The sequence below is a fragment of the Lathamus discolor genome, chromosome 5 (assembly GCF_037157495.1).
Source record: "Lathamus discolor isolate bLatDis1 chromosome 5, bLatDis1.hap1, whole genome shotgun sequence".
NCBI lineage: Eukaryota > Metazoa > Chordata > Aves > Psittaciformes > Psittacidae > Lathamus > Lathamus discolor.
The window spans coordinates 56,670,454-56,814,632 of record NC_088888.1 but is presented as its reverse complement, the minus strand read 5'-3'; positions in this window follow the sequence as shown (position 1 = coordinate 56,814,632).

Genomic DNA, 144,179 nt, shown 5'->3' with positions numbered 1-144,179 from the left:
AAGCGGAATCAGTCAGGTATATCACTGGCTGCTTTTTCTGATTATATGGGAAGTGGTTTAAATCAATTTGAGCAAGTGAAAACACATGATCCAAACTAGCTCTTGCTGTGGGCAAATGTGCTCTTTGTACTTATTGTTTTCCTGGATTTGAAGCAAAGATAAGTTTATTATTGCCTGCATGGAGCAGATCAAAATTTTCACATTACCCAAGGACTGGCAGAGAGGGAAGCCATACCCTTCTAACCAAACCCAAGACATCCTTTCATGTTTCTTACAACATGGGTATACCAAAACCATCCAGGGAAAGAACTGCATTCCGAGAGCTGGAATGTAAATTCTGACCTGTAGGCTTACCTTGTCTTACAGTAGATGTCTCACACATGTAACTGAAATGTGTGGATCGAGTCAGGCAGACTGTTTGACTTAAATGGCAGTTATTTATGATCTACGCAACAGCAGAGTTTTTAATCACTATTTCAGGCTGATGAAGACTACTGTGTTTTTAAAGGTTTAATTTATATATACTTTGTAGCTATGGGTCGAGGGAAACATTTTCTAAATTAAAAATGTACATGGAAATGTAGAGTCTGCAAAATCTTCTTAGGTGAGATAGAACAAAACAGTGTTAAGCTGGGCAATACAGAAGCTGCAAGGAATGCTTGATATCTGCGGGTTAGAACAAAAAGCAGTCTGGGAAGGTAGTCTCCAAACCACAGAAATTGCATCTTTCTGGATGTCACATGCCGAAATCTAAATATATTCCCTTTCCCTTAGTCATCAAAATTTTCAAGTCTCATGATTCCTATCATTTAGCAAATTCTAGCACATCTTTCTCCATGAACCAATATTATTATATTCAGTTAGTAATCTCAGGAGGAATCTTCATTGCTTCTCAGTAACAACATTTATAGATAATAAAAAAGTAAACTTACTAACAAGGCCAGAAAATGACAAAAAAAAAAAAAAAAAGTGGAACAAATGCAAGTAAGCTAAAGCTACTAAAAATTGACAAAAAAGGACTGTTTCTCAGAAATACCTATGTTACTTCAACTGAAGTTAAGCACTACCAAGATGAACTTTGTATGATATTGTGTATTTCCCATGTGTAAGACAGCATGAAGTGTACAGAATCCTTGTGCTTTTGGCAGCAGTTTCAAATATCAAAACATCTTTCTCAGACCAGCTACACACTACAAGTCTCCATTCAAAGCTGCTGGGATCACCTGAAGAGACTTTGATAAGACTGACTGCCCCAGGTGCAAACACACAGTTCACATACAAAACAAGGAAATATAAGAAACAAGAGAGAACATAGCATCCTCTCGAAAAAAAATAGCAGGAATATATTAATTAGTTTATCTCCACATCTACATTTTGGTTAAATTTATCCCCTGTCCTATAGAGTTCACCGAAAGATATATACATAAAAATTATGAGTTTGTGAAAATCTCTTAGGGGTGACTAAGTACACAATATTAAATAGACTTTTATTTGCTCTCTGATGCAGTTTTTGTGGCACAAGACGACATTTTATGATACTTCATGAGTTTTATGATCACTGCCAGATCTTTTAGTCTGTTATACGTTTAAAGGTCAATAAACTCTCTGTTTGGGTCTGAGAAAGATTACAGAACAAGACAGTCTGCAGTAGCTTTATCCATTCCAAAGCTCATATGGCAGAAATCAAGGCCTATAAATCTCGTGGGTAAGTGGCAGAATAGCTGTGAGTGTTCTGTATAAGAAGTGACACTGGTATTTCAGCAGCCCAGAGTATCTGCGTGACAAAACAATATTTATTTACAAATACAAGCTTAACAATTGTGAAAATATCTGAGGCTTTCCTTCATAGAGGCATACAATGGTTTGGGTTAGAAGAGACCTTAAAGATCACCTAGTTCCAACTCCCTGGCACAGGCAGGGACACCTTCCACTAGACCAGGTTGCTCAAAGCCCCATCCAGCCTGGTCCAGGAAGAATGCTTCAAATGTCCAGGATGGCTTAGGACACCTCTAAGCACTTAAACTGATCCAAATAGACTCCCTCAAGTGTTATGCTCCCATTGAATGAAAGTGTTCTCGATGTCCTGGACTAGCTCTGGCTCTGCCTTCCCTCAGAGAACTAGAAAATATAAAGATAAGTCAGGCCTAGGTGTTTTCTCCAACTGTATTTCCATATGTCAACCTTACACAGACTGCTCCACAGCTGGCTCAATCAGCAGGCTAAGCATTCCTCTGGTCTGGGAATGGGTCCGAAAAGTAATTTTATATTTATGTTAACATAATTCTTGCTGGATTACCACAGCCTGGATTTACAAAAATATGATACCTAGTATCTTTTTTCAAAATGATTGTAGTCAATTATTGTATTGCTTTGTGGTATTTAACCATTTACAAAGCATCTGGATCATGCAAGCAGTTATTTAGGGCAGGATATAGTTCTGAGGGAGGAAAAAAAAAGACCTGAGAAATGATCAAAACCACAATGACTGCAAGGATGAGGACTCTGTCTTGTGTTCAACAATCCTCCATAGTTTCATGATCTCAGAGAATTCAGGTTCTAGTGTTGCTAATGATATTTCTTTTTCTGCTTATTTTCACTTTAAGTAAGTATTTTCCCAAGTAAGAAAAAGTAAATAAGGTCCCAAATAAGCAGGTTGAGGGTCAACAGAGAATGCATTGCTTTCCCAAAGCTACCTTTGGAAGAATGTCTGATTATAAATAACACCTGGACTTCATAGGTGCAAAAAGTGCAAATCGTCATAAGAGAAAAAAAAAGAAATCAATCTCTAGTTTCTGCACATAATTGTCAAGGTTACCACCAAGCCTAACAGGAGAAGAGGTCACACCAATGGTCAGCATTTGAGCACACAGGAGAGTGTAGGAAACAGAAAGTGTGGACTTTCAGGAAATACACACTAGAAGCAACATAAAAGTTTTACTACTAAAGACAGCTTTGTAGGGTCATCTTCATGTCAAGCTTTTGTCCAGCTTTCTGTTCAAATAAACCAAGCATTTGTAACAGAGTTCCCTTATGTTCAGAGATTAAAATGTGCAATACAAAATCTTTCTGACAGGCTATATTAGCTAAAAATAAACAATCCCACTTTAAAGCGGTTTTAAAACATAACTGCTCTCTGCTGCTTATCAAAAATCAAAGAAAACATAGTCAATTTAGACAAATAAAGCCCTGAAAAGCCCATTTTGTAGGCATAAGGTCAATGAAATTATTTTCTAAGGTGTCATCCACAATTCATACTAAGCCCCTTTGCATATGATGATGTCTTTGGCTATAGCTTCCTTTCATGTTTGCCTTTCCTCTGTTGTCCTCCACTGACCCTTTCCAAGGAATCTCAGAGTCATTGTTTCCAGCTGGGATTGTCTAGGAGACTAGGATCATATAGAGGCATGGTAGAAAAATAGCCATGCTACCTTCCTGCCTTACAAGAATTTCAACATGGAAATTCAGCTGATATCCCAGCCAACACACAGGTATGATGATTTCAGAAACTTATTCCAAAGACACTACTTCAACAGATTCCAGAGAATACACGCAATGGGTCATATGATGTAGATGCATTTTAGAGTCCAAAAGGAAGGGGATCAAATGGATGTAGGCATCCATGATGCTTGAAAACAGCAGAGCAGCCTTTTCCCTGAAATATATAGTTCTTCAGCTGTAAAGAATATTGATAAATTCAGTGGAATGTCACCCTGACAGTGGGGTGGGGTGATGTGAAATTCCCAGAAAGTTTTTTATGGGCTACTCCTGCTTTCACTATCTTACAATTTTGCCCATGGGGATAATGTCCAGGGCAAAGTCCTTAAGTAGAGTAAAACAATGAAAGGAGAAAGTTGTATGTACTGTGGAAAGAGGAAGGGATGTAGCAGTGTCGTGGTTTAAACCCAACCACAAACCTCTTTTGCTCACTCCCCCCCTTCTTGCCCTCCCCCAACTTCTGGAGGGACGGAGAGGAGAATCAAAAAGAATGCAACTCCCACGGCTTGAGATAAGAACAGCCCAGTAACTAAGGTATAACACAAATCACTACTGCTACCACCAATAATAATGGTGCTAAAGGAAATAACAAGAGGAAAGAATACAACACCTCAACACCAGCCGACCAATAACTCACCCCACTCCCCCCAGCCAAGCACCGACCGATACCTCATCCAACCCTGCAGTCCCAACCCTTCCGGGTAACTCCAGTTCCCCCTCCGGGCATGATGTGCTATGGTATGGAATACCTCTTTGGCTAGCCTGGGTCAGGTGTCCTGTCTCTGCTTCCTCCCGGCCTCCCCTCATCCCCAGCAGAGCATGAGACTCACAAAGTCCTTGGCCAGAATAAACATTACTTAGCAACAATTAAAAACAATCGGTGTTATCAGCTCTCTGCCCAGGCTGGAAGTCAAAACACAGAGCTTGCACCAGTCACTAAGAAGGAGCAAAACGGCTCCTGGTAAACCCAGGACAAGCAGGGACTAATAGAGTTGTAAGATGCAGAAGTAAGAACTCAAAGTGTGGTGGGAAGATTTAACAACGTGTCAGCAGAAGGGAGAGAAGGAAGAAGGAAGGTAGGTTTTACTGGTTCTGCTCATATAATTTGTTTTATTTCATACCTATCAAAAAACCTTCCAGAAGTACTAAGCAAAAGTCATGAGGAAGGATCACTATGCTGTGTACCTGCAGTGAATCTCTCCAGGACAACGAGAGCTTCTGAAAGAGAAATCTGGGTTTGAAATATCAGGAAGCAGAAAGGAGAAAAAGTTGCTCTCCTGCAGTAATTAATGTTTGTGGTTCTGTAACTTCTGCCTGTGCTGTTCCTTATGGTCCCTGCCCACCAGGAGCCACCAACGAGGCCTGAAGCAGTACACCAGTACAATTTCTTTAAAGTGGCATGATCTCTTTTTTCCCAAGTTGCAGTTTGGTTCCCTGTTGTTTTCCTAGAAAGGTCATTTCATCTTCTGGAATTAAAAAAAAAAAAAACAAACAACAAAACAAAAGAAAACACAAAACCCAAGAAACATGAAAGTGGCCAAAGAAGTCTCCTTGATCCTACCAGTGAGGAGGAAAGACTTTGAGGGGCAATAGACAGATCCTGAGGGACAACAACAGGTTGCACAGCAGGGATTACGTTTTTATGACTTTTGAAGGCTGAAGACTGCTAGGGAGAGACAGAATCCACCTGACCTAGCAGGGCAAAAGCATTTTTGCCCACAAGGTGACCAAAACAGTGATGAGAGCTTTAAACTAGGGATGACAGTGGATGAAGATGATGACCCACCATCAAGTGAGGAAATGATGAGCAGGGTTGACAAGCAAAGGGTGCCAGTTGATGTGGTCAGGAGAAACCTCATAATCAACAAAGTAGGTCCAAAGGGGCCCTCCCCAAGTGCCAGCACACAAATACAGAAGTTCTGATAGAGCTGGGGAGGCTCTCACAATTCATCTTCTCAGAAGTCGCTGTACAGTAATGCATGCAGCAAGGGGAGCAAACAGGAGGAATTTGATATCTGTGTACAGTCACAGGGCCACAGCCTCATCAGGGAGGTATGGGGGGATGGCTCACATGACTGGAGCACTAGGTAATGATGCAGATGCTTTAGGAAAGGAATCTGGGATTCAGAGTTGGAGGGGGGGACAGAGCTGCCCTTTACATGAGAGCAGGAGAAATGCATAGAGATCTGTCCAGGGCCAGATGATGAGCCAACTAACAGTTTACGGGTTAAGATTAGTGGATAGGTGCAGGTTGTAAGGGATGAGGTCAGAGTGGGTATCTGTTAGACCTGATCAGGAAGAAGAAGTAGGTGAGGCCTTCTTCAGATAACTGGAAGTAATCTCATATTGACAGGTCCTGCAAGGGGGCCTGTTGCAAGGCCAACACGGTGGACACAAGCAATCCAGGTTTCTAGAGGTTTCTGCAGTACATTGATAGCAATGTCCTAACACAAGTGATTAAGAAGACAAGGAAGGGAGCTGTTGTGATGGACCTCATACTAATGAACAAGGAAGAACTTTTCAGGAATGCCAAGGCTGGGCAGCCTCATCTGCAGTGACCATGAGATGACAGAGTTCAGGATCCTGAGAAGAGAACACAAGGGAAAAAGCAGGATGACAACCCTGGAGTTCAGGAAAACAGATTTTAAGCCATTCAGGCATCAGTGTAGAAGAATCCCATGGGATGCAGCCCTGAAGAGAAGAGGGATCCAGGAGAGCAGATGATAATTTCAAAGATCACCTCCTGTACTCACAAGAGTGGTCCATTCTCATGAGCAGGAAGTCAAGTAAAGTTGGCAGGAGGCCTTCACTGGAGGACCTTATCAAAGTGTATAGATGTATGATGGACAAGTAAAGAAGTTGGAGCCAGGCCATTCCCAGTGGTATACACTGACAGGACAGAGGCCATGGGCACAAACAGAAACAGCGAATTACATTTAAACACAAGTAACACCATTTTTACACTGAGGGTGGTCAAACATTGGCACTGGTTGCCCATAGATGTTGTGGAGTTTCCATTCCTGATGATGCTCAAAACCAGGCTGAACAGAGCCTGGGGCAGCCAGCTCTGAGCAGCCCTGCTCTAAGCAGGGATGCTGGACTGGATAATCACCAAGAGCCTTTCCTCCCCTCAACCGTCCTGTGATTGTGATTGTGTACCTCCCCTGAGGCTGGCCAGTCCTTCACTTTCATAAAAGCCAGCAAGCAAAACAAAACTGTACTCCTCTCAGACTGTGAAATGTTATTTACAATGTTTTTTTACTGAGATCAGTCTACTGAAGTACTCTTAACATTTGCCACAACCGATGTTATTCTTAGACAATATTTATTCACATTGCTTTTTTAAAGTTTAGCCATAATATTTGACTGGAACCATTTCCTGCAGTAATGGAATCCGCAGGTGAAGTTTACACAATACAGAGGACACTTCCTTCACCTCTTTCTATATATAGCAAGCATTAACCTAACTGACTCCACCCAATCTCGTGTTGTTTCTGCTTCATGATACCCCCAAAATATACAGATACTAATGCCAACAAGCCCCTTCAAGACTAGTTCATCTCTTTGCTTTTGTTTGTTAGTTGAAAATAAATGCTTAGACATGAGAGGAAACAAATAAGAGTGTAATTATGAAATTCCAGGAGGTACATTTGGCAAATGTTGCATATCTTTTGACAAAACAGGCCACATAGGAATGTAAACAACCAAGACAGAGAAGAACTGTTTGCTAATAAAACAAGTCTATGAACAATTTCACTAGAGGATTGTTTCATTTGATAAGTAAAAACCAGATCAGAATTAAATGGATCCTATGTGGCTGAACAGATTTAGGTTTGAAGCTCCTGGGCCTACATGTGGGAGCTACATCCGAGTTTTCATTTTGAAGCTTTCCAATGAGGAATAGATGAGAAGTTCCTAATTATTATTGTTTTTATTAATGCAAAATTACTTGTGGTTTGTACACATTTGGGCCACATATGTGGTCAGATAGGGTGAGGAGGCAGGGGTGAAAAATCAGAACCAGTATGTTGAATGACATATAAACTAAATCTAGGTCCAATGTGAGTTTTGAGATTTGTAGTATTTTCTGAGTTCCAAAGGTATGCAACATCTCTCCTCTTCCCCTGGAATGGGCTGCAGGTTTTAGACTCTTAATCGTCCACATATCCTGCTGCATAAAGTATGTAAATTTAGCAGCCCTATTCCAGACTTTGAAAAGAGAAGAGGGGAAGCAAGTGAGGTTGTTTTAAAGGCTTTCAGCAAATCAACAAATACTGAACACCTGTGAAGTAGCAAAGCTAGGTAATATTTCAATGGTGAAACAAACACCAACTGTTTCTTTCAAATGTAGCCAAGAGCATCCAGGACTGATGAAGTCACGGGACCAAAAGAAGAATAAACAGGAGGAAGCTTGGTGGTTAAAGTGTGTTGCTGGGAATAGGGAATCTCTGCACTCTGGATCATATCTGGGCTTTGTCCAGTTCCTGTCTAAAGTAAATTGCCTTAACAATTCAGGGAGCAAAGACCAGAGTCTACAGCTCTTTCGTACTGTTTTTGTTTGTATCAGAATGAGTAGCAGCAGCAATGCCACCAATCTTTCCTCTTTGACCCTGCTTCTGTAAAAAGGCATTCCCAGCCACTGCACCCACTCTAGTGTGGGATCTTACCAGATTTGTAAACCCAAAAGGGTGCACAGGCAGCAAATATGCATCTAGACGCTCAGTTTACTGGCAGACACACTGACACAATTGAAGTACATATAAAACTTAATTGCTTGAATGGTATCGCAGACGCCTGCGTGACATAGGCAAGGAAAGGGTTGCCACCTTCAGCTGAAAGATTTAAATTTCATGCAAACTTTGTTTTAATTTTCTAAAAGCTATTTTGGAGTTACTTTTTAACATATTAAAAAATGCTACCAGAATGCCCACAGAAAATTGAAGCCACATTCAGGCATTTGAAAGGGTGACGATTTTCAGATGATAAGCATCCAAAGTCAAGTTTGCAGCTCCCACTGAGAGAAGAGTCAGTAGTTATATATTTAAATGCTAGGCAGAGGGTGGCACCAGCATTTAACATTGCACATATGCCACTGGGTTTCCAGTAGTAAGTTTTTCAGGAAAATAAGGTGTATAACATATGGCAACACTTTAAGAAGAGGGGGAAAGTGGTAAAAGAGAACATGAAAAATAATGGGAACCAGCTTTATGCTACTGGTAAGCAGCTGGATAACAAAACTATGATCTTTTTCTTACATAAAATGGATCACTTTTTTTTTTTTTAAGGTGTCTTTTTATGGTTTATTCATGATGTATTTCCCAACAAAGCAATATTGCTTCCCATTAAGCAGCAGGCAGGTACAGAATCAGATTTTTTCCCAACAGCCCTGTATTCTTCCCCTTAACCTTTGGTTCTTTTCCACTTTTCCCTATAATGTAACAGTAGTCCATTATTCTGTTGCATCTTAAAAACGTCACCTTTAACTTGACTTACCTCATAAGCTTTAACCTCTACCTTCTTTTGCTTTTTCAGCTTTCATTTCAGTTTCACTGTCTGGAGTTCTTCAGTCCTACATACTTCCCAATCTAGTAGTCACTCAAATTTTTGCTGCCTAAAGTCTCTAATAAATCAGAACTCAGAAGCACTACTGCCTCTTCCCTCTTCCTGACCTATTAACTGCTGTTATAATCAGCACTACTTCTTGCCTAAGTCCTTTTCTCCTCTGTGGTAATCTCCTCCACAAAACCAAATTCAGGTAACATCTCAACTGAATATCTCTCAAAACTGTATTTTTCACTTGAGACACAGTTGTTGCCATGCAAACTCGAACCTTAGCCTCTGTCTTTGACATTTTCTCAGGAATATTTAGCTGCTGTTGGTAAAACAGAGCACATAGTGGTCTTCACAATGTTATTTTTCTTTTTGATTGCTGTGGAAAATATCACTATTTAGTCTTTCATTTTGGCATGTCACCATGCACAGTCTTCAACTGCACACATGACCAGAGCTTCACATGTGAGTAACAATAGTGAGAATTCCTATGTGACCTCCTGGAAGCATCTTGAATCATGTAGAGCCCTGGTTAGCTCTGCATCCCTTTTTCTGGTTTTAATGAAGATAGCTTTTACCTGTGCATCTAATTTATCATTTCACTTGCTTGCTGTTTTGATATTTCCCTGCTCTCTTTTGCTGTGATATCAAATATAAACCTCTTCTTTTCCAAATCCCATTATGCCACTGTCTTGCTGTTTCGACTCCACATACATTTAATTTACGTATCTTGGAACTCATAGTTTCTCAAATCTGTGAGGAGGATATCCGTATGAAAATATATGATCTAATTTTTCCAAAACTAACCTAAAATTTAATGTTTGTACAGAGTAATTACATATTTTTACATTTCACAAATTCAGTTCCCTTCTGTAAACTGCAGAATAACAAAGCTATAGGTGAACATTTGTACGAGACAGCTATAGCATAACTAACTCCTTCAAATGTGGAACTGGTTTAGCAAAAGAAAATCTAAAAAAAAAAATACTGTCCATTCTGGCATCCTTATTCTTTGTTTGCAAATAATTTTTGTCAGTGTTTTAGACCCTGCTCGACAGAAACGATTCTCCATATGTTTTTTTCTGGAATTCCATCTACTCAGGGAAGTTTTCAACCCAGCTGGAAGTTAAGATCAAACTAAATACATGTCCAAGATGCACAGGATGCTCAATAGCTCACAGTAATCTTCTAAATTCCCTTCTGGTGATGTTCATCCAACCCAACACTCCTCATGAAGGCAGTGTTTTAATGTGATGTCTAGTCTCCAAAGAAAATATGAGATAAAGTACATTGTTCTTTTTGGATTGGGATAATTCACACTTTTAAAAGAAGAGCACTGAGGGTTTACAGGGTGACCAGAATAAACTGGTGGATAGGGACAACTGCTGCTGCTGTAGTTGTTTGACATTAAAGCATCTCTATCCCTTGTCTGTTGCAAGATTCAAAAACTTACAGAAGAAATTTCCAATAAAGGACACATGGAAACACAAACTCACTCTTCAGGGATTTTTGTTGGTCTATTTTGATTTTCTCTTGGCTCTTCCCCACTGAGGTTTTTAAACAATTTTTGGACCTTGTATGCCCATATAAAGTGTCTTAGTATTGAACCTAGAAGAATGACGGTTCAGTGGTGGATTTTGTCAAACCATTACCCTTGTAATTTCCCTAATGAGTTCAGCTTTGCAAAAATAACAACAATGTGATTTTTCTAATTTGGCAAAAGCCACTTCCATGACTATAAACCAGTTACTGCACGGCCGTTCAGACTGAAATTGGATTAAAGAAGTGATGTGGGGACATCAAAATAAATTAGAACAAATAAGAATTCCAGTAAAATAACAGAACAAGAATGTTATGTCTTGCCTTAAGTGGATTAGTGGAAGATAAAAATATTGTCATTAAAAAACAGCTGATGCTGCACGGAAAAGCTTGAAAAGCCTTCTGTTTAGAATCAGTCCTCCACAAACAACTGGTTTCCCCCACTCTGTAAGTGCTATCATCGTTTGTATAGAGTCAGAGGAGGCCAAACACACAAATTCTGACTTTGGGGTCTTTGGTGATGACTGTCCAGTCTGTTCTTGAGCTATGCTAGAAAAATGGTCCAAGCTGGTCTGGAAGTGAGTGATCCGTTTCCTTCCAAAGCTGGATTTTCAGTGCTGTCAGTATCATCCTTAAATTCACGTCATGACCAGTTTTCTTATGTCACTTTTAGCCTAAAAGACAAAATATATGTCTGAAAGTTCTTCTGAACTGATTATATCTGCATTCTCCTAGCTGTGTAGTACTAATAATCACTTACAGTCACTTGTAATCCATGAAGCAAATGCTAATGGATGGATGATTTAAAAAACAGCATTTTTAAGAAAAGCCCATGAATTGCAGACGTTGAGCTGAGATGCACAATGTGCAGTACCGAATGCAAAACATACTTTCCAGAATATACCTAAATGCACACTATACTCCTAAGACACACCTATTTTATACAATCAGCCGTGCAGGCACTCAGCATATGGTTATAGGTTAGGAGCATGTGGATACTTAAGATAAATGGGAACATACTGTAAGCAACTTCTATGACAAGTGAATATAAAAATTACAGTGTATTGAGGATTGCACTGTACTCTAAAGGAAGTCATTGGCTATAAACAGAGGTAAATCAACACAAGATTCAAAGCTACATGCTGCTCAGGTTTAGTTTGTTAATTTCTCACTATTATATCAATGTTTTCACTAAAATATAATATTAATTATAATAATAATTGTCAGAGAACTTGCATATCTTTTGTGTTCAATAAAGCCAAAATAATGAATAATTTTATACCCACTGTAAGATAGGTAACTGCAATTATTGAATCATTCTTCTAGCACAAAGGGGTTTATTTTAACTGACCAGAGCTGAGCCCAAAAATAAAGTAGTAAATCATTTTAACATATGTGGTCTGTGTAAGTGCATATTATTCTGCAAATATGAGTTAGTTGAATGGAAGTATGTATGTATATTGTATGAAAAAATAGTATCTGTACTGTAAAATTTCTGACTGAAAAAGATTAATTTCATCTGCCTTCAGAATCTCATAAGCTGTTTCCCTCAATATCCATAGGAAAATTAACTGAGGGGGATTAAGAAGCAGATGAGAAAAAAGAATAAATATCACAATGTTATGAAAATCAGATGACCAAGGATTTTAAAATATTTGCTTTTTAAAGAATGTTACAGCATATATGAGTCTCATGAAAGGTACATCTGAGTGGCATTATGAGCATGATTTCCCCTAATCTCCAAAGACATTGCTCACAGACTAGTCTGGTCCCAGGCTGACAACACTGAAGGCATATCTGATAGCTTTATCTGCAGAAGCAGCCAACTGAAGGGGGAAGCCGTTCAAGGTTTCTTCCTAACAACCTGCCTGTGTATTTCCACATAGCCACAGAGGAGCCATTTCTAGGGATCAGCAGGTAGTCTTTGTGCTCACTCAGCCCATGATTTTTCTGCTGAGAATGCCAGAATAAGTACATCTCCAAGAGCCTCTAACCTTTGGAGGGAGTTTTTGAAACAAGGAGTCATTTTTCAGAGTTGCAGTGTAAGCTAGAAGGGAGGTTGAACACCCTTGGAGAGTCAGAGCTGAGAAAAATGCACAAGAGTAGTACTTTGGCAAATGTTCCATACCACTGCAGACAAATTAACTCACTGCTTACTGTGCTTTCTTTCAATACTGTGACACTAAACTTAATTTCAGAGTTTCTTCTGCCACTTCAATACATGTATAGGAATTTCTTGAAGGACTGATGCACAGGGACAGAGTCTTGTTTTGGTTTTTATAATCTTGCAGAAATGATTTAAGCTTCTGCAAGATGTCTTACTTGCTGGTTAAACTTACTTACTGGTTTCCAGATTATTTTTTCCTTTCACCTTTCTTGTATGCCGCCCTGGCTGAGTTCACCCTTCATCCCTTGCCAAAGCCTCTGTGCTAGGAGACCATGCTCTCATGGTCACACTGTTAACACTGTGACCAAAAGCTAACCATCAGCAAAAGCTGTACTTCAGCCTTGCCCCTCAGTCCTTTCCACTGAAGTGAAAGTTTTCTTTTGCTATCCAAAAAATGAAATCCTAATTTCCTTAAAATGAAATTGCAACAAATTGTGTACTCAGTCACTCTGTAGAAAAGTGACTGAAAAAAAGCAATTGATTTCTTGAATGTCGTGGATTACCTTGTAATAAGACAAATAGAAGATGGACCTTTATTTGGCAGAGGTGAAGTTACATTTGTTGTGCAAGTTGGTATATATGTTACAAAATGTAAATATATCTTTGGCTTTCTCTTCTTGCTCATTTGGGGAAAAGCCATGCTATACCATATTTAGGATGCCGTGAAGAGCTATCTTGACTTCCCCTTTCTTTCCCTCCTCTTCCTTTCATTTTGATTCATTCCTGAAGTGTCTGGGTTAATAAATCTTCTCTTCATTTCGCATAGTTGTTCTGTTGTCCAGTATCCAGGAAGTAGCACAATGTATGATTTTGCCAAGTCACGATATTCACACATCGTGTGAGTGGAAGAGTTTCCTGGGGAGAAGGATAAGCAAAATTGCATTACTAGATCTCCCAAACTTTAAGCTTAGCAACAGCTTTGTCCTAGACAAAGTTATTCAGCTTGAGCTTCCCTAATGAATAATGCAGAGGAACTTGAAGTACCAGAAAAATCTTCTTGCTATTTATGGATGCTAAGTTACCCAAGACAAAAAGGAAGATGCTAGTTTTGTAAGCAGCTATTCTTTAGTAAACATTTTGGAGCACCTTTTTTGTCTTCTTTTTTTTTTTTTTTTTTTTTTTTTTCCATAACCAAAGAAATCTTCATTGTGCCTGTAAAAATAAACCAGCCTGAGCTGAAAAACTCTATGTTAAGCTCCTTCATGGAAAAAGCCAGGAAAACTTTGAGGTGCACTTTGAATAGGGAAATAAAAAAAGAAGACTCAGATTCCATCTCCAGGGTAATATTTCACCAGCATCTAAAATCATTGTATATGGTACTTACAAGAGCTCTGCTGACCAACTGGAGATAATGCAAGTGCAAAGCATTGAATCATAGCATGAAGTTTGCTGGAATTAATCAGATTGTTGATACAAGGTCTTCCTTTTGTAGGCTGAAATTTCCTTGCTGGAAGATGCCTCATGGTGAGACTTTACTTCTTGTCATTGCTTTCAGTCTGCATGAAAACTGAGCACAGTGCAGCCAGCTTGGCAATAGGAACACAAAGATAGGTACAATGTGTCATTGAGAGAAGGCATATTCATCCTTTCCTCAGAGAAACAAGGTCATTTCAAGATCATGTCTAAAAGAGATAACATAATGTAGGTCACGTTTTCTTGACCCGGACCTCTAATTAACTGGACTGTATTTCTGAGCGTGCAGTAGAGCACACTGCAGGGGTGTCCCATGGTTTAGCAGTCACTGTTCCTAATCCTGAATCAAAAGCTTACTTTGAACAGCTCTCACACTAAAATTTCATGCACCACTTGCACGGTGTTGGCAGAGTTACACTAGTTTGTAGGGAACTGGTGCCAGCATTCCTGTCTAGAAACATCCTGAGCCATAAGTTAACTAACAGATTCATATTGTTGCCTGATTTGATAACTACGATTTCTTTTCTCTCCTGGTTTTAGCTCTGGAATGTGCTGACCGGACATGCAGTACATTGCAAGCATAGCATACAATGCAGTGCAAGAAGTGGCCTCATGAAACGTTAGAGCAGCAGTAACACCCTGTCACTGTTCCAGTTTATAAGAAAACTTTTATCTGGCAAGCAGCAGGACATTCTGAACACATTCAGAAAGTGTGCTAAGCACTTTGAAAACTCTCAGTGGTGGGCAGCGTAGCACATGTACTTGACTGATTTCCACTGCTTTAAAACTGGTGACTTCAGTGGATGGAGTTAATCCTGATGTACAGCTTGATTCTGTACCCACGATTTCGTGTTTGCATGTTTGTTTTTAACAAGCTGGTAATGCAAGTCGGATGAGAATAAGATCCAGTAACATCCTTGATGAGCATTTCTGAAAAAGAGTGTCCCTTTGATGATAGGTCCTCTATTCATGACAATGTCTTTCAACTTTGCCAGAACCAGCTGCAGTCAGGTTCAACTCAGAATTTTGAAGTTTCTCGTGTTTCTCTCAGGTGGCTGTATTCTTCAGGTTAACTTGTGGGCAGCTCTGTATAAGTACTATAGCTAGAAAATGCTAGTTTGATCTCATTTACATCACAGCTAATCCAAAGAGATCTTGAAGAACTGGGAACAAGGGCTCTTTATTGATCACTCTCCCACTGCGGGATGGGAGAGAGGATCAGGCTAAAAGGGATGAAACTTGGGAGTTGAGTTAAAGACAGCATAACAGGTAAAGCAAAAGCTATGTTTGAAAGCAAACCAAGGAACTCATTCACTCCTTCCCACTGGCAGGCAAGTGTTTGGCCATGTCCAGGAAAGCAGGGCTAAATCACACATAATGTTTATTTGGGAAGACAAAAAACATAACTCCAGACATCTCCCCTTCCTCCTTCTCCCACTTTTTATTGCTGAGTAGTGTCATATGGTATGGGATAACCCTTTGCATAGCTGGAGTCAGCTGTCCTGGCTGTGTCCCCTTCTGACTTCTTGTGCACCCCCAGCCTACTCACTGGCAGGGCAGGAGGAGGATAGAAAGCCTTGACTCTGTGTGAGTACTGCTTAGCAATAACTAAAACATCCCTGTTTTCAGCACAAATCTAAAACATAACACCATACAAGTTATTGCGAAGAAAATGAACTCTATTCCAACTAAAACCAGTACACATGAGCATTGAACATTCCTAGCTATTGAACTGCTGCATCAGTAAGAGCTAAGCTGAAAGTGCCAAGAGAAAAGTCACTCCCTCTCAAAGTATTCTGTTGAAACAAAACGTCTAATAATAATTTAATTTATATATATGAGGATTTGGAAAATATGCTTACATGTGTAATAAACAAGACTTCAAAAATATTTAGTCACTTCAGCTTTTGGGGGGCTACACCAAAGAGCTCATCTCTGAAGAGCCAAATGTAAGAAATTATATGATGAAGGTTCCTGTAGAAGGTTTTTGTTGAAGACTTGAACTCAAATGTTGCAGTAGTGCTCTGATCTAGTGCTTTGGTCTGAAACAATGTATATAGAAGAGATAATCAGAAAATTCAGATAAGATGCAAAATTCCACACCATTTTCAAAGTTGACATCTATTCAAAACAGTCGGGTTATCCTGGTTATAGTATTTACTTTCCTATATTCATATATGGTTGTCTCTATTAGTTATACTTGTACCTCCTGTTTGCAGTTTACACTTGTAATTTGTATATTTTCTAGAATAATCAAATAGATTGACAGTGGATAAAAAGCAGGTATCTGAGGAGTGAACTGGCTTCATGATACAATGCAAATGTAGTGCTGTTCCTTCAAAGTGGGCTGAAAGTGCTGTGCAAACTAAACTGGGCCAGAACCAGTTTAACTTGCATCATCCCACTAACCTGAGTAAACAAAGACATCTCTGCACAGCACATAAAAGAGGAAATTACCACAAGATCTCCCCAAGTCCCATTCATGTGTTCAGTTCTATAAAAGAAAGTGATTCTTCTAGTCCTGAGAGAGTAAATAATTTTCTATATCCAAGATTTTTACTCTTTTGTAAAACTGACAGCAGCTGTGTCAATTATTAATATCTAATATTTTCTAGTTTGTAATATTTCATGCAGTACCATGCAGAAATGTCTCTGTTTATGCACAGAGGACCTTAATTATATATGCTTACATCAAAACCTATTACCTCAGCAGGTATTTCTGGTTTATGGTACATAAGAAATGGTCTCGGATATATTAATGAAAAAATTAAATTGCTGTTTTCATACCATTAAAATATATCTATTTTCTGAATCCTGACCAAAGAACAGTAAAATACTATCCATGAAAGTTTCAAAATACTCAAATAAGCAGAGATATGCATGACTGGAAAAGCAAACAGCTAAATAGGCATTCTGAGCACAACCCCATTTTTTAGGGTATCGGCTGCAGTTACATAGATTATGGTGTGTAATAGGGTTGATTTGCAGTATTTGTCACTCAGATGTCTCCAGCGTTGTTCAAATTTTGCCTTTTGGCCACTTTCCTACTGAGTGAACTTCCACAAGAAATGTGCAGTGCTCAGCATTGTTGGTGTTCTTCCCGTCATCTCTGTTAAATGGATAAGAACTACACATTTCATTTCATTTCTAAGGGTATCAGCCCACAGGTCAGAGATATTTTTATGTCCTCTGATATCTGTAAAATGAGCACCTCATGGCTCATGAACCAGGTTATCACAACAGTAAGCCTGTCTTTCCATCTTTTTGACTTGTCCTGATACTATCTGCGGCTGGTTAATGAGTGTCTGAAATGGACAAAGCCTCAAGCTCTTTTCCTCATCTCAGAAGAAAAGGCAGACCTTGAACATCTTCTGATCTTTGTGGTTTCTAGAAATCATCAATAGTTTTAGATAATTCTTTTTCCTTTTTTTTTTTTGGCATAAGCTCTGTGAATGAAGCAGGTTCCCAGGAACATAAAATCCAGATAGCTCCATTCAGTCTGACTGATATTGTCCAAAAGAATAAACAAATCGACATGAAAAGCCTTCTGGGGATACAGCTCAATTTTAGCACATCTGTTCAGCTTCTCAGAGCAGGCGCATCCCCTGGTATCTCTTAGCATTTATTAGATTCTACAGATGCTGACTACCCCATCTGCTCTCCTCTCTGGAAGTGAGAAAAGCTGAACAGCAACGAAGATAAAGAACCCCATCTCAGTACATGGGAATCATTGTTGATGAGCCCCAGAGGGGCTAGCGGGAGGTTCTGCGTGGCAGCCTGGCCTTCCGCACCTGGTAATGGGGGGGCAATTACCAGGGGCATCACGGGAGGAACAGGCAAAGGCAGTTCCATTCATGCAGACCGAGGTGGTGACCCTGGCCAGGTGCCCCAGCAGTCCTCAAAGCACTATGCCCCAGCACAGTCCCCGTGCACCCCCCAGTGCTCAGCCAAAACCTAGCTACTCCTGCAGGATGAGCACGGATGCAGCTGGTGCGCTGTGCCAGGCTGCTGCTGTCTGTCAGCCGGGCGGAGCAAGGGCTCCTGTCGTGGGAACTTGTTGGAGCTTGTATCCCGCCTTTTCCTTGGCTCTGTAACACGTTCCCGTTGCAGAGTCTCCAGGGAATTCACACACTCCGTAAGAGAAACGCCGGTGGACTTTCTCCCCAGGCTTCGTTGTCACTTTTCCCTATGCGTTTTGTTTTCATGTTAGCTCTTCGTGCCTAGCAATTGTGCTTATAGAAACTGGTCTCATTTCATCTGAGGACACTACACTAAAATCTGGCTGAATCCCCTGGTCATTAGATGTAGTTATTGCAGGACAGCTTATGGGTTTTTGTTATCTTATTTTTAATTACCTTTTCCGGAAAAAAAAAATGGGGTTTTTTTAGCAATAACGTCACTTATGAAATCTCTGCCTGGTAGCAGCCGCTACGTGAGAGTAGTACGGTTCATCTTCAGCTACTAATACCTTTTCTTATTCTTGATGCTGTGATAGTATTTTTAGTTATTATTGTATCTTTTTATCTGGATATATGTTTCCACTTTAAACCTACTATATTTCTAAGGCAAATTAATATTTCCAAACAAACTAATTTTGGACAGTAGGACCATGGACAGGAGCGAGTGGAACAGCTTGCAAAATGCAGTTATTCTTCAACTAAAGGTCAAAGGACAGCAATTTAAGAAAAGTCAGATTTTATACTGGACTCCTCTGCTCACTGAGAAAAAATGATAAAACTATAAGCTTGGATGTAAAAGCAGTCCCAAGAGCGTGCTGAATAAGATGCCTGGAAAAAAAACACATTGATTCCTTCATTGCTTACACCATGTGAACCATGAATGAAAACCTGTGCTTAACTAAAAGCACTATAAATAATCCATATAAAAATAAAAAATAGTATCAATCACACATACCAGAGTGTGAGTAGATAACATGAAATCATTGAGTAAAGCCAAGTAGAAATCTCCAGGGTTGGTGGAACTGTGTCCTGCTAGAGGATATGCTACCAGCTTTGTGCAGTTCCCATTTTGTTTGGGGTCTGCAAGCTAGAGGGGAATGCACAACTCCTTCCACAGAAGAAGCAAGATGCAGGTGAGTGGAGAGTGTATTCTTTCAGTGTCCACTGACAGGCAGCACAGTGTGGATGTGTGTTAAAAATACTGCCTTCCAAAGTATTCCCAGCAGGACAAATGCTTTCCTGGGGCCCTAGCTGCCCTGAGCTTGACATCAACCCCCCGACAAAATCGTCTCACAGTAGGAGCACTTATTGCTCACAATCTTGTCCAACTTCGATCATTTCTTCATCTGAGCTCTGAGCCTTTCCTTCCACAAGTGTCCCCCAGGCAGTTTCCTACTATTTTTCTGCCAGTTCTCAAGCTGAGCACTCCCTCTGTCCCCTCCATCAGCATCTCATTTCTCATCCCAGACCCCTTGCTGAACCAATTGTAAGCACTGGGCTTGCCTCAGGCTGCTATAATTTTATATTTCTTTTGCCCAACAACACTTCAACCATTTCCAAAAAACTAAATAGCTGGGGAGAGACAGTTTGTTCCAGCCCTTGACAACTTCACTTTGCTGTCACATCTTTGCTTCACATCTCAGTCCTCCATGGTTTGAAGCTGTGACTTGAAAATCCTTGTGGGTGGCATGGTCCTTCTGACTGCAGGGTTTCATTCCTGTCTTTGCAAAAATCTTCCTGAGCTTATCCAAGTCTCTCATGACTCCTCATGCTGACCATATCAAAAAAGAAAATATTATCCCAGAAAAACTAAAAACTGAGCATGTTGTTGTTCAGAGTGTTGCTAGCTCTCCTGATGCAGGGTGGGACCAGGGTGCGGGACTCTCTTGAGGCTGCAGTGATTACCTGATGGCATTCGGCCTAAATGTGGGAGAGCTGGCTGATCTGAAAAAGTGGGGTTGTTCATGATGACATTAAGAAGATAAAGGAAATGAACCGATGAGCATACGTAGTGACAGTGGGACCAGATAGAACAAGAACTAGAAGATATAATGGAGGACAGAGGCGGGAGTGGGGACATGACAGCCAGTTAACACAGAATTTGGATGAAGCATTGTGGTGGAAGAGGAGCTTGAGACCAGAAAGTTAAGACAACAAGAAAAAACAGAGGAAGACTGTATTTGGTTTATATAGGAAGGTTTTGGTAGCTGGAGGGCTGCAGGGGTACATTCTGTGAAAAGAAACCAGAAGATGCTCCCATGTCAGACAGAGCTGCTTCCAGAGGGCTCCAAGACAGACTCATTGCAGGCCAAAGCTGAACATTTTAGCCAAAATTGACTCATTGCAGCCAAATTTGACTCATTGTAGCCAAAGCTATAATAGCTTTGGTAGCACCTCTGTGAGAAGATGTTTAAGAAATGGTAAAAAAAAAAGCTATGCAGTACCAGCTGGGAGAGAAGAGTGAACACACGTGTGAAACAACCCTGCAGACACCAAGGTCAGTGCATAAGGAGGGCAGGAGGTGCTCCAGGCACCAGAGCAGAGGTTCCCCTGCAGCCTATGGTGCAGACCGTGGTGAGGCAGCTGTGCCCCTGCAGCCCATGGAGGTCCGTGATGGAGCACATCTCCACCTACAGCCCATGGAGGACCCCACACCAGAGCAGGGGGATGTGTCCTGAAGGAAGCTGCATCCTGTGGAGAGCTCATGCTGGAGCAGGCTCCTAGCAGGAGCTGTGTGGTTCAAGGAGACGAGCCCACACTGGCGCAGCCTTGCTGGCAGGAGCTGTGACCCTTTAAGTGTCTCACACTGGAGCAGTGAGTCCTTTCCTGGAGCACCGCACGTGTTGGAAGGACCCATGCTAGGGAAGTTTGTGAAGGACTGCAGCCCATGGGAAGCACATTGCAGAAGTCTGTGAAGAACTATCTCTCCCCATGCTGAAGGAGGGGAAGAGTGTGATGAGGAAGGGGCAGCAGAGATGAAGTGTTATTAACAGTCCCCACAAAAGGGCATATTCTGCCAGTGATTTGAAACATGCTTTGATAGAACTGTGTAATATGTGGCAAAGATTATGTGTGTTTTATCTCATCTGCCATATTTCACTAGTCACATCCATTCAAGCAGTTCAGAGGAACCACATAAAAGTGCTTTTCCCACAGGCTGCTCTGCTCTGACCTGTCCAGAAGAATGGATATTATGCTTTAAACAGCTAACTATTCAGCAGCTAGACAGTATGCTGCTGACAAGCTAGCTGTTTACTTATTAACAGTTATTCAGTTATTCCACTCATTTTTATTATATACTTGCCATGTTACACCATCTTTACTAATCTTTCTGTTTATCTCCCAGCAATTCAAAATAAAATGGATCCGTGAGAATTATCTGTCTTAAGAGTTGTGATACCCAGGTATTACAGGCACAGCAGGCTTTTTATTCATTTTAGAAATTACTCAGAAGGGCTCTCACTCAACACCAGGTGCCACATGTCTAAAGAAATAACACAGTTCAGGTGGTATTTGTACCTGCTATTATGGTATCTTTGGTAATTTCTTTTTCTTAAAATTTAAAACTCATGTTGATGATAAACACCAACTGTGAGGCATAAGTTGTGTTTCTATTTAGAGTAGCTTTACCCAAGATCTTTAGATCCAAGCATCTGGCTATTTTAAATACAGAGTGCCTCAGCTGAGTGGTGTCAAGCTTTAGAAAACAGCAGATCTGAATCTTCACTGTTACTCAAGTGTATTAAGAAGTGGGTCAATATAGGACTGCTTGATGATCTTGAACACTCTTTCTCAGTTTCTCTACCAAGAAAAATAAAATGGAAACAGTGCTGCTGACTTTGTTGGGAAGGTATAGTGACATCCGTAGATGCTGTATGAACACCGCAAGCTGAAGTTCAAAACTACAGGGTAGAAGTCTGCACATGAGGCACTTGTTTGGACTTCTTTTGTAGTCAATGAAAAGAAATAGGAAACTTCAGGGGATAATTTATTTCACCCTAAAATAGTAAGCTAAAATAGGGAAGATGAATTCCCTCTTGAAAGTGTCTGTTTGTCTGTAATGACTATAAAAGGAGTCAAGGAAACTAGTTCTCAAGTAAATGCCAACACTACAAACATGTGAAGTTCATTAAAATTATTCCATCTGAAGGTCTCTGCTGGTCACAGGCAGGGACCTCAAGATGCTGTTCTTAGCCTCCAGCTTTTCTCTGTGAATGAGACTTCAGATTGAGAGGACCCTTTAACTCCTGCAAAAGGGAAACTGGGAGAGTGAAAGAAACATTCAAACCGCTGCCAGTCTGCTCTGTACAGAGATGGTGAGAGAAACCCTTTATCGCAGCATTACTAAGGATCTCTAAAGCTCCAGATTCTGGCTATATGGCTAAGAACATGTACTTTTCTATGACAGGGACAACTGCATGCCATACTTATTGCAGAAGTCCCTAGGGAAACATGGTTTGATCATAGCTGCACTGTACTAAGTGCTATGCTATCAGCTAGAGACAGTCTGTACCACAAAAAACTACACAGGCAAGACAATCAAAGTGTTGTGGTACATTGCTTAAAGATGGGGAATTGATGCAGAGAGAGATTAAAAAGTGGCTTGCCCAAATTATATAGGAAGCCTGTGGTGGGACCTTGGTTCTCCTGAAGTACCATCTATAACCACATGTTTCTGCTGGCTTCCAACAATATTACTAGCTTGGGAACAGACGGACTCTTTTCTATCAGGGTTGTGCTTACAAATGCTATGTGATTTGTTTTTTCTGTAATTTGGTTTAATTTCTTGTAAGTGAAAGGTTTTATAATCCAGCACATAACTACACAGTCTCAAACCCTATCATCAAGTCCATACTCAGGTCTTAGGCCAGGAGGGGATAGAAGAAATCACTTGAGTGACTTTCAAGAAGTTTCAAAAGACTCCATTCTTCAAACAAAGGACGTGGAGACAATCACGGCTATAATAATGATAGCTTGAAAGCTAGCAGGTTGCTTGGTTGTAGTCTCAGCATGAAGCTAAAGGCTTAAGGTTACACATACGCAGGACCAAGCAACAGCTTCTGCTGAAATAAATGTTCAGATTTCAAGCATGGAAAATTTACACAAGGTTTATTTGAAAACTCATAAAGTTTCCAAAATAATGGTTTTGGATTTACAATTAAAATCCAAGGTCATAAACAATAATGGTTGGCCTCTGATGAAAAACACATGAGAAACACTTCTCAAGAGAGATGGGGTGTTTTTTCCCCCTATAACAAAAAAGAACAGAAGGAAACATCTCAGCCATCAAATACAAATGAAGAAAAGTTCAGGATAAATTGTGCTTTGTTGAGAAATGCTTAGTAAGGACATGATTCACTATTATTATACCATGGTGATCACGTACAGTAACTGTGAAAAAGAAAAGTGAATTTCTGCTTCCAGGACAGAGCATTAATCTTCCCGTTTGGATTGAAACAACATGAACCAGATCCCTGAGTTTCATATATTTTTATTATTGCTAAGGATCAGTGAAGGAATCAGCTGTTTACTCTCATGAATAAGCGACTTCTAATGGGTGTCGGGATCCCCATGCTTACCTTTTATTCATTTCGCAAGCCGTAGTTTCCAGTCCTGAAAGCTCTTCACACACAGAAGTCTATTTGTCACCAGAACCTAGGAGAAAATCATTGTTTCAGGACAGTCTTATACTGTGACCATACATCTTTTTATGAATCTTTCTTTCACTTTCTACAGGACACATTTTTAAACACGTTTTAAAATATATAAAATAAATGTCTTCCCTCTAACACAAATAGCAGATTTATACCTAGGTATCAAGATCTACTGTTATGCGTAACAATAACTTTATTTAAAAATTGGGAGATTATATCAAGCAATGAATAGCAAAGACAATGTATCTTCCATTACCAGAGAAGAAGAAGGAACTTAGAATACACTTATTTAAGGCTGATAAAAGGCAACACTTTGCATGTAATCTCTTTTATTCACAGCTAATTTGTTTTACACAGTATTGTAAGATATATCTGAGGCAAAGAACTTAGCAGAATTTGGATAAGAGATAGAGTTATTTTGAAAAGAAGAACTGCAGCTAGAAAACACACTACAATAATTTCAAATGGGAGCAAAATGTAGTGGTTCAATCAAGAGACCCACATTTAATTCCCTGCTTGAGAAGAAACTTTCAGCAGGCTATTTTCTAACTGCCCTTTGCACATTCATTGGGAATTTGATCAAGTCTGCATAAGACACCAGTCTGCTCAGATGATCCAGCACTGGAATAAGATCGTGATGGGAATGGTCTCATGAAGTAAAACCTTATCAAAAAATTGTGGTGTATTCAGTCAGACTGCTTTGTTTGAAAGAGCTTCTTTTGAATCCTCTGGCTGGGTCAGGGGAACACCTACCTGGATGCCAGAGCATGACAATGTGCTACCTGCATTCAGTGTCAGGCCATCAATGCCATCCTTTTGCCCCAGCAGCCTGTCTGCCTCAAGTAAAAGGTGTCATAAATGGCTCTAACTGAAAATTTTTAAACAAAACATATGTTCATCTCAAAAAAACCCCACTGTTTTACCAAAACTGAAAGCTTTAGTGGAATTATATGCTTTCAATTGTTGGTTTTGGGCTTTTTTTCTGTGAGTTTAATCAGTACTGTAGCAAAACTTCTGACTGAAAGGCAGAGTAAAAAAGTGCCAGGAGCACGGGAGATTTTATGCCTTTAGTTTGCATCCCATCTAGCCTCAGTTTACTGGCCCATGAACTCCTGGTCACCTCTCAATCTGCATTCATCTGTCCCTCAGATAAATCCCCCCACTTATGTGGAGTCAACAGAGGTGTCACATGGATTTTGCCACAGAAACACTCAGCAGCCTTTCCTGTGATTGTTTGATCCGTTTCACCCTTTTCAAAGACAGTAAAATCATTTTAAGGAAACTTCATGAAGCTTCCATATATGGATAAAAAAATCATCCTGTTCTGCTGTCAGTGCCGCAGGGGTTGCTGGTCTGAACTCCTTTTGAGATCAGCCACAGGTGCCTCTGGTCTTCTGAGCCCTGCGAGCAAAAACACAGATTTTCCCCATGCCTGCTTTATTCTCATTCTCACAGCAAATCTTTCCAAGGATGGCTTCATGCCCTGCCCCATGGCATGCTCTTTGAAGATACAGCGCTCCACACCCTTTTCCACAATCATCCCCTCTCTTTCAGCAGAGACCTCCACCTCACAAAAACTGTTTTCCTTGTACTGGCAGACCACTGAAGGTAATGCCCTGGAAAGACAAGGATAAAGGTTTCCTAATTACCAAAACATTGCCTTTGGGAAGTCAGCCTACACCGTTCATGTACAGCTTCTTTAGACAAGCATTTTCATGCCCTTCCCCTGTGCCCCCTTACTCTATGCTAACAAGAAGCATCCACAGTTACCTCACTGTCTTTTTTCAGATCCTAAAAAGATTAAACCTTTGCAATTTCAGGCAGCCAAGTATTTCACATTCAACAGAGTCCAGAGAGCTCTATATTATATGAATCCACATATAAGAAACCACAAATGTTCATACAAGAAAGACTGCCAAAACTAGCCTGTCCCAAAGGATGGGACCAGACAAAAGTGGTGGAAATCTGTATGTGGTGTCCCTGCCATAGGCAGGGGTTTTGTTAGATGAAAATAGAACAGAGGAAGGCAATTGCACCACCAAAATCCAAAGACCAATCCATCAGTATTTTAATAGAAAATTTAGTACAAATCCTGAAATATAATGACTGTTTTTAGCCTTTAAGACATGATTAAGGCACATGAACCAAAATGATCCAAGTATCTCCAAAGACTTCCTACTGATAACTGACATATAAGAAGAAAGTAAAACCCCACCTTTCCCAGAAGCCATGATTTGCACTGAAGGAGGAAAAAGAGGACATTCTTAATGTTCCTGCACTTACCTGGCAGAGGCCCTGAAGCAAAGAGTTAATTAAGTACAATATGAATGGAGTGCAAACAGACAGCAATCAAGTCTTACTTCAGTCCCTCTTGTAGATGCCAGCAAGAACAGCCTGAGTCTCATATGCCAGATTGTAGGATCCTTCCTATCCTGTTGTAAATGCCTCGTGCTGTATATTGAAGAAATTCAATTTTTTTCCTTCATACTTCCCATGTTGGAAGACCATTTCTGCATTTTCAGGAGATTCAAATCTTCTAGCTAACTTTTTTAGGACAAATTCGTGTGCATTTTGCTTTGAACTGTCTTTAAATTTCAACAGTTCTCCTCTTTCCCTCGTATCTTCCCATCTCCAAAATGTAACTACGAATAGTACACTTAACCTTGACTTTGCTAGGTGAAACAAACCTGGCTGCTTTTGATTTCCTCTCTCAAGATAGGTTCTCTATTTCTCTTTTGACATTGCAAAAAATCCTAATCACTGATCACCTCCTGTTCTGCTCTGATTTTATCTATCTGATCTCTGATTTTCAATTCAGATTGCAAGCTCCTTAGTTCACAAAATATCTTTCTGCTTTGTCTCTATGGACCCCACAGTGTGCTCTGAACTGTGACTGAGGGTCCTAGGTAGTTTACTGCATCAGTATAAATGTGCATAATCAAATGATCAAAATATATCTGAAATCCCACTAGAAAATGAGGGAATAATGGAGTTGTAAACCCAATTTTCCCGAGTTTCCAAAAGTCTCCACTCTAATTCCATTTGAGGGACTGCAAATGCTTCATCCAGAATTATCCTTTTTAACCAACAATTGCGCCTTTTTTTTTTTTTTTTTTTTAATCTAGCCGAAAGCCTGGAAAGGAGATCAAATAAATTCTCCAGGTTCTTACTTTCCCGACTGTATCCTGAGCCCTGACATGCTTTAAAAGAAAGAAGATGAGTCACGCGGATGAAAGAATACAAGATAGGGAGGTGGCTGAGAACAGTAGTGAAAGCATCAGATAAAATACAATACATTTATTTTATTACACTGAGCGAGTCATTTGGGAGAGGCACTGGATATGAAAATGGAACAGGGAAAGATCTGAAATAATATGTATACATTTCAGTCCTCTTCCCAGGGAGAGTGCTAAGCATTGTTCTCAGCACAGGGATCATATCAAACCATTCCTAAGCCCTGTCTCCCCCTACAGATTTTTTCCACATGTGTGTTGGTTTGATCCCTGGCTGGCATAGCTGTGCTAACAGAAACTCCTAATCTTCAAACAGTTATACCATCAAACTGTGTATCTCCTTGTTTCAGGGAAGGGTGTGTTTCTATGGCAAAACAATGCCAGGCTAACTGCACCCACATGAGGAATGTTTTACCTATCAGTCAGCTTATAAATGAAGAGATCCAAGAATAAACTTGGCCTTGGATTCCACACCCCTGGGGAGAGGTGTGTAGAATCAAAATGAACATCTAATTAAGGTAGGGATAGGTACGGAAATTTCTGTCTACATGCCTGATCTGAAGCTCATTAACACTGAATGCTTTATATCATTCTGTTGTGCAAAGGGCTCTTTAACTGGATATAGGTTATATCAACCATTACTACCTTAACATTTTGAAAGCCTTTTCCCTGCACAAAAATTGTGAGGAAAGAAAAGAAAAAAAAATCAAGCACAGTTTTAGCGAGAAATCTGCCCTGCTTTTAGTTTGTTGCAAGAGAAGATAATTGCAGAATGTGGGGGCATTTCCACATACAAAAAAAAATCTTGCGCCTCGGGTCAATAGCCGAAAGATAAAACTAATTTCACTTCTAATACAAAACCTTATCATGTGCTTTCTCCTTTGCCTTGCCTAGATAGAAATGGAGCCATCGCTCTGTTTTTTCATGTAACCTGCAAAGGAATTTCTGTTATAAGTGCACTTAAATAATTCTCCTGCCTTAGAACCTCTAAACAGATTGGTGGAAAAAAATCCTAACAATAAACCTGCATAAGAAAATGAAAATAAATATTTAATTTCACTCAGTTTTATAAAGCTTGTATCTCTGAGCAATCTCTCTGCAGTTATGTGGCAAAGGCTATATAATAAATACTCAGCAATGACATGCTCCATGGCTCATGAGGTGACAATTATATCCAAATCCATCAAACAGTTCAAAAGGTGAGTACAATCCAACTCATAATTCTTAGATCCTAAGGATTCCATTTCAAAACTGATGTATTCCATTAATTATCTTATCATTTATGGTCAGTAGATGAACTAGATTTGCATCATTATAGGAGATTTGATGTTTTAAAGGAAACTGGTTAAAAACTGTGTTATGAGCCTATTATTTGGTCCCCAAGATGACAGAACCACCATATATCTTGGTTCCTTTATGATTATGTGCAGGACCTGCTGCTTTGGGACAGATTCCTAGCCAAATAGAAGATGTAGAAAGATGAAAAATAACCCTAAAAACTCTAAACTCACATAATTATAGTGCATATACTAGTAGCTCTTACCATAAAAGGGGGAAAAGACATCACTGGGTTTGTGCTGCTTATGAAGTGGCGCTTCCCTCAAGCACTGAGATACTATGATTATCTTCATGACTCTTTGTGTTACTGGCATTTGCAGAGTCTCATGCTCTTTATTCCCACAGTGATATCTGGCAGAGGGATAAAATGTCTACTGAAGAGTCCATGTTCAAGCAAAGGGATGGTTGAAAAGGTAAGAAGGTAAGATTTTGGTGACAGAATAAACAGGCTTGAAATCTGTCAAGTATAAATGAAACAGCTACAAATGTGAAAAAGCCATAGTGCTACCTGATATAATTGTGTGTGCAATAAAACTGGTAAACCATTGTTATCGCTGCAGCAAGAACTCTTCCTACTAGTATAAATAATTTTCTGTGAGGATGCCAACAAAAAGAACTCCTCTAGACCTAATGCATATACCCTCTAAGGACACTTTTCGGCATAGATATCGTGTTACAGTTTTCCCAACCAACTCTTCTCAGTTACAGAAAAAAACCCTGACAGCTTCTCATAGCCAAGCTACCACAATGACAGGATGTCAGGGTATAGCAGGACAGAAGCTTACTAACTGCATATAATCAATAATATACATTGAGGACGGATAGAAAAGTCCTGTCCCTGAATCTATGTGTATATACACATACATATATATATACACACACATATGTTCAGCCTCCCTACTACAGATTGCTAAACAGCTGAAATGCCTGTGAAAGCTTCTGAACCATCACAGTTAGAGTAAAACCAACACTAATTTTGAGTTGCCTTTACATGGTGAAGTATAAACCAGTGGAAGACTAAACACTAAAACCAAGGAACCATTTCTGTTATTTTCATGTGTCTTTCTTTTGAGGACATGGGCTTTGATCCCTGCCATTGTACCTGATAGGAAAGCTCTTGATGTAAGATCTCATTAAAAAGATACTTATCCAGAGTTAGAGTCTCTGGCTGATAAGACCAACCATTCCAGACATGTTCAGTGAAAAAACAGCCATGGCCCTAGCTCATACTGTACCAGAAGAAACCTGAATCAAGTGGGAATGATCCATTGATTTATCAGGCTTTCACCCATTTCTTGCCTTATTTTAAAGACTAATGGAAATGTTAGCCAATTTTTTAACGAAGACTAACCAGCTTGTTTTCAGTAGACTGAATAGTTGACAAAAGCTTGAACTTAACCTGAGCATTATTTTTCATTTTATTTTTAGCTTTATATTTATTGTTTCATATTTTCCAGTGCAAAATGTAAGTAACTCAATAAGTATAACCCAGAAAAAACAGAAAGACTGTAGCTTTTCTGATACTGGGTAACTTTTTCAAAATCACCTTTATGATTACATTTTTAAGTAAGTCACTTGACTGCTTTTGGAAATGTTGTCCAATAATACTGAAAAACCATTCAAGTCCTCATCTTCAGAGAGCCTTCCTCAGATTTTTTATGACTTTTAATGGAAACTTCCTTTTACAGTTCTGGGGAATTACCTAGGCCTGGCCATGGCTAGTTTTGACAAGAGCCCTCTTACTGGTATGACGAAGTTACAAACTATTGTTTCCAGGGCTGTTGCTGCTGTATTTCCAGATCAAACTAAAGCAGAACTAGACTGAAAAGCTGGCTTTTCAGAACACTTCAGTTTTGAAAACTCAAAGCATTTAGGTATTTTGGTGGTCATCTGGCTCTAAGCTGCTCCCCCCACCCAAGGTTTAGAAAGCATACTTTGATATATGCCATGAAGGAGTGGCTAAATGGGGAGCAATTCAAAACATACTACGTATGCTGCCTTCATTCCATAACTGTAATGTTCTAAAATGAAGGCTCCATCAATGCAGAAACATGAGATCGTTTCCCAGATTTTTGTTTTAAACCCTGAATTCAGTATAACAAGTATGCATGGGTGTTAATACCAAATCCACACAAAGACGTTAAAAACATAAATCTGTGAAAGATTAGTGAAGCTAAACTAGTGAAAGAAGCTGAAGCTAAACTAACTCAAAGAACAAGAGCAGAAACAAGTCTTCCTATACAATAGCTAGAAGTGCAATTACCCATTTCCGGACTAATTAGAAATGGGCATTGTGCGCTTTTGAAGGGAGTATAAAACAAATACACAGACTAAGTTGTGGTATGACTCCAACATATCCACCAGCCTTGCCTTCATTAGTCTTGACACGCGGCCTCCAAGGACTGCTGAAATTAAAGCAGAAAGGATTCAGCTGAATCTTTTGATTTCTTTTACTTTTGGATTAGCGTATGCTAGTAAACTGTTTCATCCATTAGTAATATTTTCAAGTGTGTGTTTCAACTAGGAAAGTCCTGCTGGAGCCAGAAAGATCTTTGTTCTGCAGCACAGTGAACCATAAAGCTGGTAGGCCTTAAGAAACAAACATTTCCCCAAAATACAAAGGCTCTGCATAATTGCAATCTCCAATATAATGTTCTCTGCTGCTAGAAATCACTTTAGCAGTCTTAATGGTCAATAAGCAGTAAACCTTAAATGGACCCAAACTCCTCTTTATCCACACCATAAATCTGATCTGATAGCAGAGATCAGGAAGTAATGGGCCTCAGGGGAAGTCCACACCATGGCATTCATACATCCTGCTAAATTGCACAGCGAGGAACTCACTCCGAAAGTGTTCATTAACTGCTGAAACATGTAGAAAAAGTCAAAGAAAACCACAGAACCCGCAAACCCAACCCTACTAAGTAGCATTTTACATTCTGTGTTAACTTCGCAAATGCTGTGAAAATTTAGTTTTAATTCCATGTTTTCTTGCCTGCAGTGCTTAAGGTAGACAACAGAGCACAGTGGTTGGAAGTTGCGTAGCAAAAAAGGTTTCTAAAATATCCAAGAGTTACCAACTGGATCAAGGCTTTCGTGTTAACCCTTATTGTACCTGATTTTCAGGATATGGGAAGGGAAAGAGTTAGATCTTCTAGGAGTATACTTGCAGTTGTGACTGTAAACTGCAGGTATCATAAAAATTATGCTGAATTGGCTTTCTCTGGGGGCATGTTGATCTGCCCCAGATCCCTCTATGGATCTCCTCCTGGTGAACTGGTGGCTTTAATGCAATTTATTTTAATTTATTTTGGAAGTGACTCAAGTTAAACTTAATGGAAGACATTTTAATAACCAGATCAAGTGTCCACAAACACATGTGGTCAGGCTTGAGTTCACATATTTAACTTCCTTGGGTTAGTTTTTCCAAATGTCCCTTAGTAGATGATCTCTACCATAATTTGTAATTATCAAAAATTATAGTAGATATTTAAACAATAAGAATTATGCTGTATTCAATGGAAAAAAACAACAAAACAAAAAACCCAACAAACAAGATGAAAGAACAGTCAATAATGCATTCTGCAAAACAGCATAGGACTTAAAAAGATCATCCTAATATTTAGTCAGTCTTTTCTGTCTCAAAAGAAAAAATATCACAGATATGTCATTGTTCCAGATGTAGTTAGTTAGTTAGTTAGTTAGTTAGTCTACATTAAGATTAAAACATGATGCTCTCAGAAGCCCTGCCTAAGACCAAAACTTCATAGCTGTTCTCACACACAAAAACACAGGCACATGCTTACACACATAGAGAAGGGGAGAGTTTTGGTTTGGGTAACTTAACGATTCCTCACTGCATTGTTTTTCTTATTCATCTCAAATCTGGTCAGAGTTTTCTCGGTAAACACCTAAGTTGATTTCCATGTTCACAGCTGAGACCAGAATCTCTGTTTTGGACACACTCACCTCTGACGTAGCTCTGCTTGCCAGGATGAATTAGATCTTCAGTTTGTTTTTTCTTAATGTTTTACAGAAAGGAGATGAGCAGTTAGAGAAGTTTTAGATGATATTTTTTGTAAATCCATCCCCATCTTAAAAATGAAATTGATTATGCTGTGACACTTGTTATTTAGAAACATTCATGCACATTTGTTCACTGAACAGTTGTTCACAATTTTTCATGAAATATGAATGCTCACTGGAGAGCACTTACCCAGCAGAATATAAGAAGTAAAGAAATTAATCTAAGCTCAGAACTGAAAAAAAAAAAAAATAAAATCACAATTTGTATGTCAGTGCTGCAGACAATTTGCTGCCTTCTTGGTTTTCATCAAGGAAAGCAAACATATGGGGCACATTACAATATTGTATGGGAACATATGGTACAACACTGAAATGGGAAGATAAGTGACACTGGGAAATCCATGATCCATTGGGTAGGAATATTTTGGGCCTCCTGGTGCTCAATAGTCAACTTTTGTTTTCTAGCGTGGCAGAATGTTTTGAGTTAAATGAATGACCAGGCATTTTGGCAGCAGTATTATAGTGGCTTTATCAAGCCCCTGAGAGGTACATCATCCTGACTATATAGATCTTCTCTGTACCACCAGGAAGGCAAAGAGAAATATGAATCAGAAGATTGTGTCTTGAAAGTTTTATAGCTAAAGTTTATTTGCTTCAATATAGAGTTATTTGAGGGATCAGGGAAATCTATTGCTCACTAGGGAGATGCTGCATTTAAAAAACTTTCTGGATAAATTTTATCATATTTATAAGCACAATGTACAAATACAATGGAATGATGTTATCATCCGTCTGCCACTGTTTCTGTTTGCAGGTACCTAAACTGAAAGAAGAGGACAAATCCTTATTTGTCCTGTGAGGCTTATACTTCAAAGAGAGTAAAAACTATGCAAGCTTTCTTTTCTTCCCACCAGGTGGGGAAGCCCATATTTTCATCTAAGAAAAGTTAACTATAAGGAAGTTTTGTAGAATTCTCCTAATTTAGAAACTTCTTCCTTTTCAGATAGATGTTAAAGGTATACACTGATATCAAGGCTTTCTAGCATGTCCTCAGATCTGCTGCCTCAGTTCACCTCTTCATTTTTGTAGTCATTGCACTGCACTTCGAGATGTTATTCTCATATAGATAACCTGCTTATTTGCACTTACAGGCATTTATTTAGCTATCACCTAATAACAGCAAAGATATACATTTACCCAATGTTTTAAAACCTTCTTCAGTAATCCAGATTTTAAAATTTTGTTGTTACCTTTTCAAGCTGCCTAGGGTGAAATTAAAACATTTGGTTAGATAAGGACAAAATACAAATTGTATGTCTAGCTTCTAACTGTAGCCCTTCACTCCAGAACTGGGAAACTCGTGAGATATATCCTCAGCCTAATGAAAACAGGGACAGAAGAGATTCAGGCCTGAAAAATGGATAGGCAAATTCCAAACTTTGAAGCAATCTGTAAATGCACACCTTTGCAATACTCTACAGCACTCATTGCACAAAAAAACCCCTCAAACAAAACAACCCTCTGTTTTCCCATATAATGCCCCAGAATTCGATGCTCTGCTGTTCTGGTTGTCCTATTTTCTGTGTCTTACAGGCAGATTTCAAAATTCCACCTCTCAGTATATGTTTTCTGACATCAAGGGACTGAAGGGAAGCAGATGACAACCGATGGGCGCTGGCATGAGTGGGAAGAGGGAGGAGGTTACAGGGTATAAGGAAAAAGAATCTCAAGGTAATAAGTGAACTGTTATCATAGATGGGACAGCTGGTGCTGCTGCTTATACCTCCGGAAAAGGCTCATGTCCAGCATCTTCCCTAACTTTTGGCAATGCTGTCCATCATGGTGAAAAAGATGTGGACGAAGGATGGTTAGCAGTGGTGTGAGATTAGCCTCTTGGAGATCAGAGGCATAGAGGCTGTTGAAGGAGTGAGAATGAGGGGGAAAACTCACCATGAAAGACTGTACCAACATATATTACATGACTTGCCCATCTCTGCAATTTTTTTTTTGCATGTAACCGATATCTGAAAATACAGTATCAAGAAAAGGTGTCATTGGGGATATGGAATCTGTCATTCACAAATTAGGTAATCCAGACAGCAAGCTGCAAATGTATTTTAACTTAGATTTGTCCTAGTTAAGGTATGCAACAATACTGACGTTTGATATAGTTGATGGAGACACAAAGGCACCTCTAGAGATCAAAACACTTTACTAAAATTATCCTTTAGAAGTGTCTCTCATACTTCACTATAGAAAGAGACTAAGCACTGAACTAAAATTCCAACAAAAAGCACAGATACCAGTCTTTTGGGTGTGCAGTCTGGCACAGCATGTAACTGTGTGCTTAAACATGAATAACTGAAAAGTGTGCTGTTATTCTACTAATATTAGCAATGCTATAGTGTTACAATGATAATGCATTCCTTTAAACAGATTATTTTATCCGGAGATCTTGTGTCACCAGCACAAGGAGAAAGATAAAAAGATATATGAACCTGAAGAAGGAGAGAGACTTCTGTGCCCTGGTTCTGTATGCATTCAGTTTGCCAAGTAGCTTGGCACGATTAGGTAAAAAGCATTGCTGGAACCTTATCCAAGAGCAGATCCAGTTCAGCAGCAGATACTAGCTTAGCTTAAAGCCACCGGATTAGAACTTGGATGGAAATTTAAACATGTACCTTGGTCTGAAATAAGATGTGATTTAGTAGCTTAGTGGAAACAGACACTGGCTGCTTTAAAGTTCTTTTTGTTTCCCCCTTTCTTACAGTCTCTCATGTCTTAGATACACTATTATTACAATAACCATCCTGCCAGATGAAATAGCAACCTTTTGCCTAAATGATTACTTTTATGACTGTTTAGTTTTATACAGTAGATTATCATGACACAAAGACTATTTGGCACTTGAATGATCTACAATGATTTTCATGTGAAGGGCATTGACTGTGTAGTGTACCAAAAATTTCAGTATTTCTTTTAAATTGCTAAGCATATAAAGGTCTCTTACAAGTAGCATCTTTTATGTAAAAATTATCTCCCCTCTTCTGTGATTTTTTTTTCTAAGAAACAATTCCAAGCAAAAGTGGAAAATAAAAGGGCATCTGTTGGCTGCCTACAAAATCAGTGTTTTGAAACTAAATCCTTTCATGTATTAGCAAGTTTTCATGAAAAAATACTCAAAGCCAACAAAGAATTCAACTCTCCTATGTTCGGCATGAGAGTTAGCTGGAAGGGAAAAAAATCATGACAAATGATCTCCAAAGCAATGTGCAAACTATTGCTTGTTTCTGAATAGAAGCATTACATGCTGGGGTGGGGACAGTTTTTTGTTTTCCTCATCTCCTCAGAGCAGAAATAAACTACGCGTCTAACAAGTCTGGAGAAGTCACACATTTTCAAACTTTAGGTTGGTTCTTTCTGTTCATGGTACAAGAAAACATTGTGAGTCACCATAATCGAGCCAGCCTGGCATTAGTCTAATAAAATGAAGTTTGGACCTCATGTGAATCTGTTCACTAGGACTTGTCCATTTCATACCTTGGTCACTTCCGGAAGACATTAGCCATCTGTTGTCAAATCGCTTAAAGTCCCTGGGGCAAGGACTGTCCTCTTCTTATTTGCAGCCATAATGCCAAAACACACAAGGCTCTGAACTTTAATTCTTGCTGGTCTTAATATGTAGTTAAGCCTCTCTCTGTGGCTCATAGAGCACTGTATAAGCATGAATGAAAAGCAGTGATATTATTCCCTTTTGTGCATGATTCATAAAAACCCATTGGGAAAAAGGCCTCTTAAGGATAATTGTACCAAATAAGGAGAATGAAAGCATAAGACAAGCCCTGTTCTCTATCCAGGCTGAAGAAAGCTTGAAGATTGTATCATACTCTTTGTGTTCGCAGTTCCTCTAGCCAGTTCTGTAGACATTGGCTACACACAGTGTACCTTGAGATGGGAATGCTGTCTGGAGTAGATAAAAATTATTTGGAGGGATTCATCTTACCTAACTCCTGATACTGAAAAGTTCCAGTCATCATCTAAGCTACTCATCTAGAGCACTCAACACGGAGAGATGACTGCCTACAGAAAATGATTCACCGTAGAAACAGGCCAGGACAAGTCATTCTCTGCAAATGGCCATCCTTCTCCAGTGACTATTAGTTAACTAGTTCAACTTGCTGCCTAACTATTAAATAGCTGAAATTAGGTGAGATGAATCTCACCCAGTAGTGCTGTCTGGACTAGATTAAATTTCTTTAGGACAGGTCTGAGCAACAAAAATGCCTCAGTTTTTACCTATCTGGCAACTCTACCACAAACAGTCAGATCACACCAGTCAAAGCTTAGCTCGTAGAGGTAATGACGGCAATGAAGATATGCTGGGATATATGTTAGCACTGACTGCAAACAATGTGTGGTATCCTTTGGCCCCAAAGGGCTTACACTCTTGTTAATGCTGCAAGTATATCTTCATTTTGCTGTGTAAACAAACGATAACTCTAGCTATGCAAAGCACTTAAATTAAGCATTTCTATACTGAGCCAATCAAAACATGTGGAGCATTAAAACAGAATTAAGGTGGTAAAGTTTTAACTGAGATCAGTATTTTGCCAGAGTTCACTTGTGCTCCCACTCAAGGCAGGGATCACCTTGTCTTGGGATAGTTGTTTCCCAGCTGTAATGTTCTGCCCACCTCTGCTTCAGTCACATCTCAAGTACCAACTACTGAAAGTCAATTTTAACTTGAAAACTAAAATACATGCTGTTTTATTTTGACAAATTGCACTATGCTCTGTCTTCCCAGGTAGCTGGGATGATGGCATGACAGAACAGAGGGTGGCAGGAAAAACTCCTTCAGTGCCAAACAAAACCAGTTTCTGCTTCTGGAACAGAATTCCTAATGAAGGAAAAAAAAAAACCCCAAAACTTCCTGTGGAGCCATGCCCATGTGTAATTGCAATACATTTTTTAGAGTAATTTCATAGCAATTCATAGGGTTTGGGAAGGTTGGGTTACACTGAGAGCTGGTTTCATTCAGCCAACAGGAATCCATTGAATGTGTTTTAGGGAGGATTTCCTGCTTCTGCTGTTCAACATGTGCAAGACCCTGACCTCAGCTTTCGTGTCACACTAGCAAGACTGCTGCTATTTGGGCAGGTCTGATACTTTGCTGATTTTTGCATTTCATGAATCAAAACAAACCAAACCCACAGCAGTTTGCTTCAAAATAAAAAACTCAACTCATTATTCAAGGAATTTCTGAAAAGTAAATGCTGTTTAACTGAGTAGGTAGGAAGTACCCTCTTCCTGCAGCAGACCAGGGTGGCTTTATGGAAGATAAATGCCTATTTTTTGCAAGTCTGGAGAATGTTATACACTGCAGCAGTTTAAGAAGATAAAGCCCCTAGCTGTTTGCTTTGCCACCCTATCAGTGTTTATCATCCTACTGTCAAGTAGGGAGTTAGGAAGAATATGATGTGGCGTCAACCACTTGAACCAAAAAAAAAAAGAATCACTATTTAATACTTTCTGGCATAAGCATGAGGTGGACAGCTGGAGGCAGAAATACTATAATAAGCTTCCATGGCAAAATTACCAGAGCTGATCTGTTAGTTTCCCAAGTGACAGGCTTTGAAAATGTGTTTTTTTAAGTGTGTTAAGCATGTAATGGAAACAGGCTTCTTTTGAGGAGCCTGCCATTAGGTTTTCCGAGGATGAGCTTTAAGTTTATCCTTGTCAAAAAAAGACTTAGTAAAGCAGAAGATCCACAGAAAACCTTCAGCCTCTCCCTAGACTATGAATGCTGGACACAGAAATATTTGACCATTTAAACAGTCTAATCATTTACAATAAGAGATAAAAATACACAGCGAGGAACGACCTCAGTATCTCACCGAGTCCTACTGGTAATGTTACAAGGCTCCCTGTGGCAACATATCACCAAATAATGAACTGGTTGAGAAGAACTCCATTTTACAGCATTTACCAAAGGGCACAAAATTGCCAAACCAGATACAAATCTTTCAGTGACTCTTCATATACAAGCTGTAGCTACTTATTCTTGAGCAAGCACATAGGTCTTTGGCTCTCAAGACCAACAGTGATTATAGAGCAAAACTAAAGAACTAAAAAAATCCAGAATTTTTAGAATGCATGCCAAGTCCACAGAGATGACTGAGGCCAAGACTCTTACAAGAATATTTTTCTTTTTATGTTTAATGGCTATTTAATAAAGCTTTCTTGGCATTCATGTCACTTTACTACAGTTTCTAAAGAATTTCAAAAAAATATTCCATTTAGATTTTCTTTTCTTTTTTCTTTTTTTAAGCCACTTCTGTGTGGATCATGTGCAACCACTCTGAGTGAAAAGACTAAGACTAAACGTCCATGGACAAGCTCAGTCTTTAATTGCAGACCAGCTGTTGTTCACATTTCCAGGCTACTCAAACCCATTTGCAACTCAAGTCTTCTTGTTTCAGCTTACTGTTCAGCTGGAAAATCAAATGAGGAGTAAGAAGCAAAAGGGAAAAACTAGTACGACACTAGTCAGATCTGACTGCAAACAGCACACTAACCACTGGAAACAAAACCAAATAAATATCAAGACAATCTGCACTATGACGGTGAGTGGAGATATATAAATGTGTAGACTGATAACACATAAGAATATGGCCTCCTGTTTGTAATGTTTGTACAAATAAAAGGTTATGAGTAGACTGTCAAGTTGCTGTGTAATCTTCTGCTAGCTGTGGACCCGCTGTGCCTGGACAAACTGGCAGCTTGCATTTGCTTCACAGATTTTCACAAGAGCAATTTAGAAAAGCAGCTTCTGCACTTTCTCCAAGGAAACCTAGGACATGACTCACCCAGACCTACGTATGCCAGGGAACCTGGACCACCATGTCACAAGGGAAACTCTGTACCAACCCTCCTACCCAGGGAGAAACGCCTTTAGGAGTTGTGCTTTGAGAAGTAAAATCTTGCAGATGCTCCTCTCTAGGTGATGTAATTCTGCCCTGCCCCACATTCAGGGCTATGTTGTTAAAGCAGTAAATTATCCTTAATTGTCTTGGGTGAACTTGTCAACACCAGCCTTTTTTGCTTCTTGTGTGCTTAGCAGATGCTCCCCTCCATCTGTAACAGCATGAAAATATTATCAACAGAAACATGCATAGACATATGGTCAAAAGCTATCTCTATAGCTCCTTATATTTTCCACTCATCTCAGACTTTTGAACCTTTAGTTTTGCAGCCAGCTATGCTGAATTCCTAGGAAAAAAAAAAAAATCATATTTAATGCAAAGAGCTCTTTAATGCCAAGACATTATTTTCCTCAGCCAATTATTTTTGTCACAAATGGCAGCTTGAGTAGCTTCTGGTATAATCACACTCATTTTAATTACTGAATCATCTATACCCTTCCAATTGCATTCCAAATTGTCATCCTCCTTGTCAGAGACAAGAACAATTTCTTGAACACAAGAACACTGATACTTACTGTTGCCAATTATTTTTTCACAGCAATATATTTCCTCTCTTTATAAACAGAATTTAAAAGAAAGACTTAATCCAGGGAGTAGAAATATGATATTTTTCGATTAACTTCTGCCCAAGGAAAAAATTGGTCTAAGTTGGTGTAGAAGTTTTGATTTCAGCAGAAAGGTGGTTTAAATGAAATTTTCCCAAATAACTCTAACAAAGGCCTTAAAGTTGTCTTAATTTTTATGATCCCAAATTAATTGGCCAGTGTTGTGGCCAGGCTACAAAATTAAAAGACAAAAATTGCTCTAAGCACTCCCATAAGCCTCATAGTCAGAAGCAATAAGTTCTTACAAACAACACCTGATACTTACGTTGTTTCAAGCATTCCTACAGACAGTTGTTAACTGCCATTTAAATTTATTGTAATTATATCCCAACATGTGGCCTAGACAAACCAAAGGGGAAGAGAAATTTAAGAGCTGAAAACCAGTTAGTGACTGAAACTATTCTTTTATTGTTCAGTATTGCCAATCTGGTGGATCCTGAGGAAGACACTTTCTGGAATCAGATGCTTTACATATCTAGATGTCTCAGTTTATCTTTCTTTTGAAGTTTAAACATTTTCCAATGCCTATAGAAAATTTCAAAGAGGGGATTTTTGTTTGGTTGGTTTGTTTTTGTCTTTACAACTATTGTCTTAGTGTGTTAGCAAATTAGAATTTGTTTTTGTCTAGCTGTGGTACGTTTTTTTCTCTCAGAGCATTGCTGAAAGGGACACACATAACTCCCTCTTTTTTTGTGATCAGCACTGTCCCAGCACCAGCTGGAGCAGCCAAGACAATGAGTTAGGCACAAATGTGAGCAAGATCATTTTTTCTTTTTGGGATGTGCTTGTGACATTGATTCATTAGTCAGAGACTCATTACTCTGGATAAAGCTACAGTTATTTACAGAACAAGACATTTGCATTTCTTTCATGACCTCATAAAACACAGACATTAGCATTGAGGTCTCTAACTTCATAGCCAGAGACACAGAAATAGAGATGCAAAAAACGATATTTGCCTGTCCGTAATCTTACCAAATCCATCAGTTAGAGCTTACTTAATCATAAGGGCCTGGATATATGTTTGGCTATATCTTCCTTTTGTCCCTGTTCTTGATATTTTGTTTCCATTTTTACTTTTCATCTTCTATTAAAACACAACATAGGAAATTAAATTAAAAGAGGGGAAATTGTATTAAACAAAAGGAAATTAAATTAAACAAAATTGTTACAAGGCTGTGAAAGGTTTGACTGAAACCAGCCTTTGGAAATGAATGTATTCAGACATCCTCTGGCACAGTGATAGATCTCAAGCTGCCACCATGATGCTCAGAAAAGTCTAAAAGGCACTCCTGGTTTTTGATCTATATTTCCATTCTGGCTCTGCTTCAAACTCAATGCAAATAAAATACTAGATGTCACCTTCACTTGAGTCTTCTTGGGCTTTATGGAGTTGGTTATTCTGACCATTGTCTCACAGGCAGGTGACTGTTCCATTGCGCCTGACAACAATTTACTTCTTGCCACCATGAGAGTTAAGTCAAGAAAGAAATAAAACAAGGATTTAAAAAATCAGGTAGAGATTCTGATGGAGGCCCTGGACTGATGGCAGTATGTAAGTGGGAAGCTGTGGGCAAAAGCCTGCTCTGCACTCAACCAATTTTTCATAATCTTTCCCTAAGGATCCACTGCTGGGCCTTAACTCTATTAAGTATTCAGAGAAGAAGCAGAGACTAGACCCCTTCTGACACTAGAGACCCTCTACATGCTTGACCGTGGGAAGTAAAGGTCACGTTTGTAGGAATCCAAATGAATGATTTCAGGACAGTGTCTCTATGGGTGTTGCTAGCTGCTGGGCTTGGAGGAAAGAGGACACAGAGAAGAGAATGCAGGGCTGGTGGTCATTAGAGGTCACTCACCTCCCTTCACTTCTTCCAAGCCTCTGTGGCATACTTTCCAAACCGCTAATGAAACCTAATTTTAAATTCTCTGCAGATGGAAAAGATTTGTTATTTGTTTACTGTTTAATCAGAACTTTTTTAAGGTCCCTTTTTGTCAAATAAAATAAAAAAGCAAAAACAAAAAAAAAAAAAAAAAAAGAAGAAACCCAGCAGGGTTGGGAAAGCCAACAAGAATTTCAAAAGATGCTATCTGTCGGAAATCTTAGGAGCAAAAAGCATTAGTGTCATGAAATCTACTTCCTGCTTAGCAAAATTAGTAGAAATTCATAGAATGTCACACACAGAATTAGCTCATTCTCACAATTAGGTTAGAATATTTATTTTTTTTTCCTGAGACATATCCAGTTTAATTTAAACTGTCACGGCACAAGAATAGCCTTGAGCTTCTGTGGTATGTAGACATGGTCACAAAAGAATTGAGGCAGTTTGGAGAAGTACAAAGTGCTGTTCTAACCCAGCCTGTAGAGAGAGAGACCCTACAGGATGGGATATGGGGAAGTGTTGTTCCATTATAGTAGTGAGAGAATTTCTATGAACACATAGCCCAATACATAAAATATCATGTAATAGCATTGTCAGTTTATAATAACATGATAAATATGGTACCAATCAGAAGGCCTTTCTGAACCTTACCTTTGTGATTTCAATTAAAGGAAAGAAAAAACACAAAACAAAACACTACAAGAAATCTGTTGAATAATGCAATTTTTCTCCAAATAATTTTTCCACATTTAATGCCAAAATAAACACATGGTACATGTTAGTCTGTCAGGTCCACATGAATTTGTCAGCTGTAGGAACTGTAGTGATTCATTTGCCAAAACCTGTTGCACTAAATCCCACTGTTTTTAAACTGTAACTCCAAACATCCTTTCAGGCTCGCAAAGGGGTTTAAGTGCAACTTACATATATAATGTTTCTAAAATTACTCTCCACACATATTTAAAGTCTTGGCAAGGAGCAGTATAACCAGTCTGTCGCAAGTTGGTTTTCAGTTTGTTTTCTACCTAATTGCATGAGGTTTAAAATAGTGTCACTGTCATGTGGGACACAGAAGGCAGCGATGTACTAAACTGGCTTCACTTCTGATAAGGAGCGGTGCAGGCGGTCCAGGGACCAGCTGTGCCTTGGCACTGCTGTTTTCTGACATTTCACTACTTTCAGTGGAAAAAGAGACCTCGTCATAGTCTTCTAATACACAAGTAGACTTTTGACGTTGTTTAAACATACTTCAATTTTTTTAAGGGTCCTTGATGGTGTCTTCCAAATCATATTTTGTGTACTAGGTAATGTTATGACAGGAGCACTAAGTGCATCCCTTTGAAACACTCCACAAGGGAATAAAAGAGGAACTTACAGGCTCTACACAGATGCAAAAGTTTTCGTCTTTGCACATATATCGCAAGAACAGCTTGTGTCAGATACCTGGGGAAAAATGGCTCTTTTTTTGTCATAGGAGTAGAACAGCCATCAGTGTCTTCCCACATATTCTTTAGGAGATATAGTAAACAAACAAACAAACAAAAATCTTAGCCTGATCATTACTAAATTGGACATTAAAGGACTTCCCCTCTGTGGCAGAATAAGACTACAGACAGCGTTGGTTTTCTGTCATAACTGGGTAGCTTGGTGAGCCAGGATGCCCAAGATGAAGTAAAAAAAGCCAGCATAGCAGAAAAAGTGGGAATAGGACCCTGAGACCAGCTGGAGAAGAGCAGAGTTAAGGCATGAGAGAGGGAAGCCAGGAAAAAAGCAGCAGAGCGTAACATGGGGAGGTTTGGTGGTGCTGGAGGAGAGGCAGGAAGGGAAGAAGATATAACCACACTTCTTCTCTGGCTCCTGCATCTCCCCATCTCCCAGTTAGAACCTTCTGCCTGCACACTGGTACCGGTACTGCACTCTGGCACCCCTCTGTATAAACACTGATACCAGGAACCACCACTGCCTTTCCTCAGCAGACATTGCTAAGGGGAGATGGGGAAAAAAAGTGTGACAATCCCTGCAAATAAAGATTACAGGCCAGCCTGGAGGGATTTTGCTAGGAGAAGGGAAGTTGACACGCGTAACCTAACATTAACTGAAACAGAACAAGTCATTACAGTTTCCCTCATTAAGTTGGTGCTTGGAATTTAAAATCCTGAAATACACCAAATTTTTTTCAAACAAGCTTTTCTTTCTCTTTTTTTTGGTAAAGCAAAAAGCAAATGATTAAGGGATTGCAGAAGTATGTGACTTGATCTATAGGCTAACTGTAACTTTCTTCAAGGTGCTTTTAACAACCACTAGTGATTTAAATTCCAGGGTGTAATGAAGGCAACAGGAAAGGAAGTGGTTGAGGGACCCCATTGTTTTATGTCCTTGCAGCAAGCGAGTTGGTAAGAAAACAAGGAACCTGCAGTGCCCCTAAGGAAGATTATTCTTATTCAGGATGTTGAGACAACACACTTCAGCATTTCCTAATCTTAACCTTTCCCCCCTCTACCCTTCACTCTGAAAATTCATTTTCAGTTAGAAATATTCTAATAAATATGCATATCAAGACAAGTAAAGCATACTTCATTACTTTATTAAAGCTATTTCCAATATCTTTCAATTACTTTACATTTGAGTAGTGCACTGAAGTTATTAGTAGGCATTGCTAAACCATTTCTGCATATAATTAAAATACTCATATTCCTTCTGAATAACAGATTATGCTAACTCACTATATTTTTCCCTGGAAGTTTTTGGTCTCATGCTATTAAAAATGCAAGTAAAGGAGCCTTGATGATTTAGAAGATTGATACTAGTATTGCATGGTCTATTACCTGTAGCATTTTTTCCATAGTCTTTTGAGACAGAGGAGACCTAAGTTATTTCACGTACCTTCCAATTCAGGAAATAAGTCTGCAATAGGCTACATTTTTTCCTCAGTTTGTTTGCCATTACGAGTGTGAAATTAGGGCTAGAAAAAGGCATTGAACATCTCTTGTGTCCAATTAAATAAACAATAAGAAATAAACAATCCTCATCTCCTCGCATGCCCTCATTGCAACAGATCAATGAGATGTGTGCAGACATGTTCTCAGGAACTTATGCATAATGTGCTTCAGATGCTGTCTCTGGCAAGAGCGTGAATATGTCTTTGCACTTCATCTATTTATACGAGGCCAGGTGCCATATATTCATGTATATATCTGTGATATAAATATTTGTTGTTCAAAAATGGCCACAACTTTCTGGAGGGTAAGATCAGACTTTATTCACCTGAGCTGGCACTCTGTAAGGAACTTTGATCCCTGAAAAGTTCAGTGCTTAGTGGGGAAGCTCCCCTCCCTTCCACAAACCAATCATTTCGCACAGGCAACATTTGTCCCTGAAGCATAAGAAAGATCCCTCCAAAGAGATAACCTAATTCACAGCAAATGAATGACAAGAAGAAAAACACTAATTGCACATTTGGCTCCTCAATAGGGCAGACCATGCTAGAGGAAGAAAAGGATTTCTGTCTACTTTTGGGGGTTTTTGTTTCTCTTTTTAGCTGTCACTTTTGGGGAAAAAGAAAAAAAAAACACCCTGTCTGATTCTTGCATTTCAATCCAAACCATCATTCCACCTGCAGCAGGAGTTTAAGGCTCTCTACCTGATGCATAAAGAATTCCTTCTGGATGATTGTTTTAACTCATTTTGGGTGGTCTTCTCAGACTGAATGGTTTTCAGATGAACCACAACCAAAACTGAAAATACCCTTCGAGAAGATATTTCATCCTCTGTTTCCTAAAATATCTTTTATCCTGTTTAAAATTCCTGTATTTATTTACAAAATCCTTTTCAGTAAGTGACAGAATGGACTATGAAAACACATACTAATACAGATACAAAGTGGTGCAGTGTTAAGAAATTTTAAAAGCCACAGAAAAATGCAGATCGGAAAGATGTGCTGAGAATGAAGCAGAACAAAAGCATTACGTGGAATTCCAAGTAATAAAATGGAGAGGCTCTTTGGTGCATATGCAATTTTGGATGGCATACAGTCACAGAGGGTAAATACTGGCTACATCTCAGCCAGTGGCATGACTCCCATTAACGTCAATGGGGTCATGATTTCATCTGCAATGCACGAAAGAGCCTGCCAGCTCTTCTGTGCTCCTGGGGAGACTAGAGGGGCTGCACCACATTATGCCTACTGCATCTGAGTGACACTCAGCTCTGACATAGAAGATCAGTCCAACCTTCGAAACTTTTCTCAGGACACTGCATTTGGTTTTGATTGATGTGGAAATCTGTGCTGTTATAACAGAGTTTCCAAAGCTTGTATGTGTCGCCGGCTAACCGCAGATGCAGCAGCTTCCAGCACTCCCTGTGACATTTAGGGGGAGAGTCAGGCCAGCTCTGCATGGTTTTCAAAATCCCAGTCTTCTTATAAAAAGTTGTTTTTGGGGAAGCAGAGGAACACTTGAGTGCCGCAAGCACAACTAGTTTCTCAAGAAGTTGTTCTGCTCTCTGCATTTGGCCAAGGCAGAAAGCTGTTAAATTACGATCTCCAACAAAGGCACACAAAAACTTCATATAGCAAACCCATGCCCCTACTTCAGATATTAAACCAAACTTTTTGTCCTGTTTCTAAATAGAATACAGTTTTATTTCATAGCTGCTTTTTTACACTTTTATGTTTTCCTCCTGGAATGTGCACTTCTCTGCGAATAGAGCAGTCTGCTCCTGCATGAGGCCAAGTGCGCTGTATGACTCACGGTTTCTCTTCAGTGTTGACAAAATTATCCTGTTCCACCTCTGGGATGTTAAAATATGGTTCAGGGAACAGGGGCTTTTCCTAAGATAACAAGAGACCAGTATGTTCAGGGAGGTCTCAGAGAAAAGAGGCTGTCTGGGCTTCGGGACAATTAGGAATGAGATTTTGGGAGAAAGCTTAGGAATGAGATTTTGCCCTGAGCAGCCCGAGGGCTCCCCAGAGATGTTTGCAGCACATGGGGCAGTAAGGATGCTAATCAGGGCCCAGTGGCAACACACATAGGAGGGGCTTAGAGTTATATTACACTGAATAACACAGGGACAAAAATTTTGTGATATTGGGCACAAGTGAGACTTTGATTCAAATGCAGTGGTAAATCTCATTCCCTTGGAAGGCTGGAGTTGCAGAAACACATTTTAACAACCCCTGACAGATAAATCCTTCACAGATCTACAGGTTTTCCTCCTCTTTAAACCCTCTGTCTGGTTCAAAATGTCTCAAAATCGTACTGCAAACTTGTATACCTACCAACCAGATACGTGATAACGTCAGCATGGGATCACGTGCTCAGCTCCAGCAAAGCCAGCTATTGTAATGCCTTTCAGCTGATCTTAAACGGTTTCTACTTACCAGCTTCTGCCATACCCCTGTAATTTTCTATATGCAGGCAGGCACCCACTTATTCATGTAGCAGTCGGAATATTCTATAGCTCAACTTAATGGTATTTGACAAGGCTTGAAAGAGTCATAGGGATGCTGTACTTTTATGCCATGAATTCTGCGTACCATTACAGCAAAGAATCAGAGAAAAGTAGCTTTGAGAATTCTGCTTATGCTGTTGGCAGAACATAAACACATGATTAATCGAGTCTAACATTTTCTTTTACGTACTACTGGGTGGAGGAAAAGTCAGGCTTGCTGCTGCCATTGCTATCATACACAGTGGGAAGGATAGAGGTAGCAGCTACTGTTTTGGGAGTTTTGTTTTGTGATTGTTTGCCCTGTAAGTGAAGTATTGATCTCCACAGCTTGGGTCACACTGGAGTACTCCACCACCTCAAAGGCTGGCATCAGGATAGAGTCACAGCTTAATATAAATCTGGCATCAATTGACACTTTCCTTCCTGTCCTAACCACAGCTGTTAGCCATCCCCAGTTGGTAAATAGTTTGTGATGAAAGCACGAGGAGGACAATTAATGAACAGCGTGAGGGCTGAAAGCTCAGACTGGCCAAAGGGAAGCAGAGAAGACAGCCAAGCACCACATCCCTGAACTGCATCTGTTGATCCAAGAAGAGAACTGGGGGCATATGACTGCTGGGACCAGTGACAGCATTGGTGCTGGCCATGAGAAGGTCTTAGGAGGAGCTGTAAGAGGAAGTCAAGGCAGGTGCCATTTGGTATACATACACTCTAACATGATCTCACCCTGCCCACAGACAGTGCATGGGCCCATAAAATACATCAACATGTCTGTGTCCACTGCTCCATGAAGGGTTTTCCAGCTAAGGGGTAAGTGGAGGCTGGCAAACTGGGGCTCTTCACCACCTGTGGGTGGGAAGAAGTCTCATAACAAAGACAGGGCATAGTACAAGAGATTCCTGAGAGCAGGACTAAAGATGCAGGTTTGTGCTATACCTGGTGTGTGAGATTTGTGGCATTGATGGTTTGGGTGAAAAAACAAACCAAAAACCTCAAAAAAACCCAAACATCTGGCTGAGGAACTTTCTTTAAAAGCAAAGATGTAAAACACCAAGATCCTTGCTTCAATCAGAAAATGGACAGGTGTGCTCATCAGTGAACCATTACAAACTAAAAGGAGATTGGATTTACTCTGTCTAGTTTTAATATCCCTGACCTTTCAAACTCAGCTGGCTAGCATAGCCCACTGTAACCGAATTAGAAGTCTTTCAAAGAAAGGATGAAGGTACAAATGCACAGTATCATATGGCATGCAGAAGGATTTACCACTATTCTCAGTGTGCTTTTCTCAAAGGCAAACCTCCTTGTTTAAAATATATGAAGGCTTAGTGGTTGAATTATAGGAGCAGGGTGCTGGTTTGAGTTAACATCAATTTGGCAATAGTACAATTCCATTAGTTTCCATAAGATAAATCTTGTTGGAGAAATGTACTGATATGAGGTGATGTTTTATATATTGCTTTAGTAAGTGTAGAAGTTAAGAACATTTTCACAGGTATATGTTTTTCAAAACCTATCCTGGAAAGATAAAAATGAGTAGGATCAGTTGTACCTGACTGAATTAAGTTATTTATAGCCAGAATAGTTATGTTTGGAATTATTATTGGTATAAATTCACTACATTATCATGAGGAGAAAAACATGTCTTACAGGTCAACCAGATCTAGAATGTAAATCAGATTGGAGCTTTGTTCCCTGTCCTATAACAAAATCACTGCATTGCCATGATCTGTGACTTATTAATCTCGTCCAGATCGATTTAAATAGATTCAGTTCCATTACTGTTTCTGTTATGTTTATCATTTCTTACTGATATTCAAAATAAGCTGATTGATGTTAATCGGCACCATAGGTAAGTTTATTAAAAATGCTTTTATATAACTCTACTGAACATACCTGAAGATTCCTATGTTCCTGAATAAAACAAGGATCTGTTTGTTATAAAGCAGATTAAGGATCCACTAAAATGGGAAACTGCTTAATTTATAACCCAAATTAATTCTGAGACGTACTATGGAACAACAGAAATCTTTTAAACACAAGTTTTTAAATCATGGTGCAAGAACTGGTTAAACATGGAACATTTGCTGTCATCTGCAAAGAGCAGACCATTCACCTAAAACCTGATCCAAAGCTTTCACTTTGTTACTGCAGGTTCACACTGCTGGTCCTTTTTCCTGCCATCCAATTTCAGAAAAAGTAGAAGATACAAATATACGTGAAACACACAACCTCTTTCATAACATCACTTCACAGAGGCAATGCTACACAACCATGATCATGAAGGAAAGTGATGCAAGACTTTCTTCTTGCTTAAGTAGAGAATAACAAGGCATCAGAGCTGAAGACTACTAGTAGAGTCAGCCCAGAGTTCCCCAGCTAAAAGATTACATAGTCTAAATCAAAAATACAATTTGAAATTTACTACTTGAATGACCTTGCTTTTATTGAAGGTAGGTTACAAACATACCTTCAAGGAAAAATAACAACCCTAGAATATAAGCTCTCAACACATAATGTCTGTATATTTTACTGAACATTACTGTAGGAATGTTATTCACATTAAATTACTTCAGTTCTTCCAATTTTTATGTGTTTCCCAAAATTTCTGTGATTCAATTTTCTGCTTGGTAGTTGTTTTATACTTGTCTGATCCTTCTATTTCAGCTTGATTTTTAAATACTGAGGTGACTGATCTCTATTAAAAATGTGTACCATTAAAATCAGGGTCATATATGTTTCTGTTTCACATTTTTTATCAGCAACAGTTTTAATAACTAAAGGGCTGTGGGTAAGCTGGAACAGAATCATATTAAAATTTGACTGCTTTCAAAATAGTTAAATGTTCCACTGCATATGGTTGTTACAAACTGAATCTAATGTAGAAAAATGATTAAAATGAGCACATTCCAACATAATTTTGGTTTACATTTGTTAATTTCCAAAACTTAACATGGTCTTTGTGAAAGATGCCAGGTTTTTAATTGCTTTAAATTACAACCATTTTTTATAACAAGGAACTGAGCTGAGACCACCAGCTCATTTCATACACTAAGCTACAAAGGAATGGCCCCATATTTTTCTCAAAGTCCTATAAATTTCTTAATTTTAATTTATATTTTTTTTTAGGAAGATCAGCCATAAAGCTGTTGAAGTTTGTCAGAATGAACACAAATAACATCAGAGATCTTTTCATACATTAAATGCTTTTGGTAGGAAAATTTTGGAGGGGAAAAACAAACTCTAACAAACCAAAACAGAAAGCAGATAAGCTTTTCTGTTCAGTGCGGAAAAGCAGTGCTGCAAGAACTGCTTTCTTTAAAGTGTTCTTTAGCTGCTTATCTCTGAGGTAAATATTTGGTAAAACAAAGTCTCTTTTGCAAAATCTGGAAGCTTGTTGTTGAAATCAGATATGAATTTTAGTCTTGCTTCTTGACAGAGGCAGAATTATGTTCTTTTCTGCAAGACAGGAATTTTACTGCCTTGAGCTTTCAAGCCCTTTCTTTCAGAATAACAGATAAATTCCTTGTTAACGCTTTGAAAATGCATCTTTGGTTATCAGGCAGAGTAATCTCACCAAACAATAACACTTTGCTAGAAGGATATAAATGATTGCAGACCAAGTCCAGTGATTGTGTATTTTACATGTACAGTTAAAATACATGCCATACAAGCATGTATTCCCGGGGAAATCTTTCATTTCTCTTAAAATATTTATTTGAGCCTCTACATTTTTAAAACTAGGTGTGCTCTCTCTCTACAGTAGGTTAATACATTCTGTGGGTCTGATCAAAAATGAGACATTGGAGTCTGAAATTTAAATTAAGCAAGAAAGTGGTGCCTTGGTCCATGTGGGTAATTCACAGCCCCCTCTTTCCCAGCTATGTCTGCAGAGGTATGTCGTGCTCCAGTCAGGGCTGTGTCTTGGGAGAGCTGAGCAGAGTCTGCACCTAAGTGCCTCTTGTGGCTTGGAAATCACAACCAAAGATGCTTCACATCAAAGCTGAACCTTCAAGAAAATGGTTCTTCTCTGCTGAGTGCGCTTATCAGCATTACAAGAACATGCTTAAATTCTCCCTGCCAGGGACTGATGCAATCCTTATAAATGGGCGGCAACACTTCTACAACTGAGATGTAAGATGCCATGACCACAAAAATCTCCTATTCCAAGGTTACTATATTTTCATGGAAAGTATTTACCTAAATATCTGATGTCCTAGACAATTGTCCTGGCCATTGGAGTATCATTGTAAAGGTGATAACAACAACAAGTCTTCCCTTTTCATCTGAGAGATGTCTCCACCTCCAAACAGATGAGTCTACTGGAACAACTGCCCCAGGAACTTGGAGTCCCCACCACGGAAGGTTTTCAAGAGGCAGCTGCACAGGGCGCTAGATAATCTTATCTAGGCTTCCTTTCCCACAAAATGTGGGACAAGATGATCTTTCAAGGTCCCTTCCAATCTGAACTATTCTTTGATTCTGTGAACTATCTCATTGCTGTTAGGTACCAGACTCAGGACTGCAAATCATTACCTAAGTACACCAAAAAGTACACCCCTATTTATAAATCATAGAATAGTTATGGTTGGAAAAGACCTTCTGATCATCTAGTTCCAGCCCCTACCATGGGCTTAAGCAATTTACTGCCTGTAATGAATCTCTGAGTTAGGGGATATCCAGGGGGTGGAATGCAGCTCTGTCTGAGCTGTAGTCCAACATCCAAAAAGATCCTTAATCTTCAATTTGCGACTGCTGGTGAGGAACAACCTACTGTGCCCATGTATAGAGATAAGTAATCATAAGACATACACTTTTATAACCTAGGCTTCATATCATTACCTGCCATTCTTTCAACACATTTTTAGCTGACACCGTGTCCTCAGCCCCCCATTTGCAGGGCCTTCTCTCTGCTTTGACACCCAGGTTCCTACACCTAGCTGTGTTCAAATCAAGATGTGAGCCAGATGACCCTGTGGAAAAACCTACACCTACAGACTACAACCAAACACAATATTTCATCAGCAATTACATCATATGTTTTTAAAAGACCGGAGGAATTTGTGGGAGAGAGATGGGGCTTGTGGGCAGGGCTGGGGGGAAATCACTGCTGTTTGCTCTTATTTGTTCTCTTACCATCCTTTCAGCTTTAATGGAAGGACCCTAGTCCAGCTTCCTTAGTCAGCAAGCCAAGCATGCTAACTACTCTATAGCTGTGCAGAAGATACCAGTTACACTTTCGATGCTTTGACACAAAAGCATTAGCTTTGACTATACAAGCAAGGTCATGTTAAAGGCAGACAGTTTGCTTGACCATTTAGCTAAGCTGAGGCTTGTCTTTCATAAGACGTTTTCATCTGCTCAAAAGATCAGTTAGGCTGCAAATGAAGAAGTGTTTATAACTCAAATGCCCAAGGCTGGACCTAATTTAAATGAACTTTGAGCTGAAATGAAAACCATTCAGAGTTCTGACTTCAGCTGATAAAATCAGGTTTTAACTATTAATTTCCATCTTAAATACTCAGATAATTTCTATTTTAGAGGTGCAAATATGGACTTAGGGTGACTCTCATGACTGTTCTTAAATAGTTTTCTAGAAAGCCAGCTCCCCATAAAGTGCCAGCATACTAAAAAGGGAGGAATTGCTCAAGACTTTCAGAATAAAACCTTGGAAATATCAACCAAGCTCAAATTCATTCCATGTCCTGAACTCCTGGAATCTAAGAGCAGACAAAAATGAGCATAACATTTCTGAGGTGAACTCTCTGCTAAACGCTTCCCAGACTTTTCTCCACTGGAAAATAACTGCAGTAAGCAGAAGCAAATGGAGAAAAGCAAATGGGATTTGAGCATCCAAGTCCTTTAGGCATCTTTGGATATCTTAACTGATAAAAACAATTTTCACAACAAATAGGTCCTATAAAATAAAAACAATGTTTGTTTGCATGTGTGAAATGCAGTGAAGTGGACCAATGCTAATTGCATTATTTCCCTTTTCCTGGTTAGATTTTATTCTAGTTAAAGGAAACACAGATTAGGTGTGCCACAATACATAGCTTTCAATTAAATAAAATACACTGCAGCAAAATATAATAGGGTTTTTGCTTTAGTATTGTGGGTTTCTAAACAAAAGTATTAACAAGCAGATCATTATTTTTTATCAAGAGATGTAAGTGTCCAATTCCAAATCCAAAACTTTTGATGAAATTCTCAAACAGGGGCCCCTCTGGTGCAGGCAGCACTTAGAGAACTTGGACCTTTGGTGCATGATTGTAGTAACTGTCTTCCGTATCATCAGGTTATTTAAAATGACTTGCAGTATTCAAGAATGGTAACTCAGATCTTTCGATCTTCCTGCTCCCTACTTTGTCTGACTACCCATAAAAAGTGAACATTTTGATCTTTAAGGCAGTAAGCGAAACCAGACAATTATTTATTAACAGCATCCAGCTGGGGAGCACTTTGATGGCAGAAAGTAAACCTTTTTCAATATGCACATGGCAAAATCCTTTTCACATTAATTGAGATTGACTGCTCTTCTCTAAGGCTGCCCTACATCATGGCAGTAAAACACACTTTTCATTTAACAGCTCGACATGCCAACGTGTCTCTAAACACATCAACAAATTTACAACACACAACACAGTTCTCATCTAAGTCACGCAAGTCTGATTCAGTCCTAAACTGACATCCTTTTGCTGTTTGTGAAGAGCAAAACTGTTGCAGGAATCCATTCCTCCACAGGTCTGCACCACTAGGGAAAACCAGAAACCCCAAAGGCTGTCCTCTGATGGGTTTTGTCAAGTGTCACGCAACTGTCATCCTCCTGACGACTGCAGGCAGGTTGGGCACATACTTGTGACTTGTGATAAGACCAAAGCCTCTGTATTTCACTGATAAATGTACTGTGGGAATAGATACTGAATTGTGAAGGATGATAAACGCATGCAAACAGATCCTGGTTTTCAGATCAGTATGAATCCTACCACCAGCTTGCTAGCAGTGGTTTAGTTTCTCGCATCCAGGCCAACCAACACAGAAGAACCCCCATCCAAATGCAGAGCTAGTTTCAGTAAGCAGAAACCCTCTGCCGACTAGTAAATTGCACTGGTTCATCCCCGTGCAACTTACTAGTATAAATGTAGCCTTGACTGAATCCTTTCATTGAACATGCATTATAAGAAACCTTACTAACACCCTAGATGTCCATCAGGACAAAGTGTAGCCAAACAAAGCTTATTCAGATTCAGCTATGAACGTAGTTGCCTTTCTATGAGATGGTTGAAAGATTTTATCGCAACTGCTTTGCAGACATGCAGACAGGTAGTTGAATGCTCAGGGCAACTGCAAACAAGAAAGAAACCTTTCCTTCAGCTTGTGCACAGCTACTAAGTTCAGCTAGAGAGAGAAATATCCCTTTGGATTCAGTAACTGCTCTCCTACTTCATTGCTATTGACTTATTTGCACTTGGACCTCAAGGTCTTCTTTTCCTGATGCCGGGCTTACAGAAAGATCTTTGCTTCGTGTGCACAACACGAAAGGCATCCCATTGCACAGATGGTTTCCCACATTTTTCAACATACGTGTGCATACACCAAACCCCAGTCTCAGTTCTTCAGCCTTCCTACCCTACAGACCTTTATGCCTTTGCCAAGACATTGGACATTCCTAGGAGAATACAGATCCCATTCAACTAAATAAAAAAAAACAAACCTCAACACATACAAATCAACTACAAATGTTCAGGATAGCAAAACAAGCCAAAATGTGCTCTTCTAATTTCTAATTTATTTTCTATATTTAAAAAATGCATTGAACATTTGCAGTCGATTTGTAATACTATGACTTCCTTTACTGTATACTTTTGTTTGTCTTATAGTTAACCATTGTTACCCATTGTTGTCTCCTGCTGCTTATTCTTTTATCCAGATTCAGAACAGACCTTGAATACTGCCTCACTGTTTTAAGATAGGGTTTATTATGATAGCTGCCATGGATATGCTCTGTTAGATGCTGATCTGTTTTAAGGAGAGATCAAAATTTGGCAAAATAAATGAGATAATTCCTGTCTTTGTTTAAAGAGATCTAACCCTCAAAGCACATTCCTATTACAAGTACACACATTTACACATTTTTATGCTCGACCTCACTGTAATTGTGTGGAGGAGTCCAGCCTTTCAGTCAGATAATGAATGTAACACATGATAGAGCACTGTAGTATAATGTTTTTTCTGGCATGAGCTTAGGATGACTGCACTCATTAGGCCATATTATTAAATGACACACTCTGAGATTAAGTAGAAGAAATCAAAATAAGCAATCTAACTCATAATTATAGAGATACTGAAGTTAATTTAAAGTTCAGCAATTATATATATAAAATACATATTTTTGTCTATAAAAAGAATATGTAGGATATACATAATATATATGTATATAGGATAAGATATATTTATGTATCATGTAAAGGCTATAAAGCCCCATGGACCTGATTCTTTTCTATGACTAGTCATCACAACATGATACATTTCACCTGTACATTGTCATTTTGACCTTGACCCTTTGCACTCCATTGTGATCAGCTCTGTCCTGCCACAAGTGGCAGGTTTGAAATACCTGGACTCAGATTTGATTTTTAAGGCTATAATACAGCACCATTGTTTCAAGCCCATGAAATTGCAACTGATTGCAGAACTTCAGCCCAGTGATGCAGGATGAAAACTGTAACATTCATTGGTAAAAGTAACAATCTGAGGGGTCAGCAATGAGGACAGCAGAGAGAAATGTGTGTGAGAATTGACAGTGAGGCAGAAAATGAATGAAGATAAGCCAGAAAACACTGAAAGGCTATGTTGACAGTGTCTTAAAGATCAGAGTTCCAAAAATAAACATGTTTTGCATTCGGTTTGCCAGCAGGAGAGCATCCATCCTCCATCTGCCCACCCTTCATCACATCTCAGACCCTGCTGTGAAGGAGCCTGGCCAAGCTAACTGCCAGATGTTGACTCACAGCCACATGGGATGCTTGACAGAAGACTTGAGGAGACAAGAATAGCCACCTGCAGATTTAGGTGTGCAGCCGCATCTATTTAAAGTCATTTCCAGCACACATTGTCCAGTATCGGTGCCTGAAAGCAACGGGACTCAATCACAAACTTTAAGACAATACAGGAAGATTTTTAGGGAGCAGCTCATAAGATATAAGTTTATGATAGAGTCATAAACATCATTCTTAAGAGTTGATTCTCTCAGCAGTGCACTCAACAGATGCTTTTTCTACAGCAAGCTGCATCCCACATAGCTTATGCTATATAGGATCCTCTAATAACCTGAAAAGCAAGACTCTGATGACTGCATGCAGCTATAACAGAGTCCTTCAGGTAAATTATACAGATAATTTTGTAATGGATTGCAAATATGAATGCATTAGTCTTGGGTGAGGAATATTTTTATTTTTACTGACTTGATCTCAATGTTCATTAATTCCCATGAAAAGGAGGCTGCTTTCCAGTACTACAATATACACATAAACTTCTTATTGCGCTTATTTGTAGGACCGTTAAGCTGTAGATACCCTACGGTATGTACTCCTTACCCAGTAGCTGCTACTGAGTCTCACAAACTACTGAAGCACAGAAGTATCTGAAAATCCCTACTGATTTCACCAAGGGTCCTCTGAAGGTACAATAGCCCCTCCATATAAATCTGATTAATAGCTTTGTGCTTCATCCTACAGAGACCTTCAGTATCTTTGCAGATGAAAAATATTTGCTGTGAGCAATCAGCAGTTACACTTCTGGGAAAAAAAACCCAAAACAAAACCACAACACAAAAATAGCAAACAAAAACAACAACAACAAAAAAAAACCCACAGCAAACCAACAACAAATAAAAAACCCCGTCTCATTCAGGTATTCCTCACAGGAAACAAACCCCAAAATTTACTCTTATAAAGCAAACCAAAGCTGAGCAAACAATCCTTTCTCAAGGATACCTTTCCTCTGCAGTTATTTTTACTGGGAACTATTTTCTGGCTCTTTCTTAGAATCACACAAGGTCTGAAAGTGAATTTAAAAGCAATTTTTTTCTTGAAAAGACTAACAGCAATGAGTACACCTTCAAGCTTCACTCTGTCAAATGATAGTAGAGATGGTTTTCTTCTGTCTTTCCAAGATGTTCCATGACAGGCTGAAAGATGGAAATCCTACCTCACATCCAGTCCTGGGCATTAAACAAGTATTGGTTCACTATCATAAAACAGCTCCTAAGAAAGTTTATATTCTGAAACTTGATTTCCAGCACCCAGAGTCCTGAATACCCCTATGGCAGCCTGAAAAGAAATGTACAGTATACCACCTGACAGTTCCATTGTCATAGTTTGCTTTCTTCCACACATTTCACTATACACATCTACTTTCAGCTAGAAGAACCAGTCAGGTTTTTATATCAGTTGTTGGCCAACAAACATTCTATTTGCTATAGCAAAAGGCTTCATGAAAATACATGGCGGCAACCAGAGCAGATGAACAGGCTCAGGGAAAACACTGAGAAGCTCCAAAGTTGGGGGTGGGGGGTGGGGAAACAAAACCCAAACCCAAAATAAATCAAGAAAGGTTTTTTGCAGCATTGAAAAAAAGGAAAGTAAAATACAGAAAACTCGAACTGGGGCTGTGTTGTGGGTGCCGAAAGACACCATCGTGATTTTCTTTGCTTAACAGTCACTTTTCAAAGTTCAGTGCTGCCTAACAGGGTATTTTTTGGAGTAGTCTTGAGCTCCCTTTTCCCACAGAGCTATAAGAACATGGCTGAAGCATACTTCTGGAGCATTCTGCATTGGTCCTGAGTGTTTTAGACCTACCCATGGAAACAGTTGACGCACATTAAATGACTCCATTCATTTAAAGAACCACAGGTCTGCTCTATTTTACTTCTAAAATTGGGAAACTTAATCTAAATCTCTTTTATGTTACCCTGAACCTCTTTCTTTGTACTTGATTTCTTTGTACTTTTCCATCATTGGAGATCAGGAAAGTATTTCTGTTTTTAAATTGTCAGTGTGGGCTCTTGCTATTTTTTGCTTCCCTGTTAATCATGGGAACAGATCATCACAGACATTCACAAGACTCTCTTTTCAATCTGAGAGTATCATAAGGTGGCAAATGATAGCCTTGCCCTCATTCCTGTATCTAAGTCTTCCTACCATTATATGCCAATAGCAAACCTAAAGGTTGGGCTTACTGGAGGTTTTAACCAGAAGTTACAGTTTCCATGACAACACTGCGTTAATCTCCCACATCTGACATATGAGACACTGCAAACCCTTTGTATGCTGGCTGCAGCTCTTCTCGAAGTTATCAGTGCTGTGTGACTGCAGCATCTAAAGGCAATGAAAGCAGAAACTTAGCAGATTTGGTTCTAGAAATCACTGATGAAAATCGAAAATTAGAACTGCAGAATCGTAGGACATCAGAAGTGAGGTTTGGGGTTCTTCTGGTCCACCCCCTCCCTCAAAGTAGGGCCAACTTCAAAGTTACAGAGGGCTGTTCAGTGCCATCTCTGGTCAAGTTTTGAAGATCTACAAAGGTAGAGGAGACTCCACAGTTTCTGTGGGCAACCTGTCCCCATGTTCCAGAAAGCTCTTTATAGACAACCAGGAATTAAGTTTTAATTTCAGTGCAGACTTCTAAGATTTCTGTTAATATGAAGAACTTTCAATGGAAGAACCTGTGAAAAGCTCTTGCTCAGGAAGATCCTGGGAATAAAGTCAGTGGTAAAACTATCTAATTGTAAGTAGATGGGGATCTCATTCCTGAATTCCACTTGCCAGTGATTTGCACCATGAGCCTAAACATGCCACTTGATCATTATTTTCCTTCCATACAAGGAGGTACGAAAAAAACCCACACAAAACTAAAAAGAGTTTAAAAATATATTACTATTAGACATCCAGAAACTTCATGGACCAGAAATTAATAATAATTTCACTGAACAGCTAACATTCACCACACACAGAGGGAGACACTTGGTGAGCCTAGAACCTGGTCCAACAACAGTCTGCTCTGATACGGGAACTTTTAAGAGTTTAGTTTTTTCCAAAGAAAGATTTATATCTCCCTGGCACCATCACAGCTCAGAGGAGTTAGTACAGCAATAGGAGTAGAAAGGCAGAAATAATCAACATTAAAGAAGTCAAAAGAGCAAGCAGTGTGGGGATATATTGTAAAGATTTACACATAGAATCATAGAATCATAGAGCAGTTAGGGTTGGAAAGGACCTGAAGATTATCTAGTTCCAACCCCCCTGCCATGGGCAGGGACACCTCACACTAAACCATCCCACACAAGGTTTCATCCAACCTGGCCTTGAACACTGCCAGGGATGGAGCATTCACAACCTCCCTGGGCAACTGATTCCAGTGTCTCACCACCTTAACAGGAAAGAATTTCCTCCTTATATCCAATCTAAACTTCCCCTGTTTGAGTTTTAACCCATTACCCCTTGTCCTATCACTGCAGTCCCTAATGAAGAGTTCATCCCCAGCATCCCTATAGGCCCCCTTCAGATACTGGAAGGCTGCTATGAGGTCTCCACGCAGCCTTCACTTCTCCAGGCTGAACAGCCCCAACCTTCTCAGCCTATCTTCATACATCCAAACATCTGTAGTTCAAGCACTTTAAGTATAGCAGTGATTACTTTATTTTTTAAATTTTTTTTTAATAAGGAAAAAATGTTGAGGAGAAAAAATATACACATCTGCTAATAGTCGTATAATTACCTAGAAAGTGAAGCTAAACATACATTTTTAAGAATAATAATAAACCAGAACACTTTACCAAAGGTATCTGTTGGATATTTGTTACTTGCAAAGAGTTTGGTTAACACAGAAATTAATTCAGAGTTCCATTGCCTGCATTAGTGCAAATAATCTAATTAGAAAATCATAATGGTAATTTCTGCTAATTACCAATCTATAAATCTATGTTACCAAACATGACCACACTGTCAAGAAAGGTCAGGCAAAAACTATGTAAACTAATAAACAGAATAAAGTAATAGTAACTGTAACAATGAACTCCCAGTGAAGCCATTGTGTTCCTCCAAGACAGAAACCTTCAGCATGAGAGAGCTCTATGTGGGAGCTGCGAGAGGAATGACTGCTCTGCTCTGCTCTGCTCTGCTCTGCTCTGCTCTGCTCTGCTCTGCTCTGCTCTGCCCTGCTCTGCCCTGGTGGGAGCAGGTCTCTATGCCTGGCTTCCAGTGCAGTCAACTCCCACCACAATCAGGGCAGATTTAAAAAAGCATTTGAATAAGGCAATTCATTTCATCTGTCTTCAATACCTGTTTTAGGATGGCAATCCACCAGCTATAGAGAGAACCTAGATGTCTGGCTTGGATCCAACATTTAAGTGTCTTAAATATGCTGACCAGTTGGAAAACACAGAACTAAAGTCAGAGGTAAACATTGGTGCTAAACTGGGGAATAGACTCTCAAGACAAGCACAAGAAGCCTTTTCACTTGGCTATTTAAAACAGAATTGAATTATCACAATATTATGAATTATAGGTGTATCTTGTCTTTGGCAGGCTTTAATGGGTGCAGTAAGTCCTTTCCAGTGTGAATGCAAAGGTATGAAGTTATTAGAGCTATCTTGCAGTAGTTAGTTGTTAATCAAATGTTGCTACAGGATGGAGGAGGAAGGCTTATCTCTAAAAGCTTTATCCTGCTTGAAGCTTGGACATAACATGATGCTTCTGAGATTTAAGGCAAAATATCTACATTGCTTTCACATAGCTGTCAAGAAGTAGCACTGAAGGAGTAAAGCAATTGGACGCAGGAGGAAAACAAAATGGAAAATTTGTTCCCATTCCAGAGTTTTTGATGTTGCAACTATGATCTATGGCTTCAAACAATCTTCTGGGCAGAAGCTACTACGTAATGCCACATAAATTAATTTATACTCTTGGCAGATCAGTGTTCCCAAAAGGCTTCTGTTCTGTGTTTCTCCTTTCCAGGACAGGATGGAGTTTTAAGACTGTTATTTGTAGAGCATTTTAAATCACAGATATGAAAGTGAAATAAATATTTGTTTTGCAAGAAAACCTTGATCTTTGCAGAAGAAATACCTTTGCAGAAGACACCTTTCAGTTCTAATGTGGGGTTTTTTTCAGTTAGAAACAAACTTTAGGCAACTGATCCATATCCGAGATACAGAGATGGATTACAAGCCTCTATGATCAGCATACTAACTTTCACTTCTTTAATCCCCAGCTCAATATTCATTGCTGCACCCAAAATAACAGGTTACCAGCAGAGTGGTAATGACCGCTTGTCCACCAATTGAGACAAGAAAATCATCGCTTTCTGTGTTGACTAGGGTCTCAGAAGAAACATCAACATACCTCCCGCTTGGACGAGACATAACTATTTATTCAGATTCCTTTATAAACCATTTTTCACTCAGGAATAATGTTTGGGCATTGGCACAGGGACCTGGAGGCAGGCAGACATGATGTCCTTCTCCATGCCCCAGCATGCCCCCATGTTATGTGGGAACCTTGCCCTAGGGCAGACAGATGTGCATAGCCATGGGGCCATGACAATAGCTGCTCTGCAAGAACACATATTATTACATTGATAAGTATTACCAAAAAGAAATAATAATAATAATGCTATTATTCCTCCACACATATTCTCTTATTCTTCTACCTTGAAGGCTTTCACAAGAATTATACAACATGAATACCAATATCTGCTAGGTGATCGAAATCGGCCAAAATCCAGTGAAACAAAATAATAGTAAAGTGTCTTAATTAGCACTGAAAGGAGTTATTTCCCAGAAATACTTGAGCCTATTCAGGAAAAACTTTTTGCAAAGCTGAATTGTGAATGTTGTGATATACAAAATTTGGTTCTGGCTTCTCTGCCCAGATCAGTACTTCTTAATGCCCACAGAAATATAGATAAAGCCAACAGCAGTACTCTGGCTGGCCAGTGGTGGACCGATGTAATGGTGAAAGGGTAGGAATCTTTCTAAAATGACCCCAAATGGATGTCCTTCTGTAGAGAAAAAACTAGGTGAAGCAGGAAGGAGACAAATGTCCAGATATGGGAAATGTTGTTTTGTTTTTGTTTTCATAGGAATTCTTATTTTGCCTTTCTCCTGAAATCTAAACTTTAAAGCATTTCAAGAATTTCTTGATTATATTTAAATATGACTGGATAAGCCAGATGCTTGAAGTAAAATGTTAAGCATTTAAATCTGGTTTATATCCCCTGCTCTGAGAGTCATTATTTTGTCAGGGCTCTTGCAAGGTAATGTAAAAGATAGATAAAAATAATTGACCATGGTCAAATAACCCATTCAGAAACTTTCAAAGTCTCAACATCTGAGTCTCTGAACCATAAAAATAAGCATAGTTTTAAGCACAACCAGTTTTCTTAGCCTATAAAAAAGGTATAAGCTTGTTGCATAGGAAATGAAACATCATTTACAAGCAAAAACAGGACTAATGCCATTTAATGAGCACCATTGTCTTCTAACATGAGTTTATTTTTTCAATATTAAGGGAAGAAGGAACCAGTTTCGTATGTAGCAGTGGTCTTGTACCTATCAGTTTAAGGTGAAAAGCAATATAAAGTTTGTAGGGAAAGCAAATACAGGCAAGTTTTCAGGCATCTGAAGAAGGCCATGTGTGCACAAAAAGTTTTCTGTTCTGTCCAGCTCCATACAAAATATTACCATTCCCTTCAAACCTTATAATTTTGACATCAGATTTACTTTTAAGTGTCATAAACTAGAAAGTACACTTTTGTCTACCCAGAAAGTTAATCTGGACTAAAGGCAGGACATGTAAAGTGAGTATAATAGCTACCATGTTCAAAATTAGACACAATTATTTCACATAGCAGCACCTACACAGGAAGCTAATGAAAATAATTTCTCAAGAATAGTTTTTAAGAATAAGTTTCTGTGTGTATAAATTCTGCAGCATAATCTTAAAGCTGAAAGAAGATTCCCTAGTATGAAATATGATCGGAAATGGAATAAACTTCGCACACAACTGTCATTTTAAACCAAACAAGTTAGAAAAAAAAAGAAAGGAAAAAACCCCAAAGCTGTCCTTAATTCTAGCGTCTGCTGTTTGGTGAAGTTCACTGTCTTCCTACTTGGAACGCTTGCAACTGTGATTTAGCAGGTTAGTTTAATCTGTTAATATTTACATTTTCTTTGTTCAAATATTTTGACATTTCCATGACGAAGTTGTGATATCTGTTATTTTATGATGGAGTTATTTTTCTCTTGACACAAGTTTCCTGGTTATACTGAATTTAATGTCATTTGTGGCAACTCTGTTATGCAGCAAGAAGCTGGTTAATAAGAACAGCTACTTAACTCTGAGTTTGATCCCAAAGACAATTTCTTATTAGAAAGTGGAACACCAGTTGTTTCAAATGTTGTCCCTGTTTCGTGAAAAACAGAGGCATTTTACAGTAAAATGCAGTCTGCACCATTTCTGATTAAAAGGTTTTTCTCAATGCTTGGTAAATCATGTTTTTTGTTTATTAATGGTTCTACTAATGGGCCATTAGTAGGCAACTACTGCTAGGAAGCACTGGTAAACAAGGTGATTTATTCTTGGATTTCTGCTGCCAAGTTTTTGGACATTTTTGCTTCTAGTAGGAGGACAAGAAAAGATGTGCAAAGTTGCATTTATTTAATCGTTTCTAAGAGCACATTGTAAATCAAAGGGGAGAAACAAGCCATCCATAAAGAGACATCTGCATGAGGCAAGCAGGCAAAGGAAAGCTCTAGAAAGCTCTGCTAGCTCTGGAAAGGAGAAGAAATTAAAATCAATAAATATTAATGCAGTGACCAACAGAAACACAGCACAACTTGAAAAAAATCCACATTCACCCTCAACCATGAGTTAAAATGAAGACCAGTTACCATTTAATCCACATCTCCGTCATAGAACCTTCTGGAATGCATTTAGCAAAGTAGTGTTTGTTTATCCTCTCTTTCTCTTTTTCACCTCTTCTCTCCTTTCTATCTACACTTACTGCATTCTCTACCGGAGGCATAGGATAATGTGTTCTGTTGTACAACTGGGGTGGTAAGTCCAAGGCCAGGAAGCGTCCAGCAACTTTGCTGCCTGTGAACGGCATAACTCATTTTTATTATAGTGTGAAAAATCAGATTGTTAATGAAACAAGAGAGGAACCATGGTTTCTGGGTTTGTTCCCTAAATCAAAACAAACCAGATGGTAAAGCTCTTCTAACAAATAAGAGAGTTCCCACTTTCGTTCACCTGACCTGCATTCTTTTATGGAGACAAATGATTGTTGCCGCAATAGACAGGATGCTGTGTGTGATACTTCTCTCAAGAAATATTGTAATGCATGGGTTCATATTGCATGGAATTTCTTGGTAAAATATGTTTTTTTACTATCAGCAGTGTTTATTGTTGTAAAACAATACTGCAAGTTGTTATATTGTTAGCATGGAATATGCCAAGTCTCCAGCTTGAACTTGCACATTTTTATAATAAGCACTAAGGAAACAAATGACTTATTGTACCTCTGTACAAATTCTAGTCCTTCCTTATTACCTTAAGACACCAAAATCAATGCTGGCGTCATAGGCAGGCACACCAACACTCCCAGCATCACCTAATAGCCTGTGCTCAGTTTCTATTCCTGCTACTTATTTGGACATCGGAGCCTGGACAAACTCAGTATGTCAGACTAAAACATATCAGGAGGAATATATACTTTTTAGGGAAGAAGTTCACCTTCATCTGGAACCTTATCTTTTGAAGTTTTAGATATATTTCACAATTGCTGCCTTATTATTGCAAAACCGATGCATGAGCATGCATTCAATTTTGTATGAGTTCTACCTGGTCCACAAATGAAATGAGAATGGATAACAGCATTGCGTGACTCTCTCTAAATGGAAATTTGGTATGAGATACCCAATAGCATTTAAGACATGTTTTTACTATCTCCTTATCAGTATTATGAGTTATGTACTATGAACTTAAAGTGCTGAGCTGCAAATCATTAAAGGTAATGGAATTATGATTTCTAGGTCAAAAGCTTAATCTGAGGAACTAGGAAGTGAGTGGTACCCTTGATAAGAAAAAATGCTAGTCTAAACATATGTCCAAATTCAAACCTGATATAATTCAACTGTCCTGACTAAATTTCTCAACAGTTTTAGCGTAGTATTTTTCTGTACAACCATCCAAAATCAGTTTTAATTTTGCTCTAGATTTAAATGAGGATCAAATTTAGTGGGACTTAAGTATCTACAAAATAGGCTTTTTTGACATCACATCTTATTAGACTGTTATCTCTTTTACCTTCGTGTATCTTTTCATGTCTTTTGAAAAAGAAAAAAAAAAAGCAAATTCTCAGCATACACATTATAAAAGTTAACTCAGGCCCTCTTGACATCAAAAGATTTTTGCTTTTGAGTTGAATGTGCCTTGGACCACTTACAGAAAAGGAATCTCTGATTTAAATCTAAATAAAATAGTAAAATTCTTAAGCTAATATTCCCCTCTTACAAAGCAGAGCCTTTTCCTTCTTCAGAGTCCCCATTTCCCAGGGGATCTGAGGAACGCAGTCAGTGCTCCACTTGCCTTTTCAGCTATGTGCTTCTGCCCAGCTGGTTATCCTACAGCAAAATTCACCTAACAAACAATGCCACAAATACATGCGGCAGATACAACTTCACAATGAATCTTTCAAATCATAGGTGGGAGTTGTACATTTTCCCAAAGGATTACTGATTCTTTTTCTTATTTATTCTTTTTTTTAGAAATCTGGGCCTTCGTCATGCATGAATATGTATGAATCACATTATTTATTTATTATTTTGTGTATGAATCACATTAGACGACTAATGTGAGGTTGTATCAGATATGAAAGACTACAAAGTTTGGTCTACTTTGTTGACTTTCTGGTAGCAGGTTTCATTTTGAAAGGCTAACAGATTCAAATTATTAAACAAACTAATATAATAATTTGCCATTAATGAGAAGGGCGACAACCACATAATAGGAGCAAATAGTTTATATGCTGTCTCAGACTAAATATCTAAGACTTCAGCCCCTTTATACTGTTTAGATATCACAAAATCCTCATAAACTTTGGCTTAAATTAACTGTATTTCCATTAGCCTGTGTTCCAAATTAAACTCAGCATAGGAAGCATGACATTCCAGTTACAATTTTAAATGCTTCAGGAAACTTGAGGAGATGAAACTGAGACCAATGCTTAACATTTTTCATACCATTATTTTCTTTTAAGCATACAAAGCATAAATACAACAGAACATATTCAGTGTAGATCAAACATGTGCTATATAGAACACCTTCTATTTTCCACAGAATTTTGTCTCTGTGTGTTTACCTTTGTGTGCGTCTATCTCCAAAGTATTTTCATTTATCTAAAAATACATAGAGTTGCACATATTTTTATTCCATGCAAACTGAGCTTGAGTGCTGCAGGAAGCTCAGCATACAGAGCAGCTTCGCTGCTAGTTCATTAAACGTCTTGTAAATATAGACCTGGACCAAACTACTTTTTATGGCTTATACCTTTAAACATAGATGACATACAAATTTTGGATATTGCAAAGAGGTCCTGAGCAGCCTGAGGACAGTGGGATGGAAAGGCCTTCCTTCTTTATTTCCAAAATCACCCATTAGAGAGCAGGAGATTGTACTGCAAAATGACCTTTAAGGAGTTTCTGAAGCTTGCTGCTTTGATTTCTCACCTTGGACCCTGTTTCTCCTTGCTCAGTGTTGGTCCTTTGTTTCTGTGTTCTTCGTTATGGGTTAAAACTTAAACAGGGGAAGTTTAGACTGGATATAAGGTGGAAGTTCTTTACTGTGAGGGTAGTGAGACACTGGAACGGATTGCCCAGGGAAGCTGTGAACGCTCCATCCCTGGCAGTGTTCAAGGTCAGGTTGGACAGAGCCTGGGGTGACATGGTTTAGTGTGAGGTGTCCCTGCCCATGGCAGGGGGGTTGGAACTAGATGATCTTCAGGTCCTTTCCAACCCTAACTATTCTATGATTCTATGATTCTGGCTCTTTGCATCCTGCTTTATGTTATCCTTGTCCTAGTGCCTGTTCCCTGTCTCAAGCTCCAGCTCTGCCTACTTGGTGTCTGCTGATGCCAAAGTAATTTGTGAGTATCTGTATAGATGAGATTTGGAGGAGCAATCCTTCCTTGGATGAACTTTCCTCTTCTTAAGAGGTTTTGATAACAATTACCTAGAAGATCAACCGCTTTCCTTGTTGGCCTTAGTACAAAGATAACATATGTAGTTCATTTCAACAAATAAAATGGATATTTAGTGTATTAAAGATGTTTCAATTCCAGATATGATGGTTCTTGCTGGTTTTCCACTGGTGTTTTGAAACTGCAGCTATGTTTTTGCTTTGATTCAAATATTTATGCTTTCTCAAATTCAAGACAAAATACCTTTTTATCAGCGATAGTTATGTTTGATGGCACCAAGGGTGTCCACTGAACAAGCACATGCTGCTCTCAAAACAATGGTCTGTCTTATAAACCTTCTGAATCACCAGCAATATCTTCAAGCATATCTTCACTTTGAGATATAATTTAACCAGTACTACTCCGCAACTAGAAGATACAAGAACATTTTTCATGTATTATGAAAGCTAGTCAAGGGGGCTACTGGTATTTTTGATTCCATGAAGGAATCAAAAGGCTCAAACTTTATCAATATAATTCTGAAAGACAAAACCACCCACAATGCACAAAACTGTGCCCTTGGGAAGCTCTTGCAGGAATGGACCCAAACTAGTGGTCATGTTAGATCCGCTCTGTGGTGGTGTTAAGCTAGAGCAGAGACCCCAGCCAGGCACACCTTATCAGCCCTGTTGGGGCCAAGTGATTGCTGAACAATGCAACCGGTTGATCTGTTCCTATGGAAACTTTTCCAGATAGGAATGTAGGATTTTACCCTTAGAAAGTCAAGTTAGCAGAGCCTGTCAAACAAACAAATCTGCCTGCAGCCTCCCGGTGCCAGCACTGCATTAAACATTAGACATAACAACATTCTTCCCCTAGACAGAGAAATTCCCAACCCTCACGAGGACTAGGCAGAGCTGGCCAGATTCCTCCTAGCACTGCTGCAGAGCCGGAGCTGTGAGAGGAGAGGAGCCAAGTGAGGAGGCAGGTAGCCACCCAGGTGAGCAGTGGACCCAGAAGGGTCTGTCTCTTCAACCTGGGCTCTGTCCAAGGAAAACCTGCTCTTACAGATTTTAGTGGACTGCAGTACTGCTCTGAGTTGGAGTAATTTGATATTACAGATTGAAGCCTGCAAACTTTTCATCTTTCTTATTGCTTTGTGTCTTGCAATGATAATGCTGAGGGTAAAATCAGTACTCCTCCCTTTCTGGGCACCACTGAGCTCATTGCCTGCATTTAGCACATCATACATTGTTTTAAAGTACTTAGCAATGATTATTAGGATAATAATTTCTAAGAATAAGCATACTTTTCCCAGCGTACTCAGCCACATGGATTCCTCTTCAGTGTCAGTAAAATTGCTTCTCTAATCTGTCAGCACTTGCCACAGTAAAAAAAAAAAATAAAAAAAAAAAAAAGCATAAATAGAAGAAGAGCAAAGTATAATAGACATTTTCAACTTCAATTTTCACATGAGTATTATCTGCAAGGAAGGATGTGTTAGCCAAATTCCAGCTTGGCTGGAACTTGTGTCACCTTTATGGAGCAGGAGACTGAGCCAATAATGCTTACTCAGCACCTTCAGCCCTTCCCACCATCATCCCAGTGGCAGAAGACTGTACTTTCCCTCCCTCTTGCCTGCTCCACTCTCCCTTCCCCCCCAGGAGCGATCACGCCAGCTCAGCTCCGTGCTCACAAATGTGAACGAGCTAATGAGCATTCTGCTGGCTCAGGAAAGCAAGCACTGCTTCAGTTGCACTCAGAGACCCAGCTCAAGTCTCTGTAATCTGCTGCTCAGTCAGAGGCACACAGTAATTTGTTTAGCTGGCTTGGGGAAAGTGAAATGTCTCTAAAACCACCAGCTCTCCTGCTCCCTTCAACTCTCCAGCTAGCCTTCTTTGCTAATCTTTTGCCCCAGGTTATTGTTTTAAAGTCAGGAATGAAAAGCTGGACAGTCAAACCCTGCTTCTTCATCACTTTGTGTTTTCTTTCCACTTTTAGTGCAGCACAAAATGCTGGAGGGACCTGCTGTGTTCACATGCTTTATGTCTTTTCTGTACTTTTCTCGTCCTTCTCTCTGAAAGATGCCTCTTGGCGTGCAGAACGGGAAGCTGTAGGGAAAAGGTCTTGTTTGGAAAAAAAGGCATTTATTAAATGAACTATTTCCCTTTCTTGCCCCTCATTGTTCAAACCAGAGTAACTGTAATTTCTGACAAAAGGTTACTTTTCTCGCCAAAGACCATGTCATGCAGAGATATCCGTACATACTAACTAATCGGTTTCAGAAATAACACAGCCATATTAGGGTAGTGCTGCTAGCCCAGTTCTGGCTTTTTAAGTTGTCCAGTGTTTGACTGTTTCAGTCAGACTGTCAATAATATGTGATTGACCACATCTCAATGTTGCTGTTTTGAAATTTTATAATATGAGGTAATGGTCTGATAGTGATATCTTGGATGTTAAACTGATGCTTTATTTTTAGTTTGGTTTTGGTTGTTTTTCCTAGAACTAGCTGTTTTAGTCATTCAACAGCAAACATGCCCATGAATCTACCTCTCATTTTCAGTGTCTGCCATCGCAAGCATACAGTTTTCAAAAATCATTTGATATGTACAATCCAACATGTAAGATTAGCCTAAACTATTGGAACAAAACAGTTTAGATCTACTATACACATTTTTCCAGCTAATACTACAAAGCTATACACACTTGCTCCAAGAGAATGGGGCTGGGGGATGAGGGAGAGCTTATAGGTTAGTATGAGCATTTTTGCTCAACTTGGCTTGTATTTTCAGTTTCTCTGACAAGGCTCAATTGCTTTCTAAATGTTACTGTTCACTGAATTCAGGAGGAAATATCTCTGGACCTTCTCAGATTTTTCTTACCCCAAGTGACCTTCACATTTCCTTCTAAATACATTTTTCTGCACCACCTTGCAAAATGCTACGTGTACCTTCAACAATTCCTCCCTCAAATTGATAATACAAGTGGCAAAACGCTGCCTAAGCCATCTGTGCTCACAGCCTCAATGTTTTGCCTGCCAGGTTTCATCTGAGCAGCAATGTCACTTCACTTACCTGTACTCCTCCTGAAGCTGAACAGACCTTAGAGACCAGGGTGACACAAACATAATCTAGACCTGTTCTCAGCTTCACTGACCTGCTATTAAATGGTCAAGAGAATACACCTGTATCTACCAAACTTTCCCGGGTTCACACGAAATTTCAAATCTCATTGTACTGCCTGGGGAATAATATTCTCCATAGACATAAATTTTAGTTGGGTAAGCTTTTTGCTTGGCAAATTCTAATTTTGTCAGGGGTTAATTATTCAAAACCAATAGTCACTCTTTTGGGTAGCATCCTACCATCTTGACCTATTTTGTTCCCACCCCATTTAATTGCAAAATAGACCTGTCAGCCTTAATTTAGTCAGATTTTTTTCCATATGCCATATTACCTACATTTTTCAATGTTACATGGTGGGACTTCAGTACTCCAGATCCTTCTGTAGTATGATTTCATGGTTACCTTTTAAATCGAAAAACATACAGACATTACAAGCAACTGCTGTCACAAATAAACAATCTTTTCTCAGTATGCTTTCTGCTTATGTGCAAATTTAACTCTCAGGCATCTTAAATGTTCTCCAGAGTTTCCAATAATGGCATTTTTTACTTTACTTTGGGGAGAGAGGGTGCTGGCTTTCAACACATCAGTCTATAGCTGCTATGTTTACAAAGAAAACCTCAAAAATGTGGCCTACTGTCTGTCTATATTTGTAGAGGACATGAAATAAGAAGTCCAAGAGTACAAATGTTTCCTTTATTTCTACTTACACTAAATCTGATGAGAATAAGGACACTTTAAATGTCAACAATTCCACTGTTCATCAAAGCATGGAAGAAATGCAGGAACAGCTCATACAAAAATAGCTACTTACTGTATTTGAATGATTGCCCCTAGCAGCAGATCTTCAATCATGCATTAATTAAGTGGTTGCTAAGTAGAGCCACAAAAGTGATATAACTTCCTTTTTTTCAGAACAAGAATTCAAAACTGAAAGCCCTTGGTAGTAAGTTTTGCTTTTGCCCTTAATCTTTCTCCAATTATGCAAACATTTGAATATCTAGAAATGAGCATGAGATTGCACTTTGAACTGAGTTTGCTCACCACACTTGCAAAGAAAGTTGTGGCATTTCTCTGCTGTTAGAGTTCTGTTTTATTAGAAGAAAATCTGTGTGGTAGTACATTTCTGTATGAAAATTTTCCCATGCTATTTTTCACCATTACATTATATGTCGGGTTGATTGAGGCCACTGAAATTTATTTAGCAATTTCTGCACATATAGTCTTGCCAAAACAAGTGCTTGCAAAAGCTTTTTTAAAATTACCTACATTATTGAGCCTTAAGCACAAATTGCTGCTACTGGAAAGTTTCAAAATCAAAACAGTTTACCTGAGATGAGTACAATTCAGTTACATTCAATATGCTATTCGATTATACACACTATACCTTCTAGTCTCCTTGCTATGTATACAGCTTATGATTACTTGAGTGTATAAGAAAGAAATGGAAACATTGAGCACCTCTTTGCTGTGCTAAATAATGACAGTTTTGCTGAAACACAGAGAGCCTGCATGGCAGCCAATGATGGGAGGAGACCTCTCCAGCCCACAGGAAAATTGGAGCACTGCACCTCCAGAGTTTGCTAAATACTTCAAAAGTATTCAGGCAATGCATCTGGAAGGCAAGCCCCATATCTTTATGTTAAACCTATGCAAAATTGCAAAAGCTTTGTACCAGCAGGAGCCATGGAACAAGGAATGTGATTGTGTTTTAGTTATACCAGTCACATGTGGTATACAGAGAAATGAAACGAATGTGGATGTGAAGCTTGGCCAATCCAATTCACCACTCTTGAAAAAAAGAGAGCTAAATAGCTGCCCCATTGATAAAGAGAGAAACATTCTTCTCCAGCGGGTTACAGAGTGTCTTTTGATGGCTGCTGCTGGTTTGTTGTGCCCAATTATGAGCAAATGTGATATCCCACAGACTGTTTCTCTGGAAAAAGGCGAGGAAGTCTGCTGAACATTTTTAATATATCGTTATTAAAGTTAACTTTGCAGACCTAGTGTTTTATATGCTAATGGCTGCATGCCAGATGAATGATTACTGTAAATGTGTCAGTTAAATAGTCCAGTGACAGGTCCATATGTGCTCTATAAAGAAACAAGTTAAGCTGACCCTGATCAAAACCAGAATGATTGACTGAAAATTTTAGGAGCTCAGAAATACGGGGACTGGTTAGAGATCTGAAATAACCTAAAGCAAATTCCTTTACCTGCTGTGATTCCACTTTCCCTCTCCAGACTGCATCTACGTACATATCCTCCAAACCTCTACAACATCTGTCCCTGGATGCAAAAGCTCATACTTGCTTTGCAGATGACCAAAACACTTGGAGATGCTGCTGCCACTGGTTTGCTTTATGACCCCCCACCCGCTGGAGTTAAAACTGGTGGGGACTGCAGGAACGAGACAGACTCTTCTGAAAGCTTAGTGCAAAACCACGCACCTCTGCAGAGGTGACAGTAACGTAGCCAGCTGCTCTAGGGAGGCCTGCCTTGTAATTGCACTGCTTTCTTAAAGAGCACCAAGGCATGCGAGGATGGTAACCCTCAAAGCAATGTCTCGTACACACAAAAGGTTGCCAGTCAGACAACTGACCTCTGTGTACACCTATACTATTCTCAAACAACAGCATCTGCTGGCAAGTACTTCAGACAGACTGTACATGTATCTTAAGTCCATTGTGTTTCCTCCAACAGAAATGAGAGATTTTACAGAAATGGCCTTGTTATATATTCTGAGTCAGCCTGGGGTTCAGTCTTTGAAGTGGAGTACGAGATAACATTAACTGAAAATAGTTTGGTATTGGTTTCAGAGGTAATTAGTTTCCTTCATATCATCAGCTTCAAGAGTTTCAATATGTTACTAATTTTCAGCCACAGAGCATGGCCTTTTTAAGCAACCAGATGATGAAAGAGCCTGTGCATGTTGCTTTTGTTTTACAGCAGACCTGACTTTGATGTACTTGAAACCATTTGTACTGCAACATTTATTTTCACAATTTTCAGACTCTGCTTTTCAAATTACAGTGACCACTTTAAGGTTAATACCCTCTCCATTGCCTCCTGAAAACTGACGATTTCTATTTTGTCTTAGCATAGAAATGAAACAATACAGACTGACTCTATATTCTTCAGCATTACTGTGCATGCTGGGTTTAATCCAAAAAGCTGAAATAGCTGCCAAGAACTACTGCAAGGCGCAGACTTTGGACTAAACAATTCAAGGTAAGCTTCCACAGAAGACACTGAGGTTTGACCCTGACTGATCACCATCAACTCAGCAGAACCACTTTGTGCAGGAACATTTTCTGTGTATCTTAGCATGAAGCCTCCATCAGCCTTACAGAGGCTGTTTGTATTGGTTTGATAAGCTTTTTCAGGAATCAGCCTTCATCTTCCTAACTCTTTTTTGGAAAATAGGCAGTAAATAAGAGAGTGCAGAAGGACCAGAAGTCAGGAACAGGTCATGGTGATACTGTTACTAGTGCACCTTTATAAGATTAAAGGCTGCAGTGCAAGAGTGGGCTCCATACCAGGATCAAAATGCTAGGCTAGATGCTGACCTTAGTTTATCTTAGTTACTGCTATGGACATATGCTAAGTGACTTCCACTCACTGGAAGCCAGGAGAAGCAGCAGAGTAGTTCCCTAACAAAAAAAAAAAAAAAAAAAAAAAAGAAGTGAAGAACTAATTAAAATCCTATATGTCCCCAACTGGTAATAAAAGGAAATCAAGTAGGACCTATTGAAACAGTGGCAAGAATATGCACACAGCAGGTAGCAATGGTTCTTTGCTGGCCTATAGCCTGCTTGAATTAGAGCTTTTTTGAATCATTATGCATGCTAAATTAGCTGAAGTAATAAATTCTAAAGTGTCATCGTGGTTCACTTCGTTAATAAAATAGCACTATGCAGCAGGAGTTAAAAGCACAGTTTACTGCCAGGATACACAGTATATCAGAGTCTAAATAGATAAGCAATTTCTCCCCAGGTACAATTTTCCAATGAGCAAAGGATTGCTCTTTCTTAAAAAAGAACAAAACCAAGCAGCCTATATTATTGCAATAGATCCACACTTGACTTTTGTACTTTGTTGGCGTATCTTCAGGAGCCATGTCTTCCATGACTGTGAAGTTAACTGCTGCCACAACTATAGACTTGTGGCTTGGCTTGTTAAGATTTCGTGGAACTGCAAAGTTTTTCCAGCAATGTCTCTCTCTGTGTTTGTTGATTATGGTTTCCTTTGAGGTACCTTCGCATTCTTATGCCCGTTCCTTTAGTGTCTGGTCTTTCTTTCCACGTATATACTTAGCTGTGGTCTCTCACTTTTTTCCCCTATTCTGGAAATTGACTTCTCACCCTCTCTGAGCAGTACTTTTATGTGTTTCCAAGCAAGTTCAGGTGGTGTTTCAGTCTCAGGACATAAAAATTGTGAAGTTCTTTTTTTTGCTTTCTGAATTCCAGCAAAGACTGGTCCTCTGCTTCTGACACTGTCAAAAAAACAAGAGCAGCAAAGAGCTGGTTTATTCTGTTCCATGTTTACTTTCTGAATTATTTGGGGTTTTGTCTAGTGCTACAGTAGTATTGAAAAGCCCCAACAAAAAGATGGTCCCTAAAATAAAGAGCAAGTAAGCGATCGTGTCAGAAGTACGACAAGGTTTATTAAGTAATGTCAAAACATGTAACAGACTAATTGTGAGATGACAGTACCATGAAAAATCATTTCAAGGCAGTGGATGAAGCCTATAGTCTGTGAAAACACTATCATCTCAGGCAGCAGTTCCCTTTTAAGGAGAACATGTCACAATGCCCCAGGAGAGGATAAAGGGGAGCGGCCCGCTGTGTCCCCTGGCAGAGGTGGCACGGGGCAGGCGTAAGGCATCCCAGAGGAAGGCCTTGAGCTTGTGGAGTTAGCTCCAGGGGGCTCAGGCAGGAAGAGCAGCGGCTGGTCGAGGCTGCTGGAGGCTCTCGGCTGCAAGGCCAGCTGGGGGCGGGCACAGCTTCTTAGCTCAGGGGAGGGATAGGGGTCCTTTTGTGCTGGCTAGGCATGGCCAGAGCATAGGGATGTCTTCTTGAGGAGCACTGTAGAGCTGAGCATCCTCATCCCCCGCAGAGCCAGGGGCAGCAGCCATAAGCAATAGGATGCAGAGGTGTTTCCAGGGATGGCGGTGCTTCTGTCAGCAGCCCCTGAGGTGGCTCCAGGTTGAGGAAGAATAGGGCTTGGGTATGTGCTGAGAGGCGTGACCAGGCTGTGGACCAGGAGCAGGTCCTGCTGCCATGCTCAGGGATAGCCGATCGCCAGCGCTGGGGTCAGGAAGGAATTTTCCCCCGGGACAAATTGGCACTGGTCCGCAGGGGTTTTTTGCCTTCCTCTGAGCATGGAGCAGGACCACTTGTCAGGGCTCCTGTGGTCCATTCTGCGGGCTTACTGCCTGCTGCTCATGCAGCACGAAGGTGGCCCCTCGTGTCCTGCAGCTGGGGGGGGAAGGCTTTTTTTCCCCACGGAGGACCTGAGAGCGTCCCCGGGGTTTTTTTGCCTCCTCCGCAGCCGAGCACAGCCCCTTCATGGGGCTCCTTTGGGCTGCTGTGGCCCAAAGGCTGCTGCTCGTGCTCCACGCAGGTGGCCCCGGTGTCCCGCAAGCGGGGGGAGGAAGCTTTCTGGCCTGCCAGGGTATTGCCCGGGAGCCGCTGCTTGTCCTCTGTAGCGCTGAGCACATGCCCTTGTCAGGGTTCCCCTTTGGACTCGCTTCTTGCCTGCTGCTCTTGCAGCTCCAAGGCACTCTCGTGCCCTGGCTCTCTTTGGCTCCATTGCCCAGTGCAAGCTTGGAGTGGGAGCGAGCTCTGCTCTTCCCTTAGCTTCATGTCCCTGGGGGTTCTGCACGGCAGCCTGTGCTTGGAAGGGCTCCAGCCTTGCTGCCCCAGCAGCACTTGCCACCCCTCAGCTCTCCCTGTGTGCAACACCAGTGCCGGGCAGGCACGAGAGCGCTTTTCATGCATCCCTGGCCAGGGAGCGCAGCAAAGGAGCCAGTGTTGGAAGTCAGTGGTGTGCTTATCCTCGATAGGTGTCATGCTTTGGGAAATAGCCCGTGCTACCCCGCGCCGCCGCCTTCTACTTCTTCTTGCACGTTTGTGTGTGGTCGGTGACGATGCTCTTAAATAATCCCATCAAACCTTCCTCTTGGATATAAGGAAGAAGTGTCAGGGTGCCGTCAGGGTGCCGAGCACCGGAAGAGGTTGCCTAAAGAAGCTGCGTGCGCTCCTTCCCACGGCGACGTACAGCACGTACCACCATGTTGTACCGAGCCTTGGGTGTCATCCTATGGTGACGTATGACGCCACGTTGTACAGACCCTTAGGTGACATCGCCTGGCGTGGTGTAAGACCGGGCTGCACCGAGCCTTGGGCAACCTGTTCTCTTGTGAGGCGTCCCTGAAAACGGCAGGGTGGTTGGAACAAGGTGCTCTTGAGGACCTCTCCAAGCCTAAGTATTCCGTGATTCTAGGATGTAATGACTCTAGACGAACGTCAACTCTAAGAAACCAAACCAAAATCCAAAGGAATAACAAAATAAAATCTTGTTTCCACATGAAAGCTTTGTGATTTGTGTTCTTGAAAGTGGTTTTGGAGCTGAAAACCCCTGACACTGCAGAGAAATCAGTGTCACTGTTATTCAGCTCAGGGTGAGCGGAGGGAATGGGCTGGAACGGAACGGAACAGAATGAAACGGCCTACACTAGGCTAGGCTAGCCTAGAACTGGGACGGGTTACGTTGCATCTACAATGATGCAAGACAAGCGATGCCAGGTTCATAAGGGAACTGAAGAGGCTGACGGGGAACTGAACAGGTATTGCTCAGCTCAGGCAGATTTGGATCAGTGTCTCACAAATGGGCTTGCAAAAAGATGTTGAGCTCTTCAGAAGAATCGGTTCAGGGACAGCCAGACATCTGAGTCTTGATTGCACCGCGCTGTTCCCTTCTCCCTGAATCCCAGAATGAGTTATTGGGGTATTCCATTTCTATTCTATTTCATTGCACTCCACTCTGTTCCATTCCATTCTGCCCTGCTCCGTTGCATTCCATCGCGTTCCGTCGCGTTCTGCTGCATTCCGTGCCAGCAGCTGGCGATGCAGGCGTCACAATGCCCCAGGAGAGGATAAAGGGGAGCGGCCCGCTGTGTCCCCTGGCAGAGGTGGCACGGGGCAGGCGTAAGGCATCCCAGAGGAAGGCCTTGAGCTTGTGGAGTTAGCTCCAGGGGGCTCAGGCAGGAGGAGCAGCGGCTGGTCGAGGCTGCTGGAGGCTCTCGGCTGCAAGGCCAGCTGGGGGCGGGCACAGCTTCTTAGCTCAGGGGAGGGATAGGGGTCCTTTTGTGCTGGCTAGGCATGGCCAGAGCATAGGGATGTCTTCTTGAGGAGCACTGTAGAGCTGAGCATCCTCATCCCCCGCAGAGCCAGGGGCAGCAGCCATAAGCAATAGGATGCAGAGGTGTTTCCAGGGATGGCGGTGCTTCTGTCAGCAGCCCCTGAGGTGGCTCCAGGTTGAGGAAGAATAGGGCTTGGGTATGTGCTGAGAGGCGTGACCAGGCTGTGGACCAGGAGCAGGTCCTGCTGCCATGCTCAGGGATAGCCGATCGCCAGCGCTGGGGTCAGGAAGGAATTTTCCCCCGGGACAAATTGGCACTGGTCCGCAGGGGTTTTTTGCCTTCCTCTGAGCATGGAGCAGGACCACTTGTCAGGGCTCCTGTGGTCCATTCTGCGGGCTTACTGCCTGCTGCTCATGCAGCACGAAGGTGGCCCCTCGTGTCCTGCAGCTGGGGGGGGAAGGCTTTTTTTCCCCACGGAGGACCTGAGAGCGTCCCCGGGGTTTTTTTGCCTCCTCCGCAGCCGAGCACAGCCCCTTCATGGGGCTCCTTTGGGCTGCTGTGGCCCAAAGGCTGCTGCTCGTGCTCCACGCAGGTGGCCCCGGTGTCCCGCAAGCGGGGGGAGGAAGCTTTCTGGCCTGCCAGGGTATTGCCCGGGAGCCGCTGCTTGTCCTCTGTAGCGTTGAGCACATGCCCTTGTCAGGGTTCCCCTTTGGACTCGCTTCTTGCCTGCTGCTCTTGCAGCTCCAAGGCACTCTCGTGCCCTGGCTCTCTTTGGCTCCATTGCCCAGTGCAAGCTTGGAGTGGGAGCGAGCTCTGCTCTTCCCTTAGCTTCATGTCCCTGGGGGTTCTGCACGGCAGCCTGTGCTTGGAAGGGCTCCAGCCTTGCTGCCCCAGCAGCACTTGCCACCCCTCAGCTCTCCCTGTGTGCAACACCAGTGCCGGGCAGGCACGAGAGCGCTTTTCATGCATCCCTGGCCAGGGAGCGCAGCAAAGGAGCCAGTGTTGGAAGTCAGTGGTGTGCTTATCCTCGATAGGTGTCATGCTTTGGGAAATAGCCCGTGCTACCCCGCGCCGCCGCCTTCTACTTCTTCTTGCACGTTTGTGTGTGGTCGCTGACGATGCTCTTAAATAATCCCATCAAACCTTCCTCTTGGATATAAGGAAGAAGTGTCAGGGTGCCGTCAGGGTGCCGAGCACCGGAAGAGGTTGCCTAAAGAAGCTGCGTGCGCTCCTTCCCACGGCGACGTACAGCACGTACCACCATGTTGTACCGAGCCTTGGGTGTCATCCTATGGTGACGTATGACGCCACGTTGTACAGACCCTTAGGTGACATCGCCTGGCGTGGTGTAAGACCGGGCTGCACCGAGCCTTGGGCAACCTGTTCTCTTGTGAGGCGTCCCTGAAAACGGCAGGGTGGTTGGAACAAGGTGCTCTTGAGGACCTCTCCAAGCCTAAGTATTCCGTGATTCTAGGATGTAATGACTCTAGACGAACGTCAACTCTAAGAAACCAAACCAAAATCCAAAGGAATAACAAAATAAAATCTTGTTTCCACATGAAAGCTTTGTGATTTGTGTTCTTGAAAGTGGTTTTGGAGCTGAAAACCCCTGACACTGCAGAGAAATCAGTGTCACTGTTATTCAGCTCAGGGTGAGCGGAGGGAATGGGCTGGAACGGAACGGAACAGAATGAAACGGCCTACACTAGGCTAGGCTAGCCTAGAACTGGGACGGGTTACGTTGCATCTACAATGATGCAAGACAAGCGATGCCAGGTTCATAAGGGAACTGAAGAGGCTGACGGGGAACTGAACAGGTATTGCTCAGCTCAGGCAGATTTGGATCAGTGTCTCACAAATGGGCTTGCAAAAAGATGTTGAGCTCTTCAGAAGAATCGGTTCAGGGACAGCCAGACATCTGAGTCTTGATTGCACCGCGCTGTTCCCTTCTCCCTGAATCCCAGAATGAGTTATTGGGGTATTCCATTTCTATTCTATTTCATTGCACTCCACTCTGTTCCATTCCATTCTGCCCTGCTCCGTTGCATTCCATCGCGTTCCGTCGCGTTCCGCTGCATTCCGTGCCAGCAGCTGGCGATGCAGGCGTCACAATGCCCCAGGAGAGGATAAAGGGGAGCGGCCCGCTGTGTCCCCTGGCAGAGGTGGCACGGGGCAGGCGTAAGGCATCCCAGAGGAAGGCCTTGAGCTTGTGGAGTTAGCTCCAGGGGGCTCAGGCAGGAAGAGCAGCGGCTGGTCGAGGCTGCTGGAGGCTCTCGGCTGCAAGGCCAGCTGGGGGCGGGCACAGCTTCTTAGCTCAGGGGAGGGATAGGGGTCCTTTTGTGCTGGCTAGGCATGGCCAGAGCATAGGGATGTCTTCTTGAGGAGCACTGTAGAGCTGAGCATCCTCATCCCCCGCAGAGCCAGGGGCAGCAGCCATAAGCAATAGGATGCAGAGGTGTTTCCAGGGATGGCGGTGCTTCTGTCAGCAGCCCCTGAGGTGGCTCCAGGTTGAGGAAGAATAGGGCTTGGGTATGTGCTGAGAGGCGTGACCAGGCTGTGGACCAGGAGCAGGTCCTGCTGCCATGCTCAGGGATAGCCGATCGCCAGCGCTGGGGTCAGGAAGGAATTTTCCCCCGGGACAAATTGGCACTGGTCCGCAGGGGTTTTTTGCCTTCCTCTGAGCATGGAGCAGGACCACTTGTCAGGGCTCCTGTGGTCCATTCTGCGGGCTTACTGCCTGCTGCTCATGCAGCACGAAGGTGGCCCCTCGTGTCCTGCAGCTGGGGGGGGAAGGCTTTTTTTCCCCACGGAGGACCTGAGAGCGTCCCCGGGGTTTTTTTGCCTCCTCCGCAGCCGAGCACAGCCCCTTCATGGGGCTCCTTTGGGCTGCTGTGGCCCAAAGGCTGCTGCTCGTGCTCCACGCAGGTGGCCCCGGTGTCCCGCAAGCGGGGGGAGGAAGCTTTCTGGCCTGCCAGGGTATTGCCTGGGAGTCGCTGCTTGTCCTCTGCAGCGTTGAGCACATGCCCTTGTCAGGGTTCCCCTTTGGACTCGCTTCTTGCCTGCTGCTCTTGCAGCTCCAAGGCACTCTCGTGCCCTGGCTCTCTTTGGCTCCATTGCCCAGTGCAAGCTTGGAGTGGGAGCGAGCTCTGCTCTTCCCTTAGCTTCATGTCCCTGGGGGTTCTGCACGGCAGCCTGTGCTTGGAAGGGCTCCAGCCTTGCTGCCCCAGCAGCACTTGCCACCCCTCAGCTCTCCCTGTGTGCAACACCAGTGCCGGGCAGGCACGAGAGCACTTTTCATGCATCCCTGGCCAGGGAGCGCAGCAAAGGAGCCAGTGTTGGAAGTCAGTGGTGTGCTTATCCTCGATAGGTGTCATGCTTTGGGAAATAGCCCGTGCTACCCCGCGCCGCCGCCTTCTACTTCTTCTTGCACGTTTGTGTGTGGTCGGTGACGATGCTCTTAAATAATCCCATCAAACTTTCCTCTTGGATATAAGGAAGAAGTGTCAGGGTGCCGTCAGGGTGCCGAGCACCGGAAGAGGTTGCCTAAAGAAGCTGCGTGCGCTCCTTCCCACGGCGACGTACAGCACGTACCACCATGTTGTACCGAGCCTTGGGTGTCATCCTATGGTGACGTATGACGCCACGTTGTACAGACCCTTAGGTGACATCGCCTGGCGTGGTGTAAGACCGGGCTGCACCGAGCCTTGGGCAACCTGTTCTCTTGTGAGGCGTCCCTGAAAACGGCAGGGTGGTTGGAACAAGGTGCTCTTGAGGACCTCTCCAAGCCTAAGTATTCCGTGATTCTAGGATGTAATGACTCTAGACGAACGTCAACTCTAAGAAACCAAACCAAAATCCAAAGGAATAACAAAATAAAATCTTGTTTCCACATGAAAGCTTTGTGATTTGTGTTCTTGAAAGTGGTTTTGGAGCTGAAACCCCCTGACACTGCAGAGAAATCAGTGTCACTGTTATTCAGCTCAGGGTGAGCGGAGGGAATGGGCTGGAACGGAACGGAACAGAATGAAACGGCCTACACTAGGCTAGGCTAGCCTAGAACTGGGACGGGTTACGTTGCATCTACAATGATGCAAGACAAGCGATGCCAGGTTCATAAGGGAACTGAAGAGGCTGACGGGGAACTGAACAGGTATTGCTCAGCTCAGGCAGATTTGGATCAGTGTCTCACAAATGGGCTTGCAAAAAGATGTTGAGCTCTTCAGAAGAATCGGTTCAGGGACAGCCAGACATCTGAGTCTTGATTGCACCGCGCTGTTCCCTTCTCCCTGAATCCCAGAATGAGTTATTGGGGTATTCCATTTCTATTCTATTTCATTGCACTCCACTCTGTTCCATTCCATTCTGCCCTGCTCCGTTGCATTCCATCGCGTTCCGTCGCGTTCCGCTGCATTCCGTGCCAGCAGCTGGCGATGCAGGCGTCACAATGCCCCAGGAGAGGATAAAGGGGAGCGGCCCGCTGTGTCCCCTGGCAGAGGTGGCACGGGGCAGGCGTAAGGCATCCCAGAGGAAGGCCTTGAGCTTGTGGAGTTAGCTCCAGGGGGCTCAGGCAGGAGGAGCAGCGGCTGGTCGAGGCTGCTGGAGGCTCTCGGCTGCAAGGCCAGCTGGGGGCGGGCACAGCTTCTTAGCTCAGGGGAGGGATAGGGGTCCTTTTGTGCTGGCTAGGCATGGCCAGAGCATAGGGATGTCTTCTTGAGGAGCACTGTAGAGCTGAGCATCCTCATCCCCCGCAGAGCCAGGGGCAGCAGCCATAAGCAATAGGATGCAGAGGTGTTTCCAGGGATGGCGGTGCTTCTGTCAGCAGCCCCTGAGGTGGCTCCAGGTTGAGGAAGAATAGGGCTTGGGTATGTGCTGAGAGGCGTGACCAGGCTGTGGACCAGGAGCAGGTCCTGCTGCCATGCTCAGGGATAGCCGATCGCCAGCGCTGGGGTCAGGAAGGAATTTTCCCCCGGGACAAATTGGCACTGGTCCGCAGGGGTTTTTTGCCTTCCTCTGAGCATGGAGCAGGACCACTTGTCAGGGCTCCTGTGGTCCATTCTGCGGGCTTACTGCCTGCTGCTCATGCAGCACGAAGGTGGCCCCTCGTGTCCTGCAGCTGGGGGGGGAAGGCTTTTTTTCCCCACGGAGGACCTGAGAGCGTCCCCGGGGTTTTTTTGCCTCCTCCGCAGCCGAGCACAGCCCCTTCATGGGGCTCCTTTGGGCTGCTGTGGCCCAAAGGCTGCTGCTCGTGCTCCACGCAGGTGGCCCCGGTGTCCCGCAAGCGGGGGGAGGAAGCTTTCTGGCCTGCCAGGGTATTGCCTGGGAGTCGCTGCTTGTCCTCTGCAGCGTTGAGCACATGCCCTTGTCAGGGTTCCCCTTTGGACTCGCTTCTTGCCTGCTGCTCTTGCAGCTCCAAGGCACTCTCGTGCCCTGGCTCTCTTTGGCTCCATTGCCCAGTGCAAGCTTGGAGTGGGAGCGAGCTCTGCTCTTCCCTTAGCTTCATGTCCCTGGGGGTTCTGCACGGCAGCCTGTGCTTGGAAGGGCTCCAGCCTTGCTGCCCCAGCAGCACTTGCCACCCCTCAGCTCTCCCTGTGTGCAACACCAGTGCCGGGCAGGCACGAGAGCGCTTTTCATGCATCCCTGGCCAGGGAGCGCAGCAAAGGAGCCAGTGTTGGAAGTCAGTGGTGTGCTTATCCTCGATAGGTGTCATGCTTTGGGAAATAGCCCGTGCTACCCCGCGCCGCCGCCTTCTACTTCTTCTTGCACGTTTGTGTGTGGTCGGTGACGATGCTCTTAAATAATCCCATCAAACCTTCCTCTTGGATATAAGGAAGAAGTGTCAGGGTGCCGTCAGGGTGCCGAGCACCGGAAGAGGTTGCCTAAAGAAGCTGCGTGCGCTCCTTCCCACGGCGACGTACAGCACGTACCACCATGTTGTACCGAGCCTTGGGTGTCATCCTATGGTGACGTATGACGCCACGTTGTACAGACCCTTAGGTGACATCGCCTGGCGTGGTGTAAGACCGGGCTGCACCGAGCCTTGGGCAACCTGTTCTCTTGTGAGGCGTCCCTGAAAACGGCAGGGTGGTTGGAACAAGGTGCTCTTGAGGACCTCTCCAAGCCTAAGTATTCCGTGATTCTAGGATGTAATGACTCTAGACGAACGTCAACTCTAAGAAACCAAACCAAAATCCAAAGGAATAACAAAATAAAATCTTGTTTCCACATGAAAGCTTTGTGATTTGTGTTCTTGAAAGTGGTTTTGGAGCTGAAAACCCCTGACACTGCAGAGAAATCAGTGTCACTGTTATTCAGCTCAGGGTGAGCGGAGGGAATGGGCTGGAACGGAACGGAACAGAATGAAACGGCCTACACTAGGCTAGGCTAGCCTAGAACTGGGACGGGTTACGTTGCATCTACAATGATGCAAGACAAGCGATGCCAGGTTCATAAGGGAACTGAAGAGGCTGACGGGGAACTGAACAGGTATTGCTCAGCTCAGGCAGATTTGGATCAGTGTCTCACAAATGGGCTTGCAAAAAGATGTTGAGCTCTTCAGAAGAATCGGTTCAGGGACAGCCAGACATCTGAGTCTTGATTGCACCGCGCTGTTCCCTTCTCCCTGAATCCCAGAATGAGTTATTGGGGTATTCCATTTCTATTCTATTTCATTGCACTCCACTCTGTTCCATTCCATTCTGCCCTGCTCCGTTGCATTCCATCGCGTTCCGTCGCGTTCCGCTGCATTCCGTGCCAGCAGCTGGCGATGCAGGCGTCACAATGCCCCAGGAGAGGATAAAGGGGAGCGGCCCGCTGTGTCCCCTGGCAGAGGTGGCACGGGGCAGGCGTAAGGCATCCCAGAGGAAGGCCTTGAGCTTGTGGAGTTAGCTCCAGGGGGCTCAGGCAGGAGGAGCAGCGGCTGGTCGAGGCTGCTGGAGGCTCTCGGCTGCAAGGCCAGCTGGGGGCGGGCACAGCTTCTTAGCTCAGGGGAGGGATAGGGGTCCTTTTGTGCTGGCTAGGCATGGCCAGAGCATAGGGATGTCTTCTTGAGGAGCACTGTAGAGCTGAGCATCCTCATCCCCCGCAGAGCCAGGGGCAGCAGCCATAAGCAATAGGATGCAGAGGTGTTTCCAGGGATGGCGGTGCTTCTGTCAGCAGCCCCTGAGGTGGCTCCAGGTTGAGGAAGAATAGGGCTTGGGTATGTGCTGAGAGGCGTGACCAGGCTGTGGACCAGGAGCAGGTCCTGCTGCCATGCTCAGGGATAGCCGATCGCCAGCGCTGGGGTCAGGAAGGAATTTTCCCCCGGGACAAATTGGCACTGGTCCGCAGGGGTTTTTTGCCTTCCTCTGAGCATGGAGCAGGACCACTTGTCAGGGCTCCTGTGGTCCATTCTGCGGGCTTACTGCCTGCTGCTCATGCAGCACGAAGGTGGCCCCTCGTGTCCTGCAGCTGGGGGGGGAAGGCTTTTTTTCCCCACGGAGGACCTGAGAGCGTCCCCGGGGTTTTTTTGCCTCCTCCGCAGCCGAGCACAGCCCCTTCATGGGGCTCCTTTGGGCTGCTGTGGCCCAAAGGCTGCTGCTCGTGCTCCACGCAGGTGGCCCCGGTGTCCCGCAAGCGGGGGGAGGAAGCTTTCTGGCCTGCCAGGGTATTGCCCGGGAGCCGCTGCTTGTCCTCTGTAGCGTTGAGCACATGCCCTTGTCAGGGTTCCCCTTTGGACTCGCTTCTTGCCTGCTGCTCTTGCAGCTCCAAGGCACTCTCGTGCCCTGGCTCTCTTTGGCTCCATTGCCCAGTGCAAGCTTGGAGTGGGAGCGAGCTCTGCTCTTCCCTTAGCTTCATGTCCCTGGGGGTTCTGCACGGCAGCCTGTGCTTGGAAGGGCTCCAGCCTTGCTGCCCCAGCAGCACTTGCCACCCCTCAGCTCTCCCTGTGTGCAACACCAGTGCCGGGCAGGCACGAGAGCGCTTTTCATGCATCCCTGGCCAGGGAGCGCAGCAAAGGAGCCAGTGTTGGAAGTCAGTGGTGTGCTTATCCTCGATAGGTGTCATGCTTTGGGAAATAGCCCGTGCTACCCCGCGCCGCCGCCTTCTACTTCTTCTTGCACGTTTGTGTGTGGTCGGTGACGATGCTCTTAAATAATCCCATCAAACCTTCCTCTTGGATATAAGGAAGAAGTGTCAGGGTGCCGTCAGGGTGCCGAGCACCGGAAGAGGTTGCCTAAAGAAGCTGCGTGCGCTCCTTCCCACGGCGACGTACAGCACGTACCACCATGTTGTACCGAGCCTTGGGTGTCATCCTATGGTGACGTATGACGCCACGTTGTACAGACCCTTAGGTGACATCGCCTGGCGTGGTGTAAGACCGGGCTGCACCGAGCCTTGGGCAACCTGTTCTCTTGTGAGGCGTCCCTGAAAACGGCAGGGTGGTTGGAACAAGGTGCTCTTGAGGACCTCTCCAAGCCTAAGTATTCCGTGATTCTAGGATGTAATGACTCTAGACGAACGTCAACTCTAAGAAACCAAACCAAAATCCAAAGGAATAACAAAATAAAATCTTGTTTCCACATGAAAGCTTTGTGATTTGTGTTCTTGAAAGTGGTTTTGGAGCTGAAAACCCCTGACACTGCAGAGAAATCAGTGTCACTGTTATTCAGCTCAGGGTGAGCGGAGGGAATGGGATGGAACGGAACGGAACAGAATGAAACGGCCTACACTAGGCTAGGCTAGCCTAGAACTGGGACGGGTTACGTTGCATCTACAATGATGCAAGACAAGCGATGCCAGGTTCATAAGGGAACTGAAGAGGCTGACGGGGAACTGAACAGGTATTGCTCAGCTCAGGCAGATTTGGATCAGTGTCTCACAAATGGGCTTGCAAAAAGATGTTGAGCTCTTCAGAAGAATCGGTTCAGGGACAGCCAGACATCTGAGTCTTGATTGCACCGCGCTGTTCCCTTCTCCCTGAATCCCAGAATGAGTTATTGGGGTATTCCATTTCTATTCTATTTCATTGCACTCCACTCTGTTCCATTCCATTCTGCCCTGCTCCGTTGCATTCCATCGCGTTCCGTCGCGTTCCGCTGCATTCCGTGCCAGCAGCTGGCGATGCAGGCGTCACAATGCCCCAGGAGAGGATAAAGGGGAGCGGCCCGCTGTGTCCCCTGGCAGAGGTGGCACGGGGCAGGCGTAAGGCATCCCAGAGGAAGGCCTTGAGCTTGTGGAGTTAGCTCCAGGGGGCTCAGGCAGGAGGAGCAGCGGCTGGTCGAGGCTGCTGGAGGCTCTCGGCTGCAAGGCCAGCTGGGGGCGGGCACAGCTTCTTAGCTCAGGGGAGGGATAGGGGTCCTTTTGTGCTGGCTAGGCATGGCCAGAGCATAGGGATGTCTTCTTGAGGAGCACTGTAGAGCTGAGCATCCTCATCCCCCGCAGAGCCAGGGGCAGCAGCCATAAGCAATAGGATGCAGAGGTGTTTCCAGGGATGGCGGTGCTTCTGTCAGCAGCCCCTGAGGTGGCTCCAGGTTGAGGAAGAATAGGGCTTGGGTATGTGCTGAGAGGCGTGACCAGGCTGTGGACCAGGAGCAGGTCCTGCTGCCATGCTCAGGGATAGCCGATCGCCAGCGCTGGGGTCAGGAAGGAATTTTCCCCCGGGACAAATTGGCACTGGTCCGCAGGGGTTTTTTGCCTTCCTCTGAGCATGGAGCAGGACCACTTGTCAGGGCTCCTGTGGTCCATTCTGCGGGCTTACTGCCTGCTGCTCATGCAGCACGAAGGTGGCCCCTCGTGTCCTGCAGCTGGGGGGGGAAGGCTTTTTTTCCCCACGGAGGACCTGAGAGCGTCCCCGGGGTTTTTTTGCCTCCTCCGCAGCCGAGCACAGCCCCTTCATGGGGCTCCTTTGGGCTGCTGTGGCCCAAAGGCTGCTGCTCGTGCTCCACGCAGGTGGCCCCGGTGTCCCGCAAGCGGGGGGAGGAAGCTTTCTGGCCTGCCAGGGTATTGCCTGGGAGTCGCTGCTTGTCCTCTGCAGCGTTGAGCACATGCCCTTGTCAGGGTTCCCCTTTGGACTCGCTTCTTGCCTGCTGCTCTTGCAGCTCCAAGGCACTCTCGTGCCCTGGCTCTCTTTGGCTCCATTGCCCAGTGCAAGCTTGGAGTGGGAGCGAGCTCTGCTCTTCCCTTAGCTTCATGTCCCTGGGGGTTCTGCACGGCAGCCTGTGCTTGGAAGGGCTCCAGCCTTGCTGCCCCAGCAGCACTTGCCACCCCTCAGCTCTCCCTGTGTGCAACACCAGTGCCGGGCAGGCACGAGAGCGCTTTTCATGCATCCCTGGCCAGGGAGCGCAGCAAAGGAGCCAGTGTTGGAAGTCAGTGGTGTGCTTATCCTCGATAGGTGTCATGCTTTGGGAAATAGCCCGTGCTACCCCGCGCCGCCGCCTTCTACTTCTTCTTGCACGTTTGTGTGTGGTGGGTGACGATGCTCTTAAATAATCCCATCAAACCTTCCTCTTGGATATAAGGAAGAAGTGTCAGGGTGCCGTCAGGGTGCCGAGCACCGGAAGAGGTTGCCTAAAGAAGCTGCGTGCGCTCCTTCCCACGGCGACGTACAGCACGTACCACCATGTTGTACCGAGCCTTGGGTGTCATCCTATGGTGACGTATGACGCCACGTTGTACAGACCCTTAGGTGACATCGCCTGGCGTGGTGTAAGACCGGGCTGCACCGAGCCTTGGGCAACCTGTTCTCTTGTGAGGCGTCCCTGAAAACGGCAGGGTGGTTGGAACAAGGTGCTCTTGAGGACCTCTCCAAGCCTAAGTATTCCGTGATTCTAGGATGTAATGACTCTAGACGAACGTCAACTCTAAGAAACCAAACCAAAATCCAAAGGAATAACAAAATAAAATCTTGTTTCCACATGAAAGCTTTGTGATTTGTGTTCTTGAAAGTGGTTTTGGAGCTGAAAACCCCTGACACTGCAGAGAAATCAGTGTCACTGTTATTCAGCTCAGGGTGAGCGGAGGGAATGGGATGGAACGGAACGGAACAGAATGAAACGGCCTACACTAGGCTAGGCTAGCCTAGAACTGGGACGGGTTACGTTGCATCTACAATGATGCAAGACAAGCGATGCCAGGTTCATAAGGGAACTGAAGAGGCTGACGGGGAACTGAACAGGTATTGCTCAGCTCAGGCAGATTTGGATCAGTGTCTCACAAATGGGCTTGCAAAAAGATGTTGAGCTCTTCAGAAGAATCGGTTCAGGGACAGCCAGACATCTGAGTCTTGATTGCACCGCGCTGTTCCCTTCTCCCTGAATCCCAGAATGAGTTATTGGGGTATTCCATTTCTATTCTATTTCATTGCACTCCACTCTGTTCCATTCCATTCTGCCCTGCTCCGTTGCATTCCATCGCGTTCCGTCGCGTTCCGCTGCATTCCGTGCCAGCAGCTGGCGATGCAGGCGTCACAATGCCCCAGGAGAGGATAAAGGGGAGCGGCCCGCTGTGTCCCCTGGCAGAGGTGGCACGGGGCAGGCGTAAGGCATCCCAGAGGAAGGCCTTGAGCTTGTGGAGTTAGCTCCAGGGGGCTCAGGCAGGAGGAGCAGCGGCTGGTCGAGGCTGCTGGAGGCTCTCGGCTGCAAGGCCAGCTGGGGGCGGGCACAGCTTCTTAGCTCAGGGGAGGGATAGGGGTCCTTTTGTGCTGGCTAGGCATGGCCAGAGCATAGGGATGTCTTCTTGAGGAGCACTGTAGAGCTGAGCATCCTCATCCCCCGCAGAGCCAGGGGCAGCAGCCATAAGCAATAGGATGCAGAGGTGTTTCCAGGGATGGCGGTGCTTCTGTCAGCAGCCCCTGAGGTGGCTCCAGGTTGAGGAAGAATAGGGCTTGGGTATGTGCTGAGAGGCGTGACCAGGCTGTGGACCAGGAGCAGGTCCTGCTGCCATGCTCAGGGATAGCCGATCGCCAGCGCTGGGGTCAGGAAGGAATTTTCCCCCGGGACAAATTGGCACTGGTCCGCAGGGGTTTTTTGCCTTCCTCTGAGCATGGAGCAGGACCACTTGTCAGGGCTCCTGTGGTCCATTCTGCGGGCTTACTGCCTGCTGCTCATGCAGCACGAAGGTGGCCCCTCGTGTCCTGCAGCTGGGGGGGGAAGGCTTTTTTTCCCCACGGAGGACCTGAGAGCGTCCCCGGGGTTTTTTTGCCTCCTCCGCAGCCGAGCACAGCCCCTTCATGGGGCTCCTTTGGGCTGCTGTGGCCCAAAGGCTGCTGCTCGTGCTCCACGCAGGTGGCCCCGGTGTCCCGCAAGCGGGGGGAGGAAGCTTTCTGGCCTGCCAGGGTATTGCCCGGGAGCCGCTGCTTGTCCTCTGTAGCGTTGAGCACATGCCCTTGTCAGGGTTCCCCTTTGGACTCGCTTCTTGCCTGCTGCTCTTGCAGCTCCAAGGCACTCTCGTGCCCTGGCTCTCTTTGGCTCCATTGCCCAGTGCAAGCTTGGAGTGGGAGCGAGCTCTGCTCTTCCCTTAGCTTCATGTCCCTGGGGGTTCTGCACGGCAGCCTGTGCTTGGAAGGGCTCCAGCCTTGCTGCCCCAGCAGCACTTGCCACCCCTCAGCTCTCCCTGTGTGCAACACCAGTGCCGGGCAGGCACGAGAGCGCTTTTCATGCATCCCTGGCCAGGGAGCGCAGCAAAGGAGCCAGTGTTGGAAGTCAGTGGTGTGCTTATCCTCGATAGGTGTCATGCTTTGGGAAATAGCCCGTGCTACCCCGCGCCGCCGCCTTCTACTTCTTCTTGCACGTTTGTGTGTGGTCGGTGACGATGCTCTTAAATAATCCCATCAAACCTTCCTCTTGGATATAAGGAAGAAGTGTCAGGGTGCCGTCAGGGTGCCGAGCACCGGAAGAGGTTGCCTAAAGAAGCTGCGTGCGCTCCTTCCCACGGCGACGTACAGCACGTACCACCATGTTGTACCGAGCCTTGGGTGTCATCCTATGGTGACGTATGACGCCACGTTGTACAGACCCTTAGGTGACATCGCCTGGCGTGGTGTAAGACCGGGCTGCACCGAGCCTTGGGCAACCTGTTCTCTTGTGAGGCGTCCCTGAAAACGGCAGGGTGGTTGGAACAAGGTGCTCTTGAGGACCTCTCCAAGCCTAAGTATTCCGTGATTCTAGGATGTAATGACTCTAGACGAACGTCAACTCTAAGAAACCAAACCAAAATCCAAAGGAATAACAAAATAAAATCTTGTTTCCACATGAAAGCTTTGTGATTTGTGTTCTTGAAAGTGGTTTTGGAGCTGAAAACCCCTGACACTGCAGAGAAATCAGTGTCACTGTTATTCAGCTCAGGGTGAGCGGAGGGAATGGGCTGGAACGGAACGGAACAGAATGAAACGGCCTACACTAGGCTAGGCTAGCCTAGAACTGGGACGGGTTACGTTGCATCTACAATGATGCAAGACAAGCGATGCCAGGTTCATAAGGGAACTGAAGAGGCTGACGGGGAACTGAACAGGTATTGCTCAGCTCAGGCAGATTTGGATCAGTGTCTCACAAATGGGCTTGCAAAAAGATGTTGAGCTCTTCAGAAGAATCGGTTCAGGGACAGCCAGACATCTGAGTCTTGATTGCACCGCGCTGTTCCCTTCTCCCTGAATCCCAGAATGAGTTATTGGGGTATTCCATTTCTATTCTATTTCATTGCACTCCACTCTGTTCCATTCCATTCTGCCCTGCTCCGTTGCATTCCATCGCGTTCCGTCGCGTTCCGCTGCATTCCGTGCCAGCAGCTGGCGATGCAGGCGTCACAATGCCCCAGGAGAGGATAAAGGGGAGCGGCCCGCTGTGTCCCCTGGCAGAGGTGGCACGGGGCAGGCGTAAGGCATCCCAGAGGAAGGCCTTGAGCTTGTGGAGTTAGCTCCAGGGGGCTCAGGCAGGAAGAGCAGCGGCTGGTCGAGGCTGCTGGAGGCTCTCGGCTGCAAGGCCAGCTGGGGGCGGGCACAGCTTCTTAGCTCAGGGGAGGGATAGGGGTCCTTTTGTGCTGGCTAGGCATGGCCAGAGCATAGGGATGTCTTCTTGAGGAGCACTGTAGAGCTGAGCATCCTCATCCCCCGCAGAGCCAGGGGCAGCAGCCATAAGCAATAGGATGCAGAGGTGTTTCCAGGGATGGCGGTGCTTCTGTCAGCAGCCCCTGAGGTGGCTCCAGGTTGAGGAAGAATAGGGCTTGGGTATGTGCTGAGAGGCGTGACCAGGCTGTGGACCAGGAGCAGGTCCTGCTGCCATGCTCAGGGATAGCCGATCGCCAGCGCTGGGGTCAGGAAGGAATTTTCCCCCGGGACAAATTGGCACTGGTCCGCAGGGGTTTTTTGCCTTCCTCTGAGCATGGAGCAGGACCACTTGTCAGGGCTCCTGTGGTCCATTCTGCGGGCTTACTGCCTGCTGCTCATGCAGCACGAAGGTGGCCCCTCGTGTCCTGCAGCTGGGGGGGGAAGGCTTTTTTTCCCCACGGAGGACCTGAGAGCGTCCCCGGGGTTTTTTTGCCTCCTCCGCAGCCGAGCACAGCCCCTTCATGGGGCTCCTTTGGGCTGCTGTGGCCCAAAGGCTGCTGCTCGTGCTCCACGCAGGTGGCCCCGGTGTCCCGCAAGCGGGGGGAGGAAGCTTTCTGGCCTGCCAGGGTATTGCCTGGGAGTCGCTGCTTGTCCTCTGCAGCGTTGAGCACATGCCCTTGTCAGGGTTCCCCTTTGGACTCGCTTCTTGCCTGCTGCTCTTGCAGCTCCAAGGCACTCTCGTGCCCTGGCTCTCTTTGGCTCCATTGCCCAGTGCAAGCTTGGAGTGGGAGCGAGCTCTGCTCTTCCCTTAGCTTCATGTCCCTGGGGGTTCTGCACGGCAGCCTGTGCTTGGAAGGGCTCCAGCCTTGCTGCCCCAGCAGCACTTGCCACCCCTCAGCTCTCCCTGTGTGCAACACCAGTGCCGGGCAGGCACGAGAGCGCTTTTCATGCATCCCTGGCCAGGGAGCGCAGCAAAGGAGCCAGTGTTGGAAGTCAGTGGTGTGCTTATCCTCGATAGGTGTCATGCTTTGGGAAATAGCCCGTGCTACCCCGCGCCGCCGCCTTCTACTTCTTCTTGCACGTTTGTGTGTGGTCGGTGACGATGCTCTTAAATAATCCCATCAAACTTTCCTCTTGGATATAAGGAAGAAGTGTCAGGGTGCCGTCAGGGTGCCGAGCACCGGAAGAGGTTGCCTAAAGAAGCTGCGTGCGCTCCTTCCCACGGCGACGTACAGCACGTACCACCATGTTGTACCGAGCCTTGGGTGTCATCCTATGGTGACGTATGACGCCACGTTGTACAGACCCTTAGGTGACATCGCCTGGCGTGGTGTAAGACCGGGCTGCACCGAGCCTTGGGCAACCTGTTCTCTTGTGAGGCGTCCCTGAAAACGGCAGGGTGGTTGGAACAAGGTGCTCTTGAGGACCTCTCCAAGCCTAAGTATTCCGTGATTCTAGGATGTAATGACTCTAGACGAACGTCAACTCTAAGAAACCAAACCAAAATCCAAAGGAATAACAAAATAAAATCTTGTTTCCACATGAAAGCTTTGTGATTTGTGTTCTTGAAAGTGGTTTTGGAGCTGAAACCCCCTGACACTGCAGAGAAATCAGTGTCACTGTTATTCAGCTCAGGGTGAGCGGAGGGAATGGGATGGAACGGAACGGAACAGAATGAAACGGCCTACACTAGGCTAGGCTAGCCTAGAACTGGGACGGGTTACGTTGCATCTACAATGATGCAAGACAAGCGATGCCAGGTTCATAAGGGAACTGAAGAGGCTGACGGGGAACTGAACAGGTATTGCTCAGCTCAGGCAGATTTGGATCAGTGTCTCACAAATGGGCTTGCAAAAAGATGTTGAGCTCTTCAGAAGAATCGGTTCAGGGACAGCCAGACATCTGAGTCTTGATTGCACCGCGCTGTTCCCTTCTCCCTGAATCCCAGAATGAGTTATTGGGGTATTCCATTTCTATTCTATTTCATTGCACTCCACTCTGTTCCATTCCATTCTGCCCTGCTCCGTTGCATTCCATCGCGTTCCGTCGCGTTCCGCTGCATTCCGTGCCAGCAGCTGGCGATGCAGGCGTCACAATGCCCCAGGAGAGGATAAAGGGGAGCGGCCCGCTGTGTCCCCTGGCAGAGGTGGCACGGGGCAGGCGTAAGGCATCCCAGAGGAAGGCCTTGAGCTTGTGGAGTTAGCTCCAGGGGGCTCAGGCAGGAGGAGCAGCGGCTGGTCGAGGCTGCTGGAGGCTCTCGGCTGCAAGGCCAGCTGGGGGCGGGCACAGCTTCTTAGCTCAGGGGAGGGATAGGGGTCCTTTTGTGCTGGCTAGGCATGGCCAGAGCATAGGGATGTCTTCTTGAGGAGCACTGTAGAGCTGAGCATCCTCATCCCCCGCAGAGCCAGGGGCAGCAGCCATAAGCAATAGGATGCAGAGGTGTTTCCAGGGATGGCGGTGCTTCTGTCAGCAGCCCCTGAGGTGGCTCCAGGTTGAGGAAGAATAGGGCTTGGGTATGTGCTGAGAGGCGTGACCAGGCTGTGGACCAGGAGCAGGTCCTGCTGCCATGCTCAGGGATAGCCGATCGCCAGCGCTGGGGTCAGGAAGGAATTTTCCCCCGGGACAAATTGGCACTGGTCCGCAGGGGTTTTTTGCCTTCCTCTGAGCATGGAGCAGGACCACTTGTCAGGGCTCCTGTGGTCCATTCTGCGGGCTTACTGCCTGCTGCTCATGCAGCACGAAGGTGGCCCCTCGTGTCCTGCAGCTGGGGGGGGAAGGCTTTTTTTCCCCACGGAGGACCTGAGAGCGTCCCCGGGGTTTTTTTGCCTCCTCCGCAGCCGAGCACAGCCCCTTCATGGGGCTCCTTTGGGCTGCTGTGGCCCAAAGGCTGCTGCTCGTGCTCCACGCAGGTGGCCCCGGTGTCCCGCAAGCGGGGGGAGGAAGCTTTCTGGCCTGCCAGGGTATTGCCTGGGAGTCGCTGCTTGTCCTCTGCAGCGTTGAGCACATGCCCTTGTCAGGGTTCCCCTTTGGACTCGCTTCTTGCCTGCTGCTCTTGCAGCTCCAAGGCACTCTCGTGCCCTGGCTCTCTTTGGCTCCATTGCCCAGTGCAAGCTTGGAGTGGGAGCGAGCTCTGCTCTTCCCTTAGCTTCATGTCCCTGGGGGTTCTGCACGGCAGCCTGTGCTTGGAAGGGCTCCAGCCTTGCTGCCCCAGCAGCACTTGCCACCCCTCAGCTCTCCCTGTGTGCAACACCAGTGCCGGGCAGGCACGAGAGCGCTTTTCATGCATCCCTGGCCAGGGAGCGCAGCAAAGGAGCCAGTGTTGGAAGTCAGTGGTGTGCTTATCCTCGATAGGTGTCATGCTTTGGGAAATAGCCCGTGCTACCCCGCGCCGCCGCCTTCTACTTCTTCTTGCACGTTTGTGTGTGGTCGGTGACGATGCTCTTAAATAATCCCATCAAACCTTCCTCTTGGATATAAGGAAGAAGTGTCAGGGTGCCGTCAGGGTGCCGAGCACCGGAAGAGGTTGCCTAAAGAAGCTGCGTGCGCTCCTTCCCACGGCGACGTACAGCACGTACCACCATGTTGTACCGAGCCTTGGGTGTCATCCTATGGTGACGTATGACGCCACGTTGTACAGACCCTTAGGTGACATCGCCTGGCGTGGTGTAAGACCGGGCTGCACCGAGCCTTGGGCAACCTGTTCTCTTGTGAGGCGTCCCTGAAAACGGCAGGGTGGTTGGAACAAGGTGCTCTTGAGGACCTCTCCAAGCCTAAGTATTCCGTGATTCTAGGATGTAATGACTCTAGACGAACGTCAACTCTAAGAAACCAAACCAAAATCCAAAGGAATAACAAAATAAAATCTTGTTTCCACATGAAAGCTTTGTGATTTGTGTTCTTGAAAGTGGTTTTGGAGCTGAAAACCCCTGACACTGCAGAGAAATCAGTGTCACTGTTATTCAGCTCAGGGTGAGCGGAGGGAATGGGATGGAACGGAACGGAACAGAATGAAACGGCCTACACTAGGCTAGGCTAGCCTAGAACTGGGACGGGTTACGTTGCATCTACAATGATGCAAGACAAGCGATGCCAGGTTCATAAGGGAACTGAAGAGGCTGACGGGGAACTGAACAGGTATTGCTCAGCTCAGGCAGATTTGGATCAGTGTCTCACAAATGGGCTTGCAAAAAGATGTTGAGCTCTTCAGAAGAATCGGTTCAGGGACAGCCAGACATCTGAGTCTTGATTGCACCGCGCTGTTCCCTTCTCCCTGAATCCCAGAATGAGTTATTGGGGTATTCCATTTCTATTCTATTTCATTGCACTCCACTCTGTTCCATTCCATTCTGCCCTGCTCCGTTGCATTCCATCGCGTTCCGTCGCGTTCCGCTGCATTCCGTGCCAGCAGCTGGCGATGCAGGCGTCACAATGCCCCAGGAGAGGATAAAGGGGAGCGGCCCGCTGTGTCCCCTGGCAGAGGTGGCACGGGGCAGGCGTAAGGCATCCCAGAGGAAGGCCTTGAGCTTGTGGAGTTAGCTCCAGGGGGCTCAGGCAGGAGGAGCAGCGGCTGGTCGAGGCTGCTGGAGGCTCTCGGCTGCAAGGCCAGCTGGGGGCGGGCACAGCTTCTTAGCTCAGGGGAGGGATAGGGGTCCTTTTGTGCTGGCTAGGCATGGCCAGAGCATAGGGATGTCTTCTTGAGGAGCACTGTAGAGCTGAGCATCCTCATCCCCCGCAGAGCCAGGGGCAGCAGCCATAAGCAATAGGATGCAGAGGTGTTTCCAGGGATGGCGGTGCTTCTGTCAGCAGCCCCTGAGGTGGCTCCAGGTTGAGGAAGAATAGGGCTTGGGTATGTGCTGAGAGGCGTGACCAGGCTGTGGACCAGGAGCAGGTCCTGCTGCCATGCTCAGGGATAGCCGATCGCCAGCGCTGGGGTCAGGAAGGAATTTTCCCCCGGGACAAATTGGCACTGGTCCGCAGGGGTTTTTTGCCTTCCTCTGAGCATGGAGCAGGACCACTTGTCAGGGCTCCTGTGGTCCATTCTGCGGGCTTACTGCCTGCTGCTCATGCAGCACGAAGGTGGCCCCTCGTGTCCTGCAGCTGGGGGGGGAAGGCTTTTTTTCCCCACGGAGGACCTGAGAGCGTCCCCGGGGTTTTTTTGCCTCCTCCGCAGCCGAGCACAGCCCCTTCATGGGGCTCCTTTGGGCTGCTGTGGCCCAAAGGCTGCTGCTCGTGCTCCACGCAGGTGGCCCCGGTGTCCCGCAAGCGGGGGGAGGAAGCTTTCTGGCCTGCCAGGGTATTGCCCGGGAGTCGCTGCTTGTCCTCTGCAGCGTTGAGCACATGCCCTTGTCAGGGTTCCCCTTTGGACTCGCTTCTTGCCTGCTGCTCTTGCAGCTCCAAGGCACTCTCGTGCCCTGGCTCTCTTTGGCTCCATTGCCCAGTGCAAGCTTGGAGTGGGAGCGAGCTCTGCTCTTCCCTTAGCTTCATGTCCCTGGGGGTTCTGCACGGCAGCCTGTGCTTGGAAGGGCTCCAGCCTTGCTGCCCCAGCAGCACTTGCCACCCCTCAGCTCTCCCTGTGTGCAACACCAGCGCCGGGCAGGCACGAGAGCGCTTTTCATGCATCCCTGGCCAGGGAGCGCAGCAAAGGAGCCAGTGTTGGAAGTCAGTGGTGTGCTTATCCTCGATAGGTGTCATGCTTTGGGAAATAGCCCGTGCTACCCCGCGCCGCCGCCTTCTACTTCTTCTTGCACGTTTGTGTGTGGTCGGTGACGATGCTCTTAAATAATCCCATCAAACTTTCCTCTTGGATATAAGGAAGAAGTGTCAGGGTGCCGTCAGGGTGCCGAGCACCGGAAGAGGTTGCCTAAAGAAGCTGCGTGCGCTCCTTCCCACGGCGACGTACAGCACGTACCACCATGTTGTACCGAGCCTTGGGTGTCATCCTATGGTGACGTATGACGCCACGTTGTACAGACCCTTAGGTGACATCGCCTGGCGTGGTGTAAGACCGGGCTGCACCGAGCCTTGGGCAACCTGTTCTCTTGTGAGGCGTCCCTGAAAACGGCAGGGTGGTTGGAACAAGGTGCTCTTGAGGACCTCTCCAAGCCTAAGTATTCCGTGATTCTAGGATGTAATGACTCTAGACGAACGTCAACTCTAAGAAACCAAACCAAAATCCAAAGGAATAACAAAATAAAATCTTGTTTCCACATGAAAGCTTTGTGATTTGTGTTCTTGAAAGTGGTTTTGGAGCTGAAACCCCGTGACACTGCAGAGAAATCAGTGTCACTGTTATTCAGCTCAGGGTGAGCGGAGGGAATGGGATGGAACGGAACGGAACAGAATGAAACGGCCTACACTAGGCTAGGCTAGCCTAGAACTGGGACGGGTTACGTTGCATCTACAATGATGCAAGACAAGCGATGCCAGGTTCATAAGGGAACTGAAGAGGCTGACGGGGAACTGAACAGGTATTGCTCAGCTCAGGCAGATTTGGATCAGTGTCTCACAAATGGGCTTGCAAAAAGATGTTGAGCTCTTCAGAAGAATCGGTTCAGGGACAGCCAGACATCTGAGTCTTGATTGCACCGCGCTGTTCCCTTCTCCCTGAATCCCAGAATGAGTTATTGGGGTATTCCATTTCTATTCTATTTCATTGCACTCCACTCTGTTCCATTCCATTCTGCCCTGCTCCGTTGCATTCCATCGCGTTCCGTCGCGTTCCGCTGCATTCCGTGCCAGCAGCTGGCGATGCAGGCGTCACAATGCCCCAGGAGAGGATAAAGGGGAGCGGCCCGCTGTGTCCCCTGGCAGAGGTGGCACGGGGCAGGCGTAAGGCATCCCAGAGGAAGGCCTTGAGCTTGTGGAGTTAGCTCCAGGGGGCTCAGGCAGGAGGAGCAGCGGCTGGTCGAGGCTGCTGGAGGCTCTCGGCTGCAAGGCCAGCTGGGGGCGGGCACAGCTTCTTAGCTCAGGGGAGGGATAGGGGTCCTTTTGTGCTGGCTAGGCATGGCCAGAGCATAGGGATGTCTTCTTGAGGAGCACTGTAGAGCTGAGCATCCTCATCCCCCGCAGAGCCAGGGGCAGCAGCCATAAGCAATAGGATGCAGAGGTGTTTCCAGGGATGGCGGTGCTTCTGTCAGCAGCCCCTGAGGTGGCTCCAGGTTGAGGAAGAATAGGGCTTGGGTATGTGCTGAGAGGCGTGACCAGGCTGTGGACCAGGAGCAGGTCCTGCTGCCATGCTCAGGGATAGCCGATCGCCAGCGCTGGGGTCAGGAAGGAATTTTCCCCCGGGACAAATTGGCACTGGTCCGCAGGGGTTTTTTGCCTTCCTCTGAGCATGGAGCAGGACCACTTGTCAGGGCTCCTGTGGTCCATTCTGCGGGCTTACTGCCTGCTGCTCATGCAGCACGAAGGTGGCCCCTCGTGTCCTGCAGCTGGGGGGGGAAGGCTTTTTTTCCCCACGGAGGACCTGAGAGCGTCCCCGGGGTTTTTTTGCCTCCTCCGCAGCCGAGCACAGCCCCTTCATGGGGCTCCTTTGGGCTGCTGTGGCCCAAAGGCTGCTGCTCGTGCTCCACGCAGGTGGCCCCGGTGTCCCGCAAGCGGGGGGAGGAAGCTTTCTGGCCTGCCAGGGTATTGCCTGGGAGTCGCTGCTTGTCCTCTGCAGCGTTGAGCACATGCCCTTGTCAGGGTTCCCCTTTGGACTCGCTTCTTGCCTGCTGCTCTTGCAGCTCCAAGGCACTCTCGTGCCCTGGCTCTCTTTGGCTCCATTGCCCAGTGCAAGCTTGGAGTGGGAGCGAGCTCTGCTCTTCCCTTAGCTTCATGTCCCTGGGGGTTCTGCACGGCAGCCTGTGCTTGGAAGGGCTCCAGCCTTGCTGCCCCAGCAGCACTTGCCACCCCTCAGCTCTCCCTGTGTGCAACACCAGCGCCGGGCAGGCACGAGAGCGCTTTTCATGCATCCCTGGCCAGGGAGCGCAGCAAAGGAGCCAGTGTTGGAAGTCAGTGGTGTGCTTATCCTCGATAGGTGTCATGCTTTGGGAAATAGCCCGTGCTACCCCGCGCCGCCGCCTTCTACTTCTTCTTGCACGTTTGTGTGTGGTCGCTGACGATGCTCTTAAATAATCCCATCAAACCTTCCTCTTGGATATAAGGAAGAAGTGTCAGGGTGCCGTCAGGGTGCCGAGCACCGGAAGAGGTTGCCTAAAGAAGCTGCGTGCGCTCCTTCCCACGGCGACGTACAGCACGTACCACCATGTTGTACCGAGCCTTGGGTGTCATCCTATGGTGACGTATGACGCCACGTTGTACAGACCCTTAGGTGACATCGCCTGGCGTGGTGTAAGACCGGGCTGCACCGAGCCTTGGGCAACCTGTTCTCTTGTGAGGCGTCCCTGAAAACGGCAGGGTGGTTGGAACAAGGTGCTCTTGAGGACCTCTCCAAGCCTAAGTATTCCGTGATTCTAGGATGTAATGACTCTAGACGAACGTCAACTCTAAGAAACCAAACCAAAATCCAAAGGAATAACAAAATAAAATCTTGTTTCCACATGAAAGCTTTGTGATTTGTGTTCTTGAAAGTGGTTTTGGAGCTGAAAACCCCTGACACTGCAGAGAAATCAGTGTCACTGTTATTCAGCTCAGGGTGAGCGGAGGGAATGGGCTGGAACGGAACGGAACAGAATGAAACGGCCTACACTAGGCTAGGCTAGCCTAGAACTGGGACGGGTTACGTTGCATCTACAATGATGCAAGACAAGCGATGCCAGGTTCATAAGGGAACTGAAGAGGCTGACGGGGAACTGAACAGGTATTGCTCAGCTCAGGCAGATTTGGATCAGTGTCTCACAAATGGGCTTGCAAAAAGATGTTGAGCTCTTCAGAAGAATCGGTTCAGGGACAGCCAGACATCTGAGTCTTGATTGCACCGCGCTGTTCCCTTCTCCCTGAATCCCAGAATGAGTTATTGGGGTATTCCATTTCTATTCTATTTCATTGCACTCCACTCTGTTCCATTCCATTCTGCCCTGCTCCGTTGCATTCCATCGCGTTCCGTCGCGTTCCGCTGCATTCCGTGCCAGCAGCTGGCGATGCAGGCGTCACAATGCCCCAGGAGAGGATAAAGGGGAGCGGCCCGCTGTGTCCCCTGGCAGAGGTGGCACGGGGCAGGCGTAAGGCATCCCAGAGGAAGGCCTTGAGCTTGTGGAGTTAGCTCCAGGGGGCTCAGGCAGGAAGAGCAGCGGCTGGTCGAGGCTGCTGGAGGCTCTCGGCTGCAAGGCCAGCTGGGGGCGGGCACAGCTTCTTAGCTCAGGGGAGGGATAGGGGTCCTTTTGTGCTGGCTAGGCATGGCCAGAGCATAGGGATGTCTTCTTGAGGAGCACTGTAGAGCTGAGCATCCTCATCCCCCGCAGAGCCAGGGGCAGCAGCCATAAGCAATAGGATGCAGAGGTGTTTCCAGGGATGGCGGTGCTTCTGTCAGCAGCCCCTGAGGTGGCTCCAGGTTGAGGAAGAATAGGGCTTGGGTATGTGCTGAGAGGCGTGACCAGGCTGTGGACCAGGAGCAGGTCCTGCTGCCATGCTCAGGGATAGCCGATCGCCAGCGCTGGGGTCAGGAAGGAATTTTCCCCCGGGACAAATTGGCACTGGTCCGCAGGGGTTTTTTGCCTTCCTCTGAGCATGGAGCAGGACCACTTGTCAGGGCTCCTGTGGTCCATTCTGCGGGCTTACTGCCTGCTGCTCATGCAGCACGAAGGTGGCCCCTCGTGTCCTGCAGCTGGGGGGGGAAGGCTTTTTTTCCCCACGGAGGACCTGAGAGCGTCCCCGGGGTTTTTTTGCCTCCTCCGCAGCCGAGCACAGCCCCTTCATGGGGCTCCTTTGGGCTGCTGTGGCCCAAAGGCTGCTGCTCGTGCTCCACGCAGGTGGCCCCGGTGTCCCGCAAGCGGGGGGAGGAAGCTTTCTGGCCTGCCAGGGTATTGCCCGGGAGTCGCTGCTTGTCCTCTGCAGCGTTGAGCACATGCCCTTGTCAGGGTTCCCCTTTGGACTCGCTTCTTGCCTGCTGCTCTTGCAGCTCCAAGGCACTCTCGTGCCCTGGCTCTCTTTGGCTCCATTGCCCAGTGCAAGCTTGGAGTGGGAGCGAGCTCTGCTCTTCCCTTAGCTTCATGTCCCTGGGGGTTCTGCACGGCAGCCTGTGCTTGGAAGGGCTCCAGCCTTGCTGCCCCAGCAGCACTTGCCACCCCTCAGCTCTCCCTGTGTGCAACACCAGTGCCGGGCAGGCACGAGAGCGCTTTTCATGCATCCCTGGCCAGGGAGCGCAGCAAAGGAGCCAGTGTTGGAAGTCAGTGGTGTGCTTATCCTCGATAGGTGTCATGCTTTGGGAAATAGCCCGTGCTACCCCGCGCCGCCGCCTTCTACTTCTTCTTGCACGTTTGTGTGTGGTCGGTGACGATGCTCTTAAATAATCCCATCAAACTTTCCTCTTGGATATAAGGAAGAAGTGTCAGGGTGCCGTCAGGGTGCCGAGCACCGGAAGAGGTTGCCTAAAGAAGCTGCGTGCGCTCCTTCCCACGGCGACGTACAGCACGTACCACCATGTTGTACCGAGCCTTGGGTGTCATCCTATGGTGACGTATGACGCCACGTTGTACAGACCCTTAGGTGACATCGCCTGGCGTGGTGTAAGACCGGGCTGCACCAAGCCTTGGGCAACCTGTTCTCTTGTGAGGCGTCCCTGAAAACGGCAGGGTGGTTGGAACAAGGTGCTCTTGAGGACCTCTCCAAGCCTAAGTATTCCGTGATTCTAGGATGTAATGACTCTAGACGAACGTCAACTCTAAGAAACCAAACCAAAATCCAAAGGAATAACAAAATAAAATCTTGTTTCCACATGAAAGCTTTGTGATTTGTGTTCTTGAAAGTGGTTTTGGAGCTGAAAACCCCTGACACTGCAGAGAAATCAGTGTCACTGTTATTCAGCTCAGGGTGAGCGGAGGGAATGGGATGGAACGGAACGGAACAGAATGAAACGGCCTACACTAGGCTAGGCTAGCCTAGAACTGGGACGGGTTACGTTGCATCTACAATGATGCAAGACAAGCGATGCCAGGTTCATAAGGGAACTGAAGAGGCTGACGGGGAACTGAACAGGTATTGCTCAGCTCAGGCAGATTTGGATCAGTGTCTCACAAATGGGCTTGCAAAAAGATGTTGAGCTCTTCAGAAGAATCGGTTCAGGGACAGCCAGACATCTGAGTCTTGATTGCACCGCGCTGTTCCCTTCTCCCTGAATCCCAGAATGAGTTATTGGGGTATTCCATTTCTATTCTATTTCATTGCACTCCACTCTGTTCCATTCCATTCTGCCCTGCTCCGTTGCATTCCATCGCGTTCCGTCGCGTTCCGCTGCATTCCGTGCCAGCAGCTGGCGATGCAGGCGTCACAATGCCCCAGGAGAGGATAAAGGGGAGCGGCCCGCTGTGTCCCCTGGCAGAGGTGGCACGGGGCAGGCGTAAGGCATCCCAGAGGAAGGCCTTGAGCTTGTGGAGTTAGCTCCAGGGGGCTCAGGCAGGAAGAGCAGCGGCTGGTCGAGGCTGCTGGAGGCTCTCGGCTGCAAGGCCAGCTGGGGGCGGGCACAGCTTCTTAGCTCAGGGGAGGGATAGGGGTCCTTTTGTGCTGGCTAGGCATGGCCAGAGCATAGGGATGTCTTCTTGAGGAGCACTGTAGAGCTGAGCATCCTCATCCCCCGCAGAGCCAGGGGCAGCAGCCATAAGCAATAGGATGCAGAGGTGTTTCCAGGGATGGCGGTGCTTCTGTCAGCAGCCCCTGAGGTGGCTCCAGGTTGAGGAAGAATAGGGCTTGGGTATGTGCTGAGAGGCGTGACCAGGCTGTGGACCAGGAGCAGGTCCTGCTGCCATGCTCAGGGATAGCCGATCGCCAGCGCTGGGGTCAGGAAGGAATTTTCCCCCGGGACAAATTGGCACTGGTCCGCAGGGGTTTTTTGCCTTCCTCTGAGCATGGAGCAGGACCACTTGTCAGGGCTCCTGTGGTCCATTCTGCGGGCTTACTGCCTGCTGCTCATGCAGCACGAAGGTGGCCCCTCGTGTCCTGCAGCTGGGGGGGGAAGGCTTTTTTTCCCCACGGAGGACCTGAGAGCGTCCCCGGGGTTTTTTTGCCTCCTCCGCAGCCGAGCACAGCCCCTTCATGGGGCTCCTTTGGGCTGCTGTGGCCCAAAGGCTGCTGCTCGTGCTCCACGCAGGTGGCCCCGGTGTCCCGCAAGCGGGGGGAGGAAGCTTTCTGGCCTGCCAGGGTATTGCCTGGGAGTCGCTGCTTGTCCTCTGCAGCGTTGAGCACATGCCCTTGTCAGGGTTCCCCTTTGGACTCGCTTCTTGCCTGCTGCTCTTGCAGCTCCAAGGCACTCTCGTGCCCTGGCTCTCTTTGGCTCCATTGCCCAGTGCAAGCTTGGAGTGGGAGCGAGCTCTGCTCTTCCCTTAGCTTCATGTCCCTGGGGGTTCTGCACGGCAGCCTGTGCTTGGAAGGGCTCCAGCCTTGCTGCCCCAGCAGCACTTGCCACCCCTCAGCTCTCCCTGTGTGCAACACCAGCGCCGGGCAGGCACGAGAGCGCTTTTCATGCATCCCTGGCCAGGGAGTGCAGCAAAGGAGCCAGTGTTGGAAGTCAGTGGTGTGCTTATCCTCGATAGGTGTCATGCTTTGGGAAATAGCCCGTGCTACCCCGCGCCGCCGCCTTCTACTTCTTCTTGCACGTTTGTGTGTGGTCGGTGACGATGCTCTTAAATAATCCCATCAAACTTTCCTCTTGGATATAAGGAAGAAGTGTCAGGGTGCCGTCAGGGTGCCGAGCACCGGAAGAGGTTGCCTAAAGAAGCTGCGTGCGCTCCTTCCCACGGCGACGTACAGCACGTACCACCATGTTGTACCGAGCCTTGGGTGTCATCCTATGGTGACGTATGACGCCACGTTGTACAGACCCTTAGGTGACATCGCCTGGCGTGGTGTAAGACCGGGCTGCACCGAGCCTTGGGCAACCTGTTCTCTTGTGAGGCGTCCCTGAAAACGGCAGGGTGGTTGGAACAAGGTGCTCTTGAGGACCTCTCCAAGCCTAAGTATTCCGTGATTCTAGGATGTAATGACTCTAGACGAACGTCAACTCTAAGAAACCAAACCAAAATCCAAAGGAATAACAAAATAAAATCTTGTTTCCACATGAAAGCTTTGTGATTTGTGTTCTTGAAAGTGGTTTTGGAGCTGAAAACCCCTGACACTGCAGAGAAATCAGTGTCACTGTTATTCAGCTCAGGGTGAGCGGAGGGAATGGGATGGAACGGAACGGAACAGAATGAAACGGCCTACACTAGGCTAGGCTAGCCTAGAACTGGGACGGGTTACGTTGCATCTACAATGATGCAAGACAAGCGATGCCAGGTTCATAAGGGAACTGAAGAGGCTGACGGGGAACTGAACAGGTATTGCTCAGCTCAGGCAGATTTGGATCAGTGTCTCACAAATGGGCTTGCAAAAAGATGTTGAGATCTTCAGAAGAATCGGTTCAGGGACAGCCAGACATCTGAGTCTTGATTGCACCGCGCTGTTCCCTTCTCCCTGAATCCCAGAATGAGTTATTGGGGTATTCCATTTCTATTCTATTTCATTGCACTCCACTCTGTTCCATTCCATTCTGCCCTGCTCCGTTGCATTCCATCGCGTTCCGTCGCGTTCCGCTGCATTCCGTGCCAGCAGCTGGCGATGCAGGCGTCACAATGCCCCAGGAGAGGATAAAGGGGAGCGGCCCGCTGTGTCCCCTGGCAGAGGTGGCACGGGGCAGGCGTAAGGCATCCCAGAGGAAGGCCTTGAGCTTGTGGAGTTAGCTCCAGGGGGCTCAGGCAGGAGGAGCAGCGGCTGGTCGAGGCTGCTGGAGGCTCTCGGCTGCAAGGCCAGCTGGGGGCGGGCACAGCTTCCTAGCTCAGGGGAGGGATAGGGGTCCTTTTGTGCTGGCTAGGCATGGCCAGAGCATAGGGATGTCTTCTTGAGGAGCACTGTAGAGCTGAGCATCCTCATCCCCCGCAGAGCCAGGGGCAGCAGCCATAAGCAATAGGATGCAGAGGTGTTTCCAGGGATGGCGGTGCTTCTGTCAGCAGCCCCTGAGGTGGCTCCAGGTTGAGGAAGAATAGGGCTTGGGTATGTGCTGAGAGGCGTGACCAGGCTGTGGACCAGGAGCAGGTCCTGCTGCCATGCTCAGGGATAGCCGATCGCCAGCGCTGGGGTCAGGAAGGAATTTTCCCCCGGGACAAATTGGCACTGGTCCGCAGGGGTTTTTTGCCTTCCTCTGAGCATGGAGCAGGACCACTTGTCAGGGCTCCTGTGGTCCATTCTGCGGGCTTACTGCCTGCTGCTCATGCAGCACGAAGGTGGCCCCTCGTGTCCTGCAGCTGGGGGGGGAAGGCTTTTTTTCCCCACGGAGGACCTGAGAGCGTCCCCGGGGTTTTTTTGCCTCCTCCGCAGCCGAGCACAGCCCCTTCATGGGGCTCCTTTGGGCTGCTGTGGCCCAAAGGCTGCTGCTCGTGCTCCACGCAGGTGGCCCCGGTGTCCCGCAAGCGGGGGGAGGAAGCTTTCTGGCCTGCCAGGGTATTGCCTGGGAGTCGCTGCTTGTCCTCTGCAGCGTTGAGCACATGCCCTTGTCAGGGTTCCCCTTTGGACTCGCTTCTTGCCTGCTGCTCTTGCAGCTCCAAGGCACTCTCGTGCCCTGGCTCTCTTTGGCTCCATTGCCCAGTGCAAGCTTGGAGTGGGAGCGAGCTCTGCTCTTCCCTTAGCTTCATGTCCCTGGGGGTTCTGCACGGCAGCCTGTGCTTGGAAGGGCTCCAGCCTTGCTGCCCCAGCAGCACTTGCCACCCCTCAGCTCTCCCTGTGTGCAACACCAGCGCCGGGCAGGCACGAGAGCGCTTTTCATGCATCCCTGGCCAGGGAGTGCAGCAAAGGAGCCAGTGTTGGAAGTCAGTGGTGTGCTTATCCTCGATAGGTGTCATGCTTTGGGAAATAGCCCGTGCTACCCCGCGCCGCCGCCTTCTACTTCTTCTTGCACGTTTGTGTGTGGTCGCTGACGATGCTCTTAAATAATCCCATCAAACTTTCCTCTTGGATATAAGGAAGAAGTGTCAGGGTGCCGTCAGGGTGCCGAGCACCGGAAGAGGTTGCCTAAAGAAGCTGCGTGCGCTCCTTCCCACGGCGACGTACAGCACGTACCACCATGTTGTACCGAGCCTTGGGTGTCATCCTATGGTGACGTATGACGCCACGTTGTACAGACCCTTAGGTGACATCGCCTGGCGTGGTGTAAGACCGGGCTGCACCAAGCCTTGGGCAACCTGTTCTCTTGTGAGGCGTCCCTGAAAACGGCAGGGTGGTTGGAACAAGGTGCTCTTGAGGACCTCTCCAAGCCTAAGTATTCCGTGATTCTAGGATGTAATGACTCTAGACGAACGTCAACTCTAAGAAACCAAACCAAAATCCAAAGGAATAACAAAATAAAATCTTGTTTCCACATGAAAGCTTTGTGATTTGTGTTCTTGAAAGTGGTTTTGGAGCTGAAAACCCCTGACACTGCAGAGAAATCAGTGTCACTGTTATTCAGCTCAGGGTGAGCGGAGGGAATGGGATGGAACGGAACGGAACAGAATGAAACGGCCTACACTAGGCTAGGCTAGCCTAGAACTGGGACGGGTTACGTTGCATCTACAATGATGCAAGACAAGCGATGCCAGGTTCATAAGGGAACTGAAGAGGCTGACGGGGAACTGAACAGGTATTGCTCAGCTCAGGCAGATTTGGATCAGTGTCTCACAAATGGGCTTGCAAAAAGATGTTGAGCTCTTCAGAAGAATCGGTTCAGGGACAGCCAGACATCTGAGTCTTGATTGCACCGCGCTGTTCCCTTCTCCCTGAATCCCAGAATGAGTTATTGGGGTATTCCATTTCTATTCTATTTCATTGCACTCCACTCTGTTCCATTCCATTCTGCCCTGCTCCGTTGCATTCCATCGCGTTCCGTCGCGTTCCGCTGCATTCCGTGCCAGCAGCTGGCGATGCAGGCGTCACAATGCCCCAGGAGAGGATAAAGGGGAGCGGCCCGCTGTGTCCCCTGGCAGAGGTGGCACGGGGCAGGCGTAAGGCATCCCAGAGGAAGGCCTTGAGCTTGTGGAGTTAGCTCCAGGGGGCTCAGGCAGGAAGAGCAGCGGCTGGTCGAGGCTGCTGGAGGCTCTCGGCTGCAAGGCCAGCTGGGGGCGGGCACAGCTTCTTAGCTCAGGGGAGGGATAGCGGTCCTTTTGTGCTGGCTAGGCATGGCCAGAGCATAGGGATGTCTTCTTGAGGAGCACTGTAGAGCTGAGCATCCTCATCCCCCGCAGAGCCAGGGGCAGCAGCCATAAGCAATAGGATGCAGAGGTGTTTCCAGGGATGGCGGTGCTTCTGTCAGCAGCCCCTGAGGTGGCTCCAGGTTGAGGAAGAATAGGGCTTGGGTATGTGCTGAGAGGCGTGACCAGGCTGTGGACCAGGAGCAGGTCCTGCTGCCATGCTCAGGGATAGCCGATCGCCAGCGCTGGGGTCAGGAAGGAATTTTCCCCCGGGACAAATTGGCACTGGTCCGCAGGGGTTTTTTGCCTTCCTCTGAGCATGGAGCAGGACCACTTGTCAGGGCTCCTGTGGTCCATTCTGCGGGCTTACTGCCTGCTGCTCATGCAGCACGAAGGTGGCCCCTCGTGTCCTGCAGCTGGGGGGGGAAGGCTTTTTTTCCCCACGGAGGACCTGAGAGCGTCCCCGGGGTTTTTTTGCCTCCTCCGCAGCCGAGCACAGCCCCTTCATGGGGCTCCTTTGGGCTGCTGTGGCCCAAAGGCTGCTGCTCGTGCTCCACGCAGGTGACCCCGGTGTCCCGCAAGCGGGGGGAGGAAGCTTTCTGGCCTGCCAGGGTATTGCCCGGGAGTCGCTGCTTGTCCTCTGCAGCGTTGAGCACATGCCCTTGTCAGGGTTCCCCTTTGGACTCGCTTCTTGCCTGCTGCTCTTGCAGCTCCAAGGCACTCTCGTGCCCTGGCTCTCTTTGGCTCCATTGCCCAGTGCAAGCTTGGAGTGGGAGCGAGCTCTGCTCTTCCCTTAGCTTCATGTCCCTGGGGGTTCTGCACGGCAGCCTGTGCTTGGAAGGGCTCCAGCCTTGCTGCCCCAGCAGCACTTGCCACCCCTCAGCTCTCCCTGTGTGCAACACCAGCGCCGGGCAGGCACGAGAGCGCTTTTCATGCATCCCTGGCCAGGGAGTGCAGCAAAGGAGCCAGTGTTGGAAGTCAGTGGTGTGCTTATCCTCGATAGGTGTCATGCTTTGGGAAATAGCCCGTGCTACCCCGCGCCGCCGCCTTCTACTTCTTCTTGCACGTTTGTGTGTGGTCGCTGACGATGCTCTTAAATAATCCCATCAAACTTTCCTCTTGGATATAAGGAAGAAGTGTCAGGGTGCCGTCAGGGTGCCGAGCACCGGAAGAGGTTGCCTAAAGAAGCTGCGTGCGCTCCTTCCCACGGCGACGTACAGCACGTACCACCATGTTGTACCGAGCCTTGGGTGTCATCCTATGGTGACGTATGACGCCACGTTGTACAGACCCTTAGGTGACATCGCCTGGCGTGGTGTAAGACCGGGCTGCACCGAGCCTTGGGCAACCTGTTCTCTTGTGAGGCGTCCCTGAAAACGGCAGGGTGGTTGGAACAAGGTGCTCTTGAGGACCTCTCCAAGCCTAAGTATTCCGTGATTCTAGGATGTAATGACTCTAGACGAACGTCAACTCTAAGAAACCAAACCAAAATCCAAAGGAATAACAAAATAAAATCTTGTTTCCACATGAAAGCTTTGTGATTTGTGTTCTTGAAAGTGGTTTTGGAGCTGAAAACCCCTGACACTGCAGAGAAATCAGTGTCACTGTTATTCAGCTCAGGGTGAGCGGAGGGAATGGGCTGGAACGGAACGGAACAGAATGAAACGGCCTACACTAGGCTAGGCTAGCCTAGAACTGGGACGGGTTACGTTGCATCTACAATGATGCAAGACAAGCGATGCCAGGTTCATAAGGGAACTGAAGAGGCTGACGGGGAACTGAACAGGTATTGCTCAGCTCAGGCAGATTTGGATCAGTGTCTCACAAATGGGCTTGCAAAAAGATGTTGAGCTCTTCAGAAGAATCGGTTCAGGGACAGCCAGACATCTGAGTCTTGATTGCACCGCGCTGTTCCCTTCTCCCTGAATCCCAGAATGAGTTATTGGGGTATTCCATTTCTATTCTATTTCATTGCACTCCACTCTGTTCCATTCCATTCTGCCCTGCTCCGTTGCATTCCATCGCGTTCCGTCGCGTTCCGCTGCATTCCGTGCCAGCAGCTGGCGATGCAGGCGTCACAATGCCCCAGGAGAGGATAAAGGGGAGCGGCCCGCTGTGTCCCCTGGCAGAGGTGGCACGGGGCAGGCGTAAGGCATCCCAGAGGAAGGCCTTGAGCTTGTGGAGTTAGCTCCAGGGGGCTCAGGCAGGAAGAGCAGCGGCTGGTCGAGGCTGCTGGAGGCTCTCGGCTGCAAGGCCAGCTGGGGGCGGGCACAGCTTCTTAGCTCAGGGGAGGGATAGCGGTCCTTTTGTGCTGGCTAGGCATGGCCAGAGCATAGGGATGTCTTCTTGAGGAGCACTGTAGAGCTGAGCATCCTCATCCCCCGCAGAGCCAGGGGCAGCAGCCATAAGCAATAGGATGCAGAGGTGTTTCCAGGGATGGCGGTGCTTCTGTCAGCAGCCCCTGAGGTGGCTCCAGGTTGAGGAAGAATAGGGCTTGGGTATGTGCTGAGAGGCGTGACCAGGCTGTGGACCAGGAGCAGGTCCTGCTGCCATGCTCAGGGATAGCCGATCGCCAGTGCTGGGGTCAGGAAGGAATTTTCCCCCGGGACAAATTGGCACTGGTCCGCAGGGGTTTTTTGCCTTCCTCTGAGCATGGAGCAGGACCACTTGTCAGGGCTCCTGTGGTCCATTCTGCGGGCTTACTGCCTGCTGCTCATGCAGCACGAAGGTGGCCCCTCGTGTCCTGCAGCTGGGGGGGGAAGGCTTTTTTTCCCCACGGAGGACCTGAGAGCGTCCCCGGGGTTTTTTTGCCTCCTCCGCAGCCGAGCACAGCCCCTTCATGGGGCTCCTTTGGGCTGCTGTGGCCCAAAGGCTGCTGCTCGTGCTCCACGCAGGTGGCCCCGGTGTCCCGCAAGCGGGGGGAGGAAGCTTTCTGGCCTGCCAGGGTATTGCCCGGGAGTCGCTGCTTGTCCTCTGCAGCGTTGAGCACATGCCCTTGTCAGGGTTCCCCTTTGGACTCGCTTCTTGCCTGCTGCTCTTGCAGCTCCAAGGCACTCTCGTGCCCTGGCTCTCTTTGGCTCCATTGCCCAGTGCAAGCTTGGAGTGGGAGCGAGCTCTGCTCTTCCCTTAGCTTCATGTCCCTGGGGGTTCTGCACGGCAGCCTGTGCTTGGAAGGGCTCCAGCCTTGCTGCCCCAGCAGCACTTGCCACCCCTCAGCTCTCCCTGTGTGCAACACCAGCGCCGGGCAGGCACGAGAGCGCTTTTCATGCATCCCTGGCCAGGGAGCGCAGCAAAGGAGCCAGTGTTGGAAGTCAGTGGTGTGCTTATCCTCGATAGGTGTCATGCTTTGGGAAATAGCCCGTGCTACCCCGCGCCGCCGCCTTCTACTTCTTCTTGCACGTTTGTGTGTGGTCGGTGACGATGCTCTTAAATAATCCCATCAAACTTTCCTCTTGGATATAAGGAAGAAGTGTCAGGGTGCCGTCAGGGTGCCGAGCACCGGAAGAGGTTGCCTAAAGAAGCTGCGTGCGCTCCTTCCCACGGCGACGTACAGCACGTACCACCATGTTGTACCGAGCCTTGGGTGTCATTCTATGGTGACGTATGACGCCACGTTGTACAGACCCTTAGGTGACATCGCCTGGCGTGGTGTAAGACCGGGCTGCACCGAGCCTTGGGCAACCTGTTCTCTTGTGAGGCGTCCCTGAAAATGGCAGGGTGGTTGGAACAAGGTGCTCTTGAGGACCTCTCCAAGCCTAAGTATTCCGTGATTCTAGGATGTAATGACTCTAGACGAACGTCAACTCTAAGAAACCAAACCAAAATCCAAAGGAATAACAAAATAAAATCTTGTTTCCACATGAAAGCTTTGTGATTTGTGTTCTTGAAAGTGGTTTTGGAGCTGAAAACCCCTGACACTGCAGAGAAATCAGTGTCACTGTTATTCAGCTCAGGGTGAGCGGAGGGAATGGGATGGAACGGAACGGAACAGAATGAAACGGCCTACACTAGGCTAGGCTAGCCTAGAACTGGGACGGGTTACGTTGCATCTACAATGATGCAAGACAAGCGATGCCAGGTTCATAAGGGAACTGAAGAGGCTGACGGGGAACTGAACAGGTATTGCTCAGCTCAGGCAGATTTGGATCAGTGTCTCACAAATGGGCTTGCAAAAAGATGTTGAGCTCTTCAGAAGAATCGGTTCAGGGACAGCCAGACATCTGAGTCTTGATTGCACCGCGCTGTTCCCTTCTCCCTGAATCCCAGAATGAGTTATTGGGGTATTCCATTTCTATTCTATTTCATTGCACTCCACTCTGTTCCATTCCATTCTGCCCTGCTCCGTTGCATTCCATCGCGTTCCGTCGCGTTCCGCTGCATTCCGTGCCAGCAGCTGGCGATGCAGGCGTCACAATGCCCCAGGAGAGGATAAAGGGGAGCGGCCCGCTGTGTCCCCTGGCAGAGGTGGCACGGGGCAGGCGTAAGGCATCCCAGAGGAAGGCCTTGAGCTTGTGGAGTTAGCTCCAGGGGGCTCAGGCAGGAAGAGCAGCGGCTGGTCGAGGCTGCTGGAGGCTCTCGGCTGCAAGGCCAGCTGGGGGCGGGCACAGCTTCTTAGCTCAGGGGAGGGATAGCGGTCCTTTTGTGCTGGCTAGGCATGGCCAGAGCATAGGGATGTCTTCTTGAGGAGCACTGTAGAGCTGAGCATCCTCATCCCCCGCAGAGCCAGGGGCAGCAGCCATAAGCAATAGGATGCAGAGGTGTTTCCAGGGATGGCGGTGCTTCTGTCAGCAGCCCCTGAGGTGGCTCCAGGTTGAGGAAGAATAGGGCTTGGGTATGTGCTGAGAGGCGTGACCAGGCTGTGGACCAGGAGCAGGTCCTGCTGCCATGCTCAGGGATAGCCGATCGCCAGCGCTGGGGTCAGGAAGGAATTTTCCCCCGGGACAAATTGGCACTGGTCCGCAGGGGTTTTTTGCCTTCCTCTGAGCATGGAGCAGGACCACTTGTCAGGGCTCCTGTGGTCCATTCTGCGGGCTTACTGCCTGCTGCTCATGCAGCACGAAGGTGGCCCCTCGTGTCCTGCAGCTGGGGGGGGAAGGCTTTTTTTCCCCACGGAGGACCTGAGAGCGTCCCCGGGGTTTTTTTGCCTCCTCCGCAGCCGAGCACAGCCCCTTCATGGGGCTCCTTTGGGCTGCTGTGGCCCAAAGGCTGCTGCTCGTGCTCCACGCAGGTGGCCCCGGTGTCCCGCAAGCGGGGGGAGGAAGCTTTCTGGCCTGCCAGGGTATTGCCCGGGAGTCGCTGCTTGTCCTCTGCAGCGTTGAGCACATGCCCTTGTCAGGGTTCCCCTTTGGACTCGCTTCTTGCCTGCTGCTCTTGCAGCTCCAAGGCACTCTCGTGCCCTGGCTCTCTTTGGCTCCATTGCCCAGTGCAAGCTTGGAGTGGGAGCGAGCTCTGCTCTTCCCTTAGCTTCATGTCCCTGGGGGTTCTGCACGGCAGCCTGTGCTTGGAAGGGCTCCAGCCTTGCTGCCCCAGCAGCACTTGCCACCCCTCAGCTCTCCCTGTGTGCAACACCAGCGCCGGGCAGGCACGAGAGCGCTTTTCATGCATCCCTGGCCAGGGAGCGCAGCAAAGGAGCCAGTGTTGGAAGTCAGTGGTGTGCTTATCCTCGATAGGTGTCATGCTTTGGGAAATAGCCCGTGCTACCCCGCGCCGCCGCCTTCTACTTCTTCTTGCACGTTTGTGTGTGGTCGCTGACGATGCTCTTAAATAATCCCATCAAACTTTCCTCTTGGATATAAGGAAGAAGTGTCAGGGTGCCGTCAGGGTGCCGAGCACCGGAAGAGGTTGCCTAAAGAAGCTGCGTGCGCTCCTTCCCACGGCGACGTACAGCACGTACCACCATGTTGTACCGAGCCTTGGGTGTCATCCTATGGTGACGTATGACGCCACGTTGTACAGACCCTTAGGTGACATCGCCTGGCGTGGTGTAAGACCGGGCTGCACCGAGCCTTGGGCAACCTGTTCTCTTGTGAGGCGTCCCTGAAAATGGCAGGGTGGTTGGAACAAGGTGCTCTTGAGGACCTCTCCAAGCCTAAGTATTCCGTGATTCTAGGATGTAATGACTCTAGATGAACGTCAACTCTAAGAAACCAAACCAAAATCCAAAGGAATAACAAAATAAAATCTTGTTTCCACATGAAAGCTTTGTGATTTGTGTTCTTGAAAGTGGTTTTGGAGCTGAAAACCCCTGACACTGCAGAGAAATCAGTGTCACTGTTATTCAGCTCAGGGTGAGCGGAGGGAATGGGATGGAACGGAACGGAACAGAATGAAACGGCCTACACTAGGCTAGGCTAGCCTAGAACTGGGACGGGTTACGTTGCATCTACAATGATGCAAGACAAGCGATGCCAGGTTCATAAGGGAACTGAAGAGGCTGACGGGGAACTGAACAGGTATTGCTCAGCTCAGGCAGATTTGGATCAGTGTCTCACAAATGGGCTTGCAAAAAGATGTTGAGCTCTTCAGAAGAATCGGTTCAGGGACAGCCAGACATCTGAGTCTTGATTGCACCGCGCTGTTCCCTTCTCCCTGAATCCCAGAATGAGTTATTGGGGTATTCCATTTCTATTCTATTTCATTGCACTCCACTCTGTTCCATTCCATTCTGCCCTGCTCCGTTGCATTCCATCGCGTTCCGTCGCGTTCCGCTGCATTCCGTGCCAGCAGCTGGCGATGCAGGCGTCACAATGCCCCAGGAGAGGATAAAGGGGAGCGGCCCGCTGTGTCCCCTGGCAGAGGTGGCACGGGGCAGGCGTAAGGCATCCCAGAGGAAGGCCTTGAGCTTGTGGAGTTAGCTCCAGGGGGCTCAGGCAGGAAGAGCAGCGGCTGGTCGAGGCTGCTGGAGGCTCTCGGCTGCAAGGCCAGCTGGGGGCGGGCACAGCTTCTTAGCTCAGGGGAGGGATAGCGGTCCTTTTGTGCTGGCTAGGCATGGCCAGAGCATAGGGATGTCTTCTTGAGGAGCACTGTAGAGCTGAGCATCCTCATCCCCTGCAGAGCCAGGGGCAGCAGCCATAAGCAATAGGATGCAGAGGTGTTTCCAGGGATGGCGGTGCTTCTGTCAGCAGCCCCTGAGGTGGCTCCAGGTTGAGGAAGAATAGGGCTTGGGTATGTGCTGAGAGGCGTGACCAGGCTGTGGACCAGGAGCAGGTCCTGCTGCCATGCTCAGGGATAGCCGATCGCCAGCGCTGGGGTCAGGAAGGAATTTTCCCCCGGGACAAATTGGCACTGGTCCGCAGGGGTTTTTTGCCTTCCTCTGAGCATGGAGCAGGACCACTTGTCAGGGCTCCTGTGGTCCATTCTGCGGGCTTACTGCCTGCTGCTCATGCAGCACGAAGGTGGCCCCTCGTGTCCTGCAGCTGGGGGGGGAAGGCTTTTTTTCCCCACGGAGGACCTGAGAGCGTCCCCGGGGTTTTTTTGCCTCCTCCGCAGCCGAGCACAGCCCCTTCATGGGGCTCCTTTGGGCTGCTGTGGCCCAAAGGCTGCTGCTCGTGCTCCACGCAGGTGGCCCCGGTGTCCCGCAAGCGGGGGGAGGAAGCTTTCTGGCCTGCCAGGGTATTGCCCGGGAGTCGCTGCTTGTCCTCTGCAGCGTTGAGCACATGCCCTTGTCAGGGTTCCCCTTTGGACTCGCTTCTTGCCTGCTGCTCTTGCAGCTCCAAGGCACTCTCGTGCCCTGGCTCTCTTTGGCTCCATTGCCCAGTGCAAGCTTGGAGTGGGAGCGAGCTCTGCTCTTCCCTTAGCTTCATGTCCCTGGGGGTTCTGCACGGCAGCCTGTGCTTGGAAGGGCTCCAGCCTTGCTGCCCCAGCAGCACTTGCCACCCCTCAGCTCTCCCTGTGTGCAACACCAGCGCCGGGCAGGCACGAGAGCGCTTTTCATGCATCCCTGGCCAGGGAGCGCAGCAAAGGAGCCAGTGTTGGAAGTCAGTGGTGTGCTTATCCTCGATAGGTGTCATGCTTTGGGAAATAGCCCGTGCTACCCCGCGCCGCCGCCTTCTACTTCTTCTTGCACGTTTGTGTGTGGTCGCTGACGATGCTCTTAAATAATCCCATCAAACTTTCCTCTTGGATATAAGGAAGAAGTGTCAGGGTGCCGTCAGGGTGCCGAGCACCGGAAGAGGTTGCCTAAAGAAGCTGCGTGCGCTCCTTCCCACGGCGACGTACAGCACGTACCACCATGTTGTACCGAGCCTTGGGTGTCATCCTATGGTGACGTATGACGCCACGTTGTACAGACCCTTAGGTGACATCGCCTGGCGTGGTGTAAGACCGGGCTGCACCGAGCCTTGGGCAACCTGTTCTCTTGTGAGGCGTCCCTGAAAATGGCAGGGTGGTTGGAACAAGGTGCTCTTGAGGACCTCTCCAAGCCTAAGTATTCCGTGATTCTAGGATGTAATGACTCTAGATGAACGTCAACTCTAAGAAACCAAACCAAAATCCAAAGGAATAACAAAATAAAATCTTGTTTCCACATGAAAGCTTTGTGATTTGTGTTCTTGAAAGTGGTTTTGGAGCTGAAAACCCCTGACACTGCAGAGAAATCAGTGTCACTGTTATTCAGCTCAGGGTGAGCGGAGGGAATGGGATGGAACGGAACGGAACAGAATGAAACGGCCTACACTAGGCTAGGCTAGCCTAGAACTGGGACGGGTTACGTTGCATCTACAATGATGCAAGACAAGCGATGCCAGGTTCATAAGGGAACTGAAGAGGCTGACGGGGAACTGAACAGGTATTGCTCAGCTCAGGCAGATTTGGATCAGTGTCTCACAAATGGGCTTGCAAAAAGATGTTGAGCTCTTCAGAAGAATCGGTTCAGGGACAGCCAGACATCTGAGTCTTGATTGCACCGCGCTGTTCCCTTCTCCCTGAATCCCAGAATGAGTTATTGGGGTATTCCATTTCTATTCTATTTCATTGCACTCCACTCTGTTCCATTCCATTCTGCCCTGCTCCGTTGCATTCCATCGCGTTCCGTCGCGTTCCGCTGCATTCCGTGCCAGCAGCTGGCGATGCAGGCGTCACAATGCCCCAGGAGAGGATAAAGGGGAGCGGCCCGCTGTGTCCCCTGGCAGAGGTGGCACGGGGCAGGCGTAAGGCATCCCAGAGGAAGGCCTTGAGCTTGTGGAGTTAGCTCCAGGGGGCTCAGGCAGGAAGAGCAGCGGCTGGTCGAGGCTGCTGGAGGCTCTCGGCTGCAAGGCCAGCTGGGGGCGGGCACAGCTTCTTAGCTCAGGGGAGGGATAGCGGTCCTTTTGTGCTGGCTAGGCATGGCCAGAGCATAGGGATGTCTTCTTGAGGAGCACTGTAGAGCTGAGCATCCTCATCCCCCGCAGAGCCAGGGGCAGCAGCCATAAGCAATAGGATGCAGAGGTGTTTCCAGGGATGGCGGTGCTTCTGTCAGCAGCCCCTGAGGTGGCTCCAGGTTGAGGAAGAATAGGGCTTGGGTATGTGCTGAGAGGCGTGACCAGGCTGTGGACCAGGAGCAGGTCCTGCTGCCATGCTCAGGGATAGCCGATCGCCAGCGCTGGGGTCAGGAAGGAATTTTCCCCCGGGACAAATTGGCACTGGTCCGCAGGGGTTTTTTGCCTTCCTCTGAGCATGGAGCAGGACCACTTGTCAGGGCTCCTGTGGTCCATTCTGCGGGCTTACTGCCTGCTGCTCATGCAGCACGAAGGTGGCCCCTCGTGTCCTGCAGCTGGGGGGGGAAGGCTTTTTTTCCCCACGGAGGACCTGAGAGCGTCCCCGGGGTTTTTTTGCCTCCTCCGCAGCCGAGCACAGCCCCTTCATGGGGCTCCTTTGGGCTGCTGTGGCCCAAAGGCTGCTGCTCGTGCTCCACGCAGGTGGCCCCGGTGTCCCGCAAGCGGGGGGAGGAAGCTTTCTGGCCTGCCAGGGTATTGCCCGGGAGTCGCTGCTTGTCCTCTGCAGCGTTGAGCACATGCCCTTGTCAGGGTTCCCCTTTGGACTCGCTTCTTGCCTGCTGCTCTTGCAGCTCCAAGGCACTCTCGTGCCCTGGCTCTCTTTGGCTCCATTGCCCAGTGCAAGCTTGGAGTGGGAGCGAGCTCTGCTCTTCCCTTAGCTTCATGTCCCTGGGGGTTCTGCACGGCAGCCTGTGCTTGGAAGGGCTCCAGCCTTGCTGCCCCAGCAGCACTTGCCACCCCTCAGCTCTCCCTGTGTGCAACACCAGCGCCGGGCAGGCACGAGAGCGCTTTTCATGCATCCCTGGCCAGGGAGTGCAGCAAAGGAGCCAGTGTTGGAAGTCAGTGGTGTGCTTATCCTCGATAGGTGTCATGCTTTGGGAAATAGCCCGTGCTACCCCGCGCCGCCGCCTTCTACTTCTTCTTGCACGTTTGTGTGTGGTCGCTGACGATGCTCTTAAATAATCCCATCAAACTTTCCTCTTGGATATAAGGAAGAAGTGTCAGGGTGCCGTCAGGGTGCCGAGCACCGGAAGAGGTTGCCTAAAGAAGCTGCGTGCGCTCCTTCCCACGGCGACGTACAGCACGTACCACCATGTTGTACCGAGCCTTGGGTGTCATCCTATGGTGACGTATGACGCCACGTTGTACAGACCCTTAGGTGACATCGCCTGGCGTGGTGTAAGACCGGGCTGCACGGAGCCTTGGGCAACCTGTTCTCTTGTGAGGCGTCCCTGAAAACGGCAGGGTGGTTGGAACAAGGTGCTCTTGAGGACCTCTCCAAGCCTAAGTATTCCGTGATTCTAGGATGTAATGACTCTAGACGAACGTCAACTCTAAGAAACCAAACCAAAATCCAAAGGAATAACAAAATAAAATCTTGTTTCCACATGAAAGCTTTGTGATTTGTGTTCTTGAAAGTGGTTTTGGAGCTGAAAACCCCTGACACTGCAGAGAAATCAGTGTCACTGTTATTCAGCTCAGGGTGAGCGGAGGGAATGGGATGGAACGGAACGGAACAGAATGAAACGGCCTACACTAGGCTAGGCTAGCCTAGAACTGGGACGGGTTACGTTGCATCTACAATGATGCAAGACAAGCGATGCCAGGTTCATAAGGGAACTGAAGAGGCTGACGGGGAACTGAACAGGTATTGCTCAGCTCAGGCAGATTTGGATCAGTGTCTCACAAATGGGCTTGCAAAAAGATGTTGAGCTCTTCAGAAGAATCGGTTCAGGGACAGCCAGACATCTGAGTCTTGATTGCACCGCGCTGTTCCCTTCTCCCTGAATCCCAGAATGAGTTATTGGGGTATTCCATTTCTATTCTATTTCATTGCACTCCACTCTGTTCCATTCCATTCTGCCCTGCTCCGTTGCATTCCATCGCGTTCCGTCGCGTTCCGCTGCATTCCGTGCCAGCAGCTGGCGATGCAGGCGTCACAATGCCCCAGGAGAGGATAAAGGGGAGCGGCCCGCTGTGTCCCCTGGCAGAGGTGGCACGGGGCAGGCGTAAGGCATCCCAGAGGAAGGCCTTGAGCTTGTGGAGTTAGCTCCAGGGGGCTCAGGCAGGAAGAGCAGCGGCTGGTCGAGGCTGCTGGAGGCTCTCGGCTGCAAGGCCAGCTGGGGGCGGGCACAGCTTCTTAGCTCAGGGGAGGGATAGCGGTCCTTTTGTGCTGGCTAGGCATGGCCAGAGCATAGGGATGTCTTCTTGAGGAGCACTGTAGAGCTGAGCATCCTCATCCCCTGCAGAGCCAGGGGCAGCAGCCATAAGCAATAGGATGCAGAGGTGTTTCCAGGGATGGCGGTGCTTCTGTCAGCAGCCCCTGAGGTGGCTCCAGGTTGAGGAAGAATAGGGCTTGGGTATGTGCTGAGAGGCGTGACCAGGCTGTGGACCAGGAGCAGGTCCTGCTGCCATGCTCAGGGATAGCCGATCGCCAGCGCTGGGGTCAGGAAGGAATTTTCCCCCGGGACAAATTGGCACTGGTCCGCAGGGGTTTTTTGCCTTCCTCTGAGCATGGAGCAGGACCACTTGTCAGGGCTCCTGTGGTCCATTCTGCGGGCTTACTGCCTGCTGCTCATGCAGCACGAAGGTGGCCCCTCGTGTCCTGCAGCTGGGGGGGGAAGGCTTTTTTTCCCCACGGAGGACCTGAGAGCGTCCCCGGGGTTTTTTTGCCTCCTCCGCAGCCGAGCACAGCCCCTTCATGGGGCTCCTTTGGGCTGCTGTGGCCCAAAGGCTGCTGCTCGTGCTCCACGCAGGTGGCCCCGGTGTCCCGCAAGCGGGGGGAGGAAGCTTTCTGGCCTGCCAGGGTATTGCCCGGGAGTCGCTGCTTGTCCTCTGCAGCGTTGAGCACATGCCCTTGTCAGGGTTCCCCTTTGGACTCGCTTCTTGCCTGCTGCTCTTGCAGCTCCAAGGCACTCTCGTGCCCTGGCTCTCTTTGGCTCCATTGCCCAGTGCAAGCTTGGAGTGGGAGCGAGCTCTGCTCTTCCCTTAGCTTCATGTCCCTGGGGGTTCTGCACGGCAGCCTGTGCTTGGAAGGGCTCCAGCCTTGCTGCCCCAGCAGCACTTGCCACCCCTCAGCTCTCCCTGTGTGCAACACCAGCGCCGGGCAGGCACGAGAGCGCTTTTCATGCATCCCTGGCCAGGGAGCGCAGCAAAGGAGCCAGTGTTGGAAGTCAGTGGTGTGCTTATCCTCGATAGGTGTCATGCTTTGGGAAATAGCCCGTGCTACCCCGCGCCGCCGCCTTCTACTTCTTCTTGCACGTTTGTGTGTGGTCGCTGACGATGCTCTTAAATAATCCCATCAAACTTTCCTCTTGGATATAAGGAAGAAGTGTCAGGGTGCCGTCAGGGTGCCGAGCACCGGAAGAGGTTGCCTAAAGAAGCTGCGTGCGCTCCTTCCCACGGCGACGTACAGCACGTACCACCATGTTGTACCGAGCCTTGGGTGTCATCCTATGGTGACGTATGACGCCACGTTGTACAGACCCTTAGGTGACATCGCCTGGCGTGGTGTAAGACCGGGCTGCACCGAGCCTTGGGCAACCTGTTCTCTTGTGAGGCGTCCCTGAAAATGGCAGGGTGGTTGGAACAAGGTGCTCTTGAGGACCTCTCCAAGCCTAAGTATTCCGTGATTCTAGGATGTAATGACTCTAGATGAACGTCAACTCTAAGAAACCAAACCAAAATCCAAAGGAATAACAAAATAAAATCTTGTTTCCACATGAAAGCTTTGTGATTTGTGTTCTTGAAAGTGGTTTTGGAGCTGAAAACCCCTGACACTGCAGAGAAATCAGTGTCACTGTTATTCAGCTCAGGGTGAGCGGAGGGAATGGGATGGAACGGAACGGAACAGAATGAAACGGCCTACACTAGGCTAGGCTAGCCTAGAACTGGGACGGGTTACGTTGCATCTACAATGATGCAAGACAAGCGATGCCAGGTTCATAAGGGAACTGAAGAGGCTGACGGGGAACTGAACAGGTATTGCTCAGCTCAGGCAGATTTGGATCAGTGTCTCACAAATGGGCTTGCAAAAAGATGTTGAGCTCTTCAGAAGAATCGGTTCAGGGACAGCCAGACATCTGAGTCTTGATTGCACCGCGCTGTTCCCTTCTCCCTGAATCCCAGAATGAGTTATTGGGGTATTCCATTTCTATTCTATTTCATTGCACTCCACTCTGTTCCATTCCATTCTGCCCTGCTCCGTTGCATTCCATCGCGTTCCGTCGCGTTCCGCTGCATTCCGTGCCAGCAGCTGGCGATGCAGGCGTCACAATGCCCCAGGAGAGGATAAAGGGGAGCGGCCCGCTGTGTCCCCTGGCAGAGGTGGCACGGGGCAGGCGTAAGGCATCCCAGAGGAAGGCCTTGAGCTTGTGGAGTTAGCTCCAGGGGGCTCAGGCAGGAAGAGCAGCGGCTGGTCGAGGCTGCTGGAGGCTCTCGGCTGCAAGGCCAGCTGGGGGCGGGCACAGCTTCTTAGCTCAGGGGAGGGATAGCGGTCCTTTTGTGCTGGCTAGGCATGGCCAGAGCATAGGGATGTCTTCTTGAGGAGCACTGTAGAGCTGAGCATCCTCATCCCCTGCAGAGCCAGGGGCAGCAGCCATAAGCAATAGGATGCAGAGGTGTTTCCAGGGATGGCGGTGCTTCTGTCAGCAGCCCCTGAGGTGGCTCCAGGTTGAGGAAGAATAGGGCTTGGGTATGTGCTGAGAGGCGTGACCAGGCTGTGGACCAGGAGCAGGTCCTGCTGCCATGCTCAGGGATAGCCGATCGCCAGCGCTGGGGTCAGGAAGGAATTTTCCCCCGGGACAAATTGGCACTGGTCCGCAGGGGTTTTTTGCCTTCCTCTGAGCATGGAGCAGGACCACTTGTCAGGGCTCCTGTGGTCCATTCTGCGGGCTTACTGCCTGCTGCTCATGCAGCACGAAGGTGGCCCCTCGTGTCCTGCAGCTGGGGGGGGAAGGCTTTTTTTCCCCACGGAGGACCTGAGAGCGTCCCCGGGGTTTTTTTGCCTCCTCCGCAGCCGAGCACAGCCCCTTCATGGGGCTCCTTTGGGCTGCTGTGGCCCAAAGGCTGCTGCTCGTGCTCCACGCAGGTGGCCCCGGTGTCCCGCAAGCGGGGGGAGGAAGCTTTCTGGCCTGCCAGGGTATTGCCCGGGAGTCGCTGCTTGTCCTCTGTAGCGTTGAGCACATGCCCTTGTCAGGGTTCCCCTTTGGACTCGCTTCTTGCCTGCTGCTCTTGCAGCTCCAAGGCACTCTCGTGCCCTGGCTCTCTTTGGCTCCATTGCCCAGTGCAAGCTTGGAGTGGGAGCGAGCTCTGCTCTTCCCTTAGCTTCATGTCCCTGGGGGTTCTGCACGGCAGCCTGTGCTTGGAAGGGCTCCAGCCTTGCTGCCCCAGCAGCACTTGCCACCCCTCAGCTCTCCCTGTGTGCAACACCAGCGCCGGGCAGGCACGAGAGCGCTTTTCATGCATCCCTGGCCAGGGAGCGCAGCAAAGGAGCCAGTGTTGGAAGTCAGTGGTGTGCTTATCCTCGATAGGTGTCATGCTTTGGGAAATAGCCCGTGCTACCCCGCGCCGCCGCCTTCTACTTCTTCTTGCACGTTTGTGTGTGGTCGGTGACGATGCTCTTAAATAATCCCATCAAACTTTCCTCTTGGATATAAGGAAGAAGTGTCAGGGTGCCGTCAGGGTGCCGAGCACCGGAAGAGGTTGCCTAAAGAAGCTGCGTGCGCTCCTTCCCACGGCGACGTACAGCACGTACCACCATGTTGTACCGAGCCTTGGGTGTCATTCTATGGTGACGTATGACGCCACGTTGTACAGACCCTTAGGTGACATCGCCTGGCGTGGTGTAAGACCGGGCTGCACCGAGCCTTGGGCAACCTGTTCTCTTGTGAGGCGTCCCTGAAAATGGCAGGGTGGTTGGAACAAGGTGCTCTTGAGGACCTCTCCAAGCCTAAGTATTCCGTGATTCTAGGATGTAATGACTCTAGACGAACGTCAACTCTAAGAAACCAAACCAAAATCCAAAGGAATAACAAAATAAAATCTTGTTTCCACATGAAAGCTTTGTGATTTGTGTTCTTGAAAGTGGTTTTGGAGCTGAAAACCCCTGACACTGCAGAGAAATCAGTGTCACTGTTATTCAGCTCAGGGTGAGCGGAGGGAATGGGATGGAACGGAACGGAACAGAATGAAACGGCCTACACTAGGCTAGGCTAGCCTAGAACTGGGACGGGTTACGTTGCATCTACAATGATGCAAGACAAGCGATGCCAGGTTCATAAGGGAACTGAAGAGGCTGACGGGGAACTGAACAGGTATTGCTCAGCTCAGGCAGATTTGGATCAGTGTCTCACAAATGGGCTTGCAAAAAGATGTTGAGCTCTTCAGAAGAATCGGTTCAGGGACAGCCAGACATCTGAGTCTTGATTGCACCGCGCTGTTCCCTTCTCCCTGAATCCCAGAATGAGTTATTGGGGTATTCCATTTCTATTCTATTTCATTGCACTCCACTCTGTTCCATTCCATTCTGCCCTGCTCCGTTGCATTCCATCGCGTTCCGTCGCGTTCCGCTGCATTCCGTGCCAGCAGCTGGCGATGCAGGCGTCACAATGCCCCAGGAGAGGATAAAGGGGAGCGGCCCGCTGTGTCCCCTGGCAGAGGTGGCACGGGGCAGGCGTAAGGCATCCCAGAGGAAGGCCTTGAGCTTGTGGAGTTAGCTCCAGGGGGCTCAGGCAGGAAGAGCAGCGGCTGGTCGAGGCTGCTGGAGGCTCTCGGCTGCAAGGCCAGCTGGGGGCGGGCACAGCTTCTTAGCTCAGGGGAGGGATAGCGGTCCTTTTGTGCTGGCTAGGCATGGCCAGAGCATAGGGATGTCTTCTTGAGGAGCACTGTAGAGCTGAGCATCCTCATCCCCCGCAGAGCCAGGGGCAGCAGCCATAAGCAATAGGATGCAGAGGTGTTTCCAGGGATGGCGGTGCTTCTGTCAGCAGCCCCTGAGGTGGCTCCAGGTTGAGGAAGAATAGGGCTTGGGTATGTGCTGAGAGGCGTGACCAGGCTGTGGACCAGGAGCAGGTCCTGCTGCCATGCTCAGGGATAGCCGATCGCCAGCGCTGGGGTCAGGAAGGAATTTTCCCCCGGGACAAATTGGCACTGGTCCGCAGGGGTTTTTTGCCTTCCTCTGAGCATGGAGCAGGACCACTTGTCAGGGCTCCTGTGGTCCATTCTGCGGGCTTACTGCCTGCTGCTCATGCAGCACGAAGGTGGCCCCTCGTGTCCTGCAGCTGGGGGGGGAAGGCTTTTTTTCCCCACGGAGGACCTGAGAGCGTCCCCGGGGTTTTTTTGCCTCCTCCGCAGCCGAGCACAGCCCCTTCATGGGGCTCCTTTGGGCTGCTGTGGCCCAAAGGCTGCTGCTCGTGCTCCACGCAGGTGGCCCCGGTGTCCCGCAAGCGGGGGGAGGAAGCTTTCTGGCCTGCCAGGGTATTGCCCGGGAGTCGCTGCTTGTCCTCTGTAGCGTTGAGCACATGCCCTTGTCAGGGTTCCCCTTTGGACTCGCTTCTTGCCTGCTGCTCTTGCAGCTCCAAGGCACTCTCGTGCCCTGGCTCTCTTTGGCTCCATTGCCCAGTGCAAGCTTGGAGTGGGAGCGAGCTCTGCTCTTCCCTTAGCTTCATGTCCCTGGGGGTTCTGCACGGCAGCCTGTGCTTGGAAGGGCTCCAGCCTTGCTGCCCCAGCAGCACTTGCCACCCCTCAGCTCTCCCTGTGTGCAACACCAGCGCCGGGCAGGCACGAGAGCGCTTTTCATGCATCCCTGGCCAGGGAGCGCAGCAAAGGAGCCAGTGTTGGAAGTCAGTGGTGTGCTTATCCTCGATAGGTGTCATGCTTTGGGAAATAGCCCGTGCTACCCCGCGCCGCCGCCTTCTACTTCTTCTTGCACGTTTGTGTGTGGTCGGTGACGATGCTCTTAAATAATCCCATCAAACTTTCCTCTTGGATATAAGGAAGAAGTGTCAGGGTGCCGTCAGGGTGCCGAGCACCGGAAGAGGTTGCCTAAAGAAGCTGCGTGCGCTCCTTCCCACGGCGACGTACAGCACGTACCACCATGTTGTACCGAGCCTTGGGTGTCATTCTATGGTGACGTATGACGCCACGTTGTACAGACCCTTAGGTGACATCGCCTGGCGTGGTGTAAGACCGGGCTGCACCGAGCCTTGGGCAACCTGTTCTCTTGTGAGGCGTCCCTGAAAATGGCAGGGTGGTTGGAACAAGGTGCTCTTGAGGACCTCTCCAAGCCTAAGTATTCCGTGATTCTAGGATGTAATGACTCTAGACGAACGTCAACTCTAAGAAACCAAACCAAAATCCAAAGGAATAACAAAATAAAATCTTGTTTCCACATGAAAGCTTTGTGATTTGTGTTCTTGAAAGTGGTTTTGGAGCTGAAAACCCCTGACACTGCAGAGAAATCAGTGTCACTGTTATTCAGCTCAGGGTGAGCGGAGGGAATGGGATGGAACGGAACGGAACAGAATGAAACGGCCTACACTAGGCTAGGCTAGCCTAGAACTGGGACGGGTTACGTTGCATCTACAATGATGCAAGACAAGCGATGCCAGGTTCATAAGGGAACTGAAGAGGCTGACGGGGAACTGAACAGGTATTGCTCAGCTCAGGCAGATTTGGATCAGTGTCTCACAAATGGGCTTGCAAAAAGATGTTGAGCTCTTCAGAAGAATCGGTTCAGGGACAGCCAGACATCTGAGTCTTGATTGCACCGCGCTGTTCCCTTCTCCCTGAATCCCAGAATGAGTTATTGGGGTATTCCATTTCTATTCTATTTCATTGCACTCCACTCTGTTCCATTCCATTCTGCCCTGCTCCGTTGCATTCCATCGCGTTCCGTCGCGTTCCGCTGCATTCCGTGCCAGCAGCTGGCGATGCAGGCGTCACAATGCCCCAGGAGAGGATAAAGGGGAGCGGCCCGCTGTGTCCCCTGGCAGAGGTGGCACGGGGCAGGCGTAAGGCATCCCAGAGGAAGGCCTTGAGCTTGTGGAGTTAGCTCCAGGGGGCTCAGGCAGGAAGAGCAGCGGCTGGTCGAGGCTGCTGGAGGCTCTCGGCTGCAAGGCCAGCTGGGGGCGGGCACAGCTTCTTAGCTCAGGGGAGGGATAGCGGTCCTTTTGTGCTGGCTAGGCATGGCCAGAGCATAGGGATGTCTTCTTGAGGAGCACTGTAGAGCTGAGCATCCTCATCCCCCGCAGAGCCAGGGGCAGCAGCCATAAGCAATAGGATGCAGAGGTGTTTCCAGGGATGGCGGTGCTTCTGTCAGCAGCCCCTGAGGTGGCTCCAGGTTGAGGAAGAATAGGGCTTGGGTATGTGCTGAGAGGCGTGACCAGGCTGTGGACCAGGAGCAGGTCCTGCTGCCATGCTCAGGGATAGCCGATCGCCAGCGCTGGGGTCAGGAAGGAATTTTCCCCCGGGACAAATTGGCACTGGTCCGCAGGGGTTTTTTGCCTTCCTCTGAGCATGGAGCAGGACCACTTGTCAGGGCTCCTGTGGTCCATTCTGCGGGCTTACTGCCTGCTGCTCATGCAGCACGAAGGTGGCCCCTCGTGTCCTGCAGCTGGGGGGGGAAGGCTTTTTTTCCCCACGGAGGACCTGAGAGCGTCCCCGGGGTTTTTTTGCCTCCTCCGCAGCCGAGCACAGCCCCTTCATGGGGCTCCTTTGGGCTGCTGTGGCCCAAAGGCTGCTGCTCGTGCTCCACGCAGGTGGCCCCGGTGTCCCGCAAGCGGGGGGAGGAAGCTTTCTGGCCTGCCAGGGTATTGCCCGGGAGTCGCTGCTTGTCCTCTGCAGCGTTGAGCACATGCCCTTGTCAGGGTTCCCCTTTGGACTCGCTTCTTGCCTGCTGCTCTTGCAGCTCCAAGGCACTCTCGTGCCCTGGCTCTCTTTGGCTCCATTGCCCAGTGCAAGCTTGGAGTGGGAGCGAGCTCTGCTCTTCCCTTAGCTTCATGTCCCTGGGGGTTCTGCACGGCAGCCTGTGCTTGGAAGGGCTCCAGCCTTGCTGCCCCAGCAGCACTTGCCACCCCTCAGCTCTCCCTGTGTGCAACACCAGCGCCGGGCAGGCACGAGAGCGCTTTTCATGCATCCCTGGCCAGGGAGCGCAGCAAAGGAGCCAGTGTTGGAAGTCAGTGGTGTGCTTATCCTCGATAGGTGTCATGCTTTGGGAAATAGCCCGTGCTACCCCGCGCCGCCGCCTTCTACTTCTTCTTGCACGTTTGTGTGTGGTCGGTGACGATGCTCTTAAATAATCCCATCAAACTTTCCTCTTGGATATAAGGAAGAAGTGTCAGGGTGCCGTCAGGGTGCCGAGCACCGGAAGAGGTTGCCTAAAGAAGCTGCGTGCGCTCCTTCCCACGGCGACGTACAGCACGTACCACCATGTTGTACCGAGCCTTGGGTGTCATTCTATGGTGACGTATGACGCCACGTTGTACAGACCCTTAGGTGACATCGCCTGGCGTGGTGTAAGACCGGGCTGCACCGAGCCTTGGGCAACCTGTTCTCTTGTGAGGCGTCCCTGAAAATGGCAGGGTGGTTGGAACAAGGTGCTCTTGAGGACCTCTCCAAGCCTAAGTATTCCGTGATTCTAGGATGTAATGACTCTAGACGAACGTCAACTCTAAGAAACCAAACCAAAATCCAAAGGAATAACAAAATAAAATCTTGTTTCCACATGAAAGCTTTGTGATTTGTGTTCTTGAAAGTGGTTTTGGAGCTGAAAACCCCTGACACTGCAGAGAAATCAGTGTCACTGTTATTCAGCTCAGGGTGAGCGGAGGGAATGGGATGGAACGGAACGGAACAGAATGAAACGGCCTACACTAGGCTAGGCTAGCCTAGAACTGGGACGGGTTACGTTGCATCTACAATGATGCAAGACAAGCGATGCCAGGTTCATAAGGGAACTGAAGAGGCTGACGGGGAACTGAACAGGTATTGCTCAGCTCAGGCAGATTTGGATCAGTGTCTCACAAATGGGCTTGCAAAAAGATGTTGAGCTCTTCAGAAGAATCGGTTCAGGGACAGCCAGACATCTGAGTCTTGATTGCACCGCGCTGTTCCCTTCTCCCTGAATCCCAGAATGAGTTATTGGGGTATTCCATTTCTATTCTATTTCATTGCACTCCACTCTGTTCCATTCCATTCTGCCCTGCTCCGTTGCATTCCATCGCGTTCCGTCGCGTTCCGCTGCATTCCGTGCCAGCAGCTGGCGATGCAGGCGTCACAATGCCCCAGGAGAGGATAAAGGGGAGCGGCCCGCTGTGTCCCCTGGCAGAGGTGGCACGGGGCAGGCGTAAGGCATCCCAGAGGAAGGCCTTGAGCTTGTGGAGTTAGCTCCAGGGGGCTCAGGCAGGAAGAGCAGCGGCTGGTCGAGGCTGCTGGAGGCTCTCGGCTGCAAGGCCAGCTGGGGGCGGGCACAGCTTCTTAGCTCAGGGGAGGGATAGCGGTCCTTTTGTGCTGGCTAGGCATGGCCAGAGCATAGGGATGTCTTCTTGAGGAGCACTGTAGAGCTGAGCATCCTCATCCCCCGCAGAGCCAGGGGCAGCAGCCATAAGCAATAGGATGCAGAGGTGTTTCCAGGGATGGCGGTGCTTCTGTCAGCAGCCCCTGAGGTGGCTCCAGGTTGAGGAAGAATAGGGCTTGGGTATGTGCTGAGAGGCGTGACCAGGCTGTGGACCAGGAGCAGGTCCTGCTGCCATGCTCAGGGATAGCCGATCGCCAGCGCTGGGGTCAGGAAGGAATTTTCCCCCGGGACAAATTGGCACTGGTCCGCAGGGGTTTTTTGCCTTCCTCTGAGCATGGAGCAGGACCACTTGTCAGGGCTCCTGTGGTCCATTCTGCGGGCTTACTGCCTGCTGCTCATGCAGCACGAAGGTGGCCCCTCGTGTCCTGCAGCTGGGGGGGGAAGGCTTTTTTTCCCCACGGAGGACCTGAGAGCGTCCCCGGGGTTTTTTTGCCTCCTCCGCAGCCGAGCACAGCCCCTTCATGGGGCTCCTTTGGGCTGCTGTGGCCCAAAGGCTGCTGCTCGTGCTCCACGCAGGTGGCCCCGGTGTCCCGCAAGCGGGGGGAGGAAGCTTTCTGGCCTGCCAGGGTATTGCCCGGGAGTCGCTGCTTGTCCTCTGCAGCGTTGAGCACATGCCCTTGTCAGGGTTCCCCTTTGGACTCGCTTCTTGCCTGCTGCTCTTGCAGCTCCAAGGCACTCTCGTGCCCTGGCTCTCTTTGGCTCCATTGCCCAGTGCAAGCTTGGAGTGGGAGCGAGCTCTGCTCTTCCCTTAGCTTCATGTCCCTGGGGGTTCTGCACGGCAGCCTGTGCTTGGAAGGGCTCCAGCCTTGCTGCCCCAGCAGCACTTGCCACCCCTCAGCTCTCCCTGTGTGCAACACCAGCGCCGGGCAGGCACGAGAGCGCTTTTCATGCATCCCTGGCCAGGGAGCGCAGCAAAGGAGCCAGTGTTGGAAGTCAGTGGTGTGCTTATCCTCGATAGGTGTCATGCTTTGGGAAATAGCCCGTGCTACCCCGCGCCGCCGCCTTCTACTTCTTCTTGCACGTTTGTGTGTGGTCGCTGACGATGCTCTTAAATAATCCCATCAAACTTTCCTCTTGGATATAAGGAAGAAGTGTCAGGGTGCCGTCAGGGTGCCGAGCACCGGAAGAGGTTGCCTAAAGAAGCTGCGTGCGCTCCTTCCCACGGCGACGTACAGCACGTACCACCATGTTGTACCGAGCCTTGGGTGTCATCCTATGGTGACGTATGACGCCACGTTGTACAGACCCTTAGGTGACATCGCCTGGCGTGGTGTAAGACCGGGCTGCACCGAGCCTTGGGCAACCTGTTCTCTTGTGAGGCGTCCCTGAAAATGGCAGGGTGGTTGGAACAAGGTGCTCTTGAGGACCTCTCCAAGCCTAAGTATTCCGTGATTCTAGGATGTAATGACTCTAGATGAACGTCAACTCTAAGAAACCAAACCAAAATCCAAAGGAATAACAAAATAAAATCTTGTTTCCACATGAAAGCTTTGTGATTTGTGTTCTTGAAAGTGGTTTTGGAGCTGAAAACCCCTGACACTGCAGAGAAATCAGTGTCACTGTTATTCAGCTCAGGGTGAGCGGAGGGAATGGGATGGAACGGAACGGAACAGAATGAAACGGCCTACACTAGGCTAGGCTAGCCTAGAACTGGGACGGGTTACGTTGCATCTACAATGATGCAAGACAAGCGATGCCAGGTTCATAAGGGAACTGAAGAGGCTGACGGGGAACTGAACAGGTATTGCTCAGCTCAGGCAGATTTGGATCAGTGTCTCACAAATGGGCTTGCAAAAAGATGTTGAGCTCTTCAGAAGAATCGGTTCAGGGACAGCCAGACATCTGAGTCTTGATTGCACCGCGCTGTTCCCTTCTCCCTGAATCCCAGAATGAGTTATTGGGGTATTCCATTTCTATTCTATTTCATTGCACTCCACTCTGTTCCATTCCATTCTGCCCTGCTCCGTTGCATTCCATCGCGTTCCGTCGCGTTCCGCTGCATTCCGTGCCAGCAGCTGGCGATGCAGGCGTCACAATGCCCCAGGAGAGGATAAAGGGGAGCGGCCCGCTGTGTCCCCTGGCAGAGGTGGCACGGGGCAGGCGTAAGGCATCCCAGAGGAAGGCCTTGAGCTTGTGGAGTTAGCTCCAGGGGGCTCAGGCAGGAAGAGCAGCGGCTGGTCGAGGCTGCTGGAGGCTCTCGGCTGCAAGGCCAGCTGGGGGCGGGCACAGCTTCTTAGCTCAGGGGAGGGATAGCGGTCCTTTTGTGCTGGCTAGGCATGGCCAGAGCATAGGGATGTCTTCTTGAGGAGCACTGTAGAGCTGAGCATCCTCATCCCCCGCAGAGCCAGGGGCAGCAGCCATAAGCAATAGGATGCAGAGGTGTTTCCAGGGATGGCGGTGCTTCTGTCAGCAGCCCCTGAGGTGGCTCCAGGTTGAGGAAGAATAGGGCTTGGGTATGTGCTGAGAGGCGTGACCAGGCTGTGGACCAGGAGCAGGTCCTGCTGCCATGCTCAGGGATAGCCGATCGCCAGCGCTGGGGTCAGGAAGGAATTTTCCCCCGGGACAAATTGGCACTGGTCCGCAGGGGTTTTTTGCCTTCCTCTGAGCATGGAGCAGGACCACTTGTCAGGGCTCCTGTGGTCCATTCTGCGGGCTTACTGCCTGCTGCTCATGCAGCACGAAGGTGGCCCCTCGTGTCCTGCAGCTGGGGGGGGAAGGCTTTTTTTCCCCACGGAGGACCTGAGAGCGTCCCCGGGGTTTTTTTGCCTCCTCCGCAGCCGAGCACAGCCCCTTCATGGGGCTCCTTTGGGCTGCTGTGGCCCAAAGGCTGCTGCTCGTGCTCCACGCAGGTGGCCCCGGTGTCCCGCAAGCGGGGGGAGGAAGCTTTCTGGCCTGCCAGGGTATTGCCCGGGAGTCGCTGCTTGTCCTCTGCAGCGTTGAGCACATGCCCTTGTCAGGGTTCCCCTTTGGACTCGCTTCTTGCCTGCTGCTCTTGCAGCTCCAAGGCACTCTCGTGCCCTGGCTCTCTTTGGCTCCATTGCCCAGTGCAAGCTTGGAGTGGGAGCGAGCTCTGCTCTTCCCTTAGCTTCATGTCCCTGGGGGTTCTGCACGGCAGCCTGTGCTTGGAAGGGCTCCAGCCTTGCTGCCCCAGCAGCACTTGCCACCCCTCAGCTCTCCCTGTGTGCAACACCAGCGCCGGGCAGGCACGAGAGCGCTTTTCATGCATCCCTGGCCAGGGAGTGCAGCAAAGGAGCCAGTGTTGGAAGTCAGTGGTGTGCTTATCCTCGATAGGTGTCATGCTTTGGGAAATAGCCCGTGCTACCCCGCGCCGCCGCCTTCTACTTCTTCTTGCACGTTTGTGTGTGGTCGCTGACGATGCTCTTAAATAATCCCATCAAACTTTCCTCTTGGATATAAGGAAGAAGTGTCAGGGTGCCGTCAGGGTGCCGAGCACCGGAAGAGGTTGCCTAAAGAAGCTGCGTGCGCTCCTTCCCACGGCGACGTACAGCACGTACCACCATGTTGTACCGAGCCTTGGGTGTCATCCTATGGTGACGTATGACGCCACGTTGTACAGACCCTTAGGTGACATCGCCTGGCGTGGTGTAAGACCGGGCTGCACCGAGCCTTGGGCAACCTGTTCTCTTGTGAGGCGTCCCTGAAAACGGCAGGGTGGTTGGAACAAGGTGCTCTTGAGGACCTCTCCAAGCCTAAGTATTCCGTGATTCTAGGATGTAATGACTCTAGACGAACGTCAACTCTAAGAAACCAAACCAAAATCCAAAGGAATAACAAAATAAAATCTTGTTTCCACATGAAAGCTTTGTGATTTGTGTTCTTGAAAGTGGTTTTGGAGCTGAAAACCCCTGACACTGCAGAGAAATCAGTGTCACTGTTATTCAGCTCAGGGTGAGCGGAGGGAATGGGATGGAACGGAACGGAACAGAATGAAACGGCCTACACTAGGCTAGGCTAGCCTAGAACTGGGACGGGTTACGTTGCATCTACAATGATGCAAGACAAGCGATGCCAGGTTCATAAGGGAACTGAAGAGGCTGACGGGGAACTGAACAGGTATTGCTCAGCTCAGGCAGATTTGGATCAGTGTCTCACAAATGGGCTTGCAAAAAGATGTTGAGCTCTTCAGAAGAATCGGTTCAGGGACAGCCAGACATCTGAGTCTTGATTGCACCGCGCTGTTCCCTTCTCCCTGAATCCCAGAATGAGTTATTGGGGTATTCCATTTCTATTCTATTTCATTGCACTCCACTCTGTTCCATTCCATTCTGCCCTGCTCCGTTGCATTCCATCGCGTTCCGTCGCGTTCCGCTGCATTCCGTGCCAGCAGCTGGCGATGCAGGCGTCACAATGCCCCAGGAGAGGATAAAGGGGAGCGGCCCGCTGTGTCCCCTGGCAGAGGTGGCACGGGGCAGGCGTAAGGCATCCCAGAGGAAGGCCTTGAGCTTGTGGAGTTAGCTCCAGGGGGCTCAGGCAGGAAGAGCAGCGGCTGGTCGAGGCTGCTGGAGGCTCTCGGCTGCAAGGCCAGCTGGGGGCGGGCACAGCTTCTTAGCTCAGGGGAGGGATAGCGGTCCTTTTGTGCTGGCTAGGCATGGCCAGAGCATAGGGATGTCTTCTTGAGGAGCACTGTAGAGCTGAGCATCCTCATCCCCTGCAGAGCCAGGGGCAGCAGCCATAAGCAATAGGATGCAGAGGTGTTTCCAGGGATGGCGGTGCTTCTGTCAGCAGCCCCTGAGGTGGCTCCAGGTTGAGGAAGAATAGGGCTTGGGTATGTGCTGAGAGGCGTGACCAGGCTGTGGACCAGGAGCAGGTCCTGCTGCCATGCTCAGGGATAGCCGATCGCCAGCGCTGGGGTCAGGAAGGAATTTTCCCCCGGGACAAATTGGCACTGGTCCGCAGGGGTTTTTTGCCTTCCTCTGAGCATGGAGCAGGACCACTTGTCAGGGCTCCTGTGGTCCATTCTGCGGGCTTACTGCCTGCTGCTCATGCAGCACGAAGGTGGCCCCTCGTGTCCTGCAGCTGGGGGGGGAAGGCTTTTTTTCCCCACGGAGGACCTGAGAGCGTCCCCGGGGTTTTTTTGCCTCCTCCGCAGCCGAGCACAGCCCCTTCATGGGGCTCCTTTGGGCTGCTGTGGCCCAAAGGCTGCTGCTCGTGCTCCACGCAGGTGGCCCCGGTGTCCCGCAAGCGGGGGGAGGAAGCTTTCTGGCCTGCCAGGGTATTGCCCGGGAGTCGCTGCTTGTCCTCTGCAGCGTTGAGCACATGCCCTTGTCAGGGTTCCCCTTTGGACTCGCTTCTTGCCTGCTGCTCTTGCAGCTCCAAGGCACTCTCGTGCCCTGGCTCTCTTTGGCTCCATTGCCCAGTGCAAGCTTGGAGTGGGAGCGAGCTCTGCTCTTCCCTTAGCTTCATGTCCCTGGGGGTTCTGCACGGCAGCCTGTGCTTGGAAGGGCTCCAGCCTTGCTGCCCCAGCAGCACTTGCCACCCCTCAGCTCTCCCTGTGTGCAACACCAGCGCCGGGCAGGCACGAGAGCGCTTTTCATGCATCCCTGGCCAGGGAGCGCAGCAAAGGAGCCAGTGTTGGAAGTCAGTGGTGTGCTTATCCTCGATAGGTGTCATGCTTTGGGAAATAGCCCGTGCTACCCCGCGCCGCCGCCTTCTACTTCTTCTTGCACGTTTGTGTGTGGTCGCTGACGATGCTCTTAAATAATCCCATCAAACTTTCCTCTTGGATATAAGGAAGAAGTGTCAGGGTGCCGTCAGGGTGCCGAGCACCGGAAGAGGTTGCCTAAAGAAGCTGCGTGCGCTCCTTCCCACGGCGACGTACAGCACGTACCACCATGTTGTACCGAGCCTTGGGTGTCATCCTATGGTGACGTATGACGCCACGTTGTACAGACCCTTAGGTGACATCGCCTGGCGTGGTGTAAGACCGGGCTGCACCGAGCCTTGGGCAACCTGTTCTCTTGTGAGGCGTCCCTGAAAATGGCAGGGTGGTTGGAACAAGGTGCTCTTGAGGACCTCTCCAAGCCTAAGTATTCCGTGATTCTAGGATGTAATGACTCTAGATGAACGTCAACTCTAAGAAACCAAACCAAAATCCAAAGGAATAACAAAATAAAATCTTGTTTCCACATGAAAGCTTTGTGATTTGTGTTCTTGAAAGTGGTTTTGGAGCTGAAAACCCCTGACACTGCAGAGAAATCAGTGTCACTGTTATTCAGCTCAGGGTGAGCGGAGGGAATGGGATGGAACGGAACGGAACAGAATGAAACGGCCTACACTAGGCTAGGCTAGCCTAGAACTGGGACGGGTTACGTTGCATCTACAATGATGCAAGACAAGCGATGCCAGGTTCATAAGGGAACTGAAGAGGCTGACGGGGAACTGAACAGGTATTGCTCAGCTCAGGCAGATTTGGATCAGTGTCTCACAAATGGGCTTGCAAAAAGATGTTGAGCTCTTCAGAAGAATCGGTTCAGGGACAGCCAGACATCTGAGTCTTGATTGCACCGCGCTGTTCCCTTCTCCCTGAATCCCAGAATGAGTTATTGGGGTATTCCATTTCTATTCTATTTCATTGCACTCCACTCTGTTCCATTCCATTCTGCCCTGCTCCGTTGCATTCCATCGCGTTCCGTCGCGTTCCGCTGCATTCCGTGCCAGCAGCTGGCGATGCAGGCGTCACAATGCCCCAGGAGAGGATAAAGGGGAGCGGCCCGCTGTGTCCCCTGGCAGAGGTGGCACGGGGCAGGCGTAAGGCATCCCAGAGGAAGGCCTTGAGCTTGTGGAGTTAGCTCCAGGGGGCTCAGGCAGGAAGAGCAGCGGCTGGTCGAGGCTGCTGGAGGCTCTCGGCTGCAAGGCCAGCTGGGGGCGGGCACAGCTTCTTAGCTCAGGGGAGGGATAGCGGTCCTTTTGTGCTGGCTAGGCATGGCCAGAGCATAGGGATGTCTTCTTGAGGAGCACTGTAGAGCTGAGCATCCTCATCCCCCGCAGAGCCAGGGGCAGCAGCCATAAGCAATAGGATGCAGAGGTGTTTCCAGGGATGGCGGTGCTTCTGTCAGCAGCCCCTGAGGTGGCTCCAGGTTGAGGAAGAATAGGGCTTGGGTATGTGCTGAGAGGCGTGACCAGGCTGTGGACCAGGAGCAGGTCCTGCTGCCATGCTCAGGGATAGCCGATCGCCAGCGCTGGGGTCAGGAAGGAATTTTCCCCCGGGACAAATTGGCACTGGTCCGCAGGGGTTTTTTGCCTTCCTCTGAGCATGGAGCAGGACCACTTGTCAGGGCTCCTGTGGTCCATTCTGCGGGCTTACTGCCTGCTGCTCATGCAGCACGAAGGTGGCCCCTCGTGTCCTGCAGCTGGGGGGGGAAGGCTTTTTTTCCCCACGGAGGACCTGAGAGCGTCCCCGGGGTTTTTTTGCCTCCTCCGCAGCCGAGCACAGCCCCTTCATGGGGCTCCTTTGGGCTGCTGTGGCCCAAAGGCTGCTGCTCGTGCTCCACGCAGGTGGCCCCGGTGTCCCGCAAGCGGGGGGAGGAAGCTTTCTGGCCTGCCAGGGTATTGCCCGGGAGTCGCTGCTTGTCCTCTGCAGCGTTGAGCACATGCCCTTGTCAGGGTTCCCCTTTGGACTCGCTTCTTGCCTGCTGCTCTTGCAGCTCCAAGGCACTCTCGTGCCCTGGCTCTCTTTGGCTCCATTGCCCAGTGCAAGCTTGGAGTGGGAGCGAGCTCTGCTCTTCCCTTAGCTTCATGTCCCTGGGGGTTCTGCACGGCAGCCTGTGCTTGGAAGGGCTCCAGCCTTGCTGCCCCAGCAGCACTTGCCACCCCTCAGCTCTCCCTGTGTGCAACACCAGCGCCGGGCAGGCACGAGAGCGCTTTTCATGCATCCCTGGCCAGGGAGTGCAGCAAAGGAGCCAGTGTTGGAAGTCAGTGGTGTGCTTATCCTCGATAGGTGTCATGCTTTGGGAAATAGCCCGTGCTACCCCGCGCCGCCGCCTTCTACTTCTTCTTGCACGTTTGTGTGTGGTCGCTGACGATGCTCTTAAATAATCCCATCAAACTTTCCTCTTGGATATAAGGAAGAAGTGTCAGGGTGCCGTCAGGGTGCCGAGCACCGGAAGAGGTTGCCTAAAGAAGCTGCGTGCGCTCCTTCCCACGGCGACGTACAGCACGTACCACCATGTTGTACCGAGCCTTGGGTGTCATCCTATGGTGACGTATGACGCCACGTTGTACAGACCCTTAGGTGACATCGCCTGGCGTGGTGTAAGACCGGGCTGCACCGAGCCTTGGGCAACCTGTTCTCTTGTGAGGCGTCCCTGAAAACGGCAGGGTGGTTGGAACAAGGTGCTCTTGAGGACCTCTCCAAGCCTAAGTATTCCGTGATTCTAGGATGTAATGACTCTAGACGAACGTCAACTCTAAGAAACCAAACCAAAATCCAAAGGAATAACAAAATAAAATCTTGTTTCCACATGAAAGCTTTGTGATTTGTGTTCTTGAAAGTGGTTTTGGAGCTGAAAACCCCTGACACTGCAGAGAAATCAGTGTCACTGTTATTCAGCTCAGGGTGAGCGGAGGGAATGGGATGGAACGGAACGGAACAGAATGAAACGGCCTACACTAGGCTAGGCTAGCCTAGAACTGGGACGGGTTACGTTGCATCTACAATGATGCAAGACAAGCGATGCCAGGTTCATAAGGGAACTGAAGAGGCTGACGGGGAACTGAACAGGTATTGCTCAGCTCAGGCAGATTTGGATCAGTGTCTCACAAATGGGCTTGCAAAAAGATGTTGAGCTCTTCAGAAGAATCGGTTCAGGGACAGCCAGACATCTGAGTCTTGATTGCACCGCGCTGTTCCCTTCTCCCTGAATCCCAGAATGAGTTATTGGGGTATTCCATTTCTATTCTATTTCATTGCACTCCACTCTGTTCCATTCCATTCTGCCCTGCTCCGTTGCATTCCATCGCGTTCCGTCGCGTTCCGCTGCATTCCGTGCCAGCAGCTGGCGATGCAGGCGTCACAATGCCCCAGGAGAGGATAAAGGGGAGCGGCCCGCTGTGTCCCCTGGCAGAGGTGGCACGGGGCAGGCGTAAGGCATCCCAGAGGAAGGCCTTGAGCTTGTGGAGTTAGCTCCAGGGGGCTCAGGCAGGAAGAGCAGCGGCTGGTCGAGGCTGCTGGAGGCTCTCGGCTGCAAGGCCAGCTGGGGGCGGGCACAGCTTCTTAGCTCAGGGGAGGGATAGCGGTCCTTTTGTGCTGGCTAGGCATGGCCAGAGCATAGGGATGTCTTCTTGAGGAGCACTGTAGAGCTGAGCATCCTCATCCCCTGCAGAGCCAGGGGCAGCAGCCATAAGCAATAGGATGCAGAGGTGTTTCCAGGGATGGCGGTGCTTCTGTCAGCAGCCCCTGAGGTGGCTCCAGGTTGAGGAAGAATAGGGCTTGGGTATGTGCTGAGAGGCGTGACCAGGCTGTGGACCAGGAGCAGGTCCTGCTGCCATGCTCAGGGATAGCCGATCGCCAGCGCTGGGGTCAGGAAGGAATTTTCCCCCGGGACAAATTGGCACTGGTCCGCAGGGGTTTTTTGCCTTCCTCTGAGCATGGAGCAGGACCACTTGTCAGGGCTCCTGTGGTCCATTCTGCGGGCTTACTGCCTGCTGCTCATGCAGCACGAAGGTGGCCCCTCGTGTCCTGCAGCTGGGGGGGGAAGGCTTTTTTTCCCCACGGAGGACCTGAGAGCGTCCCCGGGGTTTTTTTGCCTCCTCCGCAGCCGAGCACAGCCCCTTCATGGGGCTCCTTTGGGCTGCTGTGGCCCAAAGGCTGCTGCTCGTGCTCCACGCAGGTGGCCCCGGTGTCCCGCAAGCGGGGGGAGGAAGCTTTCTGGCCTGCCAGGGTATTGCCCGGGAGTCGCTGCTTGTCCTCTGTAGCGTTGAGCACATGCCCTTGTCAGGGTTCCCCTTTGGACTCGCTTCTTGCCTGCTGCTCTTGCAGCTCCAAGGCACTCTCGTGCCCTGGCTCTCTTTGGCTCCATTGCCCAGTGCAAGCTTGGAGTGGGAGCGAGCTCTGCTCTTCCCTTAGCTTCATGTCCCTGGGGGTTCTGCACGGCAGCCTGTGCTTGGAAGGGCTCCAGCCTTGCTGCCCCAGCAGCACTTGCCACCCCTCAGCTCTCCCTGTGTGCAACACCAGCGCCGGGCAGGCACGAGAGCGCTTTTCATGCATCCCTGGCCAGGGAGCGCAGCAAAGGAGCCAGTGTTGGAAGTCAGTGGTGTGCTTATCCTCGATAGGTGTCATGCTTTGGGAAATAGCCCGTGCTACCCCGCGCCGCCGCCTTCTACTTCTTCTTGCACGTTTGTGTGTGGTCGGTGACGATGCTCTTAAATAATCCCATCAAACTTTCCTCTTGGATATAAGGAAGAAGTGTCAGGGTGCCGTCAGGGTGCCGAGCACCGGAAGAGGTTGCCTAAAGAAGCTGCGTGCGCTCCTTCCCACGGCGACGTACAGCACGTACCACCATGTTGTACCGAGCCTTGGGTGTCATTCTATGGTGACGTATGACGCCACGTTGTACAGACCCTTAGGTGACATCGCCTGGCGTGGTGTAAGACCGGGCTGCACCGAGCCTTGGGCAACCTGTTCTCTTGTGAGGCGTCCCTGAAAATGGCAGGGTGGTTGGAACAAGGTGCTCTTGAGGACCTCTCCAAGCCTAAGTATTCCGTGATTCTAGGATGTAATGACTCTAGACGAACGTCAACTCTAAGAAACCAAACCAAAATCCAAAGGAATAACAAAATAAAATCTTGTTTCCACATGAAAGCTTTGTGATTTGTGTTCTTGAAAGTGGTTTTGGAGCTGAAAACCCCTGACACTGCAGAGAAATCAGTGTCACTGTTATTCAGCTCAGGGTGAGCGGAGGGAATGGGATGGAACGGAACGGAACAGAATGAAACGGCCTACACTAGGCTAGGCTAGCCTAGAACTGGGACGGGTTACGTTGCATCTACAATGATGCAAGACAAGCGATGCCAGGTTCATAAGGGAACTGAAGAGGCTGACGGGGAACTGAACAGGTATTGCTCAGCTCAGGCAGATTTGGATCAGTGTCTCACAAATGGGCTTGCAAAAAGATGTTGAGCTCTTCAGAAGAATCGGTTCAGGGACAGCCAGACATCTGAGTCTTGATTGCACCGCGCTGTTCCCTTCTCCCTGAATCCCAGAATGAGTTATTGGGGTATTCCATTTCTATTCTATTTCATTGCACTCCACTCTGTTCCATTCCATTCTGCCCTGCTCCGTTGCATTCCATCGCGTTCCGTCGCGTTCCGCTGCATTCCGTGCCAGCAGCTGGCGATGCAGGCGTCACAATGCCCCAGGAGAGGATAAAGGGGAGCGGCCCGCTGTGTCCCCTGGCAGAGGTGGCACGGGGCAGGCGTAAGGCATCCCAGAGGAAGGCCTTGAGCTTGTGGAGTTAGCTCCAGGGGGCTCAGGCAGGAAGAGCAGCGGCTGGTCGAGGCTGCTGGAGGCTCTCGGCTGCAAGGCCAGCTGGGGGCGGGCACAGCTTCTTAGCTCAGGGGAGGGATAGCGGTCCTTTTGTGCTGGCTAGGCATGGCCAGAGCATAGGGATGTCTTCTTGAGGAGCACTGTAGAGCTGAGCATCCTCATCCCCCGCAGAGCCAGGGGCAGCAGCCATAAGCAATAGGATGCAGAGGTGTTTCCAGGGATGGCGGTGCTTCTGTCAGCAGCCCCTGAGGTGGCTCCAGGTTGAGGAAGAATAGGGCTTGGGTATGTGCTGAGAGGCGTGACCAGGCTGTGGACCAGGAGCAGGTCCTGCTGCCATGCTCAGGGATAGCCGATCGCCAGCGCTGGGGTCAGGAAGGAATTTTCCCCCGGGACAAATTGGCACTGGTCCGCAGGGGTTTTTTGCCTTCCTCTGAGCATGGAGCAGGACCACTTGTCAGGGCTCCTGTGGTCCATTCTGCGGGCTTACTGCCTGCTGCTCATGCAGCACGAAGGTGGCCCCTCGTGTCCTGCAGCTGGGGGGGGAAGGCTTTTTTTCCCCACGGAGGACCTGAGAGCGTCCCCGGGGTTTTTTTGCCTCCTCCGCAGCCGAGCACAGCCCCTTCATGGGGCTCCTTTGGGCTGCTGTGGCCCAAAGGCTGCTGCTCGTGCTCCACGCAGGTGGCCCCGGTGTCCCGCAAGCGGGGGGAGGAAGCTTTCTGGCCTGCCAGGGTATTGCCCGGGAGTCGCTGCTTGTCCTCTGCAGCGTTGAGCACATGCCCTTGTCAGGGTTCCCCTTTGGACTCGCTTCTTGCCTGCTGCTCTTGCAGCTCCAAGGCACTCTCGTGCCCTGGCTCTCTTTGGCTCCATTGCCCAGTGCAAGCTTGGAGTGGGAGCGAGCTCTGCTCTTCCCTTAGCTTCATGTCCCTGGGGGTTCTGCACGGCAGCCTGTGCTTGGAAGGGCTCCAGCCTTGCTGCCCCAGCAGCACTTGCCACCCCTCAGCTCTCCCTGTGTGCAACACCAGCGCCGGGCAGGCACGAGAGCGCTTTTCATGCATCCCTGGCCAGGGAGTGCAGCAAAGGAGCCAGTGTTGGAAGTCAGTGGTGTGCTTATCCTCGATAGGTGTCATGCTTTGGGAAATAGCCCGTGCTACCCCGCGCCGCCGCCTTCTACTTCTTCTTGCACGTTTGTGTGTGGTCGCTGACGATGCTCTTAAATAATCCCATCAAACTTTCCTCTTGGATATAAGGAAGAAGTGTCAGGGTGCCGTCAGGGTGCCGAGCACCGGAAGAGGTTGCCTAAAGAAGCTGCGTGCGCTCCTTCCCACGGCGACGTACAGCACGTACCACCATGTTGTACCGAGCCTTGGGTGTCATCCTATGGTGACGTATGACGCCACGTTGTACAGACCCTTAGGTGACATCGCCTGGCGTGGTGTAAGACCGGGCTGCACCGAGCCTTGGGCAACCTGTTCTCTTGTGAGGCGTCCCTGAAAACGGCAGGGTGGTTGGAACAAGGTGCTCTTGAGGACCTCTCCAAGCCTAAGTATTCCGTGATTCTAGGATGTAATGACTCTAGACGAACGTCAACTCTAAGAAACCAAACCAAAATCCAAAGGAATAACAAAATAAAATCTTGTTTCCACATGAAAGCTTTGTGATTTGTGTTCTTGAAAGTGGTTTTGGAGCTGAAAACCCCTGACACTGCAGAGAAATCAGTGTCACTGTTATTCAGCTCAGGGTGAGCGGAGGGAATGGGATGGAACGGAACGGAACAGAATGAAACGGCCTACACTAGGCTAGGCTAGCCTAGAACTGGGACGGGTTACGTTGCATCTACAATGATGCAAGACAAGCGATGCCAGGTTCATAAGGGAACTGAAGAGGCTGACGGGGAACTGAACAGGTATTGCTCAGCTCAGGCAGATTTGGATCAGTGTCTCACAAATGGGCTTGCAAAAAGATGTTGAGCTCTTCAGAAGAATCGGTTCAGGGACAGCCAGACATCTGAGTCTTGATTGCACCGCGCTGTTCCCTTCTCCCTGAATCCCAGAATGAGTTATTGGGGTATTCCATTTCTATTCTATTTCATTGCACTCCACTCTGTTCCATTCCATTCTGCCCTGCTCCGTTGCATTCCATCGCGTTCCGTCGCGTTCCGCTGCATTCCGTGCCAGCAGCTGGCGATGCAGGCGTCACAATGCCCCAGGAGAGGATAAAGGGGAGCGGCCCGCTGTGTCCCCTGGCAGAGGTGGCACGGGGCAGGCGTAAGGCATCCCAGAGGAAGGCCTTGAGCTTGTGGAGTTAGCTCCAGGGGGCTCAGGCAGGAAGAGCAGCGGCTGGTCGAGGCTGCTGGAGGCTCTCGGCTGCAAGGCCAGCTGGGGGCGGGCACAGCTTCTTAGCTCAGGGGAGGGATAGCGGTCCTTTTGTGCTGGCTAGGCATGGCCAGAGCATAGGGATGTCTTCTTGAGGAGCACTGTAGAGCTGAGCATCCTCATCCCCCGCAGAGCCAGGGGCAGCAGCCATAAGCAATAGGATGCAGAGGTGTTTCCAGGGATGGCGGTGCTTCTGTCAGCAGCCCCTGAGGTGGCTCCAGGTTGAGGAAGAATAGGGCTTGGGTATGTGCTGAGAGGCGTGACCAGGCTGTGGACCAGGAGCAGGTCCTGCTGCCATGCTCAGGGATAGCCGATCGCCAGCGCTGGGGTCAGGAAGGAATTTTCCCCCGGGACAAATTGGCACTGGTCCGCAGGGGTTTTTTGCCTTCCTCTGAGCATGGAGCAGGACCACTTGTCAGGGCTCCTGTGGTCCATTCTGCGGGCTTACTGCCTGCTGCTCATGCAGCACGAAGGTGGCCCCTCGTGTCCTGCAGCTGGGGGGGGAAGGCTTTTTTTCCCCACGGAGGACCTGAGAGCGTCCCCGGGGTTTTTTTGCCTCCTCCGCAGCCGAGCACAGCCCCTTCATGGGGCTCCTTTGGGCTGCTGTGGCCCAAAGGCTGCTGCTCGTGCTCCACGCAGGTGGCCCCGGTGTCCCGCAAGCGGGGGGAGGAAGCTTTCTGGCCTGCCAGGGTATTGCCCGGGAGTCGCTGCTTGTCCTCTGCAGCGTTGAGCACATGCCCTTGTCAGGGTTCCCCTTTGGACTCGCTTCTTGCCTGCTGCTCTTGCAGCTCCAAGGCACTCTCGTGCCCTGGCTCTCTTTGGCTCCATTGCCCAGTGCAAGCTTGGAGTGGGAGCGAGCTCTGCTCTTCCCTTAGCT